The 121,896-nt window shown below is 36.3% G+C and overlaps 1 protein-coding gene across 1 annotated transcript; it reads left to right on the top strand.

Annotated features, from left to right (window-relative positions):
- The first annotated feature begins 3,453 nt into the window (after positions 1 to 3,453).
- On the top strand, positions 3,454 to 64,493 carry PROS1 (protein S). Its single transcript, XM_060099808.1, has 15 exons — positions 3,454 to 3,698; positions 25,633 to 25,790; positions 28,506 to 28,530; positions 35,077 to 35,163; positions 37,065 to 37,187; positions 37,287 to 37,418; positions 40,345 to 40,470; positions 43,102 to 43,223; positions 44,816 to 44,931; positions 47,742 to 47,931; positions 53,196 to 53,363; positions 54,672 to 54,840; positions 58,395 to 58,543; positions 60,561 to 60,786; positions 64,122 to 64,493. The coding sequence occupies exons 1-15, from the start codon at positions 3,623 to 3,625 to the stop codon at positions 64,280 to 64,282; spliced, it is 2,028 nt and encodes a 675-aa protein (XP_059955791.1). The 5' UTR covers positions 3,454 to 3,622; the 3' UTR covers positions 64,283 to 64,493.
- The last annotated feature ends 57,403 nt before the right edge of the window (positions 64,494 to 121,896 follow it).

Genomic DNA, 121,896 nt, shown 5'->3' with positions numbered 1-121,896 from the left:
TTCTTAACTATCTAGGGGCCCATAGATCCAAAACACAGAACACTTTATCCTGAATTCCTTTCAGCATGTATTTGTAAGTCAGTGAGTGTAGTGGCTAATGACTTGATCCTTGTAGAACTGGAATCGTGGGCAACACTCTATGTTTACAGATCATATGGTAGTTCTATTTTTAATTTCTTGAGAAACTTCTGTACTGTTTTCTATAATGGTTGTACTGATGTGTACATTCCCACGAACAGTGAACAAGGGTTCCCTTTTCTCCACATCCTCACCACACTTGTTATCTCTTGTATAAATGTTACTTGGTTTCTAATCTGATCCATTTTGTAAGCATTTAACAAATAACATTCTTAAAGTACAACCATAAAAATCACTCTATCTAAAACAAACAAACAAATAAAACAAGACAGGTCCTCAATGCCTGTGGTTTAACTACTGTAGTATTTGTTTGTTTTTACAAAGCAAATATTAAAAGGTTATTGTAGAAAAGTAAAATACATAAATCAGCAAAAAGAAAATGATCTATAACCCCACCACTGAAAATGATCACTGTTGATATTTGGGCATAAATATTCATATATATATATATATATATATATATATATATATATATATGTATATATTTTGGCTGTGTTGGGTCTTGGTTGCTGCACGTGGGCTTTCTCTAGTTGCAGCCAGCGCGGGTACTCTTAGCTGCGGTGCACGGGCTTCTCATCGCGGTGGCTTCTTTTGTTGCGGAGCACGGGCTCTAAGCACACGGGCTTCAGTAGTTGTAGCACATGTGCTCAGTAGTTGCGGCTCACGGGCTCTAGAGCGCAGGCTCAGTAGTTGTGGTGCACGGGCTTAGTTGCTCCGCGGCATGTGGGATCTTCCTGGACCAGGGCTCGAAGCAGTGTCCCCTGCATTGGCAGGCAGTTTCTTAACCACTGTGCCACCAGGGAAATCCCCTCCCAGACTTATATTGTTAAACTGAATTTTGTTGAATGTTTATGTACCAGTCACTGTTCTAGGCACCAGGAATATAGCTGTGAACAAACATTAAAAAATTCCTGCCCTCATGGATTCTAGTGGTTGTTGACTGAAAAAAAAATGCACAACGTGAGAGTTGCAAGTTAGGTTTTATTGGGAGCAAAATGAGTACTATAGCCTGGGAAAGAGCATCTGAGATAACTCTGAGGCACTGCTCTAAAGAGGCAGGGGGAAAGTCAGTATTATATATGACTTTAGTGAAGCCCCGGGGGTACATGCAGTCAAGCACACATTTTGGCAGAGGCTTGCTGCTAGTGACGAGGAGCAGATGTCACTGTTAATGATTTTACTTCTTTTCTAGATATGAGAAGATGAAAGAATTTGGGCTCATAAAATCTTCTGAAATTATCTAACTATCTGAAGGCCTGTTCTGTCAGTTTTTCCCAGAGCACAGAGTGCCTAATTCCTGATTACCCGGAACTCCTTTCAGGGTGTGTTGAAGATCAGCGGCTGCAGTGGCTAGTGACTTAATCTTTGTAGAGGCAGATGGCAAGTGCCAATTTTTAGCTGGCATGGTGGAGAGAGATGAGGATGCAGGTAATAGACATAATTAATAAGTAAATGGGACAATATACCAGTAGAAGATTATATGGAGAAATGTAAAACTGGGTGAGGGAATGGTATTAGAATTAGGACTAGGAAAAGGGATTAGATTAGCCGTTATATTTTGAATAAGATTTAATTGCATATTTAGAAGTATACTGAAAACAAATTTTGGCCAAGTGAAATTGACCAAATGTTAAACAATATTGAGCTAAAGGCAAAATCATCTTCACAGAGTGAACTTATGCAATAAATTAAAAACTTGAAAATTTTATCCAAAGATGTATTATTAAATTTTATTTTAAACATTTCAGGGTATTATTTTTCAAAGTTCAACATTACAGTGTAGGTAGGACACATTGACAACTATTGTTAGCACTGTGATGTAACTTTGTGGTCTTAAAATGACTTAAAACTTCACATTCAGTTGGAGTCTTTGAAAGATCAAGATTTTTCCTTTAGGTACCTTGCATTTCTCCAACATTTCTTTCTTCATACTCTTTATATGTTTTAATGTCTGTATGGGAGATGATTTGTTATGAACGCTGTTGATTCATGATTTTGGAAGTTTTCCCTCGTGAAATTTTGAGAACTCAAAATTGATATTCTACTTCTAATTCTTCCTAACAAATGAGGAAAGACTCATGGCCTAAATGCATTTAAATATTCAACAATTAAATATAGTATTTAAAGGTCATTTTGTTTTATGTTCTGATTGCTAGTCCACCAAACAATTCTACCGAGATTAGAATTATATTTATAATTAAGTCACTTGGGGTGGGAATAAAGTGGTGAATAGATTGACATGTAGATTCAGACACAGCAAGAAGGAAGAGAATTTAAAAGAGGGAAGAACAAGGATATATTCAACAATTCCTTTGGAAATTTTCTTAGAAAAAGTGACTCTAATATCAACTTTCATCCACCTGGATCATAAAACCACAGAAAGCTAGAGCTGGAATATACCCTTGAAAGATCATCAGCCTATTGACTTTCACTCACACACATAGGAAATCAACTGATATTGTTCACTGGGCAGAAATACTGGAATGATAGTAGTAAGTGTGCCTTAACTGTGTGCTACTCTTTAACACACTAATTGCTTCACATGTGTTATCTCTTTAAATTCTTCTGTTAACACCGGAAAACCTACTACTATCTCCATTTTACGGATGATACAACTAGTAAGCTGCCGAGCATTGTCATTTGAATCCAGGAGGTTTAGCTCCAAAGGCAGCCTTAAACATTAAGTAACATATTTCAAATGCGCTTGCCTAAGCACAAAAAGCAGAGGTAACATGCAAAAACCAAAAACGAGCTGTTTGAAGGTGATAGAATTTGATATTCTCTTTTTTCCCAAAACATTTTTTTTGCTATAGTTTTTTTACGCTATAAATTCAAGAACAAAACAAAAATGTAGACAATCAAAACTATCACATTTGATTCCAGTATCTCTGTTCTCTGTAGCCTTCCTAGAGTTCTCATTTCGCTTCTAGGTTTTGGTTAACATCTTCATCCCCAATGTCAGTCTCTCAAGATGTTTTCATTCTAAGCCAGGACACCCGACCTCTGAGTCCTCAAAGTATTCTTGGCCACTCCACCTTCCACTCCGGCTCGCTGGAGGTTGTGTTTTGCGTGTGTGTGTGTGTGTGTGTGTGCGTGTTTTACTGCGTTTGCGTCCCCTTTTCCTTGGCAAACTTCACATTCCGGACACCGGAACGAAACGCTGGAGTTTGGGAAAGGGCGAGGAAGATGTCTCGGCAGTGTTTACTAGGCCTTCAGCACTCTCCCTGAGCCCTGCCCCCAGCTCCGAAAAGAAAAGCTTCCAGGAAATGTCCTTGTTATCACGTCCCCGTCGGGCTGGGGGCTGGGAGCGGGCCGTCCCCTCCGCCCCCGGCTCGGCTGCTCCGCGGGCGCGCTCGCTCGCAGGCGCCGCCGCGCCGCAGTTCTCAGACAGCAGCGCTCCAGTCGCAGCCCCGCGACACGCCGAGCGCAAGGGTCCCCGCCGCGACGCGCCACCGTCCCCCCCCGCGCCTCCGCGTGCTTCGCCATGAGGGTCCTGGGTGGGCGCTCTGGGGCGCTGCTGGCGTGCCTCGCCCTAGTGCTTCCCGTCTTGGAGGCGAACTGTGAGTAATCATTAGCGTCTTGTCTTCTTCTCTCAGCATTGCCAACTGAACTCCGAGCCCTGCTGGGAGGATTTTCTTTTCTAGGGCTGCAGCCTCCTAGAAAGTTTCCAGCAAGTGCTTCCATCAGCCGTGGATCTAGCGGGCAGTGTAATGGTGGAGGCAGGGTCAATATTCACCCTGCTCTGGGAATCAAGTGTTGCCTACAGGACAGATTCTAGAACAAGAGTGATACTAAATATCAATGAAGGAATTAGAACACGTACCCATTTGCCCCAAACAGTTGAAGTTCCCAGTCAGAGGACAAGGATGAGCACATTACAGTATAAAAGTAGAGAAGAAAGTCAGCCCACTCTGTCTTCTCTTTGTACTAGCGCCTGTCCCCAACCAGCACCCCCTGCTGCAACCTACCTCCGCTCTGCAATGCCTGGACTTTGAGCTTGGTTTCCTTATCTCAACATTGACACACGAATTATTTGGGGATGAGTGCGGGTTTGCGTAGCAATACGGAGATGTCATTTTTTTAACCTTGAAATCAAAAGGACTGTTAAATATTGTAGTTCTCGGATAATTTCGTACTGAGGATTTTTGACGGAGTGCCACTGATCTGAGGTCGTCGCATGCGTTCTTTGTACTTTAACTTTGTGTTTCCTGTTCTTTATGTTCCCATGCCTGGATTCAAGGCAGGATATTTTTCTCTCTCTATATATATAGAGAGAGTTTTCTCTCTCTATATATATATATAGGGATATCAAGGCATTTAGTGCATCTTAGTTGTCAGTTAATTCGTTTGTTCTTTAAAGGTTAAGCATGCTTTCTGGTCAAAAATGCTTACTTGTGCTATGTTTTATTCTCAGGAAATGGCATGGGAGAGATAAACTCTGAATTACACCATAGCTTTTAGATTGGTTAAAGCTCCAGTGTAAACTTTTCAAAGATGACAATGTCAGGAGACTTAAGTAGGAATTTACTAACATTCTACTAGTTTTATTAGTTTTTATTAGTTACAGATCAGGATGAATGAGGTGTTTTAAAATTCTAATTTAAAGGCTAAAACAACATTTGTTGATTTTATATTAAAGACGCACAATAGCAGAATTTCAACATACAAACCTCTATCATTAAGCCTATATATGGACCACATACAGTAACTCATTAAGTATATAGTTCAGTAGGACAATCAAGTATTTGTCTGATAACCAGTGTTTTTATTTTTTTAATATTTAGTTATTTATTACACACCTGCACTTCTGACCTAGTATACTATATGAACATTATATTACGTATATTTAAATGAGTTTTTAAAGGATAAAGTCAAAATAAATCTGAACAGTAGCACTGGTGTTTTCTTTCTGTACCTTAATGAATTATCTTGCACACTCTCCTGGAATGCAATCATTCCATTTTGGAAGTCACTAAAGTATTCTACCAGAATGAAATGAAAGTTCATGAAAGTGAAAACCAACAAAAAAACATTGAAGAGAGAAAAGAACATTTGGAAATGGAGAGAAAAAATAATCACAGAGGGGATAATTAAAACATGAAAAACTACTGGGTCTAAATAACTGGTAAATTGTAATCAATATGAAAAGACTAACATAGGAAATAATGTGAACATCGCAAGGCAAGATTTTGGGAATAACACTTAAACTTATGGAGTATGCTCTCATCACAGAAAGTTTTTTTGTTTTTTTTGTTTTGTTTTGTTTTGGTTTTTTTGCGGTACGCGGGCCTCTCACTGTTGTGGCCTCTCCCGTTGTGGAGCACAGGCTCTGGACGCGCAGGCTCAGCGGCCATGGCTCACGGGCCTAGCCGCTTCGCGGCATGTGGGATCTTCCCGGACCGGGGCACAAACCCATGTTCCCTGCATCGGCAGGCGGACTCTCATCCACTATGCCACCAGGGAAGCCCACAGAAAGGTTTTTATTGACCCCTACACAGACTGAGACAGCTTCCTGTTGGGAAATATGATTTTAGAGTGTACAAGTGAAGCCAACAAAATACATAGAATGCATCCTCCAGAGCCAGCCATGACCCTCCCATCCATGGGAGCCTAGAGTACATTGCCACTGATAACCATTTATGGACTGGACGGCCATGCATTGTCCTCTCAGGGGTCTGCTTGTTGAACTCTGTACCAGAGAACAAGGTTGTTAATTGTGCTTACAAAGAACTATATGGGTAAATACATAAAACATGATAACAGTGTTTTAGAGAGAAGAAAAAGGCAAAAATGGCCTGCCACACGTACTGCTTGTCACCACAGGAATTGGCTAAACCCTTTCTTTTTGTAGAGATTGTTACATGTTCATGGAATCTAGGCAGAGTTAAAAAATGATGTGTGTGTCTATGTGCATTATACAGAGATAATCAAACCATACATATGGAGAAATCTTGTTATATATAGACACTGATAGCGTATATAAATTAGTTCTTTAATTCTAGTTTAATTGGATTAAAAATCATTTCTGGTTTACTGATGAGAAAACCGAGATACAGATGGAATGTGTTTACTCCCTAAGATTGTAAATTTGAGATGGAATTCGAATTCCAAGTATTTGATTTATTGTTTAGTCCATAGAAATACAATCACTATTTAAAGAAAAAGTTTAAAAATCACAGCTTTGGGTTTGCGATAGTTGAGAAATCATCCAGTTCAACTTTTTTGAAATTGTTCAGAGATGTGAACTGACTTTTCATACATGCTTGTATCTATATCTGTATCTATATGTATATGTGTATCTGTCTCTCTATAGATTTAAAACTTATGCTGTCTATATATTGTATACCACACTAAAGGCTGTGTGAAGAAAAATAGAAGAAAGGGGATGTCCCCTTTGGCTGTGCTAATTTGGCCCTTTCCAGACTTCCACTTCTGCTTAGGTGCAGTCTACCCTTGACATTACTGACTCATATTTTCCTTCTCTTTTTTGCTTTCCTCTTTCTTTCTCTGACCATTTCTTTTACTGTTTATCTATCTTTGTCTTTTCTTAAATTTCCTTTATTTCAGAGTCCAAAAAGTTGCACTGATGGAGAGATTTTATCAAGCTTAGGTTAGAGTTGGGGTTGGTGCTGGAAGAGTTAGAGACAATATCTGGTGTACAGCATCGTCAACAACAACAACACCCTATGCTGTATTCTCTTGCCATTAATCCTATCTAGGATATACAGTCATGCTTTTCATAATAGACCTTTTCTGTCCACCAAGTTCAATATCCTCTTTTTTTTTTTTTTTTGTGATACGCGGGCCTCTCATTGTTGTGGCCTCTCCCATTGCGGAGCACAGGCTCCGGACGCGCAGGCCCAACGGCCATGGCTCACGGGCCCAACCACTCCGCGGCATGTGGGATCCTCCTAGACCGGGGCACGAACCTGTGTCCCCTGCATTGGCAGGCGGACCCCCAACCACTGCGCCACCAGGGAAGCCCTCAATATCCTCTTTAATAGCTAAATGATCTATATGCATATTTAAACTTTCAAAATACTGTGAGAAAAAATATGAGAAGCCTGATAATACATATATTAATTAATCTTTAGCTACAAGCAACAGTACAGACTCTTGCTAACTAAAGCAGAAAGAAAGAAAGAAAGAAAGAAAGAAAGAAAGAAAGAAAGAAAGAAAGAAAGAAAGAAAGAAAAAGAAAGGAAGGGAGAAAGAAAGGAAGGAAGGAAGAAAGGAAGGAAGAAAAAAGAGGAAGGAAGAAAGAAAAATAGAGGAAAAACGAAAGCTGAGTGGATTTATTGGAAGACCTACTTAATGGCATGTTGAATAACCAGGCCTAGGGAAGCCAGGGACTTGGGCATTTAGGTGATGTATATAGTGAGAACTCATGTGCTCACTATGTGAGGAGCTGCCATCAGATGACTCAGTTCTAACTGCCTTCTAGTTCTGTGCATACCTGTTCATGATTGAATTTCTTAGAAAAGAGAGCCTGATTATTTTGGCTTAGCTTGTTTCTGGAGTCCTGTGGTTGACAGCTCAGTAGAATCAGGTGGAGTGCCAGAAGGACAGCTCCCACAAAGGAATGGATCCTGGGAAGGAAGCAGAAACAAGAGAAGTCTACACATTCCAATTACTGCTGTACAACATACACACATGCCTTCTTTCCATGAACACCATTTGAAAAACATTTCAAATATAATGCAGATATTTCTAATACAATGCAAATAACTAATGTATGGCAGAAAGGACCTCCTCTTCAAGAGATTCCAGCCACCACACTCAGAGAGGAAGGCTCAAGGCTACCATTTCCTAGTTTAGTATCACCAGGTGATGTCTTTGCCTCCTCTAGTTCTGTCACAATTCTGTGTCAATGTGCTGTGCTTTATGGATGAAATGATACATCGTAGTATACCAACACATCCTATATTCCAGAAAATAATTTTAAAAAGACAAGCAAGGGAATACAGGTACTGGCTTTAGGGCTTGCCTGTCTCTCTTGGTTTTAAGCTAGAGCCGGTATTTATGACTTCTTCCTTCACTACCCAATTCATATGTCTCCTGCTTTTAAGCAGTTCCTCATGTTTGATCTTTTTGTCTACTCAATGAGATGTACCACACCCTTATTCAGGAAGAACCTGAGCCCTGTTGTTCCCACCTATGGATGATTGTATCTGTCTCTTCTTTACAATTTCTACTGTGTATAGTAGTCATCCTGGAGAGGCAACACTTCTGACCCTGACTTGTATGTGGCAACTACACTATTTTGCCTTGATTATTGTCATTTCAGCATAGTTCTCTCTTTTTTTCCAACAGGAGTAAAGAACTTGAAATGGCTACTTCTAATTCAGTGGAAAATATGTTAGGTTTCCTAGTGAATGCATTCCTTCTTGGTTTCCCAATTTCTAGATGAACAGAACCTACTTGTAAAGAAAGAAACCAAAAAATTTGAGAACAGGTCAGTCAGTTAGGTAAGTCCCCTAACACACGAACGAGTTCTGTTCTGAGAGCGAGTTCGTAAGTCCAATTTGTTCGTAAGTCCAACAAAGTTGGCCTAGGTATCCAAGTAACACAATCGTACTGTACTGTAATAGGTTTATAATACTTTTCACACAAATACTACATAAAAAACAAACACAAAAAATAAACATTTTTAATCTTACAGTACAGTACCTTGTAAAGTACAGTAGTACAGTACATCAGCTGGCATACAGGGACTGGCATCAAGTGAACAGGCAAGAAGAGTTACTAATTGGAGGAGGGAGAGGAGGTGGGAGACGGTAGAGCTGAAGGATGGTCAGCAATAGGAGATGGAGGGCAAGCTGCAATTTCACTCACGCCCGACACTGATGGCACAGGTTCTGGTTCCTTGCTGGATTCAATTCTATCTACCCTCTTGATAAAAATGATCCAGCGATGTCTGGGGAGCAGCTCTTTTTTTCTTGTCATAGATGACTCAGTAGCACTGGATTGCTTTCTGAACGGTTGCTGCAACCTTCGTGTACAATTCTACGTTTGGTTCCTGTGCCTCAAAAACTAACAGTCCCTCCTCAAATAAAGAAAATCCCCTTGGCATTTCCTGCATCATGAACCTCTTCTTAGGTGTACCAGCTACATCACCGCTGCGTTTACTCTTGCTTCTGGACATCCTGGGCTTGAAATAAAGTTACTGTACTACTGTACTCTATACAGTAAAGTACACAAAAGCACAACCACTTTTAGAGGATGCACGCACGTGACAGTGTACGCCAGACACCTGAACTAACTTATGTGATTGGACACTCGAACGCATGTTCGCATCTTTGAAAGCTCGCAACTTGAAGGTTCGTATGCAGGGGACTTACTGTAGTTTCTTAGGGCTGCCATAACAAAGTACCACGACCTGGGTGGCTTAAACAACGGAATTTATTGTCTCACAGTTCTGGAGACTAGAAGTCTGGGATCAAGGTGTCAGCAGAAATGGTTCCTTCTGAGGGCTGTTCCATGCCTCTGTCCTAGCTTCTAGTAACCTCAGACATTTCTTGGCTTGTAGATGGCATTCTCCCTGTGTCTTCACATCATCTTTCCTCCATACATGTCTGTCTCTGTTCCAAATTTCCCCTTTGGATGAGGATGTCAGTCGTTGGATTAAGGCCTGCTCTTATTACTTCTTCTTAACTTGACCATCTGCAAAGCTCCTATTCCCAAATAAACTCATATTCATAGGTACTGGGGGATTAGGACCTCACCATTTTTATAAAGGACACAATTCAACTCAGTCACTAACCATCAAATCATGACAAGTACTTCTTCCCTTTCTACCTTCACTCCTAACCTGTGTATTTTGGCTTTAGGCAAAAGAGCACCAAATATTAATGATTGCTGGTTCAGAGAATGTACCACTTTAAAAAAAAAAAACACATTTTGGAAGCTAGTACTGTGTCTCAAAAGGCAATAACTGAGCCCTCAATAATTGATCAGTCCATAATTCCATAAGGCTAGCTCTTTCCAGGTCTTAGAGTACACAATAAGACCAATGAAAAGCATAATAATCATCCCATTGACTTATTTCTTTAATTGTGGAGTTAATTCTAAAGTTGTATGGCTTAGCATAAAGCATTGAACAAGTCTTCCAGTAGTGGTGCTGATGGAAAAATTAAATCCAAATAAAGAATAAATGTCTCTACCTCTGAGTCCAATTTGCTGCTCCTTCCTAAAAAAAGTGCCCTAACCATTCATCAGGTAACTGGTTGGCTTTTGTAATCTGTCTGATGTACAACAGCTGAATGAATAGCAATTCTTCTAACAGCAAGAGCCTGTGACCGTTCGTGAGGGAAAGTCTGTGTAACTGAGTCTACATGTAGTCTCCATCCTTGCCACCATGGCTGCCTTTTTATGAATATTTAACAAGCACTAAACTGAGTGACACAAAGCAACAGCCTGAAGGCCATATGTACCCACAGAGTTGTGTGTTGGTCCTCATAGCAATTTAAAAATCAGAAAATTTCATCCAAAATTTTGTTTTTATAACTTCTTTTGAAAAACAAAGGAAGATCTGGCAATTCTGGGCCCACATTCCAACACAGCAAGATTCAGCTAGAGCTGGGACTTTCCTGGCGATCCAGTGGTTAAGATTTCGACTTCCAATGCAGGGGGTGCAGGTTCGATCCCTGGTCAGGGAGCTAAGATCCCATATGCCTTGTGGCCAAAAAAAACCCCAAACATAAAACAGAAGCAATATTGTAACAAACTCAATAAATACTTTAAAAATGTCCACATCAAAAAAAATCTTTAAAAAAAAAGGTTCAGCTAGAGCTGATGCAGAGCTACCTTCTTTAGATAGATTATATCCTCTCCAGTTTGCCATAATTCCAAACATTCCTCATTGTTTGTCACCAAATTCTCTTCCCTTGTTTATGGTACCTATCAGACACTCGTTGATTTTTGAGTTTGTGAGCCTTGCACTAGATGACCTTGAGAAGAACCACAACTGACAATCATTAAGTGGGCCATTCTGCCCCCTTTTATAATTAAGAACCTCCCTGGTATGGGGCTATCCACTTGGAACACAAATATTCTCAGCTCTGGGGCAATTCTTGCCCAAACTTCCTTGTTTCTAGGCCTAAGATCTAACTCTTTACAGGTCTCTGAACAACTGGACAGACCATTTGTAACTATTGAGAAAGTAGCAAAGATTCTGATCTCTGATAATTTCTCATTCTAAGCAAAGTGTACAATGAGAAATAACTGCTTATTTGTCCGCCCCTTGTGAAGGTTTTATTTCTCCTGTGCTCTTCAGGATCACCCTTGAGAGAGGCTGTAGTTCATTTCTGGCTGTAGCTTTGTAGCAGGTCTCCCTCTGGCTCATGTTGATACACCACACTGAGGCATCTTTTCCTTTTCATTCTTGGTTGTAGGCCTTTCCTCATGAGTCCATAAAGGGAGGTGGAGGGAGGGAAAGAAGTCAGGAGAATGAGAAACTGGCCCAGGCCACTTAGTGGTGCTTTAGGCTCATTCCATTCATACCATTTGAACATTTCACAATTGAGCTGCTGTCATAACTAAATTTATGGCTAGATGAAAAACATAACATCTAGTTCATGATGAGCTGTTCAAATCACATTGTCCTGTGATCAGATCTTCACCTCACAAAAGTCCAAAAGGACACCAGGAATAGATTCTCAAAGGGAAAATAATTGCTGAAACAAACGTGACTTGCTCCCAACTCAAAGGGATCACTACTGAAATTCTTCTTCTGGGACTTGCTAGGGTTTCTCAAGAGTACCCTGATGTCCTATGGACAATTTAAGCCCAATTAGACCTGATGAGTCACTGGCTCGGCTACATCACAGACTGTTTGGAATGAACTTTGAACTAGCTAGACAGCACTCTCTTATTTTGGTTTCCACCTACACTTGGCAGCTTTTGGACTCATAGTAAAAAGCTCAGAGTAGAACATCTAAAAGTGGAATATGCCTCAAAAATAAGAGGTCCATCAAAATCTATTCTTCCATCTTAGTAATGGACAGCCAGGTATATAACAACTTGTTTCTCACTTGAGCAGGAATATTCTGACATGACCAGATTTTTGCTGAAAATAGTTCAGTGCTCTTAGGCCTGGGGAAGGAATCAGAAGGAATCACAGTTTGAAGATTGAGTCTGATTGAGCCTATAGTTTCAGGACAGAATTCCCTTTATCAACTGAGCCCTCATAATCCTCAATTCTGAACAGCATACCTTAGATCTTAGGTGTTTTGATCTTAGATCTTAGGCATCTAATAATAAAGTTTTGAGAGTCTTTTTCCTTAGTGCAGTTACCTGGTGCATTTATCTTGCTTTGGAGAAAACTAGGAGAAAAGTTTACAGATGCTTCCTCAAGGGCGTCTTTCTTCTCCTTCATTCAAGAGGTTCTGTATTCATCCACTGATTCGACTGGTAATTAAAGCGAGGTGGTGATTTCTTTGTATTGTGACTATACGGCCTCTATTTGCTAACCTAGAGAGTTTGGGGTGAAAAACTCAGTGAAGAATTTTGTGGGTTGTCTTTCCATCTAATTTTGGGAGAGCTTTGCCTGTTAATCCTTTCTCCAAGATTTGATCACTGACTTTGATTCAGGTCAGTACAGGCTGCTACCTAAGCTCAGCCACCCAGATTCCTCCCATCCCACCTGAGATCCGGGAGCCCATTTTCATTGCAGCCCCTCCCAGCAAGATTTCCTACCTAGGGAGAACAGCCAGTACAATGCTTTTTAAAAGTTCTGGTGATTTCCTCAATAATCTATGATAGTCATGAAAATATATTCTTTTCTTCGTTAGGGAGTGGGGTGGATAAGTGAGGAGGTGAACAAGTAGGAGCCACATGAACAATTCAAGCCAGAACATCTGACTCCTTTCTTTGATACTATGTCAAGGAATGTCTGGCATTTCAGTGTTGTTCAGTGTGTGCCAAGATTTTGTCTGCGATAGCATTAGCTAACCAAACCAACTGTTAGAACTGAAGCTGGGGCTCTAGCTAGCACATGGAACAAAATCAGCAATAGTAATACATTCAGCCTAATTCAAAATTATATATGCCTTGAGTATTAGTTTTCTATTGTTGCATAACAAGTTACCACAAACTTAGCATCTTAAAACAACACAATTTATTATCTCATAGGTTCATAGGTCAGAAGTCCAGGCACAAGTTCAGGGAACTGCTCCAGGTTCTCACATGGATAAAATCAAGGGGTCCACCAGAGCCGAGATCTCATTTGAAGCTTGGAATCTTCTTCCAAACTCACAGATTATTGACAGAATTCTGTTTCTGGCAGCTGTAGGACTCAGGCCCTTAGCTGCTGAAGGCACCCACCATTCCCACCATGTGATCCTCTCCACAAAATGGCAGTTTGCTTCTAAAAAATCAGTAGGAGGCATCTGCGGTGTTGTTTTTGTTTTTGTTTTTGTTTTTTTGCAGTGTGCGGGCTTCTCACTGTTGTGGCCTCTCCCGTTGCGGAGCACAGGCTCCGGACGCGCAGGCTCAGCGGCCATGGCTCACGGGCCCAGCCGCTCTGTGGCTTGTGGGGTCCTCCCGGACGGGGGCACGAACCCGCGTCCCCTGAATTGGCAGGCGGACTCTCAACCACTGCGCCACCAGGGAAGCCCAGTCCTCCTTTTTGATCCTCCCCAACCATACCAGGTGATCTGTCCTTAGCCTTCTCAGACTTTAGGATATTTTATAAGATTTTGTTCCTTTTTTTTTTTGGATCATGGATTGATGTGTGATAAAGGTTTCTAAGGTCTTTATTTCCCCATTTATATTATAGGGTAATTTAGAAAATTGATATTTTCTTGGTGCTATTCTCTAATATTTAAATATATTTAGGGCTTTTTTTCATTCTTTTGCTTTATTGTTTATTTTATTCAAGGAATAAGCTGAAGTACTCTGTCTTATCTATGTGTTTTATGCTTTCACTAGAACTCTTTTATTTTTAGAATTAATGAAGGAGCAAATTAGCACATTATTGAATATAGGCATTAGTTTAAATTTTTCATAATCTTATGTTAATTAGGGTAAGATATGCTATGGTGTGATAACACTTTAATCCACAAATCTTCAGAATAGTCTCCAAATCACTGAATCTCAGTGACTTAGTAAAATAATAGTTTATTTTTTAGTCGTGTAAAGTTCAATGTGGTTTGTGTAAATCTCTTACATCTCTAGTTGTACCATCTGGAACACATGGCATCCAATGTCCGCACAAGAAAGGAAAGCAATGGAGGAGGCGTATTTGTTCTTTTTTTTTTTTTTTTAATGTCTTTATTGGAGTATAATTGCTTTACAATGGTGTGTTAGTTTCTGCTTTATAACAACGTGAATCAGCTATACATATACATATATCCCCATATCTCCTCCCTCTTGCATCTCCCTCCCATCCTCCCTATCCCACCCCTCTAGGTGGTCACAAAGCCCTGAGCTGATCTCCCTGTGCTACGCGCCTGCTTCCCACTGGCTATCGATTTTACGTTTGGTAGTGTATATATGTCCATGCCACTCTCACACTTCGTCCCAGCTTACCCTTCCCCCTCCCCGTGTCCCCAAGTCCACGTCTGCGTCTTTATTCCTGTCCTGCCCCTAGGTTCTTCAGAACCATTTTTTTTCGTTTTGTTTTAGATTCCATATGTATGTGTTAGCATACAGTATTTGTTTTTCTCTTTCTGGCTTACTTCACTTTGTATGACGTACTCTAGGTCCATCCACCTCAGTACAGATAACTCAGTTTCGTACTTGTTCTTAACCGTCTTAGCGTGGAAGTAACAAAACTCACATCTGCTTCCAATGCAAGGAAGCACATGGAATATTTGGTCAGCATTGTCTCTGTTACAAACATTTTTCCTCCAAGGTTAAGATTACTGTTTCTTCCTCTAAGAGAAGCACAACTACTTGTTGCCCATTTAAACCTTTGGTGATGTATATTACACAGTGTAAGGCTGCTTTAACCATCTGAATAAAATTTGTGATAGAGAGAGAGCATAATTAACATGCCTACAAGCAGACCAGCCGATGACTTAGTATAATGACATTAAGTTGGCTATTAATGTGGCAGCTTGAAAAAAATATTGTAGCAGTTGATATTGAAATTATTCCTATGGTGAGAACTGTTATTATTTTAGAAATTTCCTTGAAAATGGCTTTAGATTTAGAAAGTAAAGTCTCCAAAACATGGTCTATAGCTTTACTATTCAAGTGTAGTCCATGGACCAGCAGCAGCCTTACCTGGGAGTTTATTAGAAATGAAGTATCTCTGACCACACTTCAGAGCTACTGACTCAGAATATGCACTTTAACAAGACCCTCAGGTAATTCCTACACTTAGAGTTTGAATCATTCTGGTCTGTAAGGCCATAGCAGAGAAGATAGATAAATGATTCTGCATAAGAAGTGAACAGAAATTTGCAGAGGTGGCAGTAGACAGTGGCCAGGGAAAGAGAAGGGGAGAGGATGTCAGAGAAGGGAGAAAAGAAGCTGAGCCCCATGGCAGGAGAACGCAGCTGTAGGGAAGGTCTTCAGTAAAAAATTATTAGATGTGAGGGTAACAGACGACCTTTAGGAACTGGGGTTTCTAAGGCTAACTTTAAAGTGCAAACGTTGCTTTAATTTTTTAAAGCTGGGGTTTTGTTTTTTCTATACGTAATAAATTAAGTGTTATTAGGTCTAGTATGGGGAAAACCCCTTCATTTATATTACATTGTTCCAAATATAGAAATTGAAATCTCCAGGCTTGAGGGAAAATAAAATAAGGATAATTTATCCACATAGATTCTGAGTCTTTCTACGGAGGAGTGGTAATAGGGACGGGCTCTTACTGGTTCTAGGCCATTAGCATAATTCTTCTTAGTCCTCTGGTCCATTTTTTGGAATGGACTTTAAAAGGACACATTCAAGAATGCTGGCTTTTAAATCTCCGTAAAAATGGTAAAATTGTAACTTCCTGCAATTATATGATATTTTCCATCTTTCAAAATAGCATTTTCTCATTGAGTTTCACAGCTATTCCGTGATGTACCTTCCCGACTTTAGGAAAACGTTACGTTTTCTCTGCCTCTGTTTAAAGTTAATCACCCACTCTTTCTCTTCCTATTCTCATTTGATCTTCTTGAAGAAATAGTTTATTCTGGAGATCTCCTCTCTTCTCACCCTCCCACTGTATTGGGGACTGAGAATGTTAATGGTGATCCTATTGTTAAACCCAACTGTATACATTTTAGCTCTCATCCTAAATAATAGTAATTATTATTAATAACTTCTTGGCAACATTTGACACTTGAAACTTATCCTTTTGAAATTGACCTCCTTTTATGTCTATAAGCATTATCTTCAAATTTCCTTTCTCTCTCTGCATATGTATGTGTTACTAACTCTATTTCTGTCGTTTTGATGATCTCTCCTTTTCCGGAAATGTTAGAGTTTCCTAGGGTTCCATTTGACCTTCTGTCCTTATGGGACATCATTCCTCAACTTAAACTACCAGCTATATCCTACTATCTCCTTACATCTTTAAACCATTCAAGTAATCCACGCTTAATATAATGTGCTAAAAAAATGCATCTGTAGTTTCACTAGCAAGAGACCTATGTAACATTTTGCTTTATATTCTTCTAAGCCCCTTTGTCTGTATATATATACATTCTTAGAAATTAAAATATATAAGCAAAAGAATGGAATTTTGCTCTACATATTATTTGTAACTTGATATTTCATCTAAAAATGATAATTGTTTTTATATCAATAAATTAAAATCTATGTCACACTTTAAAGTAGATTTATAATTTTCCTTTATATATGTTCATCATAATATATTTAACTAAAATCATATTTTTGGACATTTAAATTATTTCCAATGTTTTGCTTGTATCAACAATATTTTGATGAACATATTCATGTATATTTTTTTACATATGTCCATGTTCATTTCCTCAGTTTAATGTCCTAGCAATTGAACTTTTAGCTGAATATCTAAAGAATGCTCCTATTTTTTTTTTTTTTTAACTGGTGGAAAATCTTACTCTCAAATATAATGAAAAATTCTAAAAATATCTACCCAGGGGAAAAACACAATATCAATAACAAAATACAGGAAACATCCAAAAGGAAAAATCATTTTGGCCTTTGGTAGACAGCCTCCAAGATGGCCCCCAATTACTGTTTTTTTTTTAATTGTATTAAAGTACAGTTGATTTACAATGTTATGTTAGTTTCTGGTTTACAGCAAGGTGATTCAGATATACATACATATATATACATTTTCTCTCATATTCTTTTCCATTTTGGTTTATTACAGGATATTGAATACAGTTCCCTGTGCTATACAGTAGGACCTCATTTTTTATCCATCCTATATACAACAGTTTAAGAGTGCACCTATTTTGAAGGTTTTGGGCACAAATTATTAGATTTCCCTTGGAAATCTGATTTTAAAAGTAGATTTTAAGTGTCTAATTCCTCTCATCTTTGCCAACATTGGATATTAACTTTTAAAATCTTTGTCAGTGTGATAGGAATGAAAAAGGGCTGACTTTTTGGGGGGTGGGGAGTAGTCCATTCTATTTTTCAGTTCATCCATTAAGTTTTTTATTTTGAAATCATATTTTAGCTCTCTACTTCTTTTTCATAGCATACTTTTGTTTTATGGATGCCAGGTTCTCTCAATTTATTTAGGATATTAGTTATAGATTTTTTAAAGTTATCTTCTGTGTCTTCAATTACCTTTATTTCCTTCGGAGTCTGTATGTTCCTCTTGACCTTCTCTTTCATGTTATTATTTTTATGCAAATATCTAGTGATTTTTAGCTGTTATTTCATATTTTTTGAAGACAATCCTAAATTGATTAGATTGACTAGGTAGCTGGCTTAGGGTTCTACTGTGGTTGTTGAGGTCTGTTTTTCTAACAGGACATTGCTTTTGGGAAACTTGTTATCAGTCCTAGGTAACTGGGCAGGCTTCTCTTTAGGAGACTTTGTGAGAATTGGTCGAGGGCAATTGTCAAGGTAAGGAGGACACGACTCTTTGAAAATAACTCCTTCTCCCACATGGTATATGTTAAATGCACCTTTCCTTATTAATTGTTTTATTTTCCTTCTTTTCCTTGACTCCTTATCCCAATCATTTTCTCTCCTTTCCTAAGTTATCATTTTACTCCATTGTTATTTAGACTGTGTCTTATGGCCTTTTAGAAAGTCAACAGGGGGTTCTGAAAGGCTGGTAGAAATTATATTGAATTATAAACACCTACTTGATGCTTTACCAATATTCCAAATAATCTCATTTCCACATCAGCACTTAAAAAATAGTAATATCCTAAGAGTCAAAAGGGAAGCCATTAAGATCTAGAGTCTTTCTAAGCCTCTAAGCGTGCTTCAGACTTGCTTATTGGGGAGATCTGGGAGATGTTGCAGGAAGTGGGGTATTGCAGAATTAGGCCAGCTCTCTTATTGTTGCCTTTTGCTTTTCCAAACATAAATACAGACACAGGCCAGTGAACTAATTATATTAATTGATGCCACCCTAACAAAATAGGTCAAATAGAACAAAAACAAGACGTTTACTGTGCTGTAACCTCTTGCTACGTGACATCGAATCAGATAGTGTTTTGGTGTCCTAATGTGTAGGAGATAAAAAAGACAAAGCAAGCTAACTACATGAATATCTTGCTGAACATCCTAAAAAGAGACCTCCCATTGTAGCCTCAGAAAGTGTAGCCAGTGTGCAGTGTAGTGGTCTAGAGAAGAAAAGACAGGGCTCTAGAAATTTCCTCTTCAGACCTTGCCAAAATCTGAACTCCGAGTTCCTTCAGAAGAAGTACCTTAATTTATCACTTACCAAGAACAAACACATGACATAACAGGAATGGACAATGTAGTTTTTTTCTGTGTAATAAGCTGCCTGTTCTGTCTTTTGGGTAGACGTATTTGTTGTTTGGAAGGAATAACTATTGAGTAAAATGTACTGCTTTCTCTGTCTATGGCTAAAGCAAAGGTTTAATCTTGGGGAGAATTGGTTAGAGTGTTTGATTTACTCTTTTTTTCCCCCTAGACTAGGGGCTGTAAATTAGTTACAATTAAGTCTTCAAGTAAGGAGGGGTCCGTTTCACTTCTGTTGTGGCTGAACAGTTCAAGCATTGTTTCCCTACCCATTCATTGATCTGTTCCAGAATGGGGGTCAATGGTCACATATTTTTAATGACACTGGCTTTCCTACTTCTAAATAAATGCCAACCCTCATCCTTTCTAATCCAAATGTTATAGAACTCACCTTTATATGTGCAACATATAATTCACAGATTATATCCTCTTTTTGTTTCCCAGATTTAAACCTATCCAGACCTACCTCTTATGATATTTGATTCTCTTAAATTATTTCTCATCAGCCTATGTATTGCTTAGTCCTCTGGAAAGACAGAGGCATGGTTCACCTTTATAGAATACTTTTTCTAAAGTTTTTCTAACCCTTAATATAATAATATGAGAAGAAACAGTTGCTCAGCAGCATAGTCCTCAATACTAAACAAAATGTGAAATGTAGAGAAGTGCATTAGGTAGTATATTAGTTCTCTTTTAAAAAAAATAAACTTTAAAAAAATTGAAGTATAACATACATACAGACATAGCAGTTATTTCTGAAGGCTAACACAAGCTTTTCTTAAAGTTGGTAATAATTATGTAGGCTGATGAATGCCTAATTAAAAATCTATTTTGATTTTTTCTTAGTCCTTGCAAACTTCACATTTTTTAATATCCCTCCTCAATTATAAATCTTCTGTGGTATAAATCTTTATGATAAAAATGAAAGATTTTATACTTAATTAATATGTGATTATTTAAAATAAAATTGTAAAATAAAATTCTCATCATTATTAACTAATGGTTTTCCTATATGATGCGATTCTATTTTTATCAGCCTTTTTGTAAGCAAAACATGCCATTTCAACAGTTGAGACATAGGAGGCACAATTATATCTCAAAGTATTATCTAATTGTTCTATTTGTACATTGAATGCCATTTTCCCTGACCCCGTCCCACAGTGAAGAAGAAACAAAGATTCAAACACTCTGCCAAACCAAATGCTAGCCTAAAATTCCCTTCTCAGACACATTCTTTTAGGGATAGTTTTTCATTCTTGGGATGCCAAATAACAAGGGCCAAAAGAGAGACAGAAAACAGAATTTAAAAAGAGAAGAGCTCTTGGAGGGAGGAATGTGAGAACCATCTTTGCAAAGACAAGAGAGCAGAATGGAAGAGATTCACAGGATGAACTATCCTAAAGCTTAGACCTCCTCCTCTTAGACCCATATCTGACTGATCAGTTTTGGACAACCTGCAGCTCTGTGGTCCTGACCCCTCTGAACAGAGGGTGGCAAGCTTGGACAACTAAGTGGGAAAGGGGCTTTTAACATTTTTCATTAATCCTTGACCAAGGTCAAACTGAATTGAACTGTGAGGGAATTTTCCTGTGAGTAGAGGCAATGCTAACCCCACTATCCTTATTACTGCTTAAGTGAAGTACCAACAACAATAAATTACTTTCTGTTATATAGTCAAATTTATGTTGAAAAAAAATTGGTCCCCACAGAAAATATTGAAGGGAACATGTGAAGGCTGTGAAGACAATTTCAAAAAAGAATTCTAGTTAATGTTTGCATAATGGTTTATGCTATTGACATAATTGTTCAACTTCTATGGTCACTGTTCAGGTTAAGTTAAAAAAAATCAAGCATATTCAGCCATATTTCTAATCTTGAAAGACTTATAACTAAACATTATAACCTAAAAATTTGAATCTGAATGTAACACTTTTCAAGCACATAGATGTGTTTTCACAAGGACTTTCTTGAAAAACTTCTTGATCTAAAGAAGTGAAACAAATAATTAGAGACAATGTGCCAATGCAGAAAGAGAATGGGTTTTGGAGGCAGGCTTGATTGACTGTTCTCAGTTGTGTGAACTTGGTAAGATTAAACTCAACTTCTCTGAGTTTCAGTTAGTTCATGTGTATAACAGTTGTGATAGGATTAATAGGAGATAATGCAAAAAGAGCATTTATGTGCTTATGGTGCCATAGTTATTATTATGATAAATAATGGAACTTTTTAGACATTCCTGCATGACAACAGGGTAGATATTTTTGGGCAGATTGACTTTGAGCCAGCTGATAAAAACACTTTGGAACATGTATTTGTCTCATCCTACAGTTCTGTAGTTCTTAGTTTGGATCTGTGATATTATGTTTGTATCTTTTTGACAAGGAATAGTAGACTCCTTTGAAAGCACACTCTGTTCGATGGATGGATCTTTTTTATAAGGGACAGTAAATGTCTTATTTAAGATACCAAACATGTCCACTACACAACCACATAATTAATTTTTTTAGATCAAGTACATTGTGGGCATTTAAGTGGCAGAATACATAGAAGAAAGAGCGTTGGACTAGGAGGATGGGTACATTTAAATTCCTGTCCCAATAGCACAACTTTGTAGCTCTATGACCTTGAAAAAACCATGTAACCTCTTTTAGCTCCAATTTCTTCAGTAGGAAAATGGGGATGATAATTCTGGCCTGTAATATATTTCATTATTTATATGAGGATCAAATGAAATCATTAATATACACTTTGAAAATGTTTAAGTATCATGCCAATTGGAAGTATTATTGAGGTGAACCCAGATGAACTAAAACAAACGTTCAAATTCAGGCAAAATTTATTTAGACAAAATTATTTTTTAAATTATTAGCTTCATTATCCTTTAGGTCAGAGGTGTAACAATTTTCATTTTTAATATTCCTCTTATCATCTGAGACAGTGAAACTTATCCCTCTTTTTTGAAAAACAGCAGCAAATAGTAATGGTTGGTTGCAGGTCTGAGCATTGGGATGCCTGTGATCTAAGTTGTACTTTTGCTATTTATTAGCTTTATAACCTAGAGCAAATATCTTGTATGCTCCTGATTTTCATCATCTCTGAAATAATGGAGGTTACTTTGTTTCCTTCTAGCTTTATAAATGTATGTGAGCATTCCTTTAAACCACACCTTGGTTCTCTCTGGACAATTGAGAACTTCCCCAAACATGAATATAGGATGTGTTATTATAGCTGGTCTGTGTCCTGCAGTGGGGGCCCTTATAGGCAAAGAGATATTCCTAAATATCAATATTAACCTCTGCATTCTAAAACTTAATATTCTGTAAGGAAGAAATGCCAAGAAGTGATGTTTATGTTTTGTTTTCCAACTGCATCTGACCTTGGTTGTTTTATTATTGTATCAAAATATTTATCTTTAATACAAAGTGTTATTGTTTTTTCAGAAAGACTCACATATTTGCTTTGAAGTTCAGAGGGGCCAAGGTTTTGCTATATTTATTATCAAGTAGCATGCTTAAAACTATTTCAAATAAATGAGAGAATTGCAATGTCAGACCCTTTCATTGTTGATTGGGCTGCCATTTATCAGTTAGCAATACACTTGGCGGGTGGCATGCTCACAGAATAACATCTTTTAGACGCACACAGCCTTGATTTGATCTTGAGCAGTGATAAAGATGGTGAGAGATAGGGTTAAAAATATAACTCAAACACTTTTGCTGGTTAATCATCATATTTAAACTTCTGTTTTGGTAAGTGAGAAAACCCATATAAAATTAAAATAGATAAATAAATGTAATTCTCTCTTGAAAGATGTTCAGTTATTCAACTAATAATTATGGTGAGTGTTGATTAATTAGTCCTTTTGCTTTTCTTTTTCTTCATTCTGTTGTCCACTTTTGATTAATTCTTATTTACAGAGTTATAAGAGAAACAAGAGAAAAATAAATTTAGCTATTTATATTATTTGCTCATCTTCCTAGTCAAATAACCATTTGTGGTTAAAAATCAGGATTAAAAAAAGTTATTTGTAGATTTTACTTGTGAGTTAAAATGTTTTCATTAAAAAACAATGTTCTATTCACGTTCTAAAATGATAAGGCCCAAACTTCATACTCTCCATTCTTTTCTTCACATATAATTGCAGATTGTAGCTTGAGTATCTTTTCTATGTATTTGTCCACATGATGTTTACATATCTACAGTATGGCTGGTATATATAGGATTATGCTATAGATGTAGCATCTACAATTTGCACTTTTTAATTTAATAGTATATCTTGGAGATCTTCAGTGCAAAAGTATCTTCCTTCTTTTGAATAGCCACATATTATTCTACTGTACAAATGTATTATATAGTTTATTTTTTCATTCCCTTCTTGATACATATTTAGGTCATTTCTATTTTTTTTTTTTTTTTTTTTTGGCTGCGTTGGGTCTTCGTTGCTGTGTGTGGGCTTTCCTCTAGTTGCGATGAGCGGTGGCTACTCTTCGTTGCGGTGCATGGGCTTCTCATCTTGGTGGCTTCTCTTGTTGTGGAGCGTGGACTCTAGGTGTGCAGGCTTCAGTAGTTGTGGTTCACGGACTCTAGAGCACAGGCTCCGTAGTTGTGGCGCACGGGCTTAGTTACTCCATGGAATGTGTGATCTTCCTGGACCAGGGCTCGCACCCATGTCTCCTGCATTGGCAGGCAGATTCTTAACCACTGTGCCACCAGGGAAGTCCTCTAATTTTTGGATAATACAAACAATCTTCTTTTTTTTTTTTTTCTGGTTGCCTTCGGTCTTCGTTGCTACGTGTGGGCTTTCTCTAGTTGTGGTGAGCAGGGGCTACTCTTCATTACGGTGCATGGGCTTCTCATTGCAGTGGCTTCTTTCGTTGCCGAGCATGGGCTCTAGACGCGCGGGCTTCAGTAGCTGTGGCGCAGGCTCAGTAGTTGTGGTGCACGGGGTTAGTTGCTCTGCGGCATGTGGGATCTTCCTGTACCAGGGATCAAACCCGTGTCCCCTGAATTGGCAGGCGGATTCTTAACCACTGTGCCACCAGGGAAGTCTCCAAACAATCTTTCAATAAACATTCTATACATACCTTTTTCAGCAACACTTGCATATCTGTGGGACCTACTTAGAAGCAGAATTGTTGAATTGAAGAGCATATGTACTTTTAATTTTCAGATACTACCAAATTACCTTCAAATAATACCTATCAGTTTATATTCCTACCACCATTGTACAAGAATACTTGTTTCCACTTACACTCACCAATACTTGATATTATCTGACTTTTAAATTTTTGCAAATCTATTAGGCAAAAATCCAATTGTTTTTAAAAATTTGTGTTAAATATCTTTTCACATGTTTATTGGCTACTTTAATTTTTCTCTGTAGTGATGTGTAAATGGTATTGCTTTGTTTATATTTTATTTATATTATTTATTTTGTTTTTAACCTTGCACACATTCCTGTATTGGTTGGCATATTGTTGTATTACTTTTTCTTTAATTTGCAAAAGTTGTTTATAAATTCTGGATGTAATTTTTTCTGTTATATATGATGGAAATATTTTCCTGCAATCTGTTGCTTGATGTTGAACTTTGTTATTTTTATCATCGTTTGTCAACTGCTTAAAATTTTTTATATACTCAAAGTTACTGATTTTTTCTCTTCTGTATTTTGTGCTTTGCATAAGGTCTTCCTTTTGCCATGGAATTTTATTTTCTTGTTTGTATAAATAACCAGGTGTTTTAGCCTATCAGGTTTCTTTCAAATAGCTGATTGGACTGTACTCCTGCATTTCTCTTTCTCCACAGAGATCACACAAGTTTTCCATTAAAACTGAGAAAGTTTGTTACTCTAACTTTAAAGATGCTGTGGCTATGACTTTATAGTCATTTCAGCATGATGCTTTTACCAGTGTAGTCATAATGAGGTAAACATTAAATTATTGTTTGGTATGTTTGACCTCAAGCATAAGCTTGAATAATTTGTGTAGATCATTAGACAAGTGCTGTAGCTACACACCAAACTGCTCTTTGAGCTGTTAACCAAAGTGCTTATGTATCCACGTGTTTTCCTCAGTTCAACCCTACTGAGGCAGGCATAACTTTAATTTTTATTTATTTAATAAATTTATTTATTTATTTATTTATGGCTGCATTGGGTCTTCGCGCTGCTGCGCGCGGGCTTTTTCTAGTTGCGGCGAGCAGGGGCCACTCTTCGTTTTGGTGCGGGGGCTTCTTATTGTAGTGGCTTCTCTTGTTGAGGAGCACAGGCTCTAGGCGCGTGGGCTTCAGCAGTTGCAGCACGTGGGCTCAGAAGTCATGGCTTGTGGGCTCTAGAGCGCAGGCTCAGTAGTTGTGGCACACGTGCTTAGTTACTCCGTGGCATGTGGGATCTTCCCAGACCAGGTCTCGAACCCATGTCCCCTGCACTGGCAGGCGGATTCTTAACCACTGCTCCACCAGAGAAGTCCTGAGGCAGGCATAACTTTAAATAACATACTAACTTTAAATGGCATACAATTTACCGACAGAAAATGATTTATATAATATATCATTGCTTAATATAATATTTTAGGTGGAGAAATGAAAGATTTGTTCATGTAAACTTTTTTTGTTTTTCTTCAGTTTTGTCGAAGCAAGATGCTTCACAAGTCCTGGTTAGGAAAAGCCGTGCAAATTCTTTGATTGAAGAAACAAAAAAGGGTAATCTTGAAAGAGAATGCATTGAAGAACTGTGCAATAAAGAAGAAGCCAGGGAGGTCTTTGAAAATGACCCTGAAACGGTAAGAATTCATGAAAAATGGTAAGTTAGCATACTTAGACATACAGTTACAGATGGAATGTTTGCAGCTTGAGTCTGTGTTCCCTTGTGTTTCTTTTTAAAGTTAATGATTGTGTTTATCACCTTCCACATATACCCACTGAAGCGTTTCAGGAGGAATTACCTTCGAAGGAAAGTGGGCTTGTTAGGGAGACATTATTTGCCAAAACCAATGTGCTCTGACCAAACTATAATTCAACTATACCTAATTATCACAAATAGTATGAACCTCATGGTGTGTAACTACTTTCTCCCAACCAGGATTTTGTAGTGTTGGGTGAGGGGAAGGCACCTCAAGTGTGTGTGTGTGCATGTGTGTGTGTGTGTGACTACATTGTTATCACTATGCTTCATTAATTCTCTCCATTGGCATTTTAAACCAAGCTTTAGAAAACAGAGCCTCTAATTCAGAGCTTGGTACATAATAGGTACTCAGTAAGTGCTTAATAAAGGGTCATTACAGTACTGTGTTCCCTGAGAATACTTTTAATTTATTCCATAAATTCTTGGGAATTTTCCTCAGCCCACTGTAAATCATCAATAGTCTCTGTGGTTGGAATTTATACCTTTAGTGTATACATTTTTCCAATTTAGTCTAGAATAAAATAATCACAAAGACCCCTAAATATCATACAGAAATATGGAGCCCCTAGATATGATCTTGAGTCCCCTAATTTTCCTAGAGAAAGGGGTTCTTTAACATGTTCTGTGGGTAGCAGGAATATAAATAGTGCCTCTTTGAATTAGGGTGAAGAATTCAAGTTTGATAACCTTCAGGGTTATCTCAAATTATTTCCCCTGAGATGAACTGTATAACCAAAAGAAAATGAGGGAGAAAACATATGCAAAGTACCTCCTTTACCTCTGCCTTAGTTCCTGGAACCATGAGACTAGATGAGCCATAACAAGCAGGAACCATTTGTCTATAGTTAGAGAATTTGTCCAAGACAGTAATAACTTGTGTTTTCTGGAATTGCCCTTTAATCCTCTTATCTCCACCTACTCTAATAGCTTCAAAGGGAATTTTTCCCAAGGTACCCGACGATTCATTTTTAACACTCTCCAAGATTGAATCAAAATGTTTGTCTTAGTTTTGTTGCCTGTTGTGGAAAAGCAATTAAGACAAAAATATTTTATTTCACACAATATAACAGTGTACTCATATTGTGTAGGAAACAGATAAATACACACACACACATACACAAATTTCTTTTTATTATGGAAATTGTAAATATATCCCAAAGTAGGGAGAAGAATATAATAAATCCCAATATACCTACTTTCCCTTTCAATGATTATCAACAATCTGCCATTCTTGTTCTGCCTATTCTCTACCCCACCCACTGTAATTTTTGTTTTGTTTTGCTGGAACATTTTAAGGCAAGCCTGCATGCTCAAGATTTAATTTGATTATATTACCCATAAATACTTGAGCATGTATATCTAACACTGTAAATATGTTCTCATAGCTTAGCCTCTGAGTAGCAAATGGGGAGTGAGACAGAAGCCATATGGAGGGGAGGGAAAAGAGTAAAGAAACTCATTTATGTGCTTCTTCTCCTCCACTCATTCTGACAGTTGTGTTATTGACAGAAGAGAAAGAGATGACGGAGAGAGTAAGGAAGAAATGGGAGAAATAAAAGAAGAAAAAAAACCCATTTGTTATTGCTTCTCACTTTCTATCCTGCTCCAGACACTCCCTGCCCACAGCCCTCATACCCTAGTCCACACTCGCGGTCCACCTTATTGCTTGTCTCCCCACTGTCCCTAATATAATCCTTTCCCCATTACATCATCTCCTTTTGAACCAATTCATCATTGTTTATATCCTGGCTTTTGTTCTGTAGATGACAACACTGATGTCTGAATTGCTTAGTGGGAGATCTCATCTTATAAACTAGTCGCTAAGTGTTGTGTAGGTTTATATGTGAGAGGAGGAAGGAATGAGGACTTTAATTGTGTACTGGATGAAAGTTATGTTCTGTGCTTGAGGTTGTTTTTGTGTAGAAACACTGGTTTCTCATGAGGAATTCTTATGCTATTAATGCTGCATATTGGATGTATTATGGCTTAAGAAGGCTTTTGTGAACTAGCCTGGGAACCTTACCATCAGAAATCATTTCTAACATTTTTCTCCTTTTGCTGAAGTGCTTTCCTTAGTCCAAATTACTGATTTACAGAAAAATTCTTGGTACATAACCAATTTATAAGTAAGGTATTACATGTACATAAGATGCTAAAAGGTAAATGTCCACTTTAATTCAATTCAAATTATATTACTGTTATTCAGCAATGAATCTGGTGTGTGTACTCAGCATGATGTGAGATGTATCAAATGGGTATCTAACCATCATGGAAAAATTAAAAGATTTACGTAAAGGGGCATATATAGTCATATTTAACATCTTCAGTGGAGCCTATTTTCAGTTTAGAAGCCTTTGAAACATGATTTAATTGATCACTATTGCTTTAAGCCTAAGCATCTTATGGCTTAATGTTATTAGTCATCTACTCCTGGTATATATTTTACTGTAGAAAAAATGTTATAATGTGGAAATGACACTTATATGTAATTTATTTCATCTTTAATATAAAAACACATTTTAAAATCGTTTTAACTTTATAGTGAAAATTAGATTTGCTAAGATATATTTTTTCTTTTCTTTTTTTTTTCTAGGAATATTTTTATCCAAAATATTTAGGTAAGTTCAAAGGACCTCAATCATATAATCTTAGAAATGGAAGAAAACTTAAATATGATGAAGTCCAACCCTCCACTCATATATATTCCATCCAGTACAATTTCATTAGCCTCGGGAGTAAGATCTGTCTCATTCTATATGCAAATTTTCTGTTCTTTTATTTAAAGTCATGTAGATGAATTTGGAATGGTTCTTTTAATTACTGTGTGACATTTTGACTTTTAGTCTTTTTCATTTTTTGTCTTTCTCATAAGGAGTCACTGAGCTGATGCAAAGTTATATTTAGGTAACAGAATATTCTCTATAAGTACATGAGTTTTCATGGGTTATCTTTTAATGAAAGGAAAGATCTCTACACTCTCCAGAGCTTGTGACATAATTATCATTTAAATATTGATAGAAATTGTTAACAACTTCCCACTTTGCAACACCATTTCCTCATTTCCTACAATATCCCATCCATGTTTTGCCTTTGGATACAAAAGCAAAAGGAGTGAGGTAGCATTTCCATATCTAAAGAGATTAGATGATTTCAACTAATGTCAATTAAAAGGCTACAGTTTGTTTTAAATAAATATAAAAATATTTTATTAATATTTTTTGGAGACTTGTCAGCATTTCCAAAGAATGAAAGTGGAGTAGCATTTGTACACGTCTTTCTGATGAGATTCTCTGTAGGTCCAGCCCACAGAGGTTTGCTCTCCCTCCTCCTCTGAGCTCAGAATAGTCCCCATCTGTGCATCTTTCTCACCTCACTCTCATGCTAGCCAATGTGAGACTCCAAGGCCTGCAAAACTGAAAAGTAAATCTTCCTTGAAACAAAAAAAAAGTAGGAATGTACTCTGATATACAGTAATAACTATGCAGTTTAGTGTTGTTAATATAATATAGCAAATAACTATTTCTATTAAACTCTCATTTCTCTTGAAATTTTAGGGTTTAATTATAGTTTAGGGTATTACACTTTGTTTTTGTTTTACTTCTGAATACCCATGCAGAGATCCCAGAAACCATCTGTAGATAGGGGACTATATATACCTTTCCCCTTTTCCTAGGGAGCCTTACATTGAATTGATGGTATGTACTTACATTTACCCTTCAGGACAATTAACAAGATAAGAGCCCAACATCATTGGGAGAAGACCCTTTCTGAACCAAGTGCTCTTTTTCATAGTGGTTACTCTGAAGTGGTTACTCTTCCCTTTTTTGAATGTCAACGATGGTGTCAATCTTATTTTTGTGGCAAATCCAGAGTCAAGGAGACCCAGCTATAATACACTGCCTCTCATTTCACCCTCTCATCAACTGCAGGACATCGGTTCAATGGTATCTCTCTTTAGAACTCCATAGCATGACCCTTTTCTGTTCTTGGGCTTCTGGGTGTTTTCCAGTTGACTTTTTATAATTTCTTTTTATTAATTCCCATTGAACATTTATCTCCCGCAAGATCTTAAAATTATTTAACCTCTATGAGTTATAGTTTTCCAATTTGTCAAATGGATAGTAACAATTTACCTAATAAGTTTCTAGCAAGAAATAAAATGAGGTAATGTTTTCAAAGCACTTAGTAAAATATGTCATGCTAGTTCTCTTCATTTTTTCCCCCTAACTTCTCCTCTAGTCCCATTTTCTTTTCTTTCCTTACCTTCCCTTTTCTAGCTGCTAATAACAGACTTAAGCAGTTTCATTCAAATTTGGAAAGAGGATACTATAAAAATTGTGTAGTGATATTATTTATGACTTTAGATATGAAAATTCAACAAGATTTTCTAAAAACTTTAGCTGTCATGTCTGAGATATACATCCATGAAAAACATTTCTTCTTTGTAAATTTATGCTTTAACTCCTTACTTTCTAAAGCAAAAATTAAAAGTTTATACTCTTAAAGTCAAGAAAAGCTAGACTATCAAGACTATTTCAGTCTCTTCATTTTAGGTAGGAATTTAAATATTTTGTAATTAAAATAGACAATATTTGGCTGTTAAAATTATAAGCTTACATTAAAATATAGTATTAATCCTTGTTTTTTAGGTCCATGTAATGAGGCTGTGTTTCTGCAGGCATAAACACTCTGGAAGATAACATACCTTTGATCATAGAGTGCATTTGGATAAACATAAATAACATTTTAATACAGCATTATGTGTTTTGGAAAAGTTAGATAAAATCTTTTTCTTTTTTTCCTTCCATTCCTCTCAGCTACTTCTGTTTCTACCCAACTTTCTCTTTTATTTGCCTATCTTATTTGGAAGCATGATAGAAAAACCAAGTCCTAAAAAAAAAAAAAAAATAATAATAATAATAATAATATGATGTGGACTCTAGTCTCAGACATAAAAATTTCTACTGTGTCGGTTTAGGAAACTTATTTAACTTTTCAGGTTCTGTATTTAAGTTACACTATAACTATATTTTCTAACTTCAGAGCTGTTGGGAATATCAAATAAGTATATGTATGTAGATAGATTCTTTTATGTCAAACTTTCTTCAGATGTAAAGTATTATTATTAATTGACTTATATAGTGAAACAAAAATATACTTTTAAAACTATTTATTTATTTTATTTATTCATTTTTGGTTGTGTTGGGTCTTCATTGCTGCACACGGGCTTTCTCTAGTTGCAGTGAGCAGGGGCTACTCTTCATTGTGGTGCGCAGGCTTCTTTTGTTGCAGAGCATGGGCTCTAGGCGCATGGGCTTCAGTAGTTGTGGCATGCAGACTCAGTAGTTGTGGCTCGCTGGCTCTAGAGCGCAGGCTCAGTAGTTGTGGCACACAAGCTTAGTTGCTCCACGGCATGTGGGATCTTCCCAGACTAGGGATCAAACCCGGGTCCCCTGCATTGGCAGTCAGATTCTTAACCACTGTGCCACCAGGGAAGTCCCCCCAAATACTTTTTATTATGATATATTTTTTGATTCACATTTTATATTTTGGTCTTTAGTTACAAGCATATGTGATGAATTCCACTGTTGAAAACAGAAAAGAAATACTCTAAGTCTTTCTGTCTTTTGATGTGTATATCCTGTAGGCCAATGGTCCTAATTGGGGCGTGGGGGAACCTTTATAATTTTGTCTCTGGTAAACCTAACAGTAATTTTACTAATTACTACAGCTCATGCTGGGAGCTCCTTACAGTGAGATAAGGTCACCCAAGAAATCAGACCACTAATACTAACCCATACTTTTTGGCAGTGTTTGGATTTAGAGTTGTAAGTGTTCAGAAATCACATTAGTCTATCTATATACTGCACTGAAAACATGGAATTTGGGCAGAAATACTCTGCATTATATACTCTTCATCATATAAAGATAAGTTTTTAAGTTGTGTTCTTTTCCTTAGAAAATGGAATACACTCTGCCATCTATGTTGGCCTTTAAAATATCACCCAATAGAATGGATGATTAAATTAATGGGAGAAGAACTTCTTGGAAAGAATGCTAAATTCTGAGCCAAAATGTAAACATCAGAAATAGTTTTTAGTTTCTAGTTCTTGCCAGATTGGTGGATTAGCTCAGACTGCTGACTTCTCTTAAAATCATCTCAAGAGAAACAATAGCATTCCAGGCACTAATAATAACAAAATGAAATGAAAACAACAAGAAATGTGAGAAACCCATGGATAGACTGAAGGCTGTTTGACCTAGTATGGGGACCTGGGGTTCTGACTGCTGAGGCAGCAGTAAGAGGACAGATTGGATAGTTAAAAAAGAACCTAAGCGTTCAAATCAAGCAAATTTTTAAAAGTACAACAGAGCAAGCCCTGAGTAATAAAAAGTAAGGAAATAACAAAAGTAGAGATAGAAGTAAGTTAAATGGAAAACAAAAGAGAAGATTAACAAAAGAAAATCTCATTCTTTGAAAAGGTAAAATAAGGAAAGTAAGTTAGACTGACCTCTGGCAAGAATAATCAAGGAAAAAGAAAAAAAGGGAAAGAAGAAATGCCAAAACAAAAAGTGTAGGACAAAAGGGGGAAATACTATAAACCCAACATAGATTGGATTTATAATCATAAAATAAAGATTATAAAATAAAATATAATCATAAAAAGTTACAAAATATGATCATATAATAATATGGATATAGGAACTGTTGTAGTCTAGAACCAAGGTTTCTTTCTAGGATGTTCTGTCCTGACCACTGGAACCTCTCCTGAAAGTGCCTCTTTCTTAGGCTTTCCTCCCTGATGGCCCAAGTTTCTATTTCTAATTCCGTTTCTTAGGAGAGCTTCTGTTTCAGGCTACAAAAGCTAAGGCAATCTCTCTCCAACTCTCACCTTCCTACTCATTCTCTCCAACTTCCTCCATTCCTGTTGGGCAGCAAGAAAGAGAAGTGGGAAGGTAAGGGATCGGGATTGCACTGCTTTGGAATAGCCATGCAACTTGCTCTTCCCACTGTAATTCTAAATGCAGGTTTCCAAAAAAACATTATCACATGTATGGATGAGTATGGACTCATATATAAGGTGCTTTATGGGTTAAACCTACTTTGTAATCTGGCCTGGGGTCCTAATCACCATATGAAGTCATTTCACCTGAACCTCTAGCTTAAGGGTTTCAAATTTTAGCTGTCAGATTTGTCCAGAAGTGCAAAATGAGGCTTTCTTACAAATGAGAATCCTAATGGAATGTTCACACTAGAATAAGATAATTCTGGGAGTGGGTGATTCAAGAGGAGGGACAAATGAATTCAGGGAAAGAATACTCAAGACTTAAGATTGCCTAGGTCTCACTGGGCCTCCAGAAAGACCACGATGATGTAAAGTATTGTTTCTATGGGAAAATATTATAACCTACTTTGGTAGGCTAAATAATGACCCCCTAAAGATGTTCATGTCCTGTCCTCAGAACCTCTAATGTTACCTTAAATGTTGTCTTTGAAGATTAAGTTAAGGATCTTGAGATGGAGACATTATTCTGTATTATCTGGGTGGTTCCAATGTAGTCACAAATGTTCTTAAACAAGAGAGGCAGGAGGTCAGAGTTGGTAGTAGGATATATGACAATGAAGCAAGAGTTGAGAGTGATATGAGGATGGGGCCATGAGCCAAGGAATGCAGGTAGCTTGTAGAAGCTGAAAACACTGAGGAAATAGATTCTCCCTTGGAGTTCCTAGAAGGAATGCAGCCCTAACAACACCTTAATTTTAGACCTCTGATTCCTGTAACTGTAAGATAATAAATCTGTGTTATTTTAGGCCACTAAGGTTGTGTTGATTTGTCACAAAAGCAATTGGAAAGGAATATACACACTGACTTCAAATGAGCCTTTAAACCCATCTGTGATAAACTGCACTCTCCAAAGGTGGCTGCAAAAATATCTCCCATCTCACATACTCTTCTGCAATGTCATCTTGCCACTTCCCCATCACTATGTGGAATCTATCCTTTTCTCCCTCCTCCAAATCAGGGTGGACCCAGAGACTGCTTTGATCAGTAGACTATGGTGCAAGTTATACAATGCCTCTTAACTGGCCTGGCAACTTCTGCCTTCTTCCTCTTGCAAGCTAGGTACCATGAAAGCAGTGCCACTTTAGGACTGCATACTCAGGGAAACTCAACCACATGGAGAAGCCCTGAAGCATGGCATACCGTGTGGAGATAGAGATGCTAAGGAACCTGAGCTGTCAGACATATGAGTGAAAAACAATCCAGGAGGTGGATCTTCCAGACCCAGCCACCCTGGCTGATCCCATGTGCAGCAGAGACAAACAGCTTAACTAAACCCTTTCTAAAAATTTGATCCACAGATCATGAGCAAAATAGAATGATTATTTTAAGCCACTAATTTTGGGAGTTGTTTGTTACTCAGCAAAAGATAACCAAAAGACCACCTTTTTAGTGAGTTGGTTACTATCTGTCCAATGAACTGATACATATAATGTCTTCAGTGGCTATTAAGAAATGTTATGTTGTTGGCACTAAATGACACCTGGTTAATTTAAAGTCTGTACATATTTTATCTCTATTATTTCAGCTGTTATTTCTGCCAGATTGCTATATCTAATTTCACAGAGTTCTAGTAAGAAATAAAATGAATAAAGTAAACCTGCTTTGTAATACTGAGGCATTATACAAATATTATTTTGTTAGTCTCTATGCAACATTGGAAGTATTGGAAGTTGCCTACTGCAACCAGAAACACTGACTTATTCTACTGACTTAATTATAGACAATTTCTAAATTAAGCTCTGGCCTATAGATTTGAGGGTGACTTTAGGTCTCTGCTACAGAATTAAGAACATAGATTTATGTGGCAATAAATTTCCCTACTAATTCAAGATATTTTTCACTTCTGGCTTTAAGGTTCTTTTCCAAAGAGAAGCCTCTATAAATCTATTTTTCATGATTCTGTGTTTATTGCAATCTTGCTTGTAGATTTTTAATTTTTCAAAAAGGTGGATGGAAACGTTTAGGATTGACATTTTGAATGCTGAATCATGTAAATCTACAGAAGCATAAATATTCTACCACTTTGGATAATTTCTACCATGATTTCAGATCAAGTAAGTGTGCCTGCTCTAAGATTACACTTGTTTGTATTTACAGGTTGTCTTGGCTCCTTCAGAGCTGGATTATTCACTGCTGCTCGTCTGTCAACTAATGCTTACCCTGACCTAAGGAGCTGTGTCAATGGTAAACACCTCTACCATCAGTTTAAAAAACAAAACAAAACAAAAACCTGCAAGTAAATTACCCCCATCTAAATATAACTAATGTTTAAAAATCAACAAATGAGCCCTTGAAGGACTGCAAGGCCCAGCAAGGAGGTATTCTCAAAATGCATTTGAAGGAATGTTTTTTATTTTTTTTATTTTTATTTTTTTGGCCATGCCACATGACTCTAACACTGGATCAAATTGGCCAAATAATTATTTCTTTCAGTATTTATTTATTTGTTTATTATTTATTTAGTTTAAACTTTTTATTGAAATATCATACATATATGTATGTATGTGTACAGCAATGTACACGAAAGATGAATTTTTTTCTTTTTTTTTCTTTTTGACCATATTGTGTGGCTTGTGGGATCTTAGTTTCCCCACTAGAGATTGAACCCGGGCCACAGCAGTGAAAGCGCTGAGTCCTAACCACTGGACCGCCAAGGAACTCCCTGAAGGAATGTTTTTTAGAAGTAAATGCTGCTGTTTTACTTAAAATGAATTTTCCACCTAATGTTTAAATTGAAGTGTTCCTTGTTTGCCAAACTTTAGGTCATTGACTTCAGAATTTTATTCCCAAGAGCTTTAATTTGGCTGTTGTTGCATAATCATGTACTTATGACCAAATGTTACAGTTGATTAATAGGTCAAAGTGGAACCACGTTTATTTTTCTGACTTTTGGCATCAACGATATAAATGTGGAAAATCTTGTGATATCAGATTAGCCTTTTCCCCCTGAAGTTCACATAAGGCCTAGTGATAATTCTCATAGATTACTTGTCTCTAGTTTATCAATTTCCTGACTTAGAGTCAGAGAGAAAAAGGTGAAATTGCGACTTGTAAATTGGGATGTTTGTCCAGTGAATATTTTACATGCAGCATTGGCATTATTGAGATATTCATTCATGTGCATTTTCTATAATTCAAAATTAGTTGCAACTACGCAAGTAAAACAGTTTGCCTAAATGTGTATATTTAATTCATACTTTATTTTTTTTATTTACCAAAGGACAGAAAAATAATTTGTTAATTTCCTGATTAACCTGTTTCCTGTCATTTTAACTAATACCTAATTTTCAAACAAATTGATTTTATGAGGACTTTTTTGAAAAGTTCAGTAATTAGGTTTTAATTAGATTAAAAATTTTTTTGTTTGCAAGTAACAGTTTGCTTTGCTAACATAAACAAAGGAGAATGTAAAGGAAGGATGGAAGGAAATTGCAGATGAGCTAGGAAGGCTGGAGAAACAGGTGTGGAAGCATGCAGGAGCCAGGGACCATTGCAGTGTCTAGTGAGGTGAGAGTGACCACAAATAAGTCAAGACACAAATGAGCATATCATTTAAGATAGTGATAAAGTGCTGTGACATTTTATGAAGAAAATGTCCCTCCTTAGGAATCACAGTATTCTGCTACCTGTTGCCCAATGTCTGAAAACCATTTGACTAGAATTCTATTTATTTAAAGCAGGAGAATAAATCTGGTCCTTGTTATTCTATCTTAGCCCAATTTGGAAGTTCCAAATTTTTCTATTGATACTACACTATTTCTATTGATATTGAGTAGTTTTATTGTTCTGCCTACCTCATGGAATTGTTTTAAGGATCAAATAAGGTAATATATGAAAAGAATATTAAATTACAGTTATAAAGTACTGTATATATTTGCAAATATAAAAGTAGTTCCCTTTTACAAAATAATTATAAAGATTTGTCTAATGGATCTACTTTTCTTGATGAAAAAGTATTTGAAGGAATGAGTTGTAATATTTTTCCATTGACCATAAGCTTTGTGCACAGGATTTTATTAAAGGGCGTATAATTCTATTTTACCATGGCATGTGGTAAAAATTAAATAGATATATATTTCCTTCAGCCATTTCAGACCAGTGTAATCCTTTGCCATGCAATGAAGATGGATATATGACCTGCAAAGATGGCCAAGCTACATTCACTTGCATTTGTAAATCAGGTTGGCAAGGAGAGAAGTGTGAATTTGGTATGTATAATAAAGCCAGCTGGCTCATCTGGATTGGCCTCCTGAAAAGTTCTCTGAAGGTTTTATTACTTTAAAAGTAACTTATTTCCTCCTTTTTAGATATAAATGAATGCAAAGGTCCTTCAAATGTAAATGGAGGTTGTAGCCAGATTTGTGATAATACACCTGGAAGTTACCACTGTTCCTGTAAAAGTGGTTTTGTTATGCTTTCAAATAAAAAGGACTGCAAAGGTAAGAGTAAGAAGGTAGACTAAAAAGGTATTTACTATGTGAGAGCAAAATTCAGTTAGAGGAATTTCCCCAGGAAATTCTTGGAAAACTCGTAGGTGGTGAGTGCTTGTAATAAGTATACATTATTATCTACCTGGAAACCTTGTGATACTATGGGACTGCCTTTGGTTTATTGTTTATAGAATATTTTTTTATTCACAGAGTATTTTGTTGTCTTCTTATTGTGTGTGCATGTGTGTACATGCACGTGTTTTAATGAAGAATTTCATTATATGGTGATAAAATGCAAGTCCTTGCATACTACAGTCTTTGTGAAATCGTTGTTTATCCTTTTTCTTCCAGACACTATAATATTATATCCTTTATTCCGATAAGATAAACGGTTTACAAATAAATCACCACAATCCTTAATAACTTCTTTCACTGTATTTTATACTTTCTTGTCAGAAATACCTTTCTAATTTCCAATATAAACCCTTCATCTTGCACCTCATTTCCTGTTGTGATTTTGAAAAAGACGAAGCTCTGGTTTTCCTTCTCTTTATACATCTAATATCACATCACTGGTCATAACTTTTTTTTCTTTTGTAATTTCAGACTTAAATAATTCCAGTCAGTTAGTTTAGCTTTTTAAGTCATTTTACTACTGTATTTGTTTTTTTTTTTAATTATGCTTCTCTTTCCCCCAAATTTTACCTTTCTTTTTTCTGCATAATGTCTTTTCCATTAGACTGCTTTAACTACCTTTACTAAATCTTCAAATATAAGTGCTAGGTACGTGGATGACTAAAAATGAAATTCTCCAGCCTGGAGTTAAATTTTGCCTTTAGAAAATGGGAGCAAGTTATTCTTTCTTCTCTCCTTTCCTCCTTCCCTTCCTTTCTTCCTTCTTTCCTTCCTTTTCTTCCTTCTTCCCTCCCTCCCTCTCTTCCTCCTTCTCCCCCCTCTCTTTTTCTTTCTCCCCCCACTTCTCCTCTTTTTGTGATGAAGTAAAAAAATTCAGTAAGTTAAAATGTCAAGTTTTCTTTTTCAACTCTATTCATATCTGCTTTGGTAAATCCTTAAATTGAATTCATATTCAAGGAGTGGTCTGTCCCTCACTGCATTGTAGTGTTTAGTCTAGCATAGTTTACTATAATATCATTTAAAGTGCAAATGAGTGACTCTAAGGTGAACTGTATAAGCTAACGATTTATTATGAGCAGTTATCCAATTTCAGATTATATATCTTTCTTGTTTGCCTAATTGAAAGTGTTTGAGGTTAGAGATTTAGAATATCAATATCATTAAAACACCAGTTATAGAAAACCATTATAATGAAGGGATACCATATACATTCCACAAGCAAATAATACCCATTAAAACTTCTACATCTAAATACTTGAATAGTCTATACTGCTAAAGAATTTGTGATTTATATTTTTAATTAATAGGAATTTAATCCTTATCCATTGAGTTAATACACCTTAACAAAAAGTTCTCTTATAAATGAGTGTCTCTGATGATCAGAATGTATGTTCTTGTATTCTTCATTTACATAGTCTTTTATCCATGATACCTAAGTAATAAAATACAGACCTAGAAGAAGAATATGTATACAACTGTTACAATAGGGCCTTTGCTAAAATGTGGATATGGCTGGGATTAAGCTGCCAGTAAATGTGCAAAAATGCAAGAATAAAACTTTTCATCAGACATTAGATGTCAGTGTAGAGTCATAAAATGTATGTGCTATAACCGACACTCATATGATTTAAATGAGTCCTTGTAATATGCCTCAAACCAAATAAATTTAGTCATATGTTTTTACTTTCTGTTGAAAATATGGATTTTATAGCTCTTTTTAGAAAAGTAAGTATTTTTGAAGTAATTGTAGATTCACATGCAGTTGTAAGAAATAATAAAAAGAGATGCCATGTACCCTTTCCCCAATTTCTCCCGATAGTAAAATCTTACAAAACTATAGTACCTTATAACACCCAGGATATTGTCACCAATACAATCAAAATACAGAAAAATTCCCTTACCACAAGGGATTGATTCATTTATTTTTGTGCAGGTCATTTTAAATAGAGAAATGTCTGAAAATTTGACTATTAGTCTGTGGAAAAATTAAATTATCAATATCAACTTTTTAGAGTAGAAAATATATTTTTCATTCTGAGCTCACCTTTCCTCAGAGAGTACAAATGAAAAGAGTTCACTAATAATTACACTTCTATTGAACTATTTCTGTCACTTGTTTTGTTTTTCTCACAGGTGCTTATTCAGTAACTAGTTGCAATCAATACTTCGTCTCCTACTCTACTATGTAATATAATAAACGCATCTGAAATTTCTGGAATAGTAATTTAACACTAAAATTTACGCTGAATTAGCTGCACTTTATAAATACTTTAACACCTTACTCAATCCCATTTTATATTTGGATCACTCTTGAATACTTTAAGCCACAATAATAGTATGCAGATTTAGCTATTGTCCATTTCCAAAGGAAAGGTGTAAGACTGATGAGCCATCTCATTTTTATTTTTTATATTTGTGATAATGCAGAGTAAATATGCTGTTAAGACCATATTTCAGAAACATGTATTTAAGAATACATATTAAGAATATGATGAGTCTCTTCTTCCATTTATTTTCATACTGTATCCTGGTAGATAAGAAAAAAAAGCGCTTTTTTTTTCTTTTACGTGACTACAAAGGAAGTAGCAACCATCAATCAAATTCCCTATGTATTTGTATAAAGAACTCATATTTAGTGAACTAATATATGATGATAGATTTAATATTTTGTTATTCCCAGGCTACTTTGTTGTCTCATTAGATATATTAAACTAGATCCAGGAAACACAAATCAAAGGGTCTTTGCTAGTATCTTCTGGTATGGGAAAAATGTTTTTTAATATACTGGTTTCATTTATAGATGTGGATGAATGCTCTGTGAAGCCAAGCATTTGTGGCACAGCTGTGTGCAAGAACATCCCAGGAGACTTTGAATGTGAATGCAGTGAAGGCTACAGATACAATCCCATATCAAAGTCTTGTGAAGGTAAAGTTCTGGTGGTGTCATTGGTGGTGAAGAGGGTGTTTGCACGCTGATTTGATATGAGAAGCATTGGTTCTTTAGTAGTATGCAATCTGATTGGCCCTCTATGCTGTATATGAATTGGAGACCTCCCATATATGATAGAAGCAAAATAACACATTTTAAAAATTATTTATTTATTTATTTACTTTTGGCTGCGTTGGGTCTTCATTGCTGTGCACGGGCTTTTCTCTAGTTGCAGCGAGTGGGGGCTACTCTTCATTGCCGTGTGCGGGCTTCTCACTGCGGTGGCTTCTCTTGTTGCGGAACACGGGCCCTAGGCGTGCGGGCTTCAGTAGTTGTGGCTCACGGGCTCTAGGGCGCAGGCTCAGTACTTGTGGTGGATGGGCTTAGTTGCTCTGGCTTGTGGGATCTTCCCGGACCAGGGATCGAACCCGTGTCCCGTACACTGGCAGGCGGATTCTTAACCACTGCGCCACCAGGGAAAAAAACACATTTTATAATATTCAAAGATAAAAAGAACTTCAAGCTCGTAGGAAGAACACATGCACAAAAAGAAGGCAAATTTAAAAATCACGTGGGTGTTACAACAAGGGTGGTTAGAAACCTTCGGTTTTATACCAAGCTTTTCAATGATTTTCTGTGCATATATCAGTGTGCCTTTTATTGTAAAATAGTAAATGACCTAGTTCTATTATACTTAAATATATGTAAAAGAAAATCTCTTCATAACCAAATGATAACCAAGCTCTAAAACCTTGAGAAGTACTGATTAGTAATGTCAGTGCCTGTGGTTTTGGGAGAACCCCTTGGAGCTTATGATTACTTCGTTTGGCTCCAGTGGTGCTGTCATGTGTGCCTCAGGTAGCTTAGATGTGTTAGAGCAGGAGTCCCCAGCGGCCGGGCCTACACCGGTCCACGACCTGTTAGGAACAGGCCACAGAGCAGGAGGTGAGGGGCGGATGAGCAAGTGAAGCTCCATCTGCCACTCCCCGTCGCCCCCCATCACTCACATTACCTCCTGAACCATCCCCCCACCGTCCGTGGAAAAATTGTTTTCCACGAAACCAGCCCCTGGTGCCAAAAAGGTTGGGGACCACTGTGTTAGAGAGATTTTTTTTAAAAGTGTGGATATATATAAATTATCTCATATCCTCCTTTGAATTTTTTAAAATTTCAAAATGAATTTAATACCATGACTAAAACTAATCAAATCAATAATTTTTCGATTGTGACAAAATATATATATAAGATGTGCCCTTTAACCATTTTTAAGTGTACAATTCAGGGGCATTAATTACATTCACACAGTTATGCAGCCATTACCATATCTGTTCCAAAACTTTTCCAAACAGGACTCTGTAACTGTTAAGCAATAAATTCCCCCTCCTCCCTTTCCCAGCCCCTGATAACCTCCAACTACTTCTGTCTCTATGAGTTTGCCTAAATTGATAATAATCTTAGAATCTTTTTTTTTCAACTATTTGTACTCCTTTTGAGATTTTGATGTGTTATATCCTTATGCACTCACTGAAAAATATCCTCCCAACCCACCATTTCTACTCTCCCAACACTCCAGGTGGAAATTACTGTAGTAAGCCCTAAGCATTTGCAGATTTATTATTAGCCAACTTCATCATCAATATTGTAGTTATATTCAATGAATGACAGATTTTTAAAAAAATATATAAATGTGAAAATATAAATATATTTATATAAATATATAATACTTTATTACTCTAGTTATACTATTCAATTTTTATGGTACTGAGGGTTAACTAACTTGGGGGGTCTATTTTAAGGCATTTTAAGGGAGAACTTATATGCTACAATAGTATTTGAGTTTGGGAATTTTCAAAGATCACAGGGTGTATTCATCAAAAAGGTCAAGGATCGTAGGTAGCTCTGAAGTGTACTTTAGTTGAAGTATCTTATTGCAGCTTTTCAAGAATGATTTTCTTAAAATATGGAGTAGAAACAGGGACCATATAGAAGATTTCACAGTATGGGAGGTAATAGCACAGTGAGGTTTTTTGTTTTTTTGTTTTTTGTGTTTTTACATATGAAATAAATATATGTCCTTACATTTATTGTCACCAGTAATCATTGCATTATGGAAAGTGAAATTTTCTTGATATGTTCATTTAATCTCCAATTATATTAACCTTCAATTAAAAGAGATCTTTTCTTCCCTTCCCTTCCCTATCTTCCTATCCTCCCCTCCCTCTTCCTCCCCTCCTCTCCCCTTCCCTTCCCTTCCTTTTCTTCAAAGCAAAGAGTTAAGAAGTAGTGTCAATGGAATTCATATGATCAGATGTGACAGTTACATGGAGACTCTCAGTCTTTTTTTCTTCAAAATCATAAAATTAATATAATTGTTATATCTTTATTAATTATTAATTACTGAAAGTTATTCATTAAATTTGTTGGTCAGGTATATAAATAAATAGAAATTACACTTGTAACTCACTTAAATTTCCATGGCAAGTGTATAAATGTGATTTGATGTCAAAGGATTTTCTTTCACTAAGGATTTATTATCATTGATTATCTCATACTAAAATCAACATAGTCCTTCTTCTGTGGGATTGAACATTTAGGAGATATTAAAATTTATGTTCTCTTTTACCCCAGATGTGGACGAATGCTCTGAGAACATCTGTGCTCAACTTTGTGTCAATCACCCTGGAGGTTACTCTTGTTACTGTGATGGGAAGAAAGGATTCAAACTTGCTCAAGATCAGAAGAGTTGTGAGGTAACATTTTGCAAGGCTAACCTTCCCATCTCTTTTTTAAAATGAAAGAACCAGGTACTTTTCTCCACATAGTTGAGATAAATCGAGAGAATACAGATGTCTATCATAATTGCTATAGTTCAAAGCAGGCTATGAGTCACAATCTATTTTACTAATTTTGGTCATGTAAGTGGTAAACATTGTGGATAATTAGTGACTGGATTAAAAAAAAGAAAAGCTGCAGGGCCACAGTTCAGAGAGTGCTCATCTGTATAGCCTGTACATTTATAAAATGCAAAGTGTATGTTTATTTAAGACACTAAGAAAAGCTGAGGTTTATACTCCTCTTTGTGAGAAAAAAGTCTTTCATAGAACTTTAGAGAAAACATTTTCCAGTGTCTGCTTTTCTTTATCGCACACTGACAAGTTTGATCATGCCGCAGGCATGTTAGTACTTGCAGGAGTGCTCATAAAATCTCAGGTGGGAACAACTTTGTCAGAGTAGGATTTAGTTGGGGTTTAAGTATATCGAAATTCAGAGAGGTCAATTTTGTTAATTTGTATCTCTCAAAATTGCTTTTAGTTACTAAAATTCAATTCATAATTGATCCAGAAATTGAATGTTGGGGGTAGGTTCTAGTTCTTCTTCCATTGTAATAAATAGGTCAACATTTGAAGCTCTTTTTTTTTTTCCTAAATAAGGATCACATGTTAGTGATCTTTAGTCAAATTCTTGAATCTCTTTTAATTTTTAAAAGTTAAAGTGAAATTTCAAATGCTTATGAAGCAGACAATAAAAAAAGCTCTAAACTAAATAATGATTTAATCATGAATTTACACATACCTCTATATCTGCTACCCAGAGAAAGCTGTGTATGTCCAAAAAATGTAACATTTCATGTTATGACACCTACTTGGTAAATAAAGGTAAGGTAAGCTAGTTGGCATACGTAATAACTTTGGTAGTACTTCATTGGACTGTATTGTGTTCATGTCTATTTTGTAATTTGGTTTTCTATTATTTCAGTGTTTGTTGTAGTTACACATTACCATCTACCTTGGAATAGATTTATGGAAGTTCTAAGAGGAAATGAGATATTATTTCTGGACCTAGATTTAATACAGTGCTGTTTACACAGTTCCCCCCAGAATATCCCTGTATGTATGCCCAAGAACTTCTCCCTTAAAAAACTTTCCATTTTAATGTTTGTTTTTGCTCTTAGAAGGAAAAAACCTTGATGTTACATCAGATGACTCTAAATCACTTTTTTTGTGTGAATTCCTTGGAGATTACAGTGATATCTTACTTTATATTTAACCCATTCAGGTTTTCCAGCATTCCTTTTACTATCTAGATAGCAAATTTTTGCTCAGAAAAATTTTGGCTTAATAAGACTTTAAAACATGTGTATTCTTGGAGATTATACTGATGGACTATACAAGGAAGTAAAAGATACTGCTTTATTATTACCATGGGTGTTCTTAATTTATTTTAGTGTATCACAGAGGATACATTTGACAAGAATACTAGGAAATAGAGAAAGGATGATACCCTGACACAAACACCAAGCAGTAACCTACGCTTTTTGTTTGTTTTGTTGCTTTTTCTCCAGGCTGTTCCAGTGTGTCTTCCTTTGAATCTTGACAAAAATTATGAATTGCTTTACTTGGCAGAGCAGTTTGTAGGGGTTGTTTTGTATTTAAAATTTCGTTTGCCGGAAATCACCAGGTGAGGTACCAATGTCAATGATAATTTCTAGAGATAAGCAAGTCAGGACATAAGAAAAGAAGTGACTGAAAGGTTTAAAATGTATGAAATTTTATTATCAGATAAGTTAGGTGTATTATCAGTCAGATGATATGAGGTACCCTAAAGTTCATTTTTATCTTTACACGTAATTTTCATGCTTGAATCATTTGGGGTCGTTCTAGGCTGATTTTCTCCAATGACCATTTTATCTTAACCCATAGTTCTTCCTTTCCTAGTGAATACATATTTACTAAGAAGCTGGGAAAGTAGATTTAATGTATTTGTGAAATTTTCATTCTTTATACATGTTAAAAATTAAGTAATGAGAAATATTAAAAATACTGCTTTTAGAATATAGTTATATTCATAATTATTAAGGAAACTATATAAGATTGCTTAAGTAGTATTTTAAAGGAATGCATCACATGATTTTAGTTGACTATCTGGGTACTTTATCTGCCGTTCCTGTAGTTAGGTTGACTTTCGGGAGGGAGTATTTGCTTCTATTTTTGAGTCATGACTCTACTTTAATTATCAAATTTTCTCAGAAGCATACATTGTTGGAACTAGGAAAAGAATTTCAGAATTTTGTTGGAATAATGGAAAGGAAACATTTGAGACTGATTATAGAGTCCAAGTTTTAAAATATTTTAATTAGATAAGCATGAATATTTAGAATTTAATTCATTAGATATATGAGTGATTATTCATTAAATAATTCAACTCAATCCATAGAAATTTTATCATTAAGGAACATTGAAATTTATTCACTGATTTAATTGTGCTCTTTTGACACTCTCGTTTCCCCCAAGTTGTGGTTTTCCCCTTTAACATCTCAGAGCAAATACTATCTTCTAGTGATATAGATTGTAGACAACCTTTCCTTGCTATGAGAGTAATGAGAATGAGAGAGAAGAGTTCATTATTACATACCTTCAGGCACTTTCAGAGGTATTCATTTTTCACAATTCACAAATGCTTGGGCTGTAACACTGGATCAAATTGGATCAATTATTTCTTTCAGTATTTATTTGTTTATTATTTGTTTAAACTTTTTATTGAAGTATTATAAATGTATATATATATAAACATAGAAATATACATGTATCTTACATGTAAGCTTGATGAATTTTTATAAGCTGCCACCTGTGTAACGAACACAAAGAACAGCTAACACTTTAATTTATTTTTTCTTTTTTTGCAGATTCCTTCAGCTCTGTTTCCCATGATCAAATACTTGCCCTACCCCAAAGTTAGCAGATTTACTTTTTTTCACTCTACAATACTTCTGAAAAAGAATGAATTGTTGCCCAATATAATGAATCAGTACGCTGATGTATTCCAGACAGAAAATGTGCAGAACACAACTCTTTGAATTACTGGTTTAGCATGATTTTACAAAGAGAAGGAAATTATCTCCATAATAGGATGAACTTCTATAAGATCCTGAGCGTACATAGATTTGGGTTTTGGCAAGATAATATATGCTTCACATCAGCAAAATGTGATGAATATGAAAGAGAACAGAAGTCCCTACTCGAAGCAAAATGGTTCTTTTTAATATAATCTGAGTTCAGTAAATTCCTACTACATTGTTATCTACCCAACATACTTTATTCCACATTTACCTCTTTATAATATTTTCTTGGAATTCTAAAGACTAAAAAGTTTATTCTATCACTTTTTCTTTGTTCCATTTGAGGTAGATTTGTGCCCCATGCAAATGGTGCCTCTATCACTATACTATTATATGTGGAATAAGAAAGAGTGTGGGATTCTTTCTTGCCTTATTTAGTAATTATCTGAATGCTTGATTTTTAACTTAAATTACCTTTATTTTAACTTAACTCAGATGACTAATAGTTATACAACTATTTTTCCTATTCCCTGTTTATCTTTTTTCAGTCATTTCACTTTGCTGGTTCCTTGGAAACTTTAATGCTAATTCTCATTAAAGTATCCTAAGGGCACTGAATTGATATATATTATTTTTTAGTCTAGCATCCTTAAGATTTTTTCCTCCCCTGTAGCAGCTACATACATATATGTGCAGAGTCTTAACAGCAACAGGTGTTATCAGAGCTCTGATAGCCCCAAACACATGTCTATATCTTTTAAGCTCTCCTTCCATGTACTCTAGTATAGTGATTTATGCAATTAGGGTTTGGGAGAGCTTTTGAAATTAAATGAACAGATACATTTAAAAGTTTTTGACTTTACCTTCCTTTACCACACATGAAGTCTTAATTATGCTTGCAATCATCCAGATGCTATCTTGTATATCTCTGTAAGTGATTCCTTCCTGACATATATGAAATCATAGGAAAATATGCTTTTTGATGGATAAACTTCAATCATGGAATTGTAACATCTTTTACTAATCACGTATGGATATAGCAAAAAAAAAAAAGGAATCTTAATGTCAGATTATATAGTGTATAAAAGGCTCCAGGAGAAAGGCAATATGCCTAATATTTGTACATGAGTATTCCAGCATTTTAAAGAGTGCCTTCAAAACAAATGCCAAAAGATGAAAAATTATCAAAGCATCTTTTCATTGGGAAAAAAGATTCCACGAATAAGCAAGAAAGTATAATAACTTGATTTTAAACACGCATAGAGCTAGAGATAATACAAGAACAGCTTAATCCTGCCCTTCTCTTTTATTTTTTCCAGGGAAAGAGAGTTGGCTCTTTCAACGTATTGCTGTTTGCCAGTACAAGAAAAAAAAGAATAACATAGTCTTCAATATTTCTTACTATTAGGCTCTCTCTTTGTCCATTGTTTAGATTTTCAGCTGAATTTGATTTCCGGACATATGATTCAGAAGGTGTTATCCTGTATGCAGAATCTTCTGATCAGTCAGCTTGGTTCCTGATTGCACTTCGTGAGGGAAAGATTGAAATTCAGTTTAAGAATGAATATACAGCCAAAGTCACAACTGGAGGCAAAGTTATTAATGATGGTTTATGGAATATGGTACGTTTTGCTGAATTCATAAAGAATCTTTCCACTTTGATGCAATTTGTATAAAATCATTGATCATTTTTTTAATAGTGATACCAAAGCAAAATAATTTTGGGTTTATCTGATGTTGTGTGAAGTATATTCTACATGCTGTAAATCCCTGAAACAACCTGAGAAGTTATTATTTCTCAATATATTGCAGATTTCCCATAACTGAAGTTGTTTTCAGTTATTTGCTTTGTTAAAGACAGCTACTCTGTCCTTAACTTTTTACCTTTTTTAGTGGCTGTCACTGGGTGTACAGTGATATCGCTCCTATAGGTCAGGGGTTATTCAAAGACCACTGATCAAGGACAACTACACTGAATAGCCATCAATATTTTTAATGTAAAAGAGAAATACACATAGTAACAAAATAAAAAATTTAATTTAATTTTAAATATTATCATGTAGGTATAATCAGTTTGTACAAACAGGATACATTAGCTGGTACCAATTATAGTGCTTAAAAACTAGCATTTTTAGATAATCCCTAAAAGTGAGTCTTTATTTTAATAATCAAGAACAGCACTTTAATTTACTGTATTAAAATGGAACTTTTCTTGGAGAAGGAATTACTTGGAGGAGGGATTACTGTTAGTCCACAGAGGGGAGAATTCCTTTCCGCAATTAAATCAATGCTACTTTCAGCAGAGAACAGCTGAGAGAAGAATGTTGTGCCCCCAACAGACACTTTCTAAGCCTGTGGGAACTGACAAGAGGTCCATGTTGAGCAGCCATGTAAAGTCATCACTAAATTATTTCATTCTATATTTATCCACTCTTGCAGTCATATACTCAATAAGCTTTTAGTGAGCACGTTTAAAGTGCTACATCCCTGAGTTCAAGGCACTAAAACTATAGCAAGAGTTTGTCCTTGCTCTTGAGGTTAGTACCTCACAGTTTAGTAGCTGATGCTGCATTATGAACTAATACAATATAATGTGAAATATGTTACAGGAAGGTGGTAATAAAGAACAGCTGGGTGCAGATGTGGTTCACCACAAAGGGGGCTGGCTGTCATTTGGCAGCCATGGATTTTGGTCTCCTAACTCTAAAAGAATAGTGTCTTCACAAGATCAAAAGCAACTGTCAGAGAAGTCACTAAAATTCTCTGACTTCTGATGCTTATTAGTGTATCTTTGTTACTACATCTTTCCCACTACATCTATATCTAGAATATTTGATGCATACAGCTATACCTCCAATGCGCTGAAGAATACATTTTAATGCCTAAATCACCTATCTAAAACTGCTAAAATCAGTTTTGCAGCAAAAGACAGTGAACAGATTTTTTTCTAATGAGTTTATACAAATTGAAAATATCAGCTGTTTGAAGGTGAATTTAGATAAATTTCTAGGTAGGATATAATATGTATAAAGAAGAAGGTAAATATTTATCTGTGAAGTTATCATGAGTCGCAAGTAGTGTTTATTAAAGAACTGTTCATGAGTGATATTATTAAAGACAGGATTCGGGATGGATGGAAGGTAGCTGTTCAGTTTCATTTTATTTGTCTCCTATGTTTATGATTCTTGTTAAAAAGAAACTATTATTTAATGATATGCCCATGGTTTTTTTTTTTTTTCTTTCTTTCTTTTTTTTTTTTTTTTGCGGTATGCGGACCTCTCACTGCTGTGGCCTCTCCCGTTGCGGAGCACAGGCTCCGGACGCGCAGGCTCCAGACGCGCAGGCCCAGCGGCCATGGCTCACGGGCCCAGCCGCTCCGCGGCATGTGGGATCTTCCCAGACCGGGGCACGAACCCGTGTCCCCTGCATCGGCAGGCGGACTCTCAACCACTGCGCCACCAGGGAAGCCTTATGCCCGTGTTTTAACTAAAACACTTAAATTAAAATCTCCGTCTATAAACTGAATACAAGTTTATATAAAAAATAAAGTTTAAGAACAATAAGCAAGTCAGAAAAAAACTTGACTCTGGTAATAAACTTGGTGCTGGCTGTTTTTCTTTAAATTGTAATTCAATATTGTAACAATTTATGCATTTTACCTCCCCCCGCAATAAATAACATTTCTTTTTTCACTCCATACCTTTTATATTTAAGAGATTGTATGGGAGCATGGTAGTTTTACTAACTTTTAATCCTGATGATTTATTAAAGAATTATATACTGTTTCAAACAAATTTATGCAGCACAGAAATTATTTCAAATAAATAAATACTTTAAATAAGTATTTTAATTTTAATTAATGACAAAGTGGTTAAGTTAAATTAATCTGTAAACTGGACTGTTCACTTTATAGCAATTGTTTCACTAATATTAAATTATTTTTAAATTTTAAATAAAATACTTTAAAAATAAGAAATTAGAATTAAAGCATATAACAGAATTGTTTTGTAATTCAGATTAAAAAAATTGAATGTGTAATGATTAAGTCATTAGAATGGCTACAACCTGTAGGAATAAGTATTGTTACTTTGTAAGTGATTATTATATTTCATAGTTGGGTATAATCCTAATATTGGTGGGAAATATATAATTTGTATAATAACTTCATTTATTCAACAAAATATTTATTGAGCACTTTATGTGCTATTCCTTCTTCTAGGTGGTGGGGATACAACAGTGAATAAAACAAAGTCCCTGCTCTAATGGAGCTTGCATTGTGGTGGTGAGATGAAAACCACAAATGCATCAACAAATAGACATGTCAGATAGTGATTAATGCTATGAGAAAAAAGAAAAGCGAGGCCAGGCAATAGAGAATGATGATGGTGAGTGTGCATATGGAATCAGGAAAGCCATCTCTGATGAGATTACATTAGAAAGAGACTTGAGGGCACAAGACCGGAGAACTTTTGGGGGGAAGATAATTCTGTCACGTGAACAGCAAGTACAGAGTCTTAGGCTAACTTAGATGATTTTGAGAAGTGACATAATCTAATTTGCATGTTAAAAGATAATCCTGGTTAGGACCTAATGGCTTTGTGGAAACTAGACAGTAGAGAGTATGGACAGAATAGGATGTGGGGTTAGGAGGCTATGGCAGTAACACAATGGAGAGAAGATGGCAGCTTTGACTGGAGTGTTGATAGTGGGAGTGGTGAGAAGTGGTCAGATTCTGTATATAATTGAAGGTCCAGCCTTCAATTTAAGGTAGATAAAAACTTTTTGGTATTCAGCGTAAAGAGGGCTTTAAAAGGCCCTGAGATTGGTTATTGTCAATCTATGGTTTTAAAATCTATCACATCCAATATAATGCTCTAATTATTATATAAAAAAATAATTTAAAAAAGTAATATATACTTCCATATGTAAATGCTCAAGTTCAACTATAATATTTGTCAAAGCTTACTCCTATACATAGAATAACATGAAAGCTACAACTGAAGACATGCTGGGGGGTGTTGTATTGGCAACTCAAAGACCATAAGTGCATAAATGGTGTTGCCATTAGTAATAGTAATTTTCCAAAATGGTGAGAAAATCTTGATAAAAATCCAAACAAAACAAACATCAGTCTGTTCTTTGTTTACAAGATTATTACATTCTTGAAAAATTCAGTGAATGCTGAAATGGTGCAACAGATATTTTGTGTTTATATTACACACAAACACAGGTAATTATAAGCATGAGTATACCCTACATGAATATCTACTAGGAATGTTCAGAAAATTCGTAGGATATTGGATATTTTATTATTTATTTTGCATGACTATCCTGCATATTGCAGGGTGTGTCTAGCATCTTGCAATGTCAGCATACTTCTTACTGTGAAAACTAAAAGTGCCCACCACCCCCAAATTTGCCCTAGAGTGGGGCAGGAAAGACCCTTTTAAAAATATTTGCGTGACTAGAGGGATGAACTCTGGGGCTTATTATAGAGGTTGAGAAGAAGAAGAGGATCCAGCAAAGAAGGCTGAGAAGGGGTGTGAGGAGAAGCAAGCCAGACGGAGGTCCTGGAGGCTAAGTTAAGAACATCTTTCAAGGAGGGAATAATCATTAGAATAAAATGATGGTGACTGGTTATATTAAGGACAGAGCCTTGACCAACTTTAAATCTGTAAATGTTACCAAATTTATTTACTTTACTTTAGAGCATAGTTTTTTCCTTCCTGTAGTTGTGCTTTAATATGCCTATTGTTTGGCTTCCCTGATTGATAAGTAAACGAAGAGTTTGCATTTTGAGTCCTACAGTTTTACATAAGGAGATTGCAGCAGTGGTTCTTCAAATTGCCTTTATGGGAAGATTTTTTAAAAAAATATTTATTTATTTTCCTTATTTTTTTGTCTGCATCAGGTCTTATCTGCGACACACGGGATCTATGTTGAGGCATGTGGGATCTTTTTGTTAAGGCGCGCCGTCTCTTCATTGCGGAGCTCAGGCTTCTCTCTAGTTGCAGCGTGCGGGTTTTCTCTTTCTAGTTGTGGCTCGTGGGCTCCAGAGCCCGTGGGCTCTGTAGTTTGCGGCACGTGGGCTCTTGTTGAGGCTCGCAAGCTCAATAGTTGTGGCATATGGGCTTAGTTGCCCTGCGGTATGTGGTGATCTTAGTTCCCCGACCAGAGATCAAACCCTCTTTCCCTGCATTAGAAGGGGGATTCTTTACCACTGGGCTACCAGGGAAGTCCAGGGAAGATTTTTTTTTTTTTTTTATTGTTGGTTACCACTACTTCCAACCTTTTTTAGCAATCCAAACTACTTTCAAAATTGGAAAAACCCAATTTAATTTAATGTATTGTGCTTTCTTATGACCTCAACTATCTTTGAATTTTGAAATAAAATATAATTTGTGCATAATGAACAGAATACTGAATGTACTAACTTCTCTTAATTTATATTAAAAATTGATTTACCTTATTGATTTCATATTTATACTATCAGACAAATGCAAAATAAGAGCACTTAAAAGTTTTCTAAGATTTTGTAGAGTGACTCACTTTCTTTTTTTAAACTGTTAATTTTATGGCACACTGGTGTTGAAAGATATATATTATACATGGGTGTTTAAATGTAATGGAAATATATTGATTTTTAAACTTTAAAATATGGTGTTGATTTAATTTTCGATCAAGAATTACCACACTAAAACACATTTTTATCACCTTTATACTAATGTGACATTTCAAATGTATTGGAACAAATTAACAAGTACAGTAAAATGATTACTTTGGAAAATTATATACTGGAATAATAACAGGATTTTTCAATCATGGTGTTTCAAATGAAATGCAGTAATGTTTGGTTGTTTGATAATTTTTGTCTTTTTAATTATAGGTCTCCGTGGAAGAACTAGAACAGAGTATTAGTGTAAAAATAGCTAAAGAAGCTGTAATGAATATCAATAAACCTGAAAGCCTTTTTAAGCCTACCAATGGGTTTCTAGAAACCAAAGTATACTTTGCAGGAATACCTCGGAAAGTGGAGAATGCACTCATTAGACCGGTAACGATCCAAGCTTATATCATTCAACATGGATGAATTCCTTCATCTGTAATAGATTTGAAAATGTGTTTTTCTGAGAGTCAAATATATTTTGTTGAACACACCAACTGTGAAAACTTGAATTGAACATGGAAAAATAACATTTTCAACCCTTGAAATTATATTAAGGAAATAAGAAAATGAATGTAGTGTTTTTGAGCCCATTTAAATTCCCAGCATTACTCATGGAGAAGTAGATTTTCAAAAATTCTCCAAGTATCAGTTCAACGTTAACATCATAATAGTCCATACTCAGCCATTAAACATATAAATACATATATTTGAGTCCAAAATTACATGATTTTGTAGAAGCCTGTCAAATAACTTTCTTAGGTCTGTTTTAGGACCAAAATTTGGGAGATAAGGATAGCACATAAGGTGGAATGTTTTAAAAAGAAAAACCTTCTGTGGGAATATAACTGCAGCCTGTCATAAATTGAAGTTAGATATAACAGATGATTTTCTGTATGTGGTATTTGACTAACTACCATAGAAAAGGTTTCATGAAGGAGACTAATCAATGACCTTGAAGAGTTTAAAATTTTTCATTTGAAGTCGTGTCTCTGCCAATTTTACACTTGCTGATTTAACTTAAATATTGACCATTTTGTATCCAAATTTCAGTTACCTTAGCTTTTAAAAGATTTCTGTGATATGCTATAAAACCTGAATTAGTTAACTCATGTCAGAGTGAATATACCTGTCCTTTGAAATTGATAAATCAAGACATTTTTACAGTAAAATAAATTACTCAAAAAGAATCAACTATTTGTGAAATGGCTGCATGTCTTGAATGTGGCTGGTTGCTTTGGTGAGACTGAAGAATGCAAACACTTTTGTTCCTGAAGAGGCTTAGTGTCTGATGGCAAGACAAACCTAGTTGTAAATGCAATTAAAGAAAAACAGAAAGCAGCTTAGAACTCAGGGGCACAGCTAGAAGCATATATGGAACTCGAGAGCAGAAGAGTTAGTGCTGGATGACGCAGAAGAGGCAGGTGGGGCTTGAGGTGTTAAAAATCATTAGGATCCCAGTGGAGGTCTCTGATGGCGTAAGCTCACTTTTACTGAAAAAGACTGTCCATCTGAAGGACACCTTGAACAAAATTTAGATAAAATTCAAAATATTTTAAATACTTTAAAATGTCATCAAAGAAAGAATTTTGCCTCTAAATGAAAACCTATATCTATAATCAATTAAGCCACTTCACTTATGAGTCTGTCTTTTTTAAGTTTAAAATGCTTTCATTGATCTATATTTTAAATTGTTAGATTAACCCTCGTCTAGATGGATGTATTCGAGGCTGGAATTTGATGAATCAAGGAGCTTCAGGAGTAAAGGAAATCATTCAAGAAAAACAAAATAAACATTGTCTTGTCACTGTGGAGAAGGGTTCCTACTATCCTGGTTCTGGAGTTGCTCAATTTAGCATAGATTATAGTAAGTGATTTCCCATTTTATCTTTCTTTTCTCATTACTGTTTAAATTTATTCATTAACAAACAGCAATAATTCCTTCAGTAAACATTGTTGAGTACTTACTATGTGCCAGATACAGTGTTAGGCTTATTCATACTGTTATATATTTTTAATAGAATTTTTCCAAGTATATTGGCAGAAAAAATGTAGTTGAATATGCTTATGTTGTTACTTAAAGGTTATTGGCACATAATCTGATTAATTTTGGGTAAGTTAAATTGACCTGTTTTAAGGTTCACCAGTTTCTCAGTTGTACTGAGTCTACTGATTAATGCATCAAAAGTATTCATCTTTATTTCTAGCATTTCCGTTTAATCCTTTCCTAAAATGTCCACCTCTTTGTTAAAATTTCCCATCTGTTCATGCATGTTGTCCATCTTTTCCACCCAAGCCTTCAACTTATTAATCATAATTAAATTCCTTGTCTGACAGTTCCAATATCTGTGTCATATCTAAATCTGGTCATATTGATTGCTTTTTCTCTTGACTATGGGTCATTTTTCCATGCTTCCTTCTGCATTTAATAATTTTTGTTTAAAGGTGGGTGTCAGATAAAACAGTAGAAACTGAGATAAATAATATTTATATTTGGAGATGAGCACAGCTCTCCTTTTGCTAGACACTTATGAGGGGACTTGAATCAATCTAGTCAAGAATTGAGCTGCTTCGGTTTTCTTGTTTCCATGACTACCCTTCAAGTTCCTTTAATATACCTTGTGCTTAGGGTAGTGGCCGGAGGATTTTTCTTAATAACTGATCTACCCTCAGCTTTAGATATTCCTTTCATTTGCCTCAAGAAAGTGTCTCTCCCTGGTCTTGTTTCACTCCCAGAAGTGCTCTTAGTTGTTACTTGACATTTGCTAGCAATTTAGAAGGGTCTGGGGGTCAGAGGAGCATTCTCTAATGTTCTGGTGCAGATTCAGTCTTAGACAGGTGTTAACATTCCTGTGTCTCAGGGGTGTGGACTTTCCACTGCCCCGCTCCTGCCCACCAGTAAGGGAGATATCTAATGGTCAGGATTCAAGGTGTATTCCTGCTCCTTCCCCAGAGTAAATGATTTTTTGTTGTTGTTGTTGTTGTTGTTGTTGTTGTTTTTTTTTGCTATTTTCATTCCCTAATCTGTAGGTGCAATGGGATTTTGATGTGACCTCATAGCAACAAGGTTTGCTGCCTTTCCCCTAATGCTTTAAGTCTTGCTTAGAGCAGACAAAGAATGATCTGGGTGAGACTTTGTGCCTTTCCTGCAGGTTGCTGTTCCTCTCCCCTTGGGCTTGTACTAGGAAGGAAACTTTCTCTAATCTCTTTCTCTTCTCCCAGTTTTTCTCTTGAGCACCCAGTAAGATCCTTTGAATGGGTATGAATTTCCCATGTGTTTGCAGTTTCCCTGGCTTCTATATTCTCACACCAGCCCCTACTTGGACTTTAGCATTTTGTTAAAATTTTTACCTACATTCTTTTTACCAAATTGTATAGTGTTTGTTGTCTGCCTTGGCTAAGAGAGTACTCTCCTCCTGTTTCTCCCTCGAAGCACCTGTCTTCCTTTAGGTTTCTAGTTAGTTGTTCTGCAACCTCAGCTCTTGGTGATAGTTCAAGAAAAGTTGTACTTATATAGATAATTGGTCTTTTGTTGTTTTAAGAATGGGAAGAGTACTCTCTGCAGTTTTCTATAGTCTAATAGGAACAGGGACTCTTGCCAAACCGACCCCAGGTTTTTACCTTTACAAATAATACTTCTGGGATATCCTTGGATATTTATCCTTGTACCCTCATGTGATTAATTCTGTAGGAGAGAATCTCAGATTCTCTCCATCAAAGGTTATGCAAAGGTATAATTCCTACTGTTCAATCAGATTCTCTTCCAAAGATGATTTATCAATTTATACTTTTACCAACAGAAGAAAGTTTATGCTTGGGATTTGTTTCTAATTTGAGAGTAGAAAAATTAAATCTTGTAGTTCTAATTATTATCCCAGTTTCTACTGAAGTTGAATATCTCACCATATGTTTATTAGGTATTTGTGTATCTTAATTATTTTATTAGTGTCTCTGTCTTTTTGTGTTTTAGGAGTTCATTATTTGAGCTACTAACAGTTTGTATTATAAATTTAGTGTTGATTTGTTATCTCTGCTTTAAGAAAAAAACGTATTTTAAATTGTTTATTTTCAGCCTTAAAAAGTATTACTACAGTTTTAAGAAAGCATCTTACACTAGTGCTTTCTGTTTCCTAATGTAAATTAATACAATGTCTTTAACTTTAGCTCTGTTCTGTATATGAAGGTTTTTTTTTTTTTAAGTTTAAATTGAGTTGATGACTGGACATAGGCAAAAACTAGGCCCACAATTTGTTCAAAGGACAAAAAAATCTCTGAAAAGAAAATGAAAATAAGAGTTTTATTGCACCTGAAAGAAATTACTTTCATAAGTAATTAGTTATTTCACAGATAATATGAAAGTGACCTACTTTATCATTAATATTTAATGTTACATTATAATTTCTGTACATTTGCATGTTCATTTTAGTTTGAGTTTGTTAATATCTTAGAGTAAATTTACTTACTTCAAAATGATTATATGCATTTTTTTTCTCTTGCATGGGAATTAAAGGATTATAGTGAAAAATGTTATAGTATTAGATGTGGCTAAATGGAAGAACATCTTGTCAAAGGAAAATTATTTTCTCCATTCACATCCACCTTTTTAAAGCCTCCAAGTAGTATTTGGGCTATTGTTATACATTACTTTATGTTGAATGGCGAAGACTGCATTCAGATTGTAAAGTAATATTTTCAGAATCAAACTATTTTGAAATCATATTAATTCAACAAATATTTGTTAAGTGACTGCTGAGGAAGACAGTGATGGTTGAGACATGTAGAGCTTACACTCTAGTTGGGTAGACAATTGACCTAGTAATTAAGAGAAAGAATGTTAAGTATTATGATAAGAGAATCACACAAGAGTTCCTATTAGAATTTCAAAGTTAACTATTGACTTCAGGGTATTTCTCTACCATTAAACCATCCCACACCCCTATGTACAGAAATCATACTTTGCTTTCCCACTGCTCTAATCTGACCCCTATATGGAAGAGGAGTGGGGCGGGGGATGGCAGCTATACCCAAATTTTCCCTCAGAAATAGTACCATAAATGTGTTGAACTTTCTTCTAATGTGTACTTTAAACTACAACCACTCTGAGATTTGACCACTGGAGAATATATGACAGAAGGAAGAGCTATTAAAGAGCAAATGGAAAATTCGTAGTAATCCTGAACACCACAATCCAGAATTGTAGGAAGAACAAAAGGATGAGGCTCCATCTGTGTTTCTTGCCTGCATTAAAAACTGTTTTTCTTTTGCTTTGTTTTGCCTTGGTTATATAGATCATTGAAAAAGAGGACTAAAATCTTTAGTATCACACAAAGATAGCTTTGAGTATTGATAAGATTATACTTAATTCCTTCTGGTGCACCTTAGGAGGACATTGATCCTGCTTCTGTTTCATTGTTTAAGCAGAGAATGTATCCAATCCTGAGGCTTGGCAAATAAATGTGTCCTTGAATATTCGCCCATCGTCGGGCACCGGTGTTATGTTGGCCTTGGTTTCCAGTAACACAGTGCCCTTTGCCTTGTCCTTGGTGGACTCCACCATTGAAGAACTTCAGGTAACTTTAAACCTTTATGATCCTTGGTTTGTAATTTTTTTAATCCATAAAATGGGTAAAATTGCAGTATTTACCTCAAAGTGCTATTTTGAAAATTAAATAACTTATATAAGCTATTTGGCACAACCTCTTAGCACATCATTAAAGATTCAATAGATATTCATTATTGTTACTTTTTTGCTGGCTTATTTCCAAGGTTTGAACCAAGAAGTAAAGGGGTGGGAGGGGGGCAATGGAAAAGCCTATTGCAGTCTATAGCTCAGATTAGGCAGACTCACACAAAGGTTGCTTGGAGTCTTCTCTGAGTACCCAGAGATCTGCCCTTATTCAGAATCTTTGAAGTATCATGGGAATTTGTATGTATTAACAAAATAGAAGTGAGTCTGACTGCAATCCACTCTGAAATGTTCAGTGCCTAATTATAATGTTTTGTGTTTTCTGGCACTCTTAATCTTTTCTCCCATAAGTAAATTAGGAAAGACTACAGAAAACTAAAACCAGTCTATTTGGCTTCCTGCTGGCAACTCTGCCTTGAAATTAGGAGAAAGCACAGGAAAAACTCTTGGATAGAAGAAAACATGAGAGTTATCAGATCTGTATTATTCAACTTCTATTAGAGGCTAATAGTTCTGTCTTTGTGTCATCCACAGTGGGGGGATTCCAAGTTACAGCAAGCAGCTTTTGTTTGTGCCAGCGGTTGGCTTGGATGCTCTCTGTGGCTTTTAGAAAGAGACATATAATTGAATAATGCCTGTAGTGATAAAAAGGGATGCTATTTGCCACTTAAAGGATGGATGGGGGGAGCTTCTGATGGTTAACTGTAAGCAACCTAAAAAGATCCTGCTGAGCTTTTGTCTCCAGTGACCACAGGAGCTTGCTACATTTGGGTTTCAGCTTTTTTTTTTTTTTGCTTGTTTGTTTTGTTCTTTAAGCAAAATGGAAATCCTGCCTTCAACACTCTATTCACATGGTAGAGGAGGTTAACAAGTGCCATGTCTTTGATATTTATTTTATCTTTTCTGTGTTTGTCTTCATGGCCACAACCCCCCCCCTTTTTTTTTTTTTGATGTGTCAGATTGCCTTCTTATGATCTGTGAACAACGTTTCATAACATTATTCCACATAATATTCATCATTCTGGAACATTTTCTCAGCTGACTTTTCCTGAGTTCAGGATATGCATGTGTATAACACAGTAACAGATTTCCTCAGCTAAGCTGTATTTGGGAAGTATAGGCTTCACTTAACATTGGTATCTTGGATTCCTAAGTAAACACTTCAGACTATCTTTCTACCATCTGAGAGGCATCATAACAACCGTTTCCCTCGTTTTGATTTTATTTTTTCTCTCTTTTTATATTTCCTCTACACTCCAGGAAGCTAGATGCATAGATGACTCTCAAAAAGTTGAGTAATTTAGTGTATCAGCAGTTTGAAAAGTTCAGAAAAAATATATATATATAGAGAGAACCTTCTGGTAAATACTCTGTAACTTACTGCTGGCAATCCTGGTTTTTCCTTCTCAGAGACTTCATAAAATTTGTCCCAAGTCTACAGGATTTCTTGTGTGGCACAAATAAACCTTTCAGTCTTGCTGGCATGTGCTTACTAAAGCACTTCAAAATTTCCAAGTCTTTTCCCCAACAAAGAATGATTCAACTCCTTCCTTTTCCATACGTAGGTTTTGAAATTAGGAAGGCTCATAAACAGAAATGTATTGCTTAAGACACTACTTTGGTTCCCATTGTTGGTGAGACAATGCTGTTAGTTTATTGAATTTTCGGAACCTGCTATACGTGTATATCTTAGCTAAACCTGGAGTTTTTAAAACTAATGTGTATTTTAAATTTATGATTACGATAATAGTAGTTTTTTTCATTTAAGTAAATTTCAAAGCTCTATCATACTTTTCCCCACCTCATTGAAATTCTGTTTTTGAATTTTACAAACTAAAATCTCTCTTAAGCAGCATTAACGTTAGTACATGTTTATATTGCGTCTTTGCTCTGTTCTTCAGGATATCCTGGTATCTGTTGAAAATATGGTAATAGCTCGGATAGAGGCCCTAAGTCTGTGTTCTAATCAACAATCCCTTCTGGAAATTAGAGTCAACAGAAACAATTTGGAGCTGTTGGCTCAAAATAGAAAAGACAGCTTCCACTCTGAAGACTTTCAAAGACAATTTGCCATCTTGGACAAAGCAATGAAAGAAACAGTGGCCACTTACTTGGGTGGCCTTCCAGGTATCTTCTTACTTTTTCTTCAGTTTTAAAAAGTATATTTTAAATGAAATTGATAGTATTTTAAATATGTAATTGTAGTAAAACAGCATCTATTTATCTATCTATATCTATATATATATACAGCATATGTAATTAGAGTAAAAGGGCATCAGAAGGGAAGAGAAAATTCCAGTATCCATTATTCTTTTTCTGGGGGTTTGCATGAACATTTTATTGGTACATTTAATTTATTTAATGGTAAACTGAAACTAACCAAGCTTTGCTGCATTTGACTGTCCTACCCAGAGATGATATATTATTTTGCTTTATCCTCACAGTTATCTTCTGAGTTTAATATTTATTCTTCAATTCAACCATCAGTCAGCCAATATTATTAAGAACCTATGTCTCAGGCAGTAGGGACACAGCAATAAACAAATGGATATGATCTCTCCTCTTAAGGCCTTTACAATCTAGAGGCAGAGGTAGATATTAAACAAGTGATTAGGAAAATATAAAAAAAAATTCATAACTTGTATGAAAAAAAAGGAGGGGTTGCTATTAGAGCCTGAAAATGAGGCTTGATCTGGTTATGGGGGCCAGGAACAAGCTCTCTGAAGAAGGCAATAAGATACAAATCTGATATTTGAAGGATTAAATGAAGTTAACCAGGTGATGAGGGTGGAGACTGGAGCTAGTATGCAGGTAAAAGTGTCCATGGCAAAGTGGAAAGGGGTTGACATGCTTGAGGAATATATAGAAGATCAGTATGGTGAGAGCACATTGGGCAAGGGGGATGGTACTGCAAGAGGAGGCTGTGAAATGGGTGGGTGGGTGGGAGGTTTGTAGACCTGGTTCAGTGTCGTGCATCTTATTATTAGAGCCTTGAGAATCATTAAAAAGTTTTAGACAAGGAGGCGGTATATCAATAATGAAGTTTAAAAAAATTCCCCTGCATAATGGATGGAGATGGACAGGTGGGAGACAAAAGTGGATGAGATGAGTTGGGGGCTACTGAAGTACTTCAGATGGAGAAGCAGAAATAATCACAGTAGTGACAACGATACTGCCATCGTGCATATTTAGTGCATAATAAACAGTCTGGGCATTGTTCAGAGTGCTTCAATTATATCAACCCATTTGATATTTAAAGTAGTCCTGTGAGGTAGGTACTATTGTTATCTCCATTTTGCAGATGAGGAAGCTGGGGAAGCTGCTGGACTAGGGTGAGGGCAGTGGAGATAATATACAGTGAATAGATTGGAGATGTATGTGAGAAACAAAGTTAATAGAAATTAATGATTGAAAGAAGCTCTTAGGTATTTGGCATGAGCAGTTGCATGGGTGAAGATTCCATTTACCAAGATGGGGAAAACTGGAGGAAAAATAGTTAATATTGGAAAACATAAAATTGCCATCAACACTTTTCTTTAAATGACAAAAAAATTGAGACAGAAAGTTTTTTTTTTTTTTTTTTTTTTTTTCTTTTTGCGGTATGCGGGCCTCTCACTGTTGTGGCCTCTCCCGTTGCGGAGCACAGGCTCCGGATGCGCAGGCCCAGCGGCCATGGCTCACGGGCCCAGCCGCTCCGCGGCATATGGGATCCTCCCAGACCAGAGGCACGAACCCGTATCCCCTGCATCGGCAGGCGGACTCTTAACCACTGCGCCACCAGGGACGCCCGAAACAGAAAGTTTTTTAGAAGCATTTTCAAATACCATTTGCATGTTATTCTCATGGGGAGAATTCTGAGTTTGATGTCTAGACTTCTAGTAACCTTCATTAAGTTACTTTAACTGCTCAGTGTGTTCATTTCCCATATATGGAAATTTTATCTGGGTTTTGGGGGAATAGAAGTAAACAGGCTGTAGGAAAATTCCTTGGCAGTCTAGTGGTTAGGATTCGGTGCTTTCGTTGCCATGGCCCGGGTTCAGTCCCTGGTCGGAGAACTGAAATCCTGCCAGCCATGTGGCGCGGCCAAGATATACAAAAAGAAAAAAGAAGTAAATAGGCTGCAAAAGTTATAAATAGACCTATAGATAGATAGATCCATGGATAGATATAGATACATAGTTACATTAACATGATTAATTATTAGGAAGTAAAATTACAGTTCAAATGAATGAATTCTGCATTGAAATCCACCTACTACCTTATTCACAAATTAGTTGAATGCAATTTTAGGAAATCAAACAAACAATGAAAGGGTTCAAAAGCAGTGAAAATATCAGAATTTCAGTGGTTCCAGGACTTTGGCAACAGCACTGAGAACTGACTTTAGGCAAGATGTGTTTAGAAAAAGAGTGAGGAAAAATTGAGGAGAACTGGAAATTGAGACGTTGAGAGTGTGAACTATGGGATGGGTAAATTAATTGATATGCAAAATAGGCATGTTAAATTGCATGTTATGAATTAAAAATCAGGGAAAATAGATGATTCTGAGGATATTTATAATAGTGGTATAACCTATGATAGTCAGCCAGACTTGAAAGGTTTTCTTAAAAGATGCTATGAGCCCATAGAAAAGTATGGACTTATTCACTACATTGGCAAGTTAGAAGTGGGGCATTTGAAGTATATATATATATTTTTGCATAAGACACTGAGGAGGAAGAATAAGGGCTGAAGAATATCCATTGGGATTAAAATTTATGGAGATGAGATGCCAAAAAAAGAGGAAGCAAGTAGAGAGATGGATGTTTTGAAGATGAACCACAGTTCTTAGGAATCCAAGGGTGTCACCTAAGTATTAAGTTTGATAAGGAGAGTGAAAGTGTAGAAAGGCCTAGAGGCCCTATTTACTGAAGTATTATTAAAACTGTTATTTTTCAGAACACCAAACATTGCATAAAAGTGAATTCCCTATCACGACCTGCTATTGTATGCTCAGCAAGACACTATTTCTTTGGAAAATATAGAATTCCAGCAAAAATAAAAGAGATATATTTATTGTGGCATTTAAAAAAGATTTCCAAGTAACTATAATTTTGAGTTGAAAAAATGAATTAATAATGCTTAAACTATTGCTCAGATTTAAAGAGGAAATAATAAAGTAGAACATCACAAGGAAGAATACGCTATTTTCTACTCTTTTTAAAGTATGTTTCTTTACCTAAGGTTTGGCTGGAACTGTTTACGAAATCAGAGGAACTCATGCTATGCTGAATTCAGTGCCAAGCACAATACCTTATATACACAGGAGTCACTTAATATGAATTTATTGAACAGAATTACATTATTAACTTTTCCTTTAGGATTAGATTTTGGTTGGAAATGGGCAGTCTGAATAATTCCTCTAACTATAAGCAAGTAAGATGCTAATCCTGGGCTAATATTTTAATATTCTGTTTTTACAGATGTTCCATTCAGTGCCACACCAGTGAATGCCTTTTATAATGGCTGTATGGAAGTGAACATTAATGGTGTACAGTTGGATCTGGATGAAGCCATTTCTAAACATAATGATATTAGAGCTCACTCGTGTCCATCAGTTTGGAAAAAGACAAAGAATACTTAAGGCATCTTTTCTCTGCTGATAATATCTTTTTCCAGTGTGTAATTATACTTATGTTTCAATAATAGCTGAAGGGTTTTATCTGTGATGTGCAGACCTTGATTATTTCGTGGTACTTTAACCTGGAATTTTAAAAAGGTCCTTTTTCAAGAAAACAAGATTCTCTTGTGATACAAATCGCATTAAAAATATTCTTCTGTTCTGTCTAGAAATTAAATAATGAAACCTATAAAAATTTTTAATTTTCATTTTTTTGCTACAAATGACATTTCATTTTTATGTTTGTAAAATTTAATTTTATCATCATGAACTAGTGTTTAAATATCTTTTGTGTGGGGGTGGGGAAGGCAAGGAAGTTAAGCCTTTGTTGGAATCCAAACAAAAGTACACGTGACTAAATACCACTGTTACCAGTCCCTCCCAAGTCGGTCCCCAATAAAGGACCTTCTGCCTGGTGTAGCTTGAACCAATAGAAGGACACTGAGTTGTGTTCAGAAGCAAAGGAAAGCTTTGTTCTCTAATGAGAGAATGGAGAGGTGGAGCTCCCGCTCTAGAGCACACGCAGCACACGCTCTCCCGACAGGCCGTGGGCGGGGCTGCTTTACAAGGATCTCAGCAGGAGGGGGTGGGGTTCTCCCCCGGCCGGCGCAGCTGTGCTGCTCACGCTCCAGATCGCAGTGCCTGGTGCAGCATCTCTGCACATGGCCCGCCGCCGCCATCTTGAACTGAGGGTCCTGCTTGGCGCTTCTGCACATGGGCCCCTAAACTAAGGTGCTGGCACGGTTGTTTCTTAGGAGGAACTCTGGTCTGAAGGGCAGGTGTGAGGCCTCCGCGTGTGGCCCCCTGTGAACAAGTGAACCTAGACTTGAGCACAAAGGAAAAGAGAAAGGTTAGACTTTATTTTATTACCCAGAAATTGTTAATGGGCTTTGCTGGTGACACTATTGATCAGAGCAGATACTTTTCTGTTTTCGTTTTTTCCTCATGAAGGCAGAAGAGACATTGGCCTATTAAGTATGAATCAAGTGGAAGCCCTTAAAGCTTTATTCCAAAACAGTCCCTCAGGGGAACCAGCTAAGACTTCATCTTTCTTTCACCTGGTTTCACATTTGAACCAGTAGCTTTACTGAATTAGAAAATAAGTGGGACAAATTTTCATGAGAGCAACACATGAATCTTGCTGTTTAGTAATTGGATTTTATGAGGATGAGATTCTAGATTGTGTTCGAATGTGTGTAGAAACCTGGGATGGGTACTTTCCTTAAATTTGATTGTGTGGGTCACACAAGCTATAGATTAGAAAAGGCAGAAACTAAGGATGGAAAGAATGAATGAGAGAATGAATAATGTGGATGTTCATAGTTCTCCCTGGATCAAACTTCAGTTGCCAGAGTTAGTTCCTAGAATGTGATTGTTGAAGAACAAAAGGAACTATGAAAACTAGAACAGATTTTAATGAGAGGATAAGCACAGAGGGACACAGTCAATATTGTGTCTTTGTAATATATCTTTAAAGTAAGGAGGTAAGATTGCTAGGTACTTGCTGGTAATGCATTTCAGTTGGCAATTTTATCCCTCTCAAACCTACCATTCACATTAGGTATGTAGCAGATGCTTCACTGACAGTTTTAGAAAATAAACCTTTTTCCTCTATAGATATTTTACATCATGTTAAACATAATTAATTGCTGATATTTTAAAAATTTATATGAATAATATCTCTTTTCTATCACGTCTTTGAACAGAACATAAAATTACAAAAATATACATGCAACTCTTCATTCAGCACAGTAGTTTTTTAGGAAAGACAAAGTTCAAATATTTGATTAATAGTTATGGTTGAGTTGTAGACTGATGCTCAGAAAGAGAAGAAAAGCAAAAGTAACATATATTGAGTGTTTGACATGTGCCAGAAATTGTGCTAGATAATCTTATTTGATGTAGCTTCTCTCCTGATTACCATCATGGACTGTGGTTGATGAATTTCAGCAAGCAACTATTGATAATTACAGTGGTGTAAAAAAGCAAGGAAGTAGTAAAACTGAAAGTAAATGAAAATTTTTAAAAAGGAAGAAAGGGAAAAATGAATTTTCTTTGGGGAGGAGTTCTCTGATTCTCATCTAATTATGCCCAGATATAAGGATAGTTATGGAGATCAATTTCACATTTCCCATGGAAAACAGAAACTTTCCAACATGCAGTGATCTTCATAGAGGCTCCAGAGACTCATTTATAAACTGTATCTATCTTGAGATGCACTTACATATGACTTAGAAAGAGAAGGGGTCTAGATCTTTGATCTTGATCTTTGCCAAGATATACAGATTCCTACTTTTAAAAAATAGTAGAGAACAGTGATTTCATGAAGGCCAAACAGGATATTTGGTGCTATTTGAGCTTTGCGTCATGAAAAAAATCTAAGTGACAGGGTCATTGCAGACTTCCCCAAGACCTTACCATTTGCAGAGATGGGTTACATATTAGTGAAAATAATGGTTAATTTGTGAGAACAGAGTTATTCACCTCATTCTCCTGTTGGAAATCGTACTTGCAGTCTCAGTCACCATATGTGAGTCTTACAGAATATTTCCAATTTTCTTTTCATTCTGGAACTGGTATTATTGCTGCAGAGAAGACTTTTTTTGTATGTCTGTTTAATAATTGTCTTTATTTCTTTTAGAAATCCCTTAGGCCTTTAATCTCTATGGTCAGTATAGAAGAAGACTGTGATATTTAAAATAATTTCACTTCAGATGTCTTGATATTGCTATTAATAACATGAGCTTGGGAGAAGACAGGGACTCTGGAACCTCTAGGGACAGGTGTGATAAATTTCTAATTCGTCCAGCAATGAATATTCATCGAGCACCTACTCTGTGCATGTGGAGTCAAAGGTAGTAAAATGTCTAATGAGCTAAGTTCAACTGAATAGGAAGTGATAATACTCAATTAGGCCCATGGTAGACCTCAAACTCCTGTTCCTTGGAGTTACAAAGCTGGTCCTTTTTAGGTCATCCTCAGAAATTGAAGCAATAAAACTTAATCATTGCTCCTATATAGGAGTAGTTTGTTTTTTACAAATGAGACTGAATTGACAGTGATCTTGCACATGAGTTACTTGCTATACCAGGCTTCAAGCTTTAACAGAGAACTTTTATTTGAAAATTGGATCTTCTCCTGTAGAAGAGGCATTGGTCAGAGGTTTATCCAGTGATGTGCTTGGGTCTAGTCCTAGCCCATGGCTATCTTGTGTTCATGTTTACAGAGTGTGAAGGTGAGAGGCAGTTACATGGGAGGCACCCTATGAGGCTTTCTGGTACATATTAATATAAACAATGCAAGGCCAGATTACCAAAGCAGATTGAACCAAGATATGTGAAGCTAAGAGGGTCAGAAATAGAGGGGAACTGAGCTTAGAGAGGTTTGAAACAAGTAGCAGAGCACTGAGGCTGTGAGGTGTTTCCTGAGCCACAGTCAACCACTTCTGCAGTGCTCTGGACCTGCCATGGTTTAGCAATTGCCTGTGGATAAGAATAGCATCCAGTGGACTTACAGACTCATTTTTGGCTAACCTACTTCCCACAAGAAGCCTTCTCCAAAAATAACCCTAATTCTATGAGAGAAATAATATGATAAAATTTGCAGTTTACTAGTGAGACATTCTCTTTCTTGTTCAAGTTTCAAATGGTGGAATCTGAAATCTCATTCTGTAACTAGTCTCCAGATGGAAAAACCACTTGCTTAACTCTGATGTTTCTCTAAATTGGTTTGAAGAGAAGGAAGATTGGGACAATATCTAGCTGACATAAGAAGGATCTAACATTATTATCTGGTGTTCACAAATAATAAATATAAAATAATAATAAATTATTTATATAAATAAAAATATAAATGTAATAAATATAAAAATGTAATTAAACAAAGCATATTGAACACTGGGAGTGAGGCTGGAGCCTTCAGAGATGAGTATCTTCATGAGCCAACTTGGCATGTACAAGGTAGCCACAGAAATTAAGAGCTGGGTATAGAAAATAGCACAGTCTTAGACTTCTTTGTATATGTAGCAAGTTGTCAGGGTAAGATTCAAACCCAGGATGTCTGGCTCAAGAGTCCACGGCCACATTCAAAACTTTATAGTGCACCTATATTCTTACTAGTTATCCCATCATTTAGTAAATGTTATATTGTTGGTGTGAACAAATTCTGTCTCCAGCTCTACATATAACCTGCTGTCTCATTGAGTATTAGCTGACAATATTATCAACTTAATGGTTTTGAGACAAATGTGTATTATTTAATTCAATTAAGCAAATGCTGATAATGATTCTGAAAACTTACATGCAGTGGGCACTCTGTATCTGTAGGTTCTGCATAGGCAGATTCAATCAGCCAAAGGTGGAAAATATTCAGGAAAAAATAATTCCAGAAAACTCCAAAAAGCAAAACTTGAATTTGCCACACCTTGGCAACTACTTACATAGTATTTATATTGTATTAGGTACTACAAATACTCTAGAGGTTACTTAAAGTATACAGGAAGGTGTGCATAGGTTATATGCAAATATGAAACCATTTTATATAAGAGACTTGAGCATCCTTGGATTTTGGTAGCCTTGGGGAGCTTCTAGAGCCAATCTTCCTTGGATACCAAGGAACTACTGTAATTAGAACTCTGGGCTAGATACTGTCCTAGGAAAACAATGGAGAAAGTGCCCTACTCCTGTTGTCAGTATATTCACAGTCTAGGGGATAGCAGACAAATGGAGAAGTAATTCAGATATTGACCCAAGTTTGGCAAGAGCTGCAACAGACATAAGCATTTGCAGGGGGTTATGGGGAGGAAGAAATGGATTTCAAATGGAAACCTAGTAAGGTGCTGTTTTGAATTAGGCCCAATAAGATAGATATGAATTTCCATTAGTTTCTCTGCTTCCAAGTCCTATTCTCCACAATGTTTTCAGATGATCTGTCACAAGAGATCTTATTTCACTATAATCCTCAAAACCTCTTTTGTTTCCCTATCAGTCATTGCTTGAAGTACATATATTTAATCCTAGCTTTTAAGGGCTTTCATCTTTAAACCAGTGGATCTCAACCCAAATGCTTATTAGATTCACTGGCCCCATCCCAGACAACTAAATCAGATGATTCCCCTGGTTAACCAGAGTAACAAGCCACAGATCCAGGCTCCGAGTACCTCTCTAACCTCATGCACCCTTCTCCCCATTCTTTTGTCTCCTGTGTGCATGTGAATGTGTACACACACACACACACACACACACACACACACATGCGTGCAAGCACGTGCACACAAACATAAAGCAAAAAAATGAGTTTGAAATAGGGACAGGAGAAAAGGATAGAGAGGAATAGGGGTATGTATGTGTGTATATGAACAAAGCCAGTAGGAGAGAAAAAGACAATGAAGAGGGCTTCCCTGGTGGTGCAGTGGTTGGGAGTCCGCCTGCCAATGCAGGGGACATGGGTTCGTGCCCCGGTCCGGGAGGATCCCACATGCCGTGGAGCGGCTGGGCCTGTGAGCCATGGCTGCTGAGCCTGCACGTCCGGAGCCTGTGCTCCGCAATGGGAGAGGCCACAACAGTGAGAGGCCTGTGTCCCGCAAAAAAAAAAAAAAAAAAAAAAAAAAGTCAATGAAGAAAAGAGAAAATGAGAGAAGATAAGGATACAAAAACAGAGTCAGTGAAACATTTGGTAAGATACAAAATAAAGAATAAAGGAGAGGAAAAAGAGGAAGCAAAGAATACAAAAAGATACTGGGTGAAGAAGGTAAGGTAGAGATAGAGAAAAAAATACAAAAAGAAGTATCTACTTTTCTGTAGACACAAATAAAAGTAGGCAGTGACAAGTTGAGATCTACAAAGAGATTAAAGAGAGACAGAGATAATTTGGTAGCAATAGAAATTTGAAAGACAAAGGTGAAAGAAGAAAAGGTGAGAGAAGAACAAATGGAGAGAGGAAAGAGAAACAGAAGAAAAGACCAGGTAAATACAGAAAGAGAAAAAAATTAGGTTGAACAAAGGAAGATGAGCCAAGCATACAGAAAGGAGAGACAGAAAGAAAGAACAAGTTACAAAGGGAATGAAAGAGGGAGAGAGTGCCAGAAGTAAAAACAAGAAAGAGAGGCAGACATAGAGATAAATAAAAAGATGAGTATGTCTGAGAAAACAAAGCAGGAAATGAGGAAAATGATAAAAATTAAAAGGGAAAAAAGTTAAATGAGACAGGAAAGTTATAGAAAAGAGAGACATAGAGAAAGTCAGAAAGAATAAGAGATAGAAAAATACAGAATGAGGCAGGAAGAAGAAGAGGCTGCTCAGCTAGTTTATCCAAGGTGAGGATGGCAACCATAACTTGGTGTGGAGATGATGTTCTGTGCCCTGGAGTTGGAGCTCTTGGCCAAGTAGCTGCTAGAGAGTGTACACCCCAAAGTGTCCCTGAAATCTGTCATCAGTAATTCTCTATAGAAGTAGATAGGGATGATGATCTTCTAACATTCTGCCAGGAATGGGGCTGTCAGTCAACTCTGTTCCCTGTAGCAAGTTCTCTTGAACCTGGTCTAAACAGCACACTTCCGTGTCTGCCACAGTCAGCTCTGACTGTTAGAAAGCTCTTTATATTAAACAAAAATCAGACTCTCCATACTTAACACTAAATGCTCCACTGCTACTGACATAAATGAGTTAGGACCCCATTGGTTGCAAATAACAGACTCAACTGGAACTAGCTTAAGCAAAAAGAGAATTTTTTGAAATGTATTTGGTTAACTTATGGAATTCAAGGGATGAAAGACTATTCTGGAGCTTGGATTGCTATAGTGAACTAAGGAAATTTCCTCAGTGTTGTTTCTCTTCGCTGTTTCTCTCTGAGCAACTACATTTTGCTCTAACAATACCTACTGGTGTCTTCAGTTCTTCAGTTACATTATGGAACATGGCTGCCAACTGCTTCTGAATTTACATGTTCAAGTCACATACAGCTCAGACATGGCAGAGTAATAATCATTATTACCTTTCAGTCACAGTTTCAGAATTCCAAGGGAAAGATCTGATTGGCTCAGCCTGGGTTAGGTGCTCAATACCAAACCAATCAACAATGGTGTGAAGGCAAAGTGGGCTTACATTAAACTAGTGGTTCTCAAATTTGGCTGCATAGTGAAATCACCTGTGGACCTCTAAACACACTGACCACTCACCTCCTCTCCTCCACCCCTACCCCCAGCCTCTAGACTCCAGCCTTCAGCCTCCAGGCTCCAGCCCAGGATTCTCTTTTAACTGATTTTGTGTGCAGTCTGGGCAATAGAGAGTTGTTAAGACCCTACAGGTGATTCTAAGATGCATCACAGAAATCTGCATCTCCTATGAAGCGAGGTGGGTGGGATGGTGATGAGAGTCCAGGCAACCTCAAAGAAGAGGTCCTGGCAACCCCTTGTAGATGCCCACCATGAAATAAAATTTCCTGCTGTTTTTCAGGAGTGTTCTTATTTAAGTCATTCAGTAAAAGCTATATTTCTACAACCCATTTTTAAAGTGTCTTATTTTGCCATGTTTTTGATAAAAAGATTTTATGAAAAACATACCAAAAATTCCCCCTTCTACCACAGGAAAAGTAACTTATTCTAGTATGTAATATACCTTTTATACCTTATGAAAAATAATGGTTGTGTAAAAAAACTCACTTTAAGTATACTTTTCATGCAGAAAGTAAAAGCCTGAAAATGGGTATGGTTCTAAAACAAACCAAATTTTTGGCATAAAACATAATCTGGCAGATAACTCTTTTTTCTAAATCATCTTCTTCCATTGTTAAGAAAATACTGCTTTGGCAGTGGATCTGCTGAGGCAAACTCTTCTATGAGTTTCATGCTGTGCTTGTTATGGCTCTTAAAAATGTTCTAAAAACAACCCTTTTTGGATTGAAATATCAAATTTTCTCTTGAATTTATCTTTATACAAGTTTAGAGAGTCTTGGTAAAACTTACATAGTTCTTTTGCAAATTATCATACTTTCTGATTTTATGGTTTTATTTGGTTGTATCAGAAGTTTGGAATATAAACAAGTGCTGTCTGTAATATTGCATAGGTATATGTACATGGATTTCTAGATGAACTGGACTATGTTGCTGTCAAAATTATGATTTTTAAAAACTTACTGGGAACTCAGCAATCAGATTTTAAAGATTTTGGCATGTAGGTATGAACAAATATCTCAAATCTGCCATTGACGAAGCTGCAATCGGAAACAAAATTACTTTAGATAATCTCCACTAAACATGAATGCTCTAAAATTGAGGAAAAATAAACAAACCTCTGTACTTCCTACAGATGTTTTTATTGTAAATACAATATGTGGTGACATAGTGTTGGAGGAAGAATCAAGAGGACGTGACCCCCATTTGATCCGAGAGCTGGACCTGGGCAATTGGAGGCTCCTCATCCCCTCCCCTGTGCTTAGAATATACACTCTCCCCTGTTCCCACAGTGGGAGCCATTTGCAAGAATGCAGCCTTGAGAGATCAATGTGTTGTTGAGACCATCTGGATGGTACACATGACTGAACCCAGTTGAGGCCTCTTCAGACACTCTTAAGATTTTGGCAGGTAGGTGCAGAAATCACTTGTCTTGCAGCTGCCTGAAACTATAAGTAAGTAAACTATAAATAAGTAAGTTCACTTGCTTATTAAACCTCCCACCTCTGCTTATTAGACCTCCCACCTACCAATCTGGAGTGGCCTGCCAATTTCTTTGGTGTCTCCCTGCCCTCCACATACGGGGCCAGTTTCAGATTTCAGATTTCAAACCTCCTTATTGAGGTTTCTAACTAGCAGTTGGCAAGCTAGGCAGGAGACCCAAGAAATGAATGCAGGAAGAGAGGCATTGTTGGGGGAAATTCTGGATTGGCCATTGACCTCCATGTGGGGTAGTGGGGGTGTTCTCTATGTTAGATGCTTGTGGACTGCTATGTGAGTACACGGGTGCCCTTGAAAACACCAGCTGGTCTAGTGCACTTGTTTGAGGAACTGTGTAGAGTGCACTGCAGCAGAGAAAAGAAATACATGGCTGTCCAGTGAGCTGACCTCTGCTGTGGGTAGGTCGCTGAATCCCGATGCCCAACTAGAGGCTGAAGCTCAGGTTAGAAAGTTGGAAGAAGAGCTAAGGTTAGAGAAGGGGACGTGCAGGTGTCCACTGCTCTGCTAGTTTAGGGGCTGGCAGACAAGGTGAGAGAGCAGGATAAGAAGTTGGAAACCTTAGTGTGTGTTTTGCAAAGCTAGGAGGGTGCAAACTGCCATGGATTAAGGTCCCAGACCTTGTGACAAAGCCTGATTAGGACCCTAAGGGGTGGAATCCCTGGGAAAGTGAGGAGAGTGAAGAGGAAGATGTTGTGGTAATAGTGAAATGGAAGAAATATCCTATGCCCATCTGACCCCTAATACAAAGGAAAGCAAAAGCACCGCAACAATGATCCCAGCCAGCAGGACAGCCCCCAATTCAAGAAACATTCATGATGAGAAAATATTTTCCCTCTGAGCTTATTGATATAGTTGCCAAGTTCCAGCAAAAGGCCAGGGAAAGTATCCAGGCATGGTTAGTGTGGTTATAGGATATGGGGGGCGATGGCATTTCTTTGACCAGCAGGAAGCAGAGAAAATGAGCAACATCACCTGCCCTCCAGCAGCACCTGCACGGTGCTGGGTGGGAAAGGTGTTCAAGGGACTCACTGCCTTGTAGATTGGATTATTCTATCCTCCAGAGAGGCTTGGCTCAATGAGGGGGAATCCCTGGTCATGTGGGGCCCTGGAAATATACAGAGGAGGTACAATGAATTCTTAGGGAGTTGGGAATGAGACAGGCCACCTACATCCCTGTCTTTGAAGGCCGTGATAAGGCCACATTCGCTGCAGAAATGAAAGCCAAGCGACTCCAGTCCACCCACAGTATGCTGTTGTATACTGATGCTGTATGGGACTCTGATATCCACACTGAGTTCAGGTGTGGGACAAGACATTTATGATGTTGAGCAGACAAGGTGGGAGAGCAGGATAAGAAGTTGGAAATCTTAGTGTGTGTTTTGCAAAGCTAAGAGGGTGCAAACTGCCATGGATTAAGGTCCCAGCCCTTGTGACAAAGCCTGAGTAGGACCCTAAGGAGTGGAATCTGGGGAAATACAAATTCCAAGAATGGGTACGGGCTAGGGGAAAGACCAGAGACAGAGGGAGCTCGGAAAGCCAAAAGGCTATCCTAATTGGCTGTAAAGGGTCTGGTAAAAGTAACCCAGAAGCAAATGTGGTTTGACTTCATTGCTGTCGGGACCACAGCTAAACAGATAGATTGGTAACCCAACACTGTGCTGGTCAGCCTGTGGAAAGTTCAGACCTGCCCCACCTGCCTCTACCATCCCTGATGCTCTGCTTGCTCCAGCCTCAGGGATACAGTCCTATTAGAGGTGGGTGCCTCCCATAGCCTGAGTATAGGATGCAGGCCAGCACTGCCTCCAGGTGAGGACCACTGGAGCTGAAAGTACTCTAACACACAGTCTCCCTCAGAAGTTTTCTAGCCCCCTCTGTGCCATTGATAGTTACCAAGGGCAAATGGTTAGTCAGGAAGATCCCTTTACTAATGAAAATTGGGCATTCTCCCCCATGAGAATGCCCAAAACCAGAGAAAGTATTGGACATTGGTATCCTACAAGGTCTAACCCTGCAAACCTCTGTTGGTGGGTTAGAGCAATCAAACCAGTGCTGAAGGAAAATGCCAACTGGGAACATAAGGAAGAGAAGAAACTATCCGGGAACTGCACCGAGTGGGTATTGTACACCCTGCCCCTAGTGCTTTCTGCAGCCCGGTGTGGATGGTAAAAAGCCAGGTGGCAGTGTTGGCAGGTTTGGTTCCTGCTAAGGGCTATGAGGAGAGAATCTGTTCTAGGCTTCTTTCCCTGGCTTGTAGATGACCATCTCCTCCCTGTATCTTCACATCTTCTCCCTTCTTACATGTCTGTCTCCAAATTTCCCCTCCTTCAAAGGACAACAGTCACATTGGATTAAGCCCCACTCTAACAACCCCATTTAACTTGATTACTTCTGTAAAGATCCTGTCTCCAAATAAGGACACATTATGAGATAACATGGGTTAGGACTCCAACATATGAATTTTGGGAGAGTACAATTCAATTCATAACAGAAGGTTTTCTGTAGCCGGGCATTAGGTAAAAGTTTTGATTTAGAAAGAAAAAGCATAGGGTAAATCGACAGCCATTCAGGCAGTAGAGTCATGTTTTTAGGTTTTAGGCAGTCACCATACCCCCAAGTTTTTAGTTAAAGTGTCTTTTGGCTTGAGAATATCTGATCTCAGTAAGTATTCTATAAAAATATAAAATTAATGTTAGAGTAGAAGTATGTGTATGAGATGGGTAGAGAGAAATGGTGGTGGTGGGGTGTTGAATATGCCCTGCTTAGCTAGCTTTTTAAGAAAATTTTTTTTCAATTTTTGGCTGCGTTGGGTCTTTGTTGCTGCGCACAGGCTTCTCTAGTTGTGGTGAGCGGGGGCTACTCTTCATTGCTGTGCGTGGGCTTCTCATTGCAGTGGCTTCTCTTGTTTGGAGCACGGGCTCTAGGTGCACGGGCTTCAGTAGTTGTGGCTCGCAGGCTCTAGAGTGCAGGCTCAGTAGTTGTGGCGCATGGGCTTAGTTGCTCTGCGGCATGTGGGATCTTCCCGGACCAGGGCTCAAACCGGTGTCCCCTGCATTGGCAGGCAGATTCTTAACCACTGTGCCACCAGGGAAGTCCCTTAACTAGCTTTTATAATAGGTCTATTATAATAAAAGTCCTCATGTTTAGTAGCTCTTCATATTCCTATCTTGCTTTATCCACACCTCTTCCTATCCCTATACATAGTACCAATAATAATTAAAACTAGCTATAGGACATAAGATTCCTTTCCTAATGAAAGGAAGACATTTCCTATTGTTAGAGTCTAGAGGCTACTAGCTGCAGTGAGTGAGAACTGAAGAGACTGGAGACCCAGGCTAAGAGTGAACCACCTTAGCTCCCAAGACTGCTTAAAGTAGAGATAGTGGTGAAATGGGAAAGTGACTCTGGGGGGTGAGGGGACCCCTGATTGGTAGCAGTTTAACAGCCAGTTGGCAATATTCTTCAATACTCAAAAATCGACTCTTGCCAGCCTGTCCGAGCTGGCTCCAGAACATCACCCTCAACAATTTCTCAAAATGTGTTTCCAGTGTAGTCATCCAAAGCCAACTCATTATCTATTGTATTCATTTCTGGAGGCTGCTGTAACAAATTACCACAAAGTTGGTGGCCTGAAACAGCAGAAATTTATTCTCTCAGTTGTAGAGGCCAGAAGTACGAAATCTGGCAGGGCTGTGCTTTCTCTGGGGGCTCTAAAAGAGAATCCACTCCTTACCTCTTCCAACTTCTGGTGGCTGTCAGCATTCCTTGGCTTTCTTGGCTTGTGACCATATCACTCTAATCTGTCTCCATCGTTACACTGCTTTCTTCTCTGTGTATATCTTTTCCTCTGTGCGTCTCTCTTTCCAGGATTGATTTAAGGCCCATCAGGGTAATCTCATCTCAATATCTTTAATTTAATTACATGTGCAAAGACCTTTTTTCCAAGTAAAGTAACATCCATAGGTTTGGGGGATTAAGACATGGCCATACCTTTTTCTTGGGGGTGGGTGTGTGGAGCATCATTCATCCCATTACATTTATTATATGTCTAAGATTCATATTAAATTGGTGTTAAAATTTGAAAGAACAGAGAGACTGAGAGGAATATCATGTTAGTATTATGAGCATGAATTCTGGAGTCGTACTATTTGGTTTAAATGCCAGTTCCATCACTAACTAGCTGTGTGAACTTGGGTAAGTTACTTATTGTCTCTGTGTCTATTTCCTCATCTGTACAGTGGGATAATAATTGTGCCTAGCTTATTGGGTTGATGTGAAGATTAAATTGCCCATAATAAGTGATATATAAGCATTTGTTATTGTTATTTTTATTATTGTTATTATTAGAGGAAGTTTGGCTGAATTCATAGAATTTATTAAAATCGTGGCATCGCAATGGTTGAAAGTCTTACAGGACCAGAAACTTGCCATGTGAAAGTCCACAAATAGGTTTGAAAGGAGTGATTTCTACAGATCTAACTTTATTCACTGAAACATTCCAATTTTCTCTCAGGCCTTTCTTGAAAATGGTAACAGGCTGTTTTGTTTTACCTGGTCCCATTTTTGTGCTGAAGAAGAGACTGTATCTTCCACTTGATCGAAAGTGGCTCAAATCTGTCCCTTTGTTTGACAGTGCCAGATTTAGAAAAAGGGTAAAATTTGAAAAGCTTAAAAGATGTATTTAATGTTATGTGTCTACACCATCACAATTTTCACTAATACCATTAGAACATACATTCAGATTCATTATGGTGCAAGAATAGAAATGCTAATCCACTAAGCACTCATGTTAATGTTCATTTAATAAAAGAAATAGATTCTGACTCTCTTGTAAATTATATGAGGGGGAAGGTAAGGAACCTAGGAAATAATTAACTAGCATAATTCAATTAGATGCAGTTCCTCTAATATTGCTTCCTGCAGGAATTACTTTAGAACATTGATATATTGTGGTTCTTCTATATAATTTTCAGATAGCTGATTGTGTGGTATAGAAAGTAGAAAGAAGACTCTAGAATTTCATATTCAAGCTAGCCCTCACTTGTGGACCATAGATTTATTCAAATAAAAATTATTTTCCATGACCTAGTCCATTATATAGGCAGTTATTATTCAATGCTCTGTTCTTCTGCTTTTTAATTTTTAAAATCCCTTTTATTAAAAACAAATATAAGGCCTCTTTGTGTGGGTAGAATGGGAGATGCTAAATAACTCAAATAAGGAAAAAAATCAGTTTAATTAATAAAGCTGTGTTTTTGATAGTAGTTTTAAAATCTGCTTTATTATTACCTACATGCTTGACTAGAAACTGGAAAGCATCAGGCTATTAGATTTAGAAAAGTGGTCTCTTGGCCATGTTGAGGTTAAGTCAGGAAAAGAACGTGTATTTCAAAATTATTCTAGTGACTTTCTATTACTCTGCATTCATGAGACTACTCATGAATACTTCAAATTTAAGAAATATTTAGCTCTACTAATTTCATGATAAAATGTACCACATATAAAGTGTATCTTAGGGCTGAGAAAAGAAGCACAAAATACTTATTATGAGTTGGCCAAATTTAATAATATGATTAAATGCTTTTCTTTTTTGTTCTTAATAACTTAGATTTTAAAGTAGCACTTTGCATCCACTTTCTCTCCACTCATGCTTTCAGTTTAGTGCATAAATAAAACCCATGGTAATGAGGGACAGATGTGACAAATTGCTACACGTCCTCAGTTCCTTTACCTGACTTCTACCTTCTTCCTCACCTGCAAAATTCTCCTGTCAGAGGACAAAGAGTAAATCCTTATTATAGACAAAAAGTGCTAGTCCCACTGTTAACCTCATTTTGAAACAGACTACTTCCCTGGCCAGTCATTGCTTTATGTTTAAGTTCTCTGGAGGGTTCCCAAGATCCTTCATAACCTTTTCCCCTCCTACTGTCCCCAGCCATCATCTCTACCTCATCAGGTCATTTATTTTGTGGCTCTTCACAGGTATCATTTAATCATTTGTCTTTCTTTTGCTTTTGCTTATTATGTTTTTCATTCCGCTATGAGAGCCCTCCCCATCTTTATTCAGACTTTCCCAAATCAATCCATCCACTCTCCCTTGTAGCACTTAACCACATTTGTATATACTTCCGTGTATACTATTTCTTTACAATGTCCTCCCATAGACTATAATTTTTATGAAAGGAGAGACATTACCTGTACCCTAGTGCCTGGCATTTGGTAAGCAAAACATTTTTTTGAATAAATAAATAAATTCTATTGTTTATATGTTCTTGCTTTACTTTCTTTCCAACTAGGTTGCAAACATTTGTGTACAGGGAAAACACTATTTAATATTTTTGAATCCACAGCTGCTTCTAGACAACATCCCTACCTCCTAAAATACCAATGACTCCATGGCTACTTGAAAAAGCTAGGCTCATTAAAATCATTGCACCAATGAAGGTTAAAGGGAGAACAAGGAATAAGGTAAAAAGAATGAGGTGTGTGAGCTTTAGTAAGTACTTTTGTAGCATGCTGAGATTAGCTATATCATGCTTCACCATCATCTTGTCTAGAAGAAAGAATATTTTGACAAAGTTTTTTGGAGCTGAGTGTTTATAGCAGAACATTTGCAGGAGATGGAGGGAAACATTGAAGACTTCTGTGTTTGTGTTCTGTCCATAAAGAAGCAAGAATGAGCCATCCGTACTCAAATGCAAACAAAATGATTTAGGGTAAAAGGCATTGCACTCTAAAGAGATATTACCAATTTAAGGAAGATATTGACATGCAAAGATGCACCCTATTTTCCTCCTGATTCTTGGAATTTCATGTCCCAGGCAAAACACATGACTCATATTACTGATGAACAGCCCACATCCACAAATCTTGCCAGAACTGTCTCAGAGGAAATCCTCAACTTTTATATCAACCTGCACATGTCATTATTTTTCAAATACTTTTACAAAAGGAGTGTTTCATCATTACTTTGACATCCTTGGGAATAATTCAAATGAATTCTACTCAGTCGCACACACACACAAAAACCCTCCAATTATTTACATTTAACAGACTTGTTTTTTCCCCTCCTGACTTAAATGCCCAATATCCCACTACGTGTTTTCCTTTTGTATATTTTCTATTTTTGCCTATGATACTGCTTTTTCTCTCTTTCTACCTTTGAAGATAAACTCATACTTCAATCAATTTTTTGTCAAGTCAGTAAAGTCAAAACAGAACTGTAACACATTTAGCAGAACACCTCATGTTCTTTGAGCATCCTACTTCTCTTCTTGTTGTCTCATACTAACCTTGACTGCCTGCTTTTCAGACTTTCACTGTTGCTCACTACTTTTTTTAAATTGAAGTAAAATTCACATAACATATAATCAGCTACTTTACAGTCATTCAGTGCCAGTTAGTGCCTTCACAACGTACTCACTAATTCTTTCACTTCTCTCCAGTTTACCCCCTTTGCCACAAATTTAACAGACTTTTATTATCTCTTCATGCCTGAGCTCAACACTGCACCTTCAGCCCTCACCTAAGGTCTAAATTCCCTGAGAAGACAGAGACCCCACAGTCTTCTCAGCCTACCTAGCTTTCCACTCTCTCTCATCCCTTTCTTCCCAATGCAGAGGGAAAGCAGCGTTTCTCTTGCCCAGGATTCATCCTGTCCAACGTGCTCCTTTCCTATTTCCTCCACTTTGTGGGTACCCTATGCCACCAATAACTGCATTCCTTGCATTCTTAATCAGTAATATTCTTCTGCCTGTTTTCCCTAGTCTACAAGCTTATTCATGATTTCTCCATTCTGAAAAAAGACCTTTAATCAAGTCTTATCTCTTGGCTGTTACCTGTTTTTCTCTTTCCCTTCATCACTGCTAAACTTCTCAAGAGAGTAATCCAGATTCTCCTGTTCATTTAAAAACAAATCTTGTGTTTATAAGGTAACTCACCACCCAACTCAGCTATTCCACTAAAACTGCTCTTGTGCAAACCACCATTGACCTCCCATTTGCCAAACTGAAGGTCTTAATTATAATTCTCAAAGATTTTTTAACCAAATTTGACCCTGTTGACCAGGGCCTCCTATCAGATATGAAGCACTCTTAGGTTTTGGATTTTGTGTCATTTCTCTCTCAGGATTCTTTTCCAGCTTCTCTGGAAAAAAAAAATTTTTTTTTTTTTTGGCAATTCTGGTAAAGTCATCCTTTCAATGTGAATTTTTCCAAATCTCATCTTCCGTGGTTGATGTCATAATTTCTCATGGCATTTCCTGCCTTCTCTTTTAGTTGATTTGCAAACTAGAAAATCAGCTCTGACAGCATAGGAGAGTGAACTTGTGTCTTTGGGGGGTTTTAGAAGCATAACCTGAAGTTTTTCACCCTAAGCACAAAACCACTTTGAAGTTCTGAGTTTTATCTTAATTCAGGTAGATTTTATGTTCTAGTCAATATTATATCCAACATCATTTAATTAATAAAAGGTATAACTAAGATGTCAAATGAGGTAGTCTGTCTTTGGGAATTATTAGTATTATATTATTTTGCTTGAACCTCATCCCATGTCCTATGAGTCCCTCTCCATCTCTCTGGGACCTGGGGGTGTAGTATGTGTGGGTCTTAGGGAGGGTGTTCAAGCTTTCCTTAGTCACCTCTGACTTTGAGTTCCTGCTGCTTCTGGTGTAGTTCATTTTATATACTATTACATTATCCTTCTAGGACCATCCGTACCTGTGAGGACAGTATCAACCAGATGATATAGAAGAGGAACTCTTTTTTCCAAATTTTCCTGAACATGGCTGGTACAATGAATTTGTAAGTGTAGCGGAGTTACTAAAGGTTTGGTGCTATGGGGGAGGAAAAAAAAACCCCTTTCCTCTACGCTTCTAAGTTTTTCTGGCTGGTCTAAGAATTAAATTGACATAAGAAATGATAACAGGAAAAATCAAATTTAATTTTATATGTACAGGAGTGTCACATCCATGGGAGGGTTAGAGACCCCACATATATGAGGGGTTCAAAGACAGAAAGGTAAAGTAAAGTATATATGCCACCCTGAGATAAGAAATGGGATAGGGGCCTGGGGCTTTCAAGGACAAGTGGGTCATTCATAGGATGATAAGTAGAAGAGCAGATGTTGGATAATTAGATGTTTGCCCTGCCATATATATGGGCCACTTGGATAAAATTTATATCTGATCATAACTCTTAATCTGGGAAAGAGCAATTTAAATTCTCCTACTTAATTAAAGAAGAGGCAGAAGTTACTCTTGAACCTGCAGGGTCTCAATGCCTTTAGCTCGAAATAATCCTCATGCAAAAGTTTTGGGGCACATTTTGGGGAGGCTTGTTTTGAACCCCTTCAATGCACCAGATGTCAGTTAAGTGTATCATTAAAAAAATAACTACCAATTGATACTAGCCATTCCTATTCATAAAATTTCTCAGTTAACTCAACATATGATACTTTTTCATTTGCCTCAGATTCTTCTCTCCCTAATGTTTTTTTTCTTCTTCTAGATATTTCAGGGATCATTTCCATAACCTCTTCTTGAAAACTAAATTCTTTCAACAAGAAGTATCTACCGTGAGGTTTTAATTATGTTTTTCATGGCAAATGCTTGAAATTCTTTGCCATAGAGTAAAATGGATGCTCCAAGAGGAAACCCCTTTTATCTCCTGTGACTTAGTATAAATTGCTGCACTGCTGAGTTTACTCATCTTGTGCTTATTCCATTTGGAGTGTTCAAACTCTTTAAAGATGGCTTCCAAAGATTTATCTCTGGCCCCAACTTATGGCGAGCTTTTATTCTGTATCTTTAGCATATCCCCAACACATATCTGGCATTGCAAAATTAAATAGAGCCCGAAATCGCACTTTTATTAATTCCTGCAAGTCTTTTTTTCCTGTTGTGTTCTTATATCTTAAATAAAACGATCATCATTTACTTAGGCACTTTCTCTAAAAACCTCATTCATCTGTGACCTCATACTTCTTTCTCCCCTGCTCCCCTCATAGTTTATTCATTTAGTTACCAAGTCTCATCAATTCTACCACTAAAATATTTTGGAGATTTTTTACTGCTTCTCAATTACCACTGTAGTTCTCCTTCCCTAGGCTCACATTGCTTATATATTTGGGTTATGCATTCACCTCTTAGATGTCTTTTTTTTTTTTTTTCCCCCGGTATGTGGGCCTCTCACGGTTGTAGCCTCTCCCATTGCGGAGCACAGGCTCCGGACGCGCAGGCCCAGCGGCCATGGCTCACAGGCCCAGCCGCTTCGTGGCATGTGGGATCTTCCTGGACTGGGGCACGAACCCGTGTCCCCTGCACTGGCAGGCAGACTCTCAACCACTGCGCCACCAGGGAAGCCACCTCTTTGGTGTCTTTTTGCCTCAACTTACTAATCTCCTTGTATTCGATTCACTGTTTTTTTCTTAATATTTATATTTTGAAAACAAAGGTCCATCAAGTTATTTTTGTGCCTTAATACTGTCTTTGACTATCTACTACCTAGAGGAAGAAATTCAAACTCATCGTCTTGCCTGTGTTTCCACTGTCATTCTCTCTCTTGAATTTCTTCTATGCAGTGCACAGTTCAGCTCCTCTGGATGCGTTTATTTTCTGAACACATTCATTGATTGAACAACTTGTGTATGACAAGCATTATGATAACTGTTGAGGACCGAAGGGGAAAAAAAAGCACCGGAAAGAGTTTCTACTCTCAAGAAGCTTCATTTTAAGCTTCTGCTGATTTGATCATGCTGTTTTCTCTGCATAAAATATCATTCCCTCACTCGCCCCTGCCAAACTTCTAATCACTGTTCAAGTCCACACTTAATGCTATTTCTGTGAAGACTTTCTGTTTTACTCTAGAAAGGATGAATCATTCTGTCTGTATTCTGACCAAACATTTTTATGCTTTCGTATATTTTTGTTGATGTTAGCTCCTTGCTCTTGTATTGCTGTAATCATTTGCTCTCTGGTTGTTCATTATCCACATGCTTGCTCTTTTTATTTGTTCTACTCAGTGATCTAGTCTCCACTCTCTGATTAAAATCTCTTCAGTGGCTTCCATGGCTCCTAGATGAAGGTCAACATTTTCACCTTAGGATTCTACTTTCTGCACAGTCCGGCCTACATTACCAGACTAGTCTCATACTTGCTATGCCCCCATTCTTTGCTCTCAAGTCACTCACTCAAATGCCTTCTCAAATGGTTATTCACAGGACTTTAGCACATGTTATTCCTTTACTCTAAAAATCCACCAACATCCTCCTTTCATTTTATTTAGCTCGCCCTGACTCTGCCATCAAATCTCAGCTTAATCATCATAGATCAGTTTCTCCTATTATATACTTCATAGCCTTACCTATTTGTAATGATTATTTATTAATATCCATCTACCTTACTCGTGTACAACATTAAAGCAGAAACGGTATCTTTTTTTCCCTCACCTTTGATCCCCAGTTCCTAAGAGAATGTGTCTCTCCTTCCATCTCTCTCTCATTCAACATATACATTGAATGAACAAGAACTTATTTATTTTATAGCAAGATTGTAAGCTCCCTCCTTGAGAACAAGACCCATGGATTCCTCATATGGATATCCTCAGAATCAAACTCAGTGCCTGAGTCAGAGTCAAACATTTATTTCAGGCATACTGTACTGAATTAGGCTTTAATTATTTAACACAATCATGAATGTGTAGTCAATGACAGATGCGTGGTGTTTAGGGATCTGTAAATGTGGTTCAAATTAACCCACTGAACTACAGATAATAAAATAACTATGATGCAGATTATAATGAAGTTTTATATTTTTTCATTAATTTCTATATCTTAGTTAATCTTAATAGTTTAAAGTGTATATTGTTATTTTTCTGGCTTTCCATAAGGTGGTAGTTTTCCACTGTACTGTCTTTTCTTAAGCATTAAACTCTGATATAAAGCTTCAGTGGGACAAAGCCATATTTAATTTCCCATTTTCACCAAAGACAATCAAGACCTATTTCCCTTGTTTAACATTATTCAGTGGCTTCAGTTATAACCAGTCAGTTTTTAAAAATTAAATAATCACAGTGGAATGAGGGATCATTTTGTGTATTCTTCTGCATTGTCTAATTACATTAAATTCATTCTGGAGTTAGGAACACTTAAGCTTGTTTGAAAGTTCTCCCATGGAACCAGATGAGGGTTTTCCCCCCATCAATGCAGAGGACATGTGTGCATGTTCTGAGAAACTGGATAGGGCATGCAATAGAACCTGTGCGTATGTGGTATACCTTACAGTCTTCATGGATCCCTTCCATTAACACCATAACAGTTGAAGGGTGGAAATGACTTGGGCTTTGGTAACAAAGGTCTAGGTTCGCCTTCCAGGTTACTAGCTATATGACTGTGAGTGAGTTACTACCTTCTGAGCTTCAGTTTTGAAATCTTTGAGAAGGGGATACTATACATATCAAAATATCATTGTGACAAGTAAATGAGCTTTTACAGGTAGAGATTTAAATACAATGCTTGGTATATAACAGGAATTGAGTAAATGTTAGCTATCTTTTTTAATAATAACAGTAATATTGTTTTTAATCATAATTAGTAAGAAAGTTATCTTAAATTATTCTAACCAATAAACTACCACTGGCCAAATCAAGGTTTTATTCTTCAGTAAATAGTTTAATTGTTAATGACTTTTTCTGTGTCACATTTAAGCCTTTTCTGTATTCAAAGACAAGTACATTGTTGGTTCAGGATATGTCTCCCTCTCAAGGTTTCTCTCAGTTTGTTCTCCAAGACCCAAGAATGAGGCTCATCATGTTTTCCTCCAGATAACGGCTGTAGCCTGAGCTTGGGTGGTTTTTGTCCATACCATGCATCTCTTCTCTTAAAAGAGAGGAATCTTCTAACAGAGGTGAATCTTCTTAAAATCTTCTTCAGAGTTTTGTAATCTTTAGAGCCATGGAGTGATACTTCTTTTCCATTAAAGTTCACTGAAATAAACTTCTATATAAAAATATTGGAAAATTTATGAATAAATTGTGGAAAGTTACTTTATTAAGTGAAAAGAAATTACAAATCGAGACCCAAAAGTTAAATGGAAAGTTATGGTCAGGTACAGTAAAGCAGAGATGGATGAAACAAAAATAAAATAGACATGCAGCAAGAAGCAGAGGAAAGAGTTCACAAGGCTTCGGAGGCCCAGAGAGAGAGAGCTGGATGATCTGATTCTGGTTCTTCAGTCCTTGTTATAGATGCTTGTCTTGCTCTATGTATAAGATAGCTTTTGTCTTAGGTTGGGTTCTCCAAGCTAAAGGGACATTAAATAAGTTGTCTGTGAAATACTCTTTGTGATAGGTCAGTTTCTTCAATATAAGGAGACCTTAAACAAGGAATTCATATGCAAGTAATTTATTGAGGAAGTGCTCCCAGATAAACTGGTAAGGGAGTGAGGGAAGGTAAGCAGCAAAGGTGCTATTTCAAGCAAGGGTGGTGACAGCTTGATCCAGCAGGGGATTTTAGAATGTAAGTTACAATGCACTGTTTGTCCTGACTCAAGGCAAAGTTGCTGGGCTTTCATATTCCCTTACCAATCATTCATTGGCTTGCAGCCACCTTGGGAGGCAGTGGTGGTTGTAAACTCTCAAGAACTTCCTGCTCTCTGCTTATGCTGGCAAAGATGCTTCACTAGCTCAAGGCCCTCCTTTTAAAGAGGATGGCTGGAGTAGGCTCCAGAACCATAAGAGAATAAATCTCTGTTGTTTTAAGCCACCAAGTTTATCGTAATTTGTCACTGTGGCCACAAAAAACTAATACAGATTTTATTACAGAATCAGTAGACAAAAAAATTACTCTATCAAATGTTACATAGCTTTCTAAGTGCTTAATCTCATATTCTATAACGAATCCCATCGTGTTCTTTGGATCACTCTTTGACTAGCACTGTACACTTATATCCATATAACAGATGCCCTTCTTTGCTTCAGCCATCTCAAATGAGTTTCAGTTACTTGCAGTCAAAAGAATGTTGACTAAAGATTGCCTCCATTCTTCCTTGTCCTTAAGACAACAGACATTTATCTATAAAGCTGACCGATACTCCTTCCTTGATATTACGCCATAGCCAAATCTACTGGAAGCCATTTCTCCCTTTCACGAAGGCTGAAGATGTGGGAGACTTTCCATTTGCAGCCCTACCATTGGCAGCTGCCCGTGATACATCTATTGTATCAAAACGCATGATGGCTGAATTAAATTTTTTTGTCAAGCAGTTAAGAAATTTGTGGACTGGTCCTAATATGGTTCCACCTTCCTTAATTATTAAGTCCTTTAAGAGTGTTCAATATTTCTCTAGGCAATCTATTTGTTTTATTATGTTTATTTATTGGGTTTGTTTTGTTTTCCATAATAGACACTCATAACCAAAATAATAGTGCTGATCTTATCTTTGGGTTAGATAATTTCTATCTCTACTCAACACATTTTTTTTTCTCTTTCTTCATTAGGATATTTACTTACTAGGTCATTTTTTTCTTTTCTCTCATATACAGATACCCTTTTGTTTTTTTCTACTAAATTTCAACAGAACAAACTTATTTTATATGAACTATTATAAACTTATTAATGTGTTGTAGAATGACACTATGTTAAATGGAAGGAAATTATAGAATTAGTGACAGCTGAAGACCAAAAATTTCAATTCATAGCTATGCTCTTTCTGATTTTATATCTGTTGATAATTTTATGTTTTCAATCTAATAAGAAACTTGTGATAGGTGCTTTTTAAAAATATGTCACCACACAGATATTACATAGTTATTGATCATATTTCCCACACTGTACATTTCATACCCATGACATTTATTTTGCAACTGGATGTTTGTATCTCTTAATCTACCTAACCTCTTGTGGTTGGTGTTTTACAGAGAAGGGAAAAGAAGAAAGTAAACTAGGATTTTGTATTACAAAACTGATTGGCATATTTAAATTTTATAATCTGAAATAGTATGTTTGAAAGTACTTGGCATTTCTTAAAACAATATATAAAGAACACAGAGTTTAAATGAAATGACCCCATTTCTCTCTCTTTATGCTATCAATTAAAGGCAAAAATTTCACCAGCTCATTTAATACTTTCTAAAGTGAAAGAGTCATTAACAGAATTGCATTTCTCTGTGGTCTTTGCTATATTTAAATTTCTGTAATGTGTTTTTTCTGAAAAAGAATTTTAAAGGCTTTAAAAGAACTTTTGTATTTCAATCCAGAATCAGTCCCTTACCAACTTGTGTTTTTGATTTCCATGTTCTGACCTTGGAAGAAAAATTTTAACATGTAAAATATAGATTTGTTAAAATAATCTCATTGTGATCATGATTTGAATGATTATACCCATCCCTCAGTATTAGAGATGATATTGAAAATTAACTAGAAGAGAGTTGGAACTAATGTTTGATTTTGTACTTTTGAAAATAAATGCAAATGATGTGAGAAAAGTACAATATCATGCTGTGTGTTTAATATTTCCAATTTAAATTGCTCTGATTTGCCTCATATGTGAAAATAATATGGGGCAAACTTGTCTATTCCTGTCCCCAGATTTTTTTAGTGAGATAAAAAAGGAACTATGGTTATAAATTATCATTTTAACTGTAACTTTTGATTTTGGAAATAATTACATAAAGAACACAATTTTGAACAGTTGATAGGTGTTTTAGAAGAAGATCTGGCTATGGGGTAACATTAAAGAAGGTGCTTTGGTCAGCTTCACGTCTGTTGTCTTAACATATGATACCCAGGATATTGAACAGTTCTGAAATGGGAAATATTATTAGCTCCCTGTGGTCTTCTCAGCTAATGTCAATTTCGTTCTGAATTCAAGCACACACTAACCAAACCCGCTGGCAAATAAGTGCTTGGGCTTAGATTTATGGTATGAATTTATTACAGTTTACTCTTTCTAGGCTCTTTTTGAGAAGATGAAGTTTATCAGCATGGACCCAAACAAATAGCACATTCTTTCTCTTTTGGGACTTTCACACTACTTCAAATAAACTGGTATGTGCTTGGTTTACCACACGATGGCGCTAAACGAATGCCTTACAATGAAAGCAAGTTTAAAAAAAAAAAAAAGTCGTTTTCGAACTGTATAACCTGACAACTCAAATTTTCCATTAAAACATGAACGTGACCTAACTCGGTTTTCCTATTTCACAGAACATTTTTAATATTAAAAATATTATCAGTATATGCTCTTTATATTGAGAATTCCCCCTCTCCCACCGTAGACTGATAGAATTATTAGTAATCAGTGAAAGCAGGTAGATGTTAATGGCATAGTTGTTTGGTTCTATTTTTAGTAAAAAGAATGATCATCCATTTATATTGAGTAGTAAAATAGTAGTGTTAACTTTTTGTCAACGTATAACTCTTCCAAACCTCATTTATTTCAGTATTTCATTACTGTAAAGTGTTTTATTTTTTTCTTTTCCTCTTGTATTATTCTCAGGACACCCCTCAGAGGTAAGTAATAAAATAAATATTATAATTTTAAAGATGGAAAATATATTACCTAGATATTAAAATTTCAGGACAGGTGAGAAACAGTGAGTCTTTTAAAAGGGGACAATTTTGAGGCCAACATTAGCACGCCTACCAACCAAACTGAAATAAAACCAATTGGTAGGAGTACACTTATTTTAAAAAGAAATATGAGACAACAGAAAGCAAGTAAGATGAATGTGATTATTTATATTAGAGTTAAACCTTATATTCTGTTTTCTACTCCGATAAAACCTAGGTTTAAAAAAGAAAAATTCATTCCTATATTCATACGATTTTCATGTGACACAATTTTTTCCCTTGTTGTATTTCAAGCACCTTATTAGTTTGAGTTGCTTAAAATGCTTCAGTCAATTCAGCCTGTGGCAGATAATCTGTTTGTGAGTTCATTCTGTTAGGAAAAAATTCCTGCTAGTCTATTTAGGTTGCCCTTTGATTAACAGAAATTCCAAACTTTTATATAATCTCTGTATACCATCTTGCTCTTTATTTCTACTCATATCATCCCATATCCTGTCTTATTCATTGTTCGACCCCACTTGCCATTATGTGTTTCCTCAGCCTCCTTGGATAATAGAAGTCAATCATTGATATGAATGCCTCTAATTTTTCCCTAAATCTTCCACGGTGGGAAACTAAGCACAGAACTCCTAGTTGTCTTGTGGATGCTTCTGAGAATGAACAACTATTGACCCGTTTCTCTTTACCAATTTATTTGGATGTGTAAACTATACTATATGCACAATCATAGAGGTTGTCTATTAAAAGAAAAGGAAAGCTTGTCTATCTGATTTCATCTCTGGATAAGTCCATTCTCTATTATTTAGCTGGCTGACTTAAATCACTTTTGTGTGCAGAACATCAAAGATACAGAGAAAGGACTCACATAACAAATTGCACTTTCCCTCTTACCTCCTTCCCTTCCTCGCTCTTCTCTTTTTCACTCTTCCTTTTGTCTCCCTTTCTCTCTCCTCCTCTCTCCTACCTTACTCTTAAATTTGGAATTCTAAGTTCTCAAAATCAGACAAGAAAGACAAGGAATGAGGGGAAACACACAATTGTCAAATTACAACCTCAAGGGACACAGTAATAAACATCGACCTGAAGTTATTTTGGACTTTATTGCATGGTTATTATAGGCACATACAAACCATATGTAAATAAACTTGTGACCCACTTACATATTAATCTTGGAAGTCATAACTAACTTATTAAGTGCTGCTCAGTCTGTCATGAAATTTCTCTGTCCTCAGCATGAAAGATTATCCCTATTAAAAATAACATCAATATTTTCATTTCCATAGCTTTAAATATGGAGCCAAAATAAGCATTTGTGAACTGCTGCTTCATCCTGTCATCCTCATCTATTTGGCCATGATAATTACACTGCTATAACCAGCTTGAATTCTCTTTAGTTCTAACTCTAAAATGACCCATGTTACTATGATGAATATGTGTTTTTATGGACCTGGCTTCATTTCCTCATCCTCAGGATCGGGTGATTGTGTTTCCTCTCTGGATGAATTAGAGTAGTATGTTTGAGATTATATTTCATTAGTTTTATTGCTGCTTGTTAAAGTTTTATTATCCTCTCTGTTTTATATTTCAGGCTGGCAACACTTGCCAGCATGCTAAGTGACTTGATATATACGAATCATAACTCTGTGACCTAAGAATATGCTGTCTGCAAATATAATGGTGTCTTAGAAGTGATATTTTATAATGCTATTAAACATATGCATCCACAGAATAGCTTTCCCAAATTAAGGAACTTTATTTCAAATTTTCTTTCATCCCAGTTAACGTATTCAGCATTTTTCTTAAGTGGTACATAATATACTTTAAATAAGAGTTCATTCATTCTGGATGATTTTCATCCATTTCACATAATTGTTATCTACTATGAAATTATAATTCTATAATGTCTATAAAGCAATCTTGCACTTAGGTAATATCTGAAACCACTTGGTGCTACTTAGGTTGATGTCTTTTTACTCAGCTGAATAAACAGGTGGGTATAATGGATAGTTACATATCACATAATTGAATTAGAGCTGGACAGGTTGAGTAGGAAGTACATATCCTACCATAGTTACAACCCCTATTCCTTCAGACTCAAATACTGTGATTTCTCATTCTGTAAATGAAGATTAAGAATGTAGCACTCCCTGATACATTTATAGTAAATATTAAAATGTGTGCAATTATCGTAGAGGACATGATTCAAATAAACTACCTGAAGTTAGATTCCTTAAGGGCAAATTTGCTTAAAATTTTTTGTTTTTCAGAAAAAAGAAATATCTTAGTTTTCTGGTAAAGAGACTATTATCTGCAACCACTGTCAATAACTTAGTCTCTTGACGGAGAATGATTAGTTTATGAATATTTATTAAGGTCCCACTATGTGCCAAAGGATATTTATGTATTTTTATACTTTATGTAATTGAAACTAGTAGTTTATATAAAAAATTTCTACTTAGCTGGATGTTTACCACCAGTAACTTAAAATTCCTTGGACACTTTAGAAAAGAAAGGAGCATATTCTATGTTTTTATAGGTTTTTTCTTTCTTGGTAATACTCTAACACTTAAAAAATTAAATAAAATTTGGTTAGTCATTAACTTCTCCTTACTCATTTTTTTCTTGATGTGGAACATTTTTAAAGTCTTTATTGAATTTGTTACGATATTGCTTCTGTTTTACATTTTGGTTTTTTGGCCACAAGGCATGTGAGATCTAACTCCCCAGCCAGGGATTGAACCCACACCCCCTGCACTGGAAGGTGATGTTGACCACTGGACCACCAGGGAAATCCCTGTCCTTACTCATTAAATTCAAAATAGGACAAAACACAGTCTGTGAGAAAAAGAAGCAACATGGAAATGTCAACTTACTAGTTCTTGGGGTAGACAGAAATCCCACACTTGCCTCCTGTTGAGTGGCAACGCAGAGCTGTAGATCCATCCATGAGCACCTCGCACTGCACTGTGCCAGCATTTCATCTCAGGTGCCAGGGAAGCATTGAGGACATTTGTGTCTCCAAGGTTAGAGAACTCTTGAGGTCTCTGTCCTGTGACTTAACTATGGAGATTTTTATTGTTTCCCACTGATTCCAAAAGCCCAAGGGGTCGTAAAAGAGAATGATCTGCAGACCTCCCGAGAGAATTCCAGTTGTCTTCTCAAGAGCCTGGAGTTTGAGAATACAATAAAACATAATAAGTAAATTATTTGGAAACTAAGTATTCACATGTGATGGGAACAAAAAATGGTAATGTGTGAATGCTTACCCCTCCCCACTTTTGTCCCCTCTTTTCTCTTTGCCTCTGGCCTCCAAGGAAAATTCTTTCAGTTCTTATGTTACTTTGATGCTGCTTTGGGCCGTTAAAATAAAACAGAAAAAAAAAAAAGCAAAAAATAAAAAAAGGGAGGATGGAGTATTTACTTTGGGAAGAGAAAAAAAGAACAGCGACTGGAGAAGAGTGAGAGAGGAAGGAAAGGCAAAGATGCTCGCGGGATGGTGGGGCTGAGTCGGGTGCTCGGTTGGGAGTTGAGAGTATCAGAGAGGAAGATTTTTAGGAGTTGCTCTATCCATGTGGTGGGAATGTTAAGAGTTATAAAAGTGGGAAAAATGGATATTTAAGGTGATTTGTAGTTTTTAAAGTCTGTTTCCATCCTGTTGCTATTTTATAAAGGACATCTTTAAATGATTTGAATATCTTTTAATTCCTTCCAGTTACTCAACAGTTGGCCCTCTGTCTCCAAGGTTCTGTATCTGAGGATTCAACCATGGAAAACATTAAAAAAAAAAAAAAATCCTGAAAGTCCCCAAAAGCAAAACTTGAATTTGCTGTGCACTGACAACTATTTACATAGCATTTACATTGTACTTACAACTATTTACATATTATTTACAGTGTATTGGGTATTAGAAGTAATATAGAGATGATTTAAAGTATATGGGCAGATATGCATATGTTATCTGCAAATACTGCACCATTTTGGTATTGCGAGGGTGGTGTCCTGGAACAAATCCCCAGAAGTTATGGAGGGATGACAATATTATGTTTCTTTGACTGTAAGTCTGAGCTGAGCCTGGATCACCTGGGCCTAGTTGTTACTTGGGTTACATTATATTTCTAGAAGACATCAGGTTGCTAAATGTAAGAAACTCTGTGGTCATTTTGCTCATCTCCTGGTAGGGAGCTTGCCATCTTTCCAGAGAGTGAAAGGATGCAAGGGTGATTGGGTCACTTACTTACTCTTTACCATGGTATCCTAGGCCCCTTCACCAGACATGCAGTTTTCTAGCATCCTTGGAGTAAAGTTCAAGTTAATGAGTTAGAGGACTCTTGGAAGGGTTAGAAAAACTTTTGTTGAGTGTAGGAAAGTGAGCCTATAAGAAAATCTGTGGAAGTAGGCTTGACTCAATGTCCCTGAGTTGAACTTCATTCCTCAGTGATACTGCAAATTGTGGAGTCCTAAGGATTCCACTGAAACCTTCACTGAGAATATCCATTGCTGTGTGTTTCATATAGAAGGAAGAGAAGCTGTGATAAAAAAAGAAAAAAAAATTAGTGATTGTGCTTTTCTCAGTAGCAGAAATGGTAACAGTAATCTTCCCTTGTCACTTTCATGTTGGTCAAGTGTTAATATCACCCTTCATTTTCTTCTTGCTGTCCCCCCAGTGACTGAAAATTCAACATATTCAAACCCAAGCTCAAGCTTTTCTCTTGTGAAATTTCCCCTCAGACTTACCTTGGCATTGTTTTTCTGTTTTCTCAGGTTTGGAACTTAGAAATCTTTAATTGTCATCTTCACTCTTGTCCAATCTTTCATGGCTGATCATTTCTTTATTTTATTTTATTTTATTATTTATTTTTTATTATGTACAGTTAAACATATTATTTTAAAAATTTTTTAATTTATTTTTGGCTGCATTTGGTGTTCATTGCTGCATGCGGGCTTTCCGTAGTTGCGGTGAGCGGGGCCTACTTTTCATTGCGGTGCGTTGTCTTCTCATTGTGGTGGCTTCTCTTGTTGCAGAGCATGGGCTCTAGGCACGCCGACTTCAGTAGTTGCAGCACGCAGGCTCAGTAGTTGCGGCACACGGGCCCTAGAGTGTGCAGACTTCAGTAGTTGTGGCGTGTGGGCTCACTAGTTCTGGTATGCAGGCTCTAGTGTGTGAGGGCTTCAGTAGTTGTGGTGCATGGGCTTAGTTGCTCCGCAGCACGTGGGATCCTCCCAGACCAGGGATCAAACCCGTGTCCCCTGAACTGGCAGGTGGATTCCTAACCACTGTGCCACCAGGGAAGTCCCCATTTCTTTCTTTATAATGTTTCTCAGATCCTGATTATTGCCAGTGATATGAATTTACTCAGGGTGTTCCTCCAAATGTGGTTGTCTGCCCCCTTCTTCTCTATCCAATTCTTTTAAGAACAAAAGTAAGTCTCTTGTCTTAGAGCAGTGTGTACTCCTCACTTTAATGCTCAGGCCTCTCTCCTTTTCTCATGTGTGCTTAGTAATTATTATATTTCTTGTGGGAAATGTTGTGAGGTTTACTAAAACGTATTATTTTCTATACATCTGTCCTATATGCTTATTGAATCCTATAAGCTGCAAAAATTACTATGCTTTTTTTCTTTCCTCAATGACTGTGTTTTATCCTTGAGTATCTCTTTAAATGTATATTAAAGTGCTGGGTTCATAATACATTCTCATTACCTGTTGAATTTAAACAAAAAAGCAATAATTTGGTTGTATAATGCAGGGTAAGAGGTGTAGTTGACAGTTCAATGAGCAAGAGGAAGGGTCTACAGCCATACGTCTCAAACTTTCTCGAAGTCCTCCTTGAAGCTGAGGAGAGTGGTGAGTGTCCCAGGTGGCAGAAGTGTAGCCTGAAGCATCTGTATCAAATATGTTTGACATCTGTTTAATCCTACAAATTCTGGGGACTTATCCTTATCTCCATGATATCAGTGTTTGTTTTAATATAAAAACAATATTTTAAATTATATACTAGTTTAATAATTTCTTTTCTGACTCTGTGCCTCCCAAATCTTCCAACAAAATTGATGATCCAGGAAGATTTGCCTGATTAGTGGCATTTCTCATCCTTTCAAAGATATCTTAGTTTGAGCTGTTAATGAGGCCAGCACTATGCAGGAAATGCATAGCATATCAATGGCTATTAAACAATAGTGGGGAATTATCACTTACAGAGGTTTATATATATTTTCACTGACTGAAACTGTGACTATAGTAGCAGAGATTTAAAATTGAAAACCTTTGTTTGGCTCATAATAATTCATGTTTTATTTATATACTATGTGCTCAAATATAATTACCGTTTCAGTATATATCTTTAAAATATAAGATCTAATTAAAGTATGTTTTCTATAAGAGTTTAGTTTTACTTCTAAAGAGATCTATGTGAATGTAATGATTGAATAAAACATTTCTTAACCATTTAAAAAATGAAACAAAAAACTTGTTTTGCAAGTTTAGGACAGAAGTAGTATTAGAACTGAGTATTGATATCAAAACTGACTTTTACAAATAATCTACATATAATATGGTAAAATGCTTCAATTTTATGCATTTAAAATATTTAATATTTGCATTTAATTATGCACAATATCATTAATATTGTAATATAATTATTTTAATAATTGAATTAAAATAATTATAAAATTATATAATTAAATAAGTATCACAATCATTAACATTATACAAAATTAATATTAATATTATGTTTAAATCTCATTAAACCTTTTTATTTGCAAATATGATTGCAGTTATTTTAGTTATGGCACAACTACAAATAAAATGAAACATTACTGAAAAATTAAATAAATTAAAATGAATATAACAAAATGCACCATTAAAAATATCACCAGCATTACTCACTTGGGAATTTCATGTTAATAAAATGTGTTATCTTAAAATAATTGAAATAATTTAAATGTGATACTCATTTACTGTAGACTAGTTTATTAGACTGGTAAAGTCTTTGAAAATTTTTGTTTCGGTACGAACAAATTATCCCAATGTCTTCCCTCAAATTCCATTTGAGTATACTCTTCTTGGTAAATATTTTCTATTTCTATTTCTACATTTAAGGTTATGTGAAAATATATTAGATTTTCAAATTTTTCAGCTATAAAAATTATGTTCAAATACATCAATTGTAAGTGGTTCCAACATTCCATAGCTCTACAGTGTTATTTGCATCTTTTCAGATAGAGAGACTGATGCTGAAAAGGTGTAAATGAGGCTCATTATTTCAATTTCTGAAAAGTAGACAAACATGGACTTTGATGCTGTTTGGAAGCCTCTAATCTTGCTCTTCACACCAAGGGCTTTCAGTTAATAGCCTGTTAAAGTTACTTTAATTCACTGGGAGTACTAGTTTTCTCAGGAGTGTTTACTTCAAGTAATCAGTGCTTAAAGCTATACTTAACAACATTTTCATTTCAGTCATAATTTTTGGGATATGGGGAGGAAAGTATGGCATTATAGCAGTTACCTTTATAATCTGACCATGAAGATACCTGCCTACTCCACTCACAATTTCACACTTGGATTATTTTATTTATAGAGTGCCTCCTTTGAATAAGGATTTGTAGTAGCTTAATGTTTTTTCCCCAATACCTAAAATATTCTTAAAACTAAAATCTGAAAATTTTGGAAATAATAGTTTGCAATATTTCTTATTCTTTGTATGCATTAGTTCTTTGATCTTTTCCCAAGTTACCTCTTTGTGATTGACAAAAACTTTTGTAGTATAAACGTTTTCTGGAGATTTACATTGTTTTTCTAAAATCAAAGTATTTAAATACATCTTATTTAAATACATATATTAAACAATTTATATTTAAAATACCTTGGAAATTAAACAGGTTAAGACAATTCATCCTCCACCAGCCAATCAATAACACTTATTGAGCTTCTGTCTGGGTTAGAACTGTAGTGATTCCTCATTTGATTTAGGACAGGGTCCCTACTTGATCAAATGTTACAAGAACACTTCAGGATGGTTGCAGGGCATTTGTCTTTCAAGACTGTTAAACTAGCAAACAAGAAGCCCACTTAGGGGGAAAAACCCTCTATTTTTAATCATTATTTTATATGAAAAATTATTGTTATGCCTAAGAACCTGGTGTACTCATAGTGATATTTTTCAATGATAAGAATTTTTCAATGTGTGGAAAATTATAAAGCTGAGAGAATGAGAAATTAGAAGGTGCTTAAGATCTCTATTTGTTTTTCCCCAAAACTTCCTCCCATACTAGGCTGTTTCTAACTTCAGTTGACTGTAAATACAAAGTTTGTAACTATACATAGTAAAACTGATACCATAAGGTTTTATATATTTTATGGTAAATAGTGTAGTCAGTTTTCCTTACAAACTCAGTGACTTCATGGTTTACAATTTCTTCTTAATATAAGGCAGTTGTTCTCAACCTTGACTGCGTATTAGAATCACCCGGGGAGCTGTTAAAACACACTGATTCCCTAGCCATCATAGATGTTCTTTCTTAATTGGATTAAGGAGGAGCCCTGGCATCTGTATATAATAAAGCTCACAGGTTGATTTAATACACAATTAGGATTGAGAACCACTGGTGGGGGAAGGGGGTTTTATTTGAATTATCTGGAACAATCCCATCACTGGTTATAGTACTCTATCCTATGTGCATAGTGACTCAGCATATATTTTGAGAAAGCTCTCCCACTAATTCTAATCTTGCAATAGACCCCAGTGTGAAAAATAAGTTCCTTCATGTGCTTAGTTCTGCTGTGCATTTGCAGCTCTTTGGAAAAATAATTTTGGCGGGAGTTTGGTTTATTAAGCCACATAAAGATCGTCAGTGTCAGCAAATCATCTCTGCATCTCATGGCATATTAACACTCTACTTTGATTTGTTATTACAGTTACAGCTGAGATCAGGAACATTTGTGATCAGACCACAGGACACATGTTTTGATGGAGAAAATAGGACAAACTTAGAGGGTTTATAACAGTGCTGGAGCCCTGTCACCAATGTAGACGAGTTGCTTGGAAGAGCCATCATCATAATTGTATCCAGAGTGAATCCTGTGTCTATTTTTCATAAGCATCTCAAAACTTTATTTAGAAAGCTCTTCCTGTTGGGTCACTAAATACTCTGAGACCTTTGCAACTTCTTATGACCAAGCTCAATCACTTTGGATCATTCAACTTTTCTTATTGTTTCTATCACTATCTGATTAATCTGAACTTTTTTCCATGATAACTTGCAATAATAAAGAAATTTGGAGAAGAAAGTTTACTTCTTTTTCATATTGAATTCAACACTTGTGTACAGATGAGAACATGTATAGTTAATTTTGTGGGTCGGCTTGTCTGGGCCATGGTGTCCAGATATTTAGGCAAACATTATTCTGGGTGCTTCTGTGAAGGTGTTTTGGGGAATATTAACATTTGAATTGGTGGACTTTGATCAAACAGATTATCCTCCAAAATGTGGGTGAGTGTCAACCAATCAGTTGAAGGCTTTTTATAGAACAAAGACTGACTTCCACCAAGCAAGAAAGGATTCTGCCAGCAGATTGTCTTTGGACTCAAACTGCAATAGTTCCCTAGGTCTCCAGCCTGCCAGCCTACCCTACAGATTTTGTACTCACCAAGCCTGTACAATGGTGTGAGCCAATTCCTTAAAATCTCTCTCTCTCTTTCTCTCCACCCCCTTCTCTTCATACACACACATATATTTTTGATTCTGTTTTTGTGGAGAACCCTAATACAGGCCATACTTAAGTTGTAAATAGCATGGTCCTTACTATATGCTCATCTGCCACAACTCCTGATCACTGGACTAGCAACATGAGAATTCCATGGGAACTTGTTAGAAATGCAAACCCTTAGGTCTTAGACCTACTGATTCAGAAACTCTATGGTGTGGCTAGCAATCTTTATTTTAATGAGTCCTCCCCAAAATTCTGAATGTACACTAAAGATTAAAAACAACCATCGTGGGCCATAGGGAACTTTAGGAATTAGCATTATCTACCTTTAACCTCACTCTGACTCTTTATTTAGAGGTGTCCCATCTAAGTAAGAAGAAGCATAGTGATAAGCAGCATAGCACAGGGAGATCAGCTCCGTGCTTTGTGACCACCTAGAGGGGTGGGATAGGGAGGGTGGGAGGGAGATGCAAGAGGGAGGAGATATGGGGATATATGTATCTGTATAGCTGATTTACTTTGTTATAAAGCAGAAACTAACACACCATTGTGAAGCAATTATACTCCAATAAAGATGTTTAAAAAAAGCATAGATCAGTGGTTCTTAAAGTTGACTGTACTTTAGAATAACCTAGGAAACTTTTGAAAATTCTAATGCCTAGTCTGTAGCCTATACCAGTTATGAGTATTTCTAAAAATTGCCCAGATGATTCCAATGTGCAGTCAAGTTTAAAAACCAGTGGCATAAATAAAGAAACTACACTTTCTGCTGGGAACAGAGAACATAGTTATAGTGTCAAAATGTCCTCTGAGTAACTGTAAATTATGAGATATAACAATATAACTAGTATATGTTTTTAAGAGTTTTACATACTCATATTAATTCATTTAATTCTCATAACAACCTTACAATTATCTTCCTTTTACAATTGAGGCACTTGAAGTGCAGATAGGTTAAGTAACTTGACCAAAGACACAGAAAGTAGCAGGACAGGAACTTGAACTCAGACACTCTGGCTCCAGAGCTTTTGCTCTTTATTATTACCTTGCAAATATTAGTGAGTGTCATTGAATACATGTTTTTCCAGCAGCTGGCTCACCACTTGAGGAATGCTGGCATTTGCCATCTTTGCTAATTTGCCTCGGTGATCCACACAGGCATTAAAAGACATTGCTAACTAAAGGCCAGAATATAAGTCACCACTCCTCAAGCACAGGAACAAAAACAGACTCCTGGAAGATATCTCAAACTGGAAAAAAATCTGAATGACATAAAAAGTGTTTAGTATTTAGCCCAGAGGAACAAAATGAGCAGGTTCTGGTGGGTGACAAGGAATTGTCTTCTGATTCATGTTATTAGCCTGGCACTGGCCTAGTCTCTTCATTAATGGAGCAGTGTAGTATCATCAGTGATGTATTTGTGTGGAGAAAAATACACCCGCAGTTCAGAAAGGTTTTAAATCAATTGTTGCATGCTCTCATTCACGACTAGTGTTGTGTGTGATACGAAGAAAAATACTGCATTTGCGTTATATGCCTGTTAAATGTTGGGACTTTCTAAATATAATATCCATTGAATCTATTTAATGTTCACCATGTTAGTTAAGTCTGGAACTTTTTCCGTTTTATTTATCATTCACACATAATTAAATTTGGGGTCTGGCCATAGCCATTGGTTACAGTATCATTTACAGATGTCTCTATGACAGGTTTTTAATTCAACTTGCCAGTATCAGGGTCTGATTTTTGGGTAGGAAGTAAAAAAAAAAAAAGGAATAGTTGAAGAACAGCTACAGTGACTTCTTTGTGGACTTCAAACATCAATCTGATTGATTTTGTGAGTTAACACAATCTTTGGGTTACCTGAGAATTTTAATACAGCAGTGATTGTTTGATTCCACAATATGGATTTGTCTTAAACATAATTGCAGGCTATCTGTGTTGCTGGGTGGTAAAAATGTGCTGAGTAATTCCTTTTCTGTGAAAGGAAAACTCACAGTCATGAAGCTTGGTGCATATCTAGTGATTTAGTCACAAACTCAGAGAGAATAATGACTCTTTTTCTCAGTTTAGAGATGCACTTGGTTCTTATTAATGTTATGGGTGTAAAACTTACACTTTGCAACATTCTTTAAGCACTTCAGAAGACTTTGTTATGTTTTGTTCTGTTTTTATTATATTAAAGTTAGAGACCTTTTGAAGAAATTGATTGGTTTACTTTGAAAATGTATCATTTCTTCAGTGACCATTAAGCAGATGTAGAAATCTATTCTTGGCAATCACATCACAAGAATTTCTATGAAAAAATCTATACTGGAGAAACAACTGGCCTATTTCCTGTTAATTGTAAAATTATTGGTTGCAGAATAAAGAATAGCATCAGTGAGGTGATTTTTTTCCTTAATAAAGCTCGAACTTCATCTACTGTTATTTGCTGACCAGTAAAAATCTTTAAGTTATTGTTTTTGTTGTAAACTCTGTGGAACAGGGCCTTTAAAAGTATGAAATATAAAAACTATAAAAAGTATAAAATTTCACCTCAAATAATAGGAATCTAAGGCGGTACAATATATTCAAAGTAAATTCACTTTCACAATTCATTTAACTGCAATTGTTCTGTTAAACCTAACACATTTCCCCTTAACTAGGAATATATAATACCAGATAAGAGACCACCTACTTATTTTCTATTAGCTGTTACTTAATTTAAAGTTTATAAAAGAAAAGGATATATATTAATCCATTAATAAAATGATTCTTTTATATTTATTTGTGTGTGTGTGTGTGAGAGAGAGAGAGATAGAGAGAGAGAGAGAGAGAGAGAGAGAGAGAGAGAGAGGGTTAGTTTTTAATTGTGGTAATTTAACCATGCATATCTTTCCATAAAAAGTTAGGTCATGGTAAAGATAGAACTGTACACACTTACCACTGTGTGGGAATGGACACTGGCTCTCAAACCTTTCTCATTTCTTTGTCTTGATTACTGTTTAGCAGAAACTGACACATAAAATGATGCTCCTGCAATGGTAGCCTAAACCTTCTTACCGATTAAGATAGTTATTTACTTCTTAGGAAAGGGAAGATGTATGTGTGTCATGAGGAACTGCTTTCATTTTCTAAAGGTTAGCCTAAGAAATTCATTCCCACATCTACGTCACTTTTACTTACTCCAAGTCAGGAAAAAGGAAGAGGTCATGGCAGATATAATTAAGTAAAATAATGTATATAAAAGTATACTGTAAACAGCAACACGATTTTAACATTTGAGGTATATTTTAGTCCAACCCGCCAAAACCCACAACAAATACCTCTGACAAAGCAAGTAATCCATCTGAAGGGACTAGAATATTAATATAATCTTTCGGCAATGGTTTGAGGCAGTAGAGAACTTTGAAAGGAGATGATGAATTTCCTAAAGAAGATCTCAGCAAATATATTATTTATACTGCTTCATCATATTTCTCTCATCTCTTCCTTGTCTTTTTTCCTTATGTATTAGCATTTTTGTACAACATTGTCCAAATTAGTCTTCTGAAAACATTAGCTCCTAAAGATTAATAAATGTTAAAAAAATTCAAATATAGTTTGAATTAAACTGCATTGTCCTTGTAACAGCGTATTTAGTATACTAGAACAGACACCTGAGATGCATAAGCTTTAAAAATAAAAGTAAAGGACAAATATTGAGTGCAAAGGAGCAGATTAGTGTCCCGGTTAAGAGCCATTATGCCTCTGTTCAAATCCCAGCTCTTCTACTTATTAATGAGTGACATTTGGCAATTCTCTTCTATGTGCCTCAGTTTCTTCCCCTGTAAAATGGGACTAATAATGTACTTACCTCACACAGTGGTTGTGAAGATTAAATAAGTTGACACATAAAATGTGCAAGCCTTAGTTCTTTTTAAAGCAAAATTTATTTAAAAATCACTTTAAATTGATGTGTATGAATCTGGGAAAAAAGGTAGAAGGGAAATTATAAGATTTTATGTTGTAGTCGGGGAGAAGAGGGTGCCAGCTTCTTTCTATTAACTATGGAAATCTTCAGGGAGGAAGGACGAACGCTGGGAAGGTTGATATTGTGGGCTGCTGTGAGTTTACAAGAGAGTAGAAAAGAGAGATAGGCATTGAAAGCTAGAGATAGATCAGTGTGAATTTAAATGACAAAAAAGCTGTCATTTTTTTTAGAGTTTTAATCAGAAATGTTACGAGAAATCATTTTAAGAGCATGGATTGAGTCATGCTGCAAAAAAGAGACAATTATGGCTTTGGTAGTGAGAAGAAGTTTTGTATATAGAAGTTACAAGGGTAGAGTGTGTGTGGAGAAATAATAGAATTTATAATAGATTATATTACACTCAGAATAATAAAAATAGTAGAATTTATCATGTATATATATGTATGTGGAGAGATAGATAGAGGACAGTTATTTATCACACTTTAAGGTTAATTTACTTAGAAGTGACTTTTTTGATGACTCCCGTTTCTTAGACTTCATAGAAGAAAAGACCCAAATGGATTAAGTTTAGGTAGGATGTGACTATAGGGAAACTCCTACTCTGCGTGTGCAGATCAGCCTAGACAAAAGTTTTCATGGCATCTTTCCATGTATTTGTTGTTGTTGTTGGTGAATAAGGTTACCTGAAAACAAGTTATAATACCTAATCAATGTGAAATAATTTGATAAATTATAAAACAAGATCCCTCTCTAGTTTTACTGGATAATAAATATACTAATTGAATCATAACATTTTGTATCAAATGTCAGTTGATATTAAGCATGGCAAGACTATGTAACTGTCAAAATTTAACAAAGTCATAAATTTGAGGCTACTTTTAAAGGCTGATCCATAGATCCAGCTGCATTCCTGGATCTCCATTTTATTGGTATTTTATGGTAGTTTCAGAAGTGTGGAGGCAAGTGTAAGTAAAATATAACTTTTCCATTTTTCTAAGTTGCTTAGGATGAATACATCGGAGAGCCTTATCAAACTGTACACAGAACTTTAATAGGTGGGAAATGAGAATATCCTTGTTGTAGAGAGACGTTAGCACTCGGGGAAGAATTATTTCATAACCATCATCTATATTCAAAGCATAACTGCATAACACATGGGCAACCACCTCTGTATTGTGTGGGGTGGGGCAGGAAGGAAGTGAAAAAAAGGGGAAGATGTGAGCAGTACACACAAGTCCCAGAGAACGTCACCTAACAGGATGTAAAAAGCCATGTTCTAAGAGAAATGGGGTCAAATTTTACCAGATTTTGACCAGTATAACTATTCAAGGTGAGTCTCGTTCAAGGTATTAGGATGGTTTGCTCATCCGGTGAAGATCAGATTGGCAGCAATCAGAAATCCCAGGCTGGGGTTCTGCCTAAGACTATTCATCTTCCTCTCTTCCTCCCATCCATCTTAGAACTCTGGGAAGAAATTCTGGGACCTTGAGATCCAGAGGAAACATTGGTAGCACACTGTTGGTAGCGCTAAGAGATAGATGAGATGGCTGCTGTGTGATGGTGGTGAGTAGTAGGGCTCTTACCTTCAAGCATAGGGCAGGAATTGCATGAGCAGAATAGACCATCTCCAGGTTTTGTTTGCCACCATTGAGCAAACTGATAAATTCCCGTTAAGCTTGGCTCACAGTAAATCTTAAACTGATCTGGGTTGGATAGCTCAGGTAAATATTAATCCTGATAGGTGCTGATCAGGAAGAAGAATGTAATATTAGAGGTGATGGGTGTTAAGGTACCTTCTGATATTCAATGGTTCTCTTATCCACATGAAATGGAAGGGTTAGAATTATAGAAACCAAATTGTGTCCTATTTTCATCCTATTTTTATCTTCCTAGGCAGGGGGAGAGAAAATTCCCAACTGGTTCCTGTATATTTTTTCCTTTTCAGAGGTCAGCATTATTATTCACAAATCAAAATGATTGTGTTTCTACTGATAGACACTAATTTTTTTGAGATGCAAAACAATCAGATATGGGAAGTGTAAATTTCATAATGGCTACAATATAGAGAAATGGCTAAACAATTCAAAATAATCAAGGAAAAGCATGTTGTTTTCTTTACTAGTAAGTAAATACTGTTGTATATGTTTCACATATCCTAGTTAAAGATTTCTATTTTATCTCAGTAAATTTATACTTGAAGTTATAAAAATGATCCTGAAAGCCTTTGGTTTCATTTTGGTTCTAAATTTCAGTGTGATTTTTAAAGGAATATCTGTCTTCCCCATTAGGTGGTAATGTCATTTCCTCTTTGGACATCTAGCATCCTCCTCTTCGTCAATTAGGCGAGGCAGCCTCCTTGCCTAATTGATGTCAGCTGAATTTGACCCTTCTAACAATGCCCCACTCTGTAACAGAGGTTCAGTACTTAAACCTTTACTTCATTAAAAGTTCTCATGCCTCAGTTTGAGCATTTTTTGTCTTAAATTTATAAAGCAATTAGATCATTTTATAGACCTGTCAATACTCTGCTGTTAATGATTTTCCCCTACAGTGAATTCAAGGAGTTTCTGAAGGAATCTTCTTCACTGAGCATTGTAGATTTAGATTCCTTAGCCATGGAGTATAAACTGTTTTTTTTAGTGTGGAAAGCTTCTTACCCATTGCTTTATGGCCTTTTTAAAAAATGGATTCCATTGACCTCTACCATATTTTTAAATTAAAGGTAAATTATCAAATGATTAACCCTGTGATTTGTCTTAGAAGGGAAAAAAATAGATTCAGTGGTCATATTTTCTCCAATATATTTTTTTAGCCTTAGATTAAATCAAGGATGATGTATACAGAAGACCCACTATAGGTAATATGCATGCACATAAAGAGTTTTGGTGTGACTAGCCAGAAGACTAATTCCTTCTTTAAAAAGTTCTATTTAAGGTATCTTAATCTGGGGTACATATTTTACAGGATAATAAAATTCCAATTATTTTCTAGACAATTTTTATTACTGATTCAAAGAATAGACAAAGGTAGGGCTCTTCCTGCCTAAGCTACCACTACTTCTCTGTCATTTTCTTCTGCTTCTCCTCCCTTTGTTCTCTTCGTGCTAGCCATGCTCCTCCTCTCTGTTCTTCCACAAACAGCCAAGCATAATCCTGACTCAGGGACTTGGCACTTGCTGTTCCTTCTCCTTGAAATGCTGCTCCTTCAGATATTGGTAGAGTTAAGCTCTTCTGTGCTTTCAGGTTTTTCATCAAAATTTACCTTTACAGTGAGCCACACAAGTCAATGTTTAAAAATTCACCCTCCCATCTCTACACTTCATATTTTCTCTTCCTGCTCTATCTCCTTAGCACTGATTACAATCTAGCACATCACATATCTTATTTATGTATTTCCTATCTTCCACTCCACAGTTTAAGCCCCATGAGGACAAGGCATTTTTTTCACTGTCATATCTCAGTGCCTAGCAGAGTTTGGCATGTCTAAGTATTCCATACATGTTTATTAATTTAATGATTGAAAGAAAGAATAACTCCACCATGTCTGGTCCTATAACTAAGTTTTTCCTTCTTCAAGTGTAATCTGTGATTAATGGAAATCTCTCCTGTGTATAAATACAAATGAAGAATTTTAGAAGGCATAGAATTAGTTTAAAACCACTATGATATTTGAAATCATCATTGTAAATAAAGGGTGAATGTACTGAAGATGTACACACATTTTGTAAGACTGCTGGATAAGTAAATTATATTTTTTGTCATATGGCTGTCTTTATTTTTATTCCAAAAAATAAATAAATAAATCAGCAGAAAAAATATTTAGATAGGTGGTATGCAATGACTCCATAGGGAAATGTATTTGATGACTTAAACTATGTTTCAAGCAAATTATAACTGCTGCCCAGGAGAGAAAAGCAAAAACCAAGAAATTGTTTCTGCTTTTATTTGTGGGAATTGTGTGCATGTAATGCACTTGACAAAAAATAATGACAAAGGAGAGGTAGAACTATGCACAGCAAAACATTTATAATTTCACAATTGAGTACAAGTCAAGTGAGTCTGCCTAAAATGGAGTAAAGTCATAAAATTTTTCAAAAGCAGTTCCCAGAAAAAAAAAATGAACTAATTTATCTTAAAAGAGCCTGCTCTTTGTGCCTGCACCACGCTTAGGACTTTCCTCACATTAAAATGCTCAGTCTTCTAGCAACACTGTGAGTGGGTGACATTTTCTCCATTTTGCAGATGAGAAAATGGAATTTCAGAGAGGTTATGCAGCTTGCCAGTTATGCAGAGCTGCTAAATGGTAGGACAGAGATTCTGCCTTGCATGGTCCTCTTAACTACACAGTATAGTACTGTACATGGAGACTACAACTTGGATGCAAGCCTAACAGCCATTTTTGGCTGTTTAAGCTCAACTCCATGGGGCCAGAAATCTTTAGGGTATCCCTTAGGATTAAATTACCCAACTGATAGCACTAGTGAATATATTTCATAGCGACTTTTTACTATCCATTTTTTCATAACCATCAGAAACAAAAAAAATGCAAAGTAATGTTAAATACAGGGGCCAACTTGAGTTTATATCAGTTCTTTAGTTTAACTTCTGAAGTCCATGTTTTGACTAGATTCAATACTTGAAAGGTCAGCCTTACAGAGTCGACATCTGAAAAAGAGAAAGGAAGTCAGGAGAAAAAGAGCTAATCCACCTTGCTGATTCACAGATGGAGAATTCCCTTACCCTTTGGTGATGAGCCTATCTGTCCCCTTGGTAGTTAAATGTTGCATCCTACGCATACAAACAAAGGGAGACATAGAGAGTAAAGCTAATGCTAAGCTAAAAAAAAAAAATGAAAAAATAAAAAAGATCTGGAGCCTCGTCTGCATGTAGTAAACATTTGGAAGTAGGGCAGAGATGATGGAGATTTGTAAATGTACAGACAGAAGGAAAGGTCTTGGAAAAAGCTATCCTTGGGCTGTTGCCATTCTTTCTGTTGTGACTAGCCATTCCTTTTGTTGGAGGGAAAGCCTTTCAGGCTGTTTTTCCAGATTGTTCTTTACTTCCATCCTCATTAGCAGTTCCCTGACCCAGGACTGCCTAAGAGATGTTAGAGATCAAACAGATTTGATCATGCTCACCAGTTCTGCTGACTCGGATGCTATTATACAACCTATGATTTCTCATTTAAACTCTGGAGAATAGAATATATATATTATAAACCAATAACATTTTTTCTTCTTTTCTCTCCTTTCTTTAAGTTTCCCTGGCTACTCTTAAAACTATACCCATTTTTCCCAGCTGTAAAATTCTTCCTATATTATTGTGTTCGTCATATCCATTGCGGATTTCATATTTTGTGATAGTAATTTAATCTGTTATAGCACAAACAGGTTCAATTTGTTTACTTCAGTGACCTACTATTCTGGAGTGCTTAAAAAAAAAGCCAAGTTCCCTTATGAGAGCTTTAAGCCAAATTCCCTCTGTCCAGATGGTTCCTGCTACTAGGCCAGGAAAATGGAGAGCCTCTCTTATTTCCTGCTGATTTGTTTATAGTGGCCCTTGATTGCCATTAACGATCCCCAGCTGTACCAGTTACCTAGCCCTGTCTCCCTTCCATCTCTTCCACCCTCATTAACCCCTTGGGGTTGGTTCCTGCTCTTCTGATCCTTCCTCACCTCTTTGCAAAAGAAACAAAACTTTAATTTCGAGAATTTTCTAGGAAACAACTGGAAAAACAAATAATTAATTCTGTCCATGAAGGTGTAAATGGCAATGCTGACACCTGAACAGTTCTAGGGAAGGTTTCTTTGACTTCCATTTTTTCTTAACTTTGTACTCACGCAACCATATACATGCTTATTTTCACTTACTTTTAAAATAAATAATGAATTCTGAAGCATCTAAAAATACAAAAGACTCATGCATGCGCATATTTCTATCCATGTCAGATTGTTTTTTGGAGATATTTTAAGTACAGCTTTGTCAAACCTGTAAGGTTTTTCATTACTCAGAGCCCACTCTTGACTACCACTTCCCACTTCTTCTTTATAGGTGCTATTTTAGGTGCACAAGATATAAACAGATAAAAATATCATAGTGTTAACTAATTTCCATTATGTTCAGAAATGGAATATTGCTGTAGCCCTTGTTTGAAAAAGATCGAATGTTCTGTAAAGGAAAAAAAAAGGAACAGAGGAGAGAATCAATTCAACTTTCATCCTTTTAGCATCTAATTAGAGCTTGAAGCAGATATGACTTCATGAATTAAAGTGAAGTGAATTAAAGTGCCTTTTGCCTTTTGGTATTATTCTGTATCCTCTTTTTCTGTCCTGTGCTCTCTTTCTGTCTTAAATATTAAGCTACAAATTCCTTTTAAGATTTGTCTTTGCCTCTTTGTCTTTTAGTAGGGCACTTGATCATAAGAGCTAACATCCATGGTACATGTTCTAACTGCTGGATGCTGTACCATATACTTTACATGAATCACTCTTTTATTTCTCACAAAACTTTTTGAGGTAAATTTTGAAATCATTCCCCATCACAGAGGGAGATACTGAGACTTAGAGAGGTTGGGTATAAACATCATGTAGGCAGTCTTTCCATAAGAAGCAATTGAACAAATTTAATATCCAAGTATTTTTCTCCTGGAGCTACAACAACTGGAAAGAAGAATCTGCTTTAGGGGAAAGAATCTGAGGATTGGGACCAGGGGGCTCACTGTTAAACAACAGCAGCAGAAACGCCTTAAAGCCCCCCGTTGGGAGCAGCTATGGAGGGCTGCTAGGATTAAATTGATCCAATAATGTCACCTACATTCCTTTCTGAGGAAGGAAAAACATTGCTTTTGTTTTCCTCACTGGGTGGTTGAAATAAATCCCCATATAATAGGAAAAAAGAATATACATTTTTTAAATAAAAAGACTTAAGAGCTCTCTGATATACTTAAGATGCCATAACTTAACATTTATTAGTAACAATTTTCAATATTTGTCCTACTAAATTATTTTAGAATCTGTGGGCAATTTTTCTGGTATTTTGTGACCAAATTCATTGGGTTGCTTTCTAACTATACATAGGAAAATTCAGGCAACATTTGATAAATTGCATAGTGGATCATAAATAATTTGGGGACTAATTTTGCCACCTGGACCTTTTTTTTTTTTTTTTTTTTAGCTTTTGATCCTTTTACTAATCTTAACAGCATCTCTGTTTAAAAATAACCATTATCAGATAGTGTGTATTTAGGGCTATGACCAGTGAAGCTGGAATGCCTTCCACCATCTCTCCAGGAGGGATGTTTTGCTTGTGGGAACACAGGTTTGCTGAATGAATTCCCCTGGTACAAATACACTATCCAAGGCAGCACATTACACTGTGCTTTAAGTGAACAAATACATTCCAAAATCAAATGAGGACTTGGGGAATTGCCCACATTTAACCAAATAACCAGCTGTGCAAATGTTAAAATGCAATTGATCTACTACAGTATTTGAGAATCATGGAGGGTCATTTAGTTCAATACTCAGATGGTTACCCAGCAGGGCTGGAAGCTTTGCAGGTCCAGTCATGACTGATATTAGTCATTACTGGAGATGATCAAAAAGGCTGACTGGGCCTCTTTTAATCCTGTTACCATTCCATTTATGCATTCCTCCCCTCAATTTCCAGATCCTGGAAATTTCTTTCCTAAAATTTGGCTAAGGAGAAGGTTTTTTGATACATTTTTTCCTCTCTTTATTTGATTTCTTACTCCTACGTAGAAATGACAAAATTAAATAGACATGCAGCGGAAAATCAGAGTTTGTATCACAGACAAAAAGTAAGAATCTTAGTCAAAAATATTTTTGTTTTCTGGTGACTCTTCCTTTTTGTTTCTTGTTAGTCTATCTCTTGTGCTTTAGTCAAATTTACTTTGTTTTATGATTTTCAGCTCCTGAAGTCTGTATTCACTTTTTTTCCTTCTATATGCAAATGAAACTCTTAACATGAATCTTAGATTTCATATTGTTCTATTTCCTTTGGTTTTATTGTGTGTTGGCTCTCTATTTTTTCACTCAGCTGTATTTTTTTTTTTTTTTTTTTTTTTGTGGTATGTGGGCCTCTCACTGTTGTGGCCTCTCCCGTTGCGGAACACAGGCTCCGGACGCGCAGGCTCAGAGGCCATGGCTCATGGGCCCAGCCGCTCCGCGGCACGTGGGATCTTCCCAGACTGGGGCACGAACCCGTGTCCCCTGCGTCGGCAGGCGGACTCTCAACCACTGCGCCACCAGGGAAGCCCTCTCAGCTGTATTTTAATAAGTTATTCCTGGTGACTGAAATAGCGTCCTGATTTATATATATATATAATATATATATATATATATATATATATATATATAATATATATATATTATATTATATATATAATTTTTTTGCCAATATATAAATAATTAATTTGTTGAGGAGAGTTATGCATTCCACTTAAAATTATAAGAGCATACTTTCAGACCATTTAGAATAAGAGTGTTGTAAAATGTTGAATTGATAGTCGAATCCTTTGCTCTTTAGATAAGGACTCTTATAACAAAAAGAAAAGTATTTCCTTTTGGCTACACATAACATTTTAGTGTTTTGGAACAACGATTTGGCACATGCTTAAGAAATGTAATTTTGGTTCAAATAAAAATAAAGTATTTATTATTTGAAAGAATAGCTTAGGGCTGAAATTTCACATTTTCTGCTGAGATGCAAGCCAAAAAGGAGTCAATTAAAATTATCCTTTTGCTTAGATAAATGGCAATTACAACAGAAAACGTTGAAAAATAACACTCCAGCAGAGCCTAGAGACATGGAAAACAGTGTTAGTGTGTAAAAGGGTCTAGGAACCAAAAAATACTACCAAGTGGACAGAAACTTTTTTCTCTGTATTTGTTTTAGTGGAATAAAACACTGCTCCAAGAGGCAGAGAAACCAGTGTTAATGCTCTCTCTCCTCTAAGTAGTCATGAGATTCCATTTCCATCACTACGTCATCTATCTGCACGTGACACCTCTGGTCCCTTTCCACTCTAAGGTTCTATGAATTCTAGAAATATTGAGACTTAGAGATTGTTTCATAAATCATGAATACAAACCAACCAATCCAATCACAGATATGGGTGTTATCAGACCCAGGAATGACCCTCCAATTTTCCATCACTATAGCCTGAGCTCCTGAGCCAAAAAAAGAACCTCATCTGATGTTACTGAAAAGTTGCATTTGAATAATGAAATTCCAGTGAAACTTGAACTCTGAATTTCAGGGGCAAATGCTTTAAGTTTAGCTTTATTTTATTTCATGGCCTTAGAGTTTCAAAAGACAGCCTCTTTCTTAGATGATTTGTGTGGAGTACAAGGACTAATAAGTCCACTGCACTTTAAAAACTTTGAAGTTACATTTCTCTGTATCTCTCACTACTAAGAAGTACAGGGAGCTATCAGAACGCATGTTTAGAATACATTTCATTTCCTAGATTTAAAATCCATCATCTACTCCTTTGTAAAAGGCTAGTTTAATTTATAATTGCAAAGTCACTAGAATGCTTAGTACCTAAGATTGAGTTTCAGGCCTTCCTTTGTCTCCTTTTGTGTAGGGAGGAATACTTTTTATATTGAAATTATTGTTCTATTTTTCACAATATCTGTCATGGATGACCATCACTTACAGAATACTAGTAAATGTTTGGATGAGGCTGATTGAATTAAATTGCCCTTAGATAAGTGGTGGGTAGATGAAGAATAGTTATGCTCACCAGCCAAGCTATATTTGTTCTGCCATTTTGAAAAACGTGGGCCAACTCCTAAAGTTGGTTTTGAATTTGCAATCTAATAGTGTGTCAGATTCTAGGTTGGTGCCTTTGAGTATTTTAATTCATGTTGTTAACCTCAAGTAAAGCTGATAGCTATTTAAATACAATATTCTTTTTGGAAATCAAGATTTTCACCCTTGGCTTCTAATACCTAACTCACTTCTGATAACTTTGGCTCCTTTCTGCTACCTAAGACTAATTAGTTCAGTTAACCATTGGAATAGATCATCTCCACAAAACCAATTCAACACCTCCAACTAAAAACAAACATATACACAAGTTTCTGTGTTAGAGTTAGAATAAGATCAAATAGAAAGGAGGACAAAGTGGGATTGTGATTGGAGTTAGAAGGGAAGTTGGGATAAAAAGGGAGGATGAGTCTGGTTTGGAGTCACCATGCAAGAAAAGCAGGAGGAAGAGGTATTGTAAAACATTGCAAGGCCAGGTATGTAGAAGGTGGAATATAATGGATGGAGTAGCAAAACACATCCACATCTTCAAATTATTGCAAAAAAAATGAGGGCTAAAATCAGAAAGACAAGACTAAAAATGAGAAAATACTTAGTTTCATTGAAATATATGAAACCACATGCCTTTAACAGAAAGTGAATGGTAAGAAGACTTGCTAAATATAATTGCTAAAACCAATTATAAATAGCAAAATATCATTAATCTTTTCTTGACTAGATGTAATTAGATTCACATTATAAATAGGATAGCATATATTATGGAAAAGTATAAGACATTTGTGCAAACTGCACTCAGGGCTTACATTATTGAGAAAGCAAAGTTATGGGAGAAATAATGATTAGCTATGATAAAATAAAAAGCCCTCTGTATCTAATTACTATCCACTTTAGATATTGATATGATCCAAACTATAGTCCACGTTGCTTTCTAAGAGTTTATTTAAGAAATTTGGCTATGACTTGGTGTTTTTCTTTATTTTTGTCTGGGTAGCCTTTGTGTTTACCTTATTTCTAGTTATCTGCTTTTGTTGGTGGAAAGTCAATAATGATAGGAATTGGTTCGTGGTCTGAGCTGGGGAGAATTTTCATTTCATACTTGATATTTGCCAACATTTTATTTTAAAACAAAGCTCTACTTTTTACCTAGGCCCAGCCTGAGGAAAATGGGAGTTTAGTACAATGAACTAGGCTATTTATTTATTTGCAATTAGTATTTGTCTCTCAATGATACATTTTTCACAGTCAACTGCTTTGCTAAATTAATTCCTTTTGTTCCTTCAAATTGTATTCCCTTTAAGCATGTTCCCAGTGGTAAGGAAAGCTGCAAGTAAGAAATATGCTCTATGATGTCAATACTAAGGCTTTATTTTATTTTATTATTGTTATACTCATAAAAATAAATACATTATTCCCAGCACTGGTATTGTTTTATCAGTCAGATTCTTTAATACCACAAGAAAGAGGCACACAGGAATTGCCTTGGCAAAGGAAGCTTATTAAGTTTATACAGAAATATTGGGTTGAAAGTTCTTCTAAGACTGACATATACTACCCCTTTTGGAGAACTGAAACCATAACTCAGTATTATCTAGGATCTAATAGGAATGTGAGACATTTTTTCACTTAACATTTATGTTTCTAAATATATGAGGATTTGATTGGCTTAGCTTATCATCTTTCAATTTGGGGTAAGTTTATTGGGTAGAGTTTCAGAATGAAGTCCTTCAGAGATGGTTGGCCTTACTTTTGACCTGCTCCAGTGTGGTTGTCTTTGACTAGCATACTAATTATTGCTGTAGTCAGTTGTGGCCAAAGGACTGAGGTTGGTTTCACTCGATATACATTTGAAAGCATCATATGCAGGAATGGACCAGTTCTGGCCACTTTCCTTAGGAGGATACTGTGGGCTTGGCAGTCATCTAAGGTTGCATGAATCTCCCTCCATCATGTCCAGTAAAAGTACCACTTTGTTAAATAAAGGTCATTTTTCTTATTTAAATTAGTTAATTAAATTAAATTAGTTATTTCCTTATTTGACTTAGTTAGAAAATGTGGTAGGAATGGAAGGATTCAGGAAAAATTATTCCATGTTAAAGTACTAAAATCTAAATATTTTCATATCAAGAGACTAGTTTCCAGCTTCAAAGTTTTCTTCTTGAAACCACACGCATTAAATTTGAATGTATTGCATATATAAAGGAGTTGGTAGATATTGTTCCATGAAAGTTAAAATTTCAGGGCTTATTATATCTGTGATCTGTAGGCTTAATGTGACATGCCAGTAGATTGGAAACTAGGACTTGTTAGATAGAGACTTGTGAATTTCCAGTGATAGCTCATGGCTTGTGAGTCTAGAAAAACCTTCCCTTTCTTAAGTTTAGAGTTCAGATTTATTGCTACAAATAAAGCATTGCCTGTTCTTTTTTTCTTTTTTAATAAGATATTCATAGAGAACAGAATAGACTGCTGGCTTTCTTCCCACCAGTTTTTGCTTTCTTAAATGGGATATCTTATGAGGCAGTTAGCAGGAAACAACTGACACACCACATTTTGGGATGAGGTAGGCAGTAAAACAATAAGTGGAAGGGGGGGAAGCTTCTTAGGTAATTTATCAGTCTCATAAAACTGAATTCTACCAGGAGCTGTTGGATTCAGTTGTCACATACTGAAAGAGTTTTGGTTTGCTCTGCAGGAAGTTTCTAGTGGGTTTAAAAGAGGGTTTTTGACACACAAGCCACAAAATGTGTGGAGCTTAACACTTCCACTTACCCAGTCACATTAAATTAAAAACAGAGGACTGGAGAGAAGTAGCTTGGCGACTCTAAATTATGCAGGAACAAGAGGTTAATTACTGAAACTCTCTGGCCATCTGCACACATTTAAAGGTTGAGAGAAATAGTTGACTGTATTATTTTGATGACTGCAGGAGAAATGCACTCACATTGCTTATAGAATGTGGGAATAAAGCTAACATTTATGGCATGTTTATTACATGTGTCATACTGTGTGTTAGTGCTTTTCTATATCGCTTATAATCCTCAATGCCTTTTGTCTTGGGTGTTGTTATTGTCATTTACATCAATGAGAAAATGAGCTCAGAGAGGTTAACTGATTTACGTAAGGCCCCAACGTAGTAAGAAACCCACTGGGGCCCAAAGCTGGCTGATTCAAAGTCCAAGATGCCTTCAGGGACTTGGAGAAATTTATTTACTATTGTTCTAGGAGCAATGAGAAGCTTCCTCATGAAGTTATTTTGGGGGAACTGCTCACTAATTAAAAGGACATTAAACAACTTGTAAATAAAATGTAGCGCCTCTTTCATTTATTTGTTCAACAACACCTGCCTTGAGCTAGTGCCAAGGATATTCTAAGTGTGGTAGAATAAATCAGGAATAAATGAGTCACAGTATCCACCCCCAATAAGGAGGACAGGTGGTCATATAAATGAAAATTGTAGTATCATATAAAAAAATCTAGAACATGGGAGCCTCAGATAAAAGTGTGAATTCCACCTGATGTTGTTCTTTTAAATGTGTGTTTTTGGAATTTTTTGAGGCAAACTTTGTACACAGTGAAATGGAGAGACATCATATGTACCACTTAATGAATTTTAATGAAGTGTATGCAGCTGTATAACCAATACCCCAAACCAGACACAGACCACTTTCATCATCCTAGAAAGGCCTCCCATGTCCTTTTCCATTCCTTTCCCATCCCTTAGCAATTGTTCTAATCTCTATCACCATAGAATTTCAACTTGAGCTACATACAAATGAACTCACTTGGTATGTTCTTTTTTCTTTTGATCTAGCTTCATGTTATCAGCAAAGCACTTCAAAGATTTAGCTCCAAATGTTGATTGTATACACAATTCCTTCTTTTTTATTGCAGAGTAGTATTCCATTGTGTAAATATACCACAATTTGCTTATCCATTCTTCTGTTGATGAACATTTGGATCCTCTTCAGTTTTTGGCCTATTGTTATTTGATATCCAGTTACTTAACTAGAGCAGTTTTTGACTATAGCAGCTATTTATTTATTTATTCATTTAGTTAATATATTTACAAATACCATTATCGTTAACCAATATCTCTATGCAAAATATACATTTAGGGTGAGATTATTTGTTACTGACCGTGGATATATGTTCATATTTTTAATCATTTTTAAAATAATTTTAATATATTTATGTTGATATCTTGACAGATCTGATTAGGCTTTCATTGATTTTATTTTGCAATGTGGTCAGTGAGGTTCTCATACTAGGATTAGCAATAATGTAATCCTAACCACTTGCCCACTTTATGTAGGTTTAATTTAGTTGAAACTGGATAATACAATTTGTAAGTTCACTTATGGGTTAAAATTGAGTAAGGGAATGTAAAAATCCACTTTCTGGTGCAAATGTAGACTACTACGTGCATCAATAAAATGAAAACAAAGTATAAATGAAGGAACCTCTGTCCCATTTCTCCTAAATGTAGATGTTCCACTCTTTCCTTAGGTCAGCTGAATACTGTAGGTGACATGAACATCTGACATGTATGTTGCTCTACCGAAGGGACTAGTGTCAACCTGTCTATTAAAATCTTGTAAAACTTAATGACTTATTTCTTTTATTCTTTTAAATTTAAAAAGTAAATACAATTAGAAATGCTAACATTTTCTACACTTAGTACAGTGGTTTGGTTTATTCACATCCTGGAGTGCATGCCCTCCACTTTGGAGACCCCAATATAGGATGTGGATTAGTGGAAAAACTGGATCGGGCGGCAGTCAGAATGCTCATTTTTAAATTATATCACACTCGCTGACTCACTGTAGAACCCTATACTAGTCACTCCATATCTCTTGGATCTTGTTTACAAGATAAGGCATTTGGACTAAATAACGTCTAAGATCTCCCTGTACTTAACACCACACAGTGTTTAATTCATTCTGTCTTTGTGCTCTGTTCATCTTCTCAGGAGACCCATCTCTTAATGTGATCTCCTTCTTATTATAGTGATGCCCCTTAATAGTATTTGAGACAATATTGTGGGCTTAGTCTCTCACATACCATTTTTCCCCTTATAGTTTAGCTAAATGTCCTGTTCCAAAAAGACTACCACGAGATGTTCTGCCAATAGCAGTATGGAAGAGTCTATGATGGGCAAACCTAGGGCCACCCAACTGATAAGATCCTGAGGCAAATGTCCAAAAGTCAAGCATGAGAAAAAGAAGACAAATACTTACAGCATATACTCACTATCCTGGAAAGAGTTGGCAGTAATCAAAGGGCACTTAGAAGCAGGTATAGTCATAGCAGGAAGGTTTTATCTTATTGTTTCCTTGACCAGGACTTAGTTCTCTTTCTGGTGCTAACTAGTAACTAATTATTTTTTGGAATACTTACCTTAATGAGAAAGTTGAGCATAGTTTGGAAGATCATTACAATAGCTGGCAACTTAGAATACTTTTGAGTTTTGATCATCATGTTATCATTGAATGTCTGAATTATTAACTTTAGGAAAAGAAGGGTTGCCACCTAATTCATGCAAGAACTATTTAAAAAACAGGAATAGAAGAGTGAAGTAAGATTTGAGAAGGAAGCTGAATTGGACTTTGATCAGACTGAATGTCAGGCTGCAGTGTTGGGGTTTTATCTTATAAGCAATGGGGAACCATTGATACTTTTTGAGTTGGTTAAGACCTAGTTGTAAACTATGTTTTAGGGGGAAAACAAGATTGCTGATGATGTATAAGATAAAATGTAGGATCTCAAAACAAAGCAAGATACCTAGAGGACATCATGTAGTGTTGGGAGCATGTGGAATGGAAAAATTGAAGTAGGTCTAGAAGGGAAAAAATACACAAATTGGTAGATGACTGAATATTAGAAGAAGGAAAGAGAAAGCGTCAAAGATGATACTGAGATAGTTTAAAAATTACTTCCTCTAAAATTAATACATTTAAATACAGTAATTATAAATACACATATGTATTTATAGCATATATACATGTGATGTAAATGTATGCATATATATTTTATCACTTAAATTCTACTAAAGCTAAGTTTTCTGAAGGAGAATTATTAGTTTTTAGCAAAAGAAGTGTGAGGAGTATACTAATGAAAAACATGAATGTTTGCTCTCACTGTATTCTTTCTACACCCTCTGGCAGTGCTGTAATGAGGAGCTATTAGTATTTTAGTTGTTATCAGCTACTCATGCAAGCTACATTAATTTTGTTGAAAATGGTCATTAGGAAAGTTAATTGTTTTTAAAGTGTTAACTGATTATTGTGTAAGTATTATGTATTCACTAATTATTATTCCTTTCCATTAATTATATATAATTACCTAATTCCTAAAAGCAGATGATTCTTGTTTTGCCATGTTGTTCACTTCTGTTAATTTGGCTTACCAGATAATCCTTTGTATTAATGCAGAGCCATACACATAAGTGTTCAAGGTAATTTGATAAACATTCATTTGTTAATCCTAATGACTTCTTGATATCAAAATGAAAAACTCTTTTTTTGCTAGCTTGTGTCTTATAGTCACCATCAAGTTGACAACTGAATAATATCGGAATAAACAAAGGTAATGAAACCATCTATAATGTTGGATAATCTGTGGGAATTAGCCCATTTCCCCAATCAGGAAGAAAAATAAATCATACCTGAGATATGGAATGAAATTATTCTTCGTATATTATAAATACAGAAAATTTAAAGATCATAGTTTTAATGTGAAGAGGAAGTAAATAAATATAGACAAACAAATATAAATCAAGTAGAGGGAGATTTTATGTCTACATGTGCAAACTCAAATTTATTTTATTTACAATTTGAGGACACAGTCCAATATAAATTGTTGCACCTTGTAGACATAAACAAATGTTGTATGAAACAATTTAATATTGTGCTATTTAGTAGTGTGCTTTTTTTTTTTTTTTTTTTTTCCTATTTTCAGCATATGTGTCTTTGGTAGTTCCCCTCCAATGTTAAAATGATGGATTTGAGTGTCAACAAATTCCATCTGTTATTCTAAACAGCATGTTTCCTTCCTTTTTTTTTTTTTTTTTTTTTGCGGTACACGGGCCTCTCACTGTTGTGGCCTCTCCCGTTGCGGAGCATAGGCTCCGGATGTGCAGGCTTAGCGGCCATGACTCACAGGCCCAGCCGCTCCGCCGACATGTGGGATCTTCCTGTACCGGGGCACGAACCCATGTCCCCTGCATCGGCAGGCGGACTCTCAACCACTGCGCCACCAGGGAAGCCCTTCCTTCCTTTCTTATACTCTTATACCCACTAGAGACACTTATTATAATTTCAATTCTATTTTTAAGTATCTTTTCTCTCTCAAGATACGACCATCAACATTTTATATAATAGAAGCTTAGAAGAAAATGTTTAAGAAAGCAGAATAGTGAACAATTCATTATGGAATAAAATAAAATGGTTTAGCCTGATATTTTCTGCCATTGTAGTATGTGTAGTTAGAACACATTTCAAAGATCATTTCATACCCTTTTGATAAGTACTTTAGGGAAGTAGGGAAGAAGGGTATTTTAACATTCAGCTTCTTGCTGTGTCCTCATATAGCTTCTTCCCTGTGTACTCATGCTCCTGGTTTTTCTTCCTCTTATAAGGACACCTTATAAGGATACTGGATTAGGGTCTTATTTTTTATTTTTTTTGCCTTTTTTTAATTGAGGTATAGTTGATTTACAATGTTATATAAGTTTCAGGTGTACAACATAGTGAATCACAATTTTTAAAGATTATAATCCATTTATACTTCTTATAAAATATTGGTCATATTTCCTGTGCTGTACAATACATCCTTGTAGCTTGTTTATTTTGTACATAGTAGTCTGTACCCTTACTTATTCCCTTACTCCATCTTGTCTCCCCCCCCCGCCCCCCCACCCCTGCCACTGGTAACCACTAGTTTTTTGTTTGTAACTGAGTCTGTTTCTTTTTTTTATTATTTCACTAGTGTGTTTTATTTTTTAGATTCCACATGTAGGTGATATCATACAGTATTTGTCTTTCTCTAACTTATTTCACTAAGCACCATACCCTCCAAGTCTATCCATGTTGTTGAAAATGGCAAAACTTCATTCTTTTTTAAGATGGCATTTGATCTTAATTACCTCCTTAGAAACCCTGTCTCCAAATACAGTCAGGCTGGGGGTTAGGGCCTCAACATGTGAACTTTGGAGGAACACAGTTCAGTTCATAACATTCTGCCCACTCACTCCCAAAATTCATGTCCTTCTCATATGCCATACTTTCACCCTGATCTTGGAGAGACAGCAGTGTATGGTGGCTTGAAGCGAGATCTTAGTTCCCTGCCCAAGAATTTGACCTGGGCAGCCTGGGTGAAAACCAGGAATCCTATCCTCTAGTCCACCAGGATCTAGAGGCTAGAAGCAAAGTTCCCTCAGTTCTTGCCCCCACTGAAAAATGCATTTCTCAAGGAGGCAAAAACTGTAAAAAACAGGTACAAAGTTTATTATTAGAGACACAGCACAGCAAGTGGGAGAGCACACAGAGAAACAGTTTATTTAAAACAGAAGCAAGGCAGAAATACACACCCCGAGAGGAGTGTGGGCGTCCTCCCTAATGAGGAGGAGCACAGTAAAGAGGCGGGTAAGTCATTAATATAGGGCAGTTCTTCCAGGTCTTTTTAAAAAAACTTTGGCCAATTATCTGGTTTCTTTTTCCACACCTGACCTGCCCTAGGCACCTCACCAACAGGCGTGCGCAACTTTTTTTCCAAGATGGATTCCCGCCCAGAGGCCTATGGGGGGGCTTGGCATCACCTATTATGGGGTGGCACCCCCTCCTTTTTGACCCCCACGGGGCCTTTCTGCACATGTGCAGTGTCTCCCGTGCCCCAA

This window comes from Mesoplodon densirostris, chromosome 5, assembly GCF_025265405.1.
Source record: "Mesoplodon densirostris isolate mMesDen1 chromosome 5, mMesDen1 primary haplotype, whole genome shotgun sequence".
Classification (NCBI taxonomy): Eukaryota; Metazoa; Chordata; class Mammalia; order Artiodactyla; family Ziphiidae; genus Mesoplodon; species Mesoplodon densirostris.
This window is presented reverse-complemented; position numbering and strand designations above follow the sequence as displayed.

Coding starts and splice junctions, on each gene's coding strand:
- PROS1 (XM_060099808.1), top strand. CDS start 3,623: ATGAGGGTCCTGGGTGGGCGCTCTGGGGCGCTGCTGGCGTGCCTCGCC. Junction 28,531..35,076: donor TTTTTATCCAAAATATTTAG/GTAAGTTCAAAG, acceptor TTGTATTTACAG/GTTGTCTTGGCTCCTTCAGA. Junction 58,544..60,560: donor CCACCATTGAAGAACTTCAG/GTAACTTTAAAC, acceptor TCTGTTCTTCAG/GATATCCTGGTATCTGTTGA.